The 144,179-nt window shown below is 38.3% G+C and overlaps 2 protein-coding genes and 1 long non-coding RNA gene across 3 annotated transcripts; 2 read left to right on the top strand and 1 right to left on the bottom strand.

Annotated features, from left to right (window-relative positions):
* The first annotated feature begins 85,424 nt into the window (after positions 1 to 85,424).
* LOC114285421 (NADPH--cytochrome P450 reductase 1) lies at positions 85,425 to 93,345 on the top strand. The gene is made up of 18 exons (XM_028228464.2): positions 85,425 to 85,979; positions 86,973 to 87,032; positions 87,143 to 87,219; positions 87,362 to 87,419; positions 87,517 to 87,600; positions 87,714 to 87,750; positions 88,157 to 88,226; positions 88,336 to 88,527; positions 88,605 to 88,697; positions 88,877 to 89,102; positions 89,241 to 89,324; positions 89,413 to 89,564; positions 90,384 to 90,480; positions 91,167 to 91,316; positions 91,404 to 91,481; positions 91,600 to 91,722; positions 92,134 to 92,247; positions 92,969 to 93,345. The coding sequence occupies exons 1-18, from the start codon at positions 85,644 to 85,646 to the stop codon at positions 93,047 to 93,049; spliced, it is 2,112 nt and encodes a 703-aa protein (XP_028084265.2). The 5' UTR covers positions 85,425 to 85,643; the 3' UTR covers positions 93,050 to 93,345.
* A 1,116-nt stretch (positions 93,346 to 94,461) lies between these two features.
* On the top strand, positions 94,462 to 98,717 carry LOC145822746 (uncharacterized). Its single transcript, XR_014364434.1, has 2 exons — positions 94,462 to 96,762; positions 97,310 to 98,717. It is a non-coding gene; the product is annotated as an uncharacterized LOC145822746 (long non-coding RNA).
* A 13,772-nt stretch (positions 98,718 to 112,489) lies between these two features.
* GS1 (Haloacid dehalogenase-like hydrolase (HAD) superfamily protein) lies at positions 112,490 to 123,000 on the bottom strand. The gene is made up of 6 exons (XM_028228466.2): positions 122,777 to 123,000; positions 120,883 to 121,107; positions 119,189 to 119,249; positions 118,757 to 118,904; positions 118,512 to 118,591; positions 112,490 to 112,888 (listed from the first exon to the last, which is right to left on the bottom strand). The coding sequence occupies exons 1-6, from the start codon at positions 122,853 to 122,855 to the stop codon at positions 112,756 to 112,758; spliced, it is 726 nt and encodes a 241-aa protein (XP_028084267.2). The 5' UTR covers positions 122,856 to 123,000; the 3' UTR covers positions 112,490 to 112,755.
* Positions 123,001 to 144,179: the final 21,179 nt, after the last annotated feature.

Raw genomic sequence — 144,179 nt, 5'->3', positions numbered from 1 at the left:
GTGGTGGTAGAGCTTGATGATGATGAAGAAATGAGGCCAAAACTTGGAAGTTTTTGAGAAAATGAGAGAGATAGAGGGAGAGTTGTATGTAAAGCCTCAAAGCAATTTTGTTCCAACCCCTATAATGTATGTTGGCAGCTGGTTATATGGAACAAAAAGAGGGTGTAAAGGTGGGGGAAAAAGGAGGCAAGCTTTCCTCCACAAAATATCCCCCGGATTGGGATATTTTCTAGGGGAAACAGCTGCACAGCTGTAAAGTACCAAGCATGAGGAGCATGGCCGGCCCCTTACTTTTGCTACAGGTGGCCGGCCGGCCACCCCCCCTAGCCGGCCGGCTAGGGGTCAAAAAGGTCAACTTCAATTAGTGGCCGGCCACCACAAAAAGGTGGCCTCTCAGGTCTCCTCTTCACAACCCTGTGGTTTGAATTTGGAAATTCTAAAACAGGAGAGAGAACAAGCCATTTTCAAGAGGGGTTCAAAAGGGTCAAATTGAATTAGTGGCCGGCCATGAACTTTTAGGGTCCTCCCATGTGTGTACAACACAAATATGTGGTTCAAAGTTCAAGAAAAATGGCCCAGGTTGTTCAACATTGGCCCGGAAGGAGGGGCTCAAAAGTGTCAAGCAATATTAGTGGCCGGCCATGAACCTTTAGGGTCCTCCCATGTGTGTACAACACAAATGTGGTTTGGGGTTGAAGAAAGTGGCCCCAAGGTGTTCAACATTGGCTCGGAAGTGTGAAAAGGTGGGTGTCGGAGGGCGAAAATGGAATATAACTGGTTGCCAAGATAATTACTGGCCTCCCACCCTCCAGTGACCTCCCTGGTGATAAAACAGAGGCACCTGCCAAAAATGAACAAGAACCGATGCAAAACGAACCCTCAGGGGCCGAAACACGCAGTTCGGGGTCCCGAAAATGGGCTGCTAAGCATCGAAAGTGGCGTTCGGCCACGAAGTGGGTTTCTCAGACCCCAGTGTCCCTCAAAAGGGGGAAAATAAGATGTATGCCAAAATTTAGAACAAACGGAGATGGTTAAGCGGTCCCGAACCGAGGCACACGGCCAACGGTCCCGAAAACCGGGAACCGGACTCCGAAATGGGCAAAATGGCCTACGGCCACAAAATGTAGCCTACGGACATTGAGAGATGGTCTACGGGACCTCTCCCTCCCCTCAGGAAAAGAAATAGAGAAAACCGAGTCTGGTTCGCAAACCGAGGCAAGGCACAAAAGAGGATTCGGAAGTCCAGAGGCAGGGCTCGCAGCCAAGACTCTGAAACTCCTGAACGAGCACATTATGCAATATCACCAAGTGCTCAACTGGTGACGTCTGAGTCTCAAGGTCGGTCAAAAATGGGGTGTCTACAGTTGCCCCTCTTTGACAGAACTCGGAAGTCATAAGAATGACGGGAGTGAATGTCAAAGCCCAGAGACGACCCATTTTTGACAAGGCCGAAGACTTAGACAAAGCAGACAAGATAGACAAAGATGTGCCCGCAGGCAGGGGCAAAATGCAAATGATATGCAGAAATATTTTGAAGATTGGACTTATACGCCACGCGAAGCCGGTTTTGAAAGTTGGACTTATACGCTACGCGAAGCCGGTTTTGAAAGTTGGACTTATACGCTACGCGAAGCCGGTTTTGCAAGTTGAGGATTCATGCAATGCACTGTAATGTAGTGGCTAAAATGCAATATAATGGCTAAGAGGTAAAGGTACCTTACAGGGGCAATTGGCAATGACTTACCTCATGCTGCTGGGGATCTTTCGCTTCTTCTTAGTTGAACTGCAGGTACTACTTTTCTTCCTGACCAAGGTCGCAGCTTTCCCTATTCTCCAACGGGGTGACAGACTAGGTTGGTTCAGTATCCAGAATTGAGGTGCATACACGCTATCTCAACCTATGGGGCTTCCATACAGATTTCAAGCCGAGGACGCGCCTCTGGGTATTTAAACCAGACTTTAATCTCGGAAATTCTGAACCTTTGCGTTCTAGGCATAAGCCATTCAAACTCTAGTTTCCACCGTCTCAGTTGGTCTCCTAGGAACTCACCGCGAACACAGGCAGGTGGCTATACCAGACCACCGGAAGTCGTTCGGGCACGACAAACACCAAAGGAATTGCACCTTTAAGGTCTCCGTAGACCGGAGGATTTAAGGTCTCCTAGACCAGGGAGTGCACAAGACAGTGCGATGAAAAGTGAATGCACAAAACAGTGCTAAACAGATGCACAAAATAGTGCGATGCTAAAGGTGTACAAAACAGTACGAGCAAGGTGAATGCACAAAACAGTGCGATACAGATAAGGTGCGCAAAATAGCGCGATGGAATGCATGCAAAATGCAAGTAAGGTGCACAAAACAGTGCAATGCGCAAGAAAGCGCGAGTGATTTGAAATACACAAGACAGTGCGATACGCTAAACAGGGCGATCGAAATGAAATGCACAAGATAGTGCGATACGCTAAACAGCGCGATTGAAATGCACAAGATAGTGCGATACGCTAAACAGCGCGATTGATTTTGAAATGCACAAAACAGTGCGATACGCTAAACAACGCGATTGAAATGAAATGCACAAGACAGTGCGATACGCTAAACAGCGCGATTGAAATGCACAAGACAGTGCTATACGCTAAACAGCGCGATTGATTTTGAAATGCACAAAACAGTGCGATACGCTAAACAGCGCGATTGATTTTGAAATGCACAAAACAGTGCGATACGCTAAACAGCGCGATTGAAATGCACAAGACAGTGCGATATGCTAAACAGCGCGATTGATTTTTAAAATGCACAAAACAGTGCGATACGCTAAACAGCGCGATTGAAATGCACAAGACAGTGCTAGTGAGATACAAAGTGTAAGTGCACAAGATAGTGCGAGTGAATGCATGTTCTATGCAAATGAGGTGCATTTTCTATGCAAGCATGGAAGAGTGCATTTTCTATGCAAAAGATATGAGCATTTTCTATGCAAGAAACAGGAGCATATTCTATGCAATATTGAAAGCAAATTCTATGCAGAATCGAAAGCAAGCATATTCTATGCATGAATCATAACGATGTGCGGCACGCATGTCGCAGAAGTGTATACGAAAGTGCACATTCTAAGTAGTAGAGGAGCGTCAAACATGTACCCTGGTGCCTCTGATTTATCTCTTAGAGGACTTTGCAACACACTCAGCTCAAAAAGGGCACACCCTGCTCATATTGGCGAGAGATAACATCTGCTACTGCTGCTTTAATTGCCGTTCTGGCTTGAAGCATGCTTAAGCTTGGAGTAGAGGCACGCTCATTCTTCAAGGCACTGGCAAGGCCTGAAGAGGTACATCACGGAATGTAGTCTCGGAACTTACTGAAGTTGAAACAAACTCAGACACCCGACATTTCCTCTTTTCTTTTGCTTTGCAGTCTGGAACCCATATAGCTTCAGATAGGTCCTGATTTTATTGTTCTGACATGACCTGGGTTGAACCCTGCGGTTTTATGAAAGAACGAATCTTATTTTGCACAGATGTGGAGAACGGCACGGCACTCGGAGCGTAAAACGATTTTATTTTGGAATTGATAAATGAGCTCTCGACCGGGTATCGAGCCTACGACTGAACACAGCGAAACGACTCAACAAGGAAATAAAAGGCACACAACCTAGACACATCGAGTAACACTCGAAACGACTTAAAACAAGAATCGAGATAAAACAAAAAGACACGACACTCAGACGTGCACAGGGAGCCTGTTTCACCGGGTAGTGTTTCCCACCCTTTCTCATTTGTGGTTCTCACATCACTCGGCCCTCAAGCTCTGTTTTTCTAAAAAAAAGCCCTCTTCTCACTTTTCCTCTCATCGCACGTCTCTCTATTCTTCAATCTCTCATTTTTCATCACTCCCCTGGGTGGTTGATGGATAAACAGCAAATTATGGGCTCGTGCCCCTAGCATTCTGCTAGATTCTCTTTCTTCCACTCACAGCTAGTGAATTCCTCCCACGGAAAGGTTGCGCTACAACTGGGTGTGTAGCAAGTCTGCAGCTAACATCAGTTGATGATGCTTTGCTGGGGAGTTTGTATGTGATAAGATCTGTCCAGATGATGGAGTGGAATATCTTGCCCCATTCTAGTTCGTGCTTCGCACTTTGCTTGATATCTCGTTGCTTGGAGGATGTGAGAGCTTTCTGCCCTTTGTTGTGCCTTTTTCTGGCGAATACGGTGCCCTTTCCGACAAGTAGAGCGCCCTTTCTGGCAAGTATTTTGACAACAGGAGGAAGACAGAACATCTGACTCAACTGTGCCCCTATTTCATCATTTTGACCATTTTTATTTTGGTTTTAAAACAATTTTGACCAACATGAAAGTTAGATTAACATGTTTGTTCAATTTTCTGATTTAAAATCATGCAAGTTAGGCTGTGAGCACTGAAAATTTTCCTCTTTTGGGTCCAAGAAATGCTCCAGTTTTAAAAATGGAATACTTTTCGAGAAGATTAGTCAACCTTAGTAAAAATTCTCAAAAATTATTTTTGCAAATGACCACTGCTCAACGAGTACGGAACCTACTCTCGAGATGCACAACCTCGAATTTGAAGGAAGATTGCCCCTTGCTTGAGGGGAACTGCATGGCAACGGAAAGTTGCCCCTTGTTTGAACGGCACCGCGGCGCGTTGAATGGCAACGGAAAGTTGCCCCTTGTTTGAACGGCGCCACGGCGCATTGAATGGCAATGGAAAGTTGCCCCTTGTTTGGATGGCACCACAGCGCATTGTAGGCAGTCCTCAGAGTGACGAACACAACCAAACTCTCAGATACAGAGAAAGCGAAGATGATCAGAACCATCGCATGGACGCAATCGAATTGTTTTACGGCTAGACTTCAGAATGAAGTTGCCTACGTATCCCAAAGATGGGAATCAAGCCTTACGTAGTTCGGGGTTAAGGTACACTCGGGTATTAACCTCTCCTTTTTAGGCTCTAACTTTTGCCAAGGCGCCCGTTGCGGGTTTTCGACCTTGCGAGCTTTGTTCTTTTTTTCAATTTTTGTATTTTTTCATTCTTTTCATTTCCTTTTTTTTTATTTTCTTTTTTTTTGCTCTTTTCTTTGCATCTTTCTTTTGTTCTTTTGTTCTTTTTTTTTTTTTTTTTTTCATGCTCTAACTTTTGCCTGGACCGCCCTTCCGGGTTTTCGGCCCAGCGAGCCTCTCAAAGGATAAAAGTGTGACAAGTCTATGCCAAATGGTTTTAGGATCTCGAAGCCATCTGTATCCAGGAGAATGGCTGTTGTTCTAGCTTCGTAAACTTCTTCTGATGAGACCTGATCTTCTTGACCCGACTTCCTTGCCTCTTGTTCGAGGGCTGCTTTGAATCTGGCCACACAGGCCTCACATTGTAGTTGACCGTTGAACGTTCTGAATGGGCCCAAGGTTTGAAAGCAAGGGCTCGAGTCTCGAGGCTGAGAGCGATCCTAAGCTGCACAATCTCAAGAGCGATTCCACACAAGTCATCGCAGGACCGCGCAAAACATTTTGTTTTTGAAAATTTTTAAGAAAGCGACAAATCTGGATCAAGCCAGGAACCTTCCCAGTACTTACGCTAACAAGCATGATCTCAATCATTAAGGGCTTAGCATGCCTCTCTTTCTCTCAATTGATCAAAATTTTGGAAAACCCGAGGAATCCCTTCCTCTTCGTTTTCACCGCAGTGTTCAAGATGTTTTGAAAAACTTAGGTCAATGCAATGATTTTGGGGTGCACAAGAGTAGGCGAAAAGTACTGCTGTTTCAATCAAACTTTCTAGCACAACTGGCACAAAGCAGAAGCAAGCACAAAGCATGAAAAACCGCTGCTGTTTCATTCAAATCTGTTGGTACAACTGGCTCCCTGGTAGAAACAGACTCAAAACAAAAAGAAAAGACAAACACAAAACAAAATGGTGATGCCCGAGGTAACACCCCCCGGAATCACCCGACTCCTATACAATAGGACTGACTCGATACAACAAGACAGACCCAAAATAAAAAGAGACTGACTCAAAGCAAAAAGACAGACTCAAAACAAAACAACAAGACCGACCCAATACCCGAGTCAGACAGTACAAAAACTAGCATTTGCAAATGCTCAAAACATTGCATGCCGTCCACCATATCTGGAGTAAACTAGGCGCTGCCCGCAGGTGGTTCATCCCTCGATCACATCACATTATCCCCTACAAGTTCACTGATCAAGTGCCGATAGATTTTGCAGGACCTGGTGCGGGGATGACTCCATTGTCAAATAGATCCTGTACTTCATGGCGAAGACGGAAGCAGGCGTTGGTAGTATGGCCAGTTTGTTGATGGTACGCGCAGTACTGGGTAGTATCATGTGTAGCCGGAAGAGGGTTCGGGAGAGGCCGAGGCTCAAGGGGTTTGAGATGGCCTTGTCCAACAAGGATTTGGAGAGCTTTGGACAAAGGCATATAGAGGGCATGGAAGACCCTCCGACCTCGGGGTTGGTACTTCAAGGCTTGTGGATTTTTACTGGGCGCACTAGCAAAGGGATTGGCAGGTGCTGGCCTGGTTTGCCGATCTCTTCCGAGTGGAGGATTAGAGATAGCAGGATCGTCTCTAGTATGACAGTCCTTCTCCCGATGTTCCCTTTGATTCAGACCGCCCCCAACTTGAGCAGCGAAAGTGTCATCCACAGCTTTTGCAACAACTGCGAGGACTTGCTCTTTGTTCAGTCCCTCGGCTTTCAAAGCCTCAACAGCCAACAGAAGATGTTCATTGGGATCCGTGTCCGCCGCTATCTTGTTCCTTCCACTCGCCTCCACTTTGCCAAGGGATTGGCCTTCCTCAAATGCAGCCCGTCCCAACATCGGGAAGCCTTTTGACATGAAGTTCCTGGTATGTGGTGTGGTCGATGATGGAGCCAATGTCCCGGAGGCCAGATCCGTCATGGTTTTTTGAAGATCTTTAATCATTCCCATCAACTCAGAAGTAGTGGGTTCACGGGTTTGAGATGGTTGTGGTTCAGGTGCACCCATCATGCATAAGTCCATGCTTTCTGGAATAAACACCTCAGGCTTGGGTAGATGGGCTGGGGTGATGTATATGCTGGGGTCATAGGTGGATGGCAGTATATGGATGAGATTGAGGTCGGCAGGGGATGTTTGGTCATTAGGGCCTGAAGGTGGAGCTATCGTCCGGTTGTCTATGAGATTTTGGACCTCATGACGAAGGCGGTAGCAACGGTCGGTGCCATGACCGCACTGCTGATGGTACATACAGTACTTGGAGGGGTTATGTCTGGCTGGGAGCGGGTTGGGAAGAGGTTGAGGATCGAGGGGTTTGAGATGCCCTTTTTCCATCAAGGCTTTTAGTGTGCTAGTCAGGCTCATATAGAGGGGGGTGAAAGTTCTACCCTGAGCTCGGGCTGGGCCAGCTGTTTGTAGGCTTGGTTTGGCAAAAGGGTCGGCTGTGGCGACTGTATTGATTTCGGTGGGTTTGGGAATAGCACTACTACTAGCGTTGGTACTCCCTGAAATCACCTTCCTTGTCAGTTCCCTTGTCCTGGGAATGATCCCGCTGTTGAACGCATTCTCAACTTGAACCCCCAGTTCATGCAAACTTTTGAAAGTGAATAGTGGAGCAACTATCAACTTTTGCAACATATCATGCTCGAGGTTTCGGACCATCATCTGTACTTGATCCTTCTCAGAAGGGCGACGATCTGTCATTTGTGCTGCCTTTGCTCTCCACCTTGCAATGAATTCCACAAAAGGCTCTGTTGGGTTCTGGCGAGTTGCTTCAAGCTCTTGGATGGTCATTTCAACTTGGGTATTGTAGGAATACTGATCGACAAAGGCCTCAGCCAGTTCTTCCCAGTTTTGCTTCACTGTATCCTCCAATTTGGTATACCAAGTAGCTGCTACACCCGACAGGGTTCTTCCATACAGAGAGAGTTTCTGTGGCTTAGTCAGACCCATCGGCTTCTGGACATCTAAGAAAAGTCGGATATGTACCATTGGATCTCTAGACCCGTCGAAACGGTCGATATATGGCATTTTGAATCCGTCTGGGAGCCAGATGGCAGCCTCGGTGCGCCCATCCTCAATGCCAGGAATGGAGTTAAGGCCTTGTGCCCTTTTGAATTGCTTCTCAAGGTTTGCAATTTTCACTGTAGTCAGATTGAACTCATCAACATAAAAGGGTTGAGTTCTCTCATTAGGCTGCACCAGGGGTCTGAGCACCTGAGCTTGAGTCGACCCTTCTCGAGGATTCAGACACTGCAAATCTTCAACTGGCGGAATTGGGTCAAAGTTCGGCTGGGGTACCAAAGCTGGATGTGAGGCAGATGCCCCAGATGGGCGCTGCGTTTCAATACTGGTCTCAGCTTGCATGGCAGTTCCCCGATTTAGCGCTGCTACCACGGCCACAAATTCTTCCGAACCTTGTGCCATCACGGTCTGCTGAGTCTGAACAAAGGTGATGTGACTGGCGACTGACGGATTAGATGAACAGATGAGCCCTGGCCGGCTTTTCTTTACCTTGCCTCAGCGAAAGAACACTGGTTGCCCTTGAACTAAATCTCTGACCTGACAAAGTCTATCAGCACAAGTTCGATGAACCTCGGGGGATAACGGAGCCTTCTGAAGCTATGGTTCCCAGACTACCTAGCAAAAGAGAAAGCAGACAGCATCTCAGCCTGATTCCATCTGAATGGATACGAGCATAATTGAATGAGTGTGCCCTTTACTGAATTCTGCCCCGAAATTCGGTCTCAAAATCTGAGTCTGATACCCACGGGTAAAGCTGACTCCCAAATACTGATAGTAATGCCCGCAGGCCTGATGCCAAAATTCGCAAACTGGTGCCCGCAGGCCTGATGCCCAAACTCATACACTGATACATGCATTCCTGTAGAGACGCACTCTAAAGCACATAACAGATAAGTGAGAGCCAAAACACCCCTATAAAGGGGTAGGGTTTCCCTGTCCTATTTTGTCAGGAGCTAGGGTTTTACTACGCACGCAGCGGCTTCAAACAACCTATAAATGGGTAAGCAACCTGTCCTAGTTTGGAAAGGTCACTATCGATCCGAATATGCACTAGGTCGAATGGTCAAAGAGGGTGCCCCGGTAGAACCGGGGTTTGTGTTCCCATACTGGCAGAGCCCACAACCGATCAGCCTTATGGTCATGCCTTGACAAGACAAGCCTCCGGCAAATCGCTCAGGAATAGCAGATGGCAAACACGGTGTCCTAGGCGCACCAATGCAAATGCAATGCAAAGAAACACACAAGTGTAATAAAAAACAGATATCATGAGTTCGAGTCAAGTCCTCTAAATCCCTAGCAGAGTCGCCAGAAACTGTAAACGTCCCCGAACGCCCCGGGAGGAACGAGCTCCCGTTCCGTTCATTTGGGGTCACTACAGCTCAGGACTCTCAAATTTGTCACGGTTCTAAGTCTGAACCAAAGAGTCCAAATCCAGCAAATCGTTTTGAGAAAACAGATTTTGAAAGAAGTGCCAAACATGGACTGCTTTGCCAGATACAGAGTCGCCACCTAAATGTTTTTTTATGGGAAATTTAGGAAACCCTGACTCGGTGCCAAAGGCCACATGTTCGTCATCACCAAAGTTGCCTCGGCTCGGGAACTTGGGTACGATTGGGGAAGGTTACTTCGTGAGCACCCCCGCTCGCCCGATCAAAGATCGGCCTCTACTAACCATGATATCTATTTTTGAAAACATTATGAGTTCTTATTCCGGTTATTAGCCTAGGTTACTATGTGATGCGCACAGCATACAAGTATAGACTGGATCGCCTGAATTGGAACAAAAACATTTCATGTTCGCTTTTTGAAAATGGTTTGCTACCCGCAGGTAGGCTTGAAACATTTGATGATTTATTCCAATCCAACTAACCCAACCTTCACCCACAGGCATTCAGGCAGTTATATCACATAAGCATTTAGCCTCATGGTAAGCATGCTATTTATGGCAGTCACTCACACGCATGCAGGGATGCTAAAGCATAAAACTTACCGGGTACTCCAAGCCAAAATAGAAACTACATTAGAAATCATGCATGAATCCTAAGTATACAGAGATGCCTAATGCAACATATGCAAGAATGCAAACTATAGCAGGCTCGGCTATTCTAAACATGGCATATGAAATGCTACAACTAACATATATTCAATTTGGAATTGAAAGTACGATGCAGTTAGTATGGTGCGCCGAGCCCGGTGCATGCAAAACAGATGAATGAATGCAAACATGCTATCATACTGTATGCTAATTTAAACGTGCTCTAATCTAACCATCATAAGCAGGTAAATAAAAGGGAGAAAGACGTGGGGTTGGAAGACATACAACACACACACGCACACTTATTACAGTTATGCCCTCGCGCAGAGGGTCCGAATAAATAATACAGTCCCAAATAAAAGAATATTACAGTCCAAATATTACAGTCCAAATAATATACAAATTCCTAATTAATTAACAAATTAACTAAGAAAACTGTAAAACTGGCGTGCAAGTCAGGGACTGCCTTGCTTCTGATGGATGATGCATGTCCGGGTTGTCTTGCGCGGAAATCCACCAGGATGCCCCAATTAGCCTCTGTTTAGCAGTTTATTCTTGGAAAGCGCGCCGAGCCCCGGAAGACTGCTGATTCTTCATTTTGCTGCAACAGAGAGCAGGAAAGGGGTATAGCAATGTATTTTCACAAATATATGCATGCCTCGATCCTCGTGCCACCAATCACGCATACTGAGGCATGATGGCCGAGGAGTCGAATTGCATAACTCAATATAGAATGAATGCACGTATAAACACAACAAGAACCTAACTCCATCATGGATGATCCGGAGTGTCGGTGATTGGGGAATTGAGACACATTCTGTCACTCGGAGTACGAAATGCACCTCGTTTCCCGTGCCCGGGCTAACTCCTATCCCGAACACGATGCAATATGCATGATATGCATGAATGCAACTAAGATACAGCCTAGCATGCACAATGCTATGAAAATGAGATGCCTCGAAATGCGTGCACACGGGCACGCAAACTGAGAAAATGATATACGCAATGCAAATGACATGGAAATATGATATGGGCTTACACTAACGTGAGAGAGCCTCAGCCACACTCACATAAGAGGCCGATGGATGAAAATGAAGTGCCTCGAAATGCGTGCACACGGGCACGCAAACCGAGGCAATGGTATATGCAATGCAATATGGCTAAAATGGCATATAGAATGCAACATGGACTTACACTAACATGAGAGAGCCTCAGCCACGCTCACATAAGAGGCCGATAGATGAAAATGAAGTACCTCGAAATGCGTGCACACGGGCACGCAAACCGAGGCAATGGCATACGCAATGCAAATGACATGAAAATATGATATGGGCTTATACCAACATGAGAGAGCCTCAGCCACGCTCACATAAGATGCCGGTGAATGAAAATGAAGTGCCTCGAAATGCGTGCACACGGGCACGCAAACCGAGGCAATGGTATATGCAATGCAATGACATGGAAATTGATATGCAAACATGCTAATGGATTTTCAGCAATGAAAAGTGGGGGAAAACGGCCCCGAAATGAGGCGAAAACACACCCGATGCAGGGAATAGTCCCGAAACATGAATTTTGGGACCCGAAATGGCCTATAGCTATACCAAACATGCACAATATGGATATGCAATGAAAATACAGAAGCAAGGCAGTCCCAAAATTATCATTTTTCTAGTACAAAACATGGCCAAGCAGCAGCAAAGATAGGGCAAAATTAGCATGCGAAAATGGCCCTAAACATGAGATTATGAAGCAACTCACAGCTGCAAACTCCAAATGGGTTAGGACCCTTCAACAATATTGAAGAGGGACCAAAAATAAGTACTTTCAAAGAACTGTAAAAACCTCAAAAATAAACATAGATAAGGCTAAGTTCTTACGCAAGAAAACAGACCAAAAGGTGGCCAAAGAGGCAAGTGGTATATACAAAGCCCAAACTGAAAAATCCCCTTCTACAACATTGAAGAGGGACAAAAAATAAGCATATTTTCAGAACTGTAAAAACTCCAAAACAATATACAAACATGCTAGAAATGCAATGCAAAATGAGGCTCAAAGGAGGCTATAACATGAAGTATGCAAAATATTCCACAAATGGCCAAAGACCCTTAATGAAACCTGTTAAGAAGGTCAAAATAAGGCCATCTCTAGGCCTGTAAATCGTCCAAAAATGGAAGCATGATAGGCTGCCAAAGCATGCAAGAAAACGGTATTTAAGGAGGATATTGAAGAAAGTGCAATATGGAGGGCTCAAACAGGGTTGAGCCCTTAATGAAACAAGAAAATGAACTCAAAAAAATGACCTTTTCAGTTTTGGTCGGAGCTCAAATCAATAAGCATGTATGGCTTACAAATGTTGCAAAAATGAGCTAGAAAAGAGGGAAAGTGGACTTACCCTTGAAGACCAATGCTTTTGTTGCTTCTTGGACTAACTTTGATGACTCTAAGCTGCTGGAATTCCTCCCCTTGCTGCTGGAATGGAGGGGTGGTGGTAGAGCTTGATGATGATGAAGAAATGAGGCCAAAACTTGGAAGTTTTTGAGAAAATGAGAGAGATAGAGGGAGAGTTGTATGTAAAGCCTCAAAGCAATTTTGTTCCAACCCCTATAATGTATGTTGGCAGCTGGTTATATGGAACAAAAAGAGGGTGTAAAGGTGGGGGAAAAAGGAGGCAAGCTTTCCTCCACAAAATATCCCCCGGATTGGGATATTTTCTAGGGGAAACAGCTGCACAGCTGTAAAGTACCAAGCATGAGGAGCATGGCCGGCCCCTTACTTTTGCTGCAGGTGGCCGGCCGACCACCCCGCCTAGCCGGCCGGCTAGGGGTCAAAAAGGTCAACTTCAATTAGTGGCCGGCCACCACAAAAAGGTGGCCTCTCAGGTCTCCTCTTCACAACCCTGTGGTTTGAATTTAGAAATTCTAAAACAGGAGAGAGAACAAGCCATTTTCAAGAGGGGTTCAAAAGGGTCAAATTGAATTAGTAGCCGGCCATGAACTTTTAGGGTCCTCCCATGTGTGTACAACACAAATATGTGGTTCAAAGTTCAAGAAAAATGGCCCAGGTTGTTCAACATTGGCCCGGAAGGAGGGGCTCAAAAGGGTCAAGCAATATTAGTGGCCAGCCATGAACCTTTAGGGTCCTCCCATGTGTGTACAACACAAATATGTGGTTTGGGGTTGAAGAAAGTGGCTCCAAGGTGTTCAACATTGGCTCGGAAGTGTGAAAAGGCGGGTGTCGGAGGGCGAAAATGGAATATAACTGGTTGCCAAGATAATTGCTGGCCTCCCACCCTCCAGTGACCTCCCTGGTGATAAAACAGAGGCACCTGCCAAAAATGAACAAGAACCGATGCAAAACGAACCCTCGGGGGCCGAAACACGCAGTTCGGGGTCCCGAAAATGGGCTGCTAAGCACCGAAAGTGGCGTTCGGCCACGAAGTGGGTTTCTCAGACCCCAGTGTCCCTCAAAAGGGGGAAAATAAGATGTATGCCAAAATTTAGAACAAACGGAGATGGTTAAGCGGTCCCGAACCGAGGCACACGGGCAACGGTCCCAAAAACCGGGAACCGGACTCCGAAATGGGCAAAATGGCCTGCGGCCACAAAATGTAGCCTACGGACATTGAGAGATGGTCTACAGGACCTCTCCCTCCCCTCAGGAAAAGAAACAGAGAAAATCGAGTCTGGTTCGCAAACCGAGGCAAGGCACAAAAGAGGATTCGGAAGTCCGGAGGCAAGGCTCGCAGCCAAGACTCTGAAACTCCTGAACGAGCACATTATGCAATATCACAAAGTGCTCAACTGGTGACGTCTGAGTCTCAAGGTCGGTCAAAAATGGGGTGTCTACAACGTGTGATTGGAAAACATTCACACACTCATGCACACTTATTACAACAATTGGTCCTCTCGACGGAGGGTCCGAATAAATAATAAAAGCTAGCTACGCTAAGCTATGCTAAGTAATCTAATAAGGCTAATTATTACATGACCAAATTGAATATTAGCTAAACTAAGCTAATTAAGAATTTACAACGATGAATTAAATTAGCTAACACATTAACTAATTAATTAGAAATTAACTAACTATACAAAGCAGTTAAGACGGCCTCGAGAAGTGGGGCATATACATGCTCGGTCGGCTTCGCTCGAAAATCCATTGTCGTGCCCCATGTTGCCTCCGTTTGCACTGTTCTGCACCTCTGAAAATTATGCCAACTTCTGTGATGCGTCTAACTTACCTCATCGGCCAAGAGGAATGGTCATCAGCTAGTGGATAATGGTCATCGACCAATTTTGAGACTATCGGCCAAATATTTGTAGCCGATCGGCACACTAGATAGCCAATCGGCCATCTCTTCCTGCAAACTCTTCTTTTTGCTGCAATAGAGCACAAACAGAGGCATGACAATGTATTTGCAAGAAAATGTGTGTGCAACCACACTCCTTATCATTTTTGAAACTCAAAGGAGTGTAGTGCTCCGACTCTCGAGCCATCAATCACGCATTTCGATGCGTGATGGCCAAAGAGGCCGAGTTGCACAAATCAATATCACATGAATGCACAAAAACACATAAATGCCTTAACCTCTATCATTTATGATCAAGAGGGTCGGCGACCGAGAATTAAGGCACGTTTCATCACTTCAAGTATAAAACATCCCTCGTTTCTCGTGTTTGGCTTAACACCCAAACCAAACACAATGCAATGCATGCAACATGGAGATGCTATGCAATGCAACATAAGCATGCCAAATGCAATGTAACAAGCATGCAAAATGCAATGCAACCTAAACATGCAAACATGCAATGTACCAAGCATGCAACAACATGCAAAAATCATGCAATACAACAAGCATGCGACAACATGCAATGCGACAAGCATGCAACAACGACAAAATGGAACAAGCTTGCAACAACATGCAAGATGGACTTAAACCAAAATGGATAGACCTCAATCATGCCCAAATCAGTGGCCAAAATGCTGAAATGACGACATGAAAATCAAGAAAAATGCATGCTCATGCATTGGCCCATGACTTATGATGCATGCTCATGATGACATAATAGCACAACTCTCAAACATGATGAAGAAGTGACAAATGTGAGAGTGTGGCAATGAAGTGAACTCTAAAATCATGTTCCAAATGAGGCTAAATCATGCACATATGACAAATATAACAAGCTAGGAGGCTCAAAGCCTAAAGCTAGCCAAGGGACTCACACCATGGCCATAACAAGCAAGCCCCAAAGGGCCAAGGTGACTCAAAACAGTCCCAAGACAGGTCAAAACAAGGCTAGAAACATGCTTGAACAAGGCTAACTCATGCTAGAATGGAAGGCACAAAACATGACACATACAAGGCCAATAAGGATGATTGCACTACACCTACCAAAACCAAGCATGAGACGACTTTATCAACAAAAATCAGAGTTATGTCATGTCAAAATAACACCAAAAATGCACTGATATGGCAGTCCAAAAGCTTAGGCAAGATGGCATACATATTGACCCTTATTTAAGGCATAAAGCATAACCTCTCCAAAGCATTGAAAGAGTGACAAATGTGAGTGTATGGCCACACTACATGCACTGAAATCACATAAAAAATGATGCTAAGTCATGCAAATAGCCCAAGCAATGCATGCTAGTAGACTCGATACACAAAGCTAGTGAGCAAGATTGAACCATGACTATACAAAACAATGCATGCATGACCAAAACAACATAAATCAGAGCTTAAGCATAGTAAAACATGAACAAAATCTTCTTTGAGTTGAGCCAAAAGCATGCTAGAATGATGGTCAAAAGCATGATGCATGTTAGGCTAGTGTGCAAGTTTACACTACAAGTGCATGGAACATGCAAGAGGCTATCAAACCAACTTTATAAAAAGTTATGACATGCTAAATAATGACCAAAGACATGCTGAAATGGAGCCCATACATGCTTAACAAACATGCTACTTCATGAGGCATATAAGGCTAATTTGCAAGAATTACACTGCAAGTGTATAAAACATGCATAAGGTGATCAAACCAAGCCAAAACAGTGATATACCAGGTCTAAGAAGTCACAAAAATGAGCCTAAACAAAGCCATAAAGAAGTAAAAACATATGCTCATTTGGTTGGCCATCAACACTAGCAAGCAAGACAAGAGGAGAGGGGACCACCCTCTCCTATTTGGGCCCTCAAAATAGGGTTTTTACCACTGAAAGTCCTCTGGATTTCAGTGGTTAAAAGTCCACGAAAAGTTGTTTTGAAAGGCCTTAGAAGATGGCTCAAAAGCTATACAAGCTAAGGAACAAAAGGGGGAGACAACCCCCTAACACAAAATAGGCCTAAACCATCATTTTTAGGACTGAAAACCAGATTTTTCTTTAGTTCAAAACCAAGCCAAAAATAGTTTACAAAGTTGGTAAAACAAGCATGCAAAGCAAAGGTTTAAAGGAACAAGAGCTTACCCTTGAAGTACCTTGAAGGACAACAGCCAAACCAGCCAAAATCAGCCTTTTGAAGCTCCAAATGATCCTCAAAGAACCTCAGCCCAAAGGTGGTTAAGTTTGGTTAAGGGTCTCTTTGCAAAAGTGTAGAGGATTCTAAGTTTAAGGCTCAAAACAAGAAGAGAATGAGCTTCTAGGGAGAGGCTTAGATTTTGCTCACAAAATCTTATAGAGAGAGAGAGGAATTTTTTAGAGAGAGAGAGTCCCACAATTTCCAACCCTTCAATATATGAGATATGGCTCAATATATAGCTATATATGAGCATTTGGTCGAAATATCTCATTTAGAAATATCTGATGCAGTGCACAACAGCTGGAGAGAAAAATATCTGCCAATTTTGGGCTTTCTGGACACTTCTGGCCGACCGGACATCTTTGGTGCTGACTGGCCATCATTTTTTGCTGATAAGGTTCACTTTTGGCCGACCTATGGCCGATGAGGTCCAATTGTGGCCAATGCACTCCCATAGAGGCCGATGGAAAAAAATCGATTATGGTCCCTGACTTGAAGCAAGCCTAATTCCTTCATCTGGACTCCTTTTTAGGTCATTCTTAAGCCTAAACTGTAGCCCCAGAAGTCTTCTTTCCAAATTTGGGAGCTTCACTTCAAAATTCCATGTGTCCTAAGAGATATCCCTTTTTTAGTGAAGGCTGCTCAATTTCAATCCAACCGGAATGATGCCCAACTTCAACAAATCATATCTCCCCCATTCGGACTCGGCTTTGGGAGATTCTTTAGTGTAAAATGAAGCTCCTGAAGCCTTCTTTCCAATGGTGGTGACCTCATAGCTTAAAGCCAAGTATACAAAAGGATAGGCCTGATTTAGCAAGGGTTGATCGACTCTCTCTTAACGGTTCATGCCCATCTTCTTCTCCAACTTGGTTTCTTCCCTCTACTCCTCTTTCCTTCAACTCCAGACCCCCGAACAAGGCGTTTTGAAAGATTTTTCAAAGATTTCATCTCTCTTTCATTCATTTCCAATCTGTCCTGACTCAGTTTACCGAAAATCGCAACATTTAACGAAATGCGAGCCTCGGAACATCGTAAGAACTTTATTTCAAAAATATTTTGAAAGAGAGGGTTTTAATGTCTAAAAACCATCCAAAATAGCTTTGGTCCAAAATGGGGTGTGAGGTTAGGATTTGACTCTCCTCTTGCTAAAGAAATCGAACCTTTGCCTTGCATATCTTTCATCACCAAGTAAACCATCAGTAGCGCCCAAGTCTTAAGGACGGTAAAAAATGGGGTGTTGACATGAGGAATTTTATATTTTTTTTGTAATATTTGTTTCTCCACTCCTTCTTTTGTTTGGGTTTGTAATAATTCCCCGCCTCGCTTCTTTCTATCCCGTTCTCTTACTTGCTTTTCTTATCTGTGCATAAGCATCATATTTTTTTTATTATATTCATGCTTTGCATCCATGTTTTATTCATCTTGATACGGCTAAGTCTGCATTTGTGAATTTAGTCAATTCCTTTGTGATTATGTGCGCTACCTCATGTTCTTGAGATGATTCACATGTCATATCTTTGAATCCGAATCTTTAGTTGCATTTCATGTGTGAATTGCATTAGGATTTTGTATATAAGATCATGCATATTTCGCTAACTTTGTTTTGTAGCTGTTTGCGGGACGTCAGTTAAAATGTAAGTTTTTATGCTTTAGCATCCCGCTTATGTGTGTTTTCCTTACTATGTTTAGCATTTTACCATGTGACTAGTTGCTTATTTGATATAACTCTATGAATGCTGGTGGATGGAGGTTGTGTCGCTTAATTCAGAATGATGTTGAATTTCATGTTTGACTTAATTTCTATGAGTCGTACATCTTCAAAACTCTTTCCAAATACATGGAGTCAAATTGTTCCAAAATGAATGACATAGTCAATACTTGTTTGCTTCACATAGTAAATAGGATTATTAATAAATTGTGTGATGATCGTTCCGGTGGTAACTCTTTGTCAGAGAAGGCCATCACAGGGACTATTTCTCTTGGGGTGATTAGTGATACGAGCTATTCCGAAGTTGAGTCAGTTGATAGCTTAGCCCTGCGTAAGGCTGACAACATCGCCTGTCAGTGCTCTCGGGAAGCCATGAAAAGCCCCCAGATGGAGATTTTTGCTTGGATCTTTTTCAGCTGCTTTAGAACCAAGTCTTCTTCCGCGTCTTTCTCTTTCTCTCTCTCAGCTTCTTTGTCTTTGATCAAGGACTCTCCTTTGTCTAGGTGTAGAGGCTTGAAGTAGCACCCACTCCTAGTCAGATGATCAATTTCTTTCAAGTACCAAGTCTCGCCAGGCACATTGCTTCTCTATTCATGTGGGTGAGCTGCAGGTCGTTATTATCCCACCACTAGCCTTCGTTGACCAAAAGGAAATTGTCGGGCTCTACTCGAATCATCCCCACATTATACTCTGGTTGGCTTTCTAGTTCTTCTTCTTTCTCTTCGGGACCTTTTCCTTTACTACTGTCTTCAGATTTTCCAGTGTCGATTTTTGGTTCATCCCCTTTCCTCTCGATTTTCATATCAGAAACTTCACAACTGCTTGATCAACCGTGATTAGCATCGGCATTTCTTAGATCCCACCATCCTATCTATACATTCCCAAGGTCTAATTCATCAAAGAAATAGAGATTAGCCAAGTCTGCTCCAGGTCAACCCTGTCATTCAATCCTTGTTCAAGTACATTTTCTCTAACAATACTAACAGAAAATGAGTCAGGCAAAACAACCTCAGGCTTCATTTGACTGATGGATATGATATACTTGCTAGGATCGTAGTCTTTCTCTGGTATTTTTCCAGTCTCAGTCACAGGCACTTCGGTTGTTTCCTTTTTGGCTTGCATTAGAGGTGCATCCATCATGCACATATCAGTGCTCTCAAGAATGTATACCACGGGTTTAGGTAGATGGGAGGATCTGATGTAGATGGTGGGGTCAAAGATAGGTGATAGTGTATGAATGAAGTCAAGACGAGGAGGTGGTAGGACTTTGTCATGCGGTAGCAATGGATTTGTAATGACATTGGGTTTTGGCGGCTGTGGGGGAGCTATGACTTTATTGTCAATGAGATCTTGAATCTCATGATAGAGACAGAAACAACGGTCAATATAATGTTTGGGTTGTTGGTGGAAGGCATAATGTTTGGCAGGGTCATGTTTGGCTGGGACAATATCAAAAAGAGGTCGAGGGTCAAGAAGTTTGAGATACCCTCTTTCTATCAAGATTTTCACAGCTCTAGTAAGGGACATATGGAGAGAGGTGAAAGTTCTGGTTGAGGTTCGGGTTAAGTTTGCTGTTTGTGGACTGGCATTAGCAAAAAGGTCACCCATCTTGGTAGTATCAATAACTGAGTTAATTTCCGACGGCTTCACAGCTGTGCTACTTCTAGTAGTAGCATTGGAACTACGGCCAAAAGTTTTCGGTGCAGGTTCTTTGTCATCGACAATGATTCCATGCTCGATTGCATCTTCTATTTGGACCCCCTATTTCTTGTCGTTCTTTAAAAGTGAACAATGGAAGGACTATTATCTTTTACAACATCTTACCATGCAAATTTCTTACCACCATAGGGATTCGATCTTTTTTAGGTGGTCTATTAGTCATCATTGCCCTCTTAGCCCTCCATCTAGTGATGAATGCTACAAAGTTTTCATTTGGCTCCTGACGGGTTATTTCCAATTCCAGGGTGGTCACTTCGATCTGAGTGTTATATGCGTATTGGGTGATAAAAGCCTCAACTAATTCTTCCGAACTCTGTTTCACCGAGTCTTCCAGCTTGACATACTAGATAATAGCCACTCCTAATAGAGTTTGTCCGAATAAAGATAGCTTTTGCAGATTAGTCAAACCCATAGGCTTCAAGACATTAGAAAATAAGTGAATATGCACCATAGGGTCACCAAATCCATCGAATCTATCAATATGTGGCATCTTGAATCATTCGAGCAACTTCACAGTTGTTTCTATATAGCCGTCTTCAATGTCGGGGATACAGTTGATTCCTTGCAATCTTTTGAACATCTTTTCCAGTTTGGCCAATTTTAGCATAGCCGGATTAAGTTCAGAGATGTCAATGAGGAAAGGACCTCATGTCGGCTGTGCAGGGAGAAAGGTCCTTCCGAAGATTGCGCGGGAACCCTCAAATCTTCTGGTGAGTTAGGTTCGGGAAAATTGTCAGTTGGCGGAGGTGGGGGTGGAACTGGATGAGTCGCCGAAGTTGGCTGAGTGGTGGACACCCCAGATGGGCATTGCATTTCAGTAAGAGTATTACCTTGAGCGACAAGAGTAGTGCCTTCGGAAGCAACCGTAGTGGCAATGGTATCCATGCTCCGTTAAAGGGCCAAAAGTATGTCTACTAAATTTTTTAGAATCTAAACCATCACTGATTTTGGTGAGTTGAGTGGTGATGATCTAGTAGGTGAAGAAAGGGTATTCTGGACAGTTGATGAGGCTTTTGTTCGTCTCCTTCGTGTGATCGATGGCAAAGAAACTAACACTGGCTGTCCCTCAACTAGATTTGCGATCTTACAGAGCCTACCAGCTTGAGTCCAAAGAACTTGAGGGATATCAGGCCATTCTGAAGCTATTATGCTACAACTACCTTGCAGAAACAAAATGGGATCCCCAATCAGAATTTTATTAGTATCCCGGCTCAACTGATTATTGCTAAATCATGCTAAAAAACTAAACTCAACCCCACAAACTGAAATGACTGAACCACTCATTTGAATCTGAGAATCCCCCCATACATTACACATAACACATAGCAGGAAAGAAAACAAAGGCGACTAGGGTTACCCTGTCTTAGTTTTGAAATGATCTAGGGTTTCACTATTCAAACAAGCAGTATTAAATATCCTATAGGTGGGAGAGCATCATGTCCTAATTTTCGAAGGTACTATAGCTTACTATATGTATAAGGTTGGCTCTACTCTAGGAATTGAAGTCAAGGTGACGTTACCAAAGAGTCCTTTGAGTAATAACCAAAGAAGATCCTAGAAAGTCAGCAGAGTCAATATAGTCTCTCTTTGAAGTCTGAGAACCTTGGATAGCATAGCTACTTTTTAAACAGATCTCCAAAGGTTATAACACAAGGCCTCAAAAGTAACGTACAGATAGATATAGTGTCACAAAAAGTTTACATGTGCTCCTACCAGTATCTGGGCAACACAGGGACTTTAAATATACCAATTAGGAGTGTAAAAATGGCCCAAAGACCGCCCGCAGCCTGGGGTGGGCCGGGCTTGTTTACGCTCGTTTGGGCCCGGGCCCAAGCCTAGCTCGAGACCCTGGGCCAGGGCCTAGGCCATCATTTTGAAGCCCGATTAGGCCCGGCTTGCCTAACCCGACCCATCAGCCCGCTTAAGGACCACTCAAGGCTCAGCTTGCCCGAGGCCAGTGTCTTTTTTAGTAGAAAAAATTAAAAAAAAAACAAAAAAATTTGTTCAGGCCCGCCCAAGGCCAGAATACCCCTAGGACTGGGCCTAATTTTCTAGCTTGTGGACCGACCCGGCTCGACCCAACTTGAATTTTGGCGGGAGCTCGCAAGGCCCAACATGGGCTAGCCTGAGCCCAGGTGAGCCGGGTCGGGCCAAATTTATACCCCTAATACCAATGCATGCAATGCAAACACATAATTGAAAATAAAAGTCATATCATGGAGTTCGGGTCAAGGTTTCATAAAATCCCCAGCAAAGTCGCTAGAAACAACAAAAACAAATTGAACATTACAGGAATGTCCATAACATGGAATTCAAAGTAAATAGATTCATATCATAGTTAGTAAAGGTTGATCTTTTGATCGGGTGAATGTGGGTGCTAAATTAATGACCTTCCCCTTTCATACCTAAGGTTCCGAATTGAGATAACTTTGGTTATGATGAACAGTGGCCTTGGCACGAGTCATGGGTGTCACGACCCGAACCCGCCCCCATGGGTTAAGGACATGACCGGCCAGTAATCCTGAGATTACCTACGGCCTCAAATCAAACTAGACATAACTCATCAGAGTAAAGGGGCCAAACGGAAGCAAAATTTAAAACTTTGTCCGTAGAGCTGTGCTTACATGGCACATCATTACAAACCATACATACACATATTAATAACTCACATCAAAATATATACTAATACAAAGCTCTGTACATACAAGATCTATCAAGTCTAGGTCAGCCAATCAAGACCATATACATATACAGCCTAAACCAAAGTCCTCGCCAACATGACAAAATAAAATAAGATAGCAAAAGGGCGAAGGCGAGTCTCGTGCGTGAGACGTAGGGCTGACTCTTCAAAATCTCGGTTGTTCCACACAAACTTCACTGAGGCTGGGTTTGGACCTCCATTGGCTCACCTACAAACATATGAATAAGCGTAAGCGAAAGCCCAGTGAATAATATCAAATAAAGAAGTTACGCAACGGTATTTAGAACAACGTACTTCAAACGGCCTTGGGCTCAATTCGTATTTCTATCTAGCTTTTATATAAATATAGGTCAAGTGACTACGATTCCAAACACGTCTTATGGCCTCGGGCCTAATTCATTCGTATCATTTATGTCGAACAGCCTCTGGCCCATTCATTTGTATCATACGGCCTCTGGCCCATTCGTTCAAGTTATACGGACTCTGACCCATTCATTCATGTCATACGGCCTCTGGCCCATTCACTCATGTCATACGGCCTCTGGCCCATTCATTCATGTCATACGGCCTCTGGCCCTTCCATTCTTCCATTCATGTCAAACTAGCCTTTGGCCCATTCATTTTATCATTCATGTCATATTGGCCTTTGGCCTATTCATTCTATCATTCGTGTCAAACTGGCCTTTGGCCCATTCATTCTATCATTCGTGTCAAACTGGCCTTTGGCCCATTCTTTTGGCATAGCAAACATTCATCCACCATTCAAATTAACGAACTTATAAGACTTACACAGAAGTAAGCAAGTGGACAAACAACATATTTCAAATATCTTTATTATGATATTACTCATAGTGATCAGCTGGGTGATTTGCCCTGGAGCTTGACCCTACACATTACATGAACACAACGGGTCACAAACAATTCAATCCATCCCTTGATTCACATATTCCACTTTAGGCTTCTTTAATTCATTCACAATGCTCAATGCATGCCTAAGAGTACTTAGAAGTGAAAGAGAACGGAAAACGAAACACAGAATGCATTTTCAAAATTTTAGAAACAGGGGTCCCCGCTCGAGCGTGGACTTCCCCGCTCGAGCGAACCCATGAGGTCTGCCAAAGTACTGGTTACATCATTTTCACGCTCAAGCGCGAACTAGGACTCGAGATGAAGGTCTGTCAACATAGCTCCCCGCTCGAGCGGACACCATGTCTGCAAAATATTATGGGAGCTCGTATTTCATGCTCGAACGGCGGTTTCCCCGCTCGAGCGGACATCACGAATTCTGGGTTTTCCAAAATTTGTTCTTGAGCTCAAATACGACCTTCCAAGGTTCAACACCCATAGATTTGGTTCCAAAACATGCAAACACATTATATAACATGAGTATATAAGCAAGGTGAGATTAATTGCTCAAAATCATGTTCCAATTCTTCCAAATTAATCAACATTTCTTTGTAAACTCAAGGCTTATACATTCAAACTTTATATAAGCTTCATATCTTCCATAATCAAACATGCATGTCAATTTTTGACCTCATTTCCATTCCAAATAGCACCAATGATGCTCATAGACATGACAATCAACAAAACCATGCTTGCATGTATGCTTCAATGCTCAATTCTTCACAATTCACATATTACATGCCAGATTATGCAATTTCATAGCAATTCTCTACATGCAGGCACATATGGTCTTCAAACTCATCAAATACAACACAATTCTAGTTCTTGATCACCAACCAACTTGAATTCACAAAATTACAACATTGAGCTCATGATTTAAGGGTTGATTACTTACTTAGGAGCTTTAATCTTTACAAATTCTAGTTGAATCTTGAGTCCAACCTTCCAATTTTACAAACTTGAGCCAAACACACAATTTTCTTTCTTTCTCCCTCTCTAGCCGACCCTCTCTCCTTTCTCATCAGCCAAGTTGAATAAAAGAGGAGTATTGAGCATGTAATGGCCCTCATATAGCCCCTCTAATTCACATTATTTTAATATTGAATAATTGAGCACTTAATTCATTAATTTAATCCATTTAATTTGATCTGAATCAATTTTCAATTAAATTTCACCGTAGGCTCTAAAAATTACGCCAATCATAATGGCGCAGTCAATTTCGGGTTTTGTGGCTGATAAGGCCTGCAATTTAAATTCCAAAACAGATAATCAAACAGATATTCCTACGGTAAACAGATAGAAATTCAAAATCACATATTTTCACATAAATGGTGCACAAAATCATATCAAACACATAATCACATTCATAATAAGGACCAATTAGCGTAATACGGAACAGGGTTATCACAATGGGTTTCCTAATTTTCCTAAAAGATTAGGTGGCAACTCTAAGATCTAGTGATGTAGTTCATTTGTGGCAATAATTTTGTAATAAAATGGATTTTCTATAAAGTTGAAAAATCTGGACTCTCATCTATGTTTTACATTGCACTCGTGAGACTAGATCAAAGAAATCGAGGGTCCGAACTGTTTAACTCGCGCGGGTACCTCTTGAGCATGTTATAGTCCCAATGCCCGTATTATCTGGATTAACTTGGATTGTGTTACTTGGTTGTTCAATATAGAAATCTAACTTTTAATTGGTGATTGGAATCCATTTTAAAGTCTAAGTTTTCACCGATTATTTGCCCTACTCTTTTTGTTGCTACTTTGGGGCAAATCTAGAAAAATCAAAATATTTTAACTTTTAAAAACAAAATTACTCCTTGGCAACACATCATTTATAACATCCAAAGACATGCTTCTGAAATAAAAAATGCCTTTAAATGCTTTATTGTTTATCCTTCAATTGATCTGCTGATTGTGTGGATTCCTCATTCTTTAGGAAAATTGAAGATGAACACGGATGGCATCTCGAGAGGTGATCCAAGCAATGGTGGTTTTGGAGAGCTGATTTGTGATAAGAAACGAATTTGGTTTTGCGGCTTCTACAAAAAACTTACCAAATGTTCAAGCACTGAGGCAGAAATCTAGGCCATTTACTGGAGATTGACAATTGCTTTTCAGAAGGGCTACAAGGATCTAATCATTAAGACTGATTTTATAGAAGTAATTGACATGCTGAAAGATAAAGTTGAGGTTATTTCTTCTCTCCGAAGTCTGGTGGAAAACTATGGGCTTGTTTGGTTTGTGTTTGTAGAGTAATTTTTGAGATAAAAAGTACGAAAACTTGTTTGGTTTTTTTTTTTTAGAAATGGTTTTGAAAAATTATTTTGGGGAGAGAGTTTTAAAAAAAGTGATTCATTTGATGTGTATGAGAGGGAGAGTGATTTTGGAAAGAAGCAAACCAAACAAAACTTAGAGATTTTTTTTGGAAAAATTTGTTTGGTTTGATTACTCTTGAAAATTTATTTGTAGATAATTTTTCTCAAAATTTTTTTCCAAAAACAAACCAAACAAGCCCTGTAAGTTCCACATCTGAAGATACGGCTACACAATTCAACACGTCTTGAGAGAGGGCAACATAAGTACCGATGGTTTGGCCAGGCTGGGTACAGATTAAGATGAATCGGTGGTTGTCGTAAAAGACCCCTTAGATGGTATCCGTAGCCAAGTTGTGGCTGATATGATTGGGCAAAGCTACCTTAGAAAGGGGCCTAGTGGCTCTTAGTTTATCATTTTTCTCTGTTGCGCCTTTTGTTTGTTTTTTCAATTTTCGATGTACCAAAAAAGAAAAACTAAAATAATGTCATAACTAAATAAGAAAATTGATACTAAAAATGAAAATGACTTAACTAAGGGTACATATGGTACATCCTTTTTAAATGGGTATATATTAGACTTTCCATTTATCTTCGTAAAAGATCTCTCATTAAACCTATTGCTATGTCCTCATATAAATGAATTTATCATCATTAAACTCATAAATAAATAAATAGAGATTTGTATGGGTGGGTGATTATGTAGTAGAGATTAAGGGGAAGTGGATATTTTGCTTTTTTTAGGCTAAAATTCATAAAAAGATAAAATAAGCTAAAATAGTCAATAAGACAAAATGTCACATCAAATGCAACTATAAAAAAATTTAAGAATCTTTTAAAATACAAAAATCTTAGTCTACTACAATAGCCAAAAACTGAAATAACCTACTTCCTTAACGAGGCCTAAGACTTTGTTTATTTTGACGTAAAATGTTTTTGTCAAAAATATTTTGCTCCTTTTTTGTTGTTTGGTTGATAAAAGGTGAGTAAAACATTTTAAATATATATATATATATATATTTGCATGATGTTTTTAAAAAATGATTTACCTTTAAAATTTTTGTAAGTTAATTTTTACGAAGTTAACTCTTACTTGTTACATTTTTAGCACATTTAAATATCTTAGCTCACTAAAAATATTATAAACAACACTTTAGGTAATAGAATGTTTTTATTTTAGGTGTGAACCAAATGTCGAAAAATAAAAATAAAAATATTTTTCTATGTAAAACTAATATATATGATAAATAATTTTTTGTGTAAAAGATTTTACAACGAAACAAATGAAACCTAAATTTATGTAACGTGAAATTCATATATAGAATAAATCTGAATTACAAAATAATAATTTTGAATAATTAAAAGGATGTTTGGGATGATCTAAATAAGTGTACCTTTTGACCTTTTATGAAAATATATGCAAAAAAAGAAAAAAGAAAAAAGAGAGAGGTGATTTGACCCAAAAAAGATAAAAAGATTAAAAAAAGAAAAAAAAAGAAGGGAACTATATGTTGGTGGGAGAAGGGAAAAAAATTACCAACTGTGGGTGTTGATTTTCGACCTCACAACCAAATAAGAAACTTAGCTGGAGAGCACACGGTAGAATAGATTAAACCAAACACTCACCAACAAGAAGACAAGATACCACGGTTGCTCGTCCACCTAGAGGCATTCCGGCGATCAAGTCAGTCAACTTATCTCTCAAAGATATGAAACAAGTATTCAGTGTACAAGTAAAAGCATACCTTATACTCACGGGGGTGCCTCACTTTTATAGCTAACAATGCCTTTGTCCTCTAGAAGTATTACTTCATAGGACTTAAGCACAATGCTTACCTCGGACTCTTTGTTAGATATTGATGGACTCCTCAAAAGCATCATCCTTATCCAAACTAAGCGCATCACTTATCTAGGAATCTTGTCCTCTATCCAAATATCTCAGATTCCGGTATTACCGCACCATATTTTGACAACATCGTAATTATCTTGGCAATCTGGCTCACTATGTGGCACCTCGGCCAACACCTCGACTATTCTTTTGCCACATGGCACAACCCTTAAAAATACATCTCCACAACTTTCCCTTGGTTCTATTACCTTGGAAACCTAAGATGATGTAACCTATATCGTCTGATCTTCCAACATGTCAGCTAAACAACATGCTAGAGATACTCCTCCAACCAAGATCAAAACTCGTTGGCGTCAAGAAACAAGGACTCATGTGTCCACTCGTCGAAAACCAAGAACCAAAACCAAGGATCAAGAACCGACGTGTTCTTTTAACCAAGATCAATATCTCAACCGAGATCGTACTACTAGCTGACATCATGATGCACTAGTTTAAGAATTCCAAGAATCCCAAATGCATGCGAGCTGTCATGCATGATTTCCCCAACCATTTCATCCACGTAGCATTGCCCCACTGGTTCCTACTTGTCGCGCGCCAGACGCGTCACTTTACCTATGACCCATGCCACCTGACGTAAGAACAGACACGTCTACCCAAGCGGTTTAATCTAGGGTTTTGCCACTCTTTTCTCTCTTCAACAAAAAACCCTTTTCTCTCTTTTTGTCTCTTCACTTTTGTAATTACAACTCTCTCTCTTTCATTAGAGCTTCTCTCTTTAGAATTCTCTCAAACCATCATTGTTGCTCCTACGAAGCTCTCTACAACCACCTTCTTTCATCACTTTCTGGCGAGCATTCTGTCATTCCACTCCGACTAAGAGCATCATTTGACTTCAGTGAACATGATTCCGGCCTTCATTTCTACGGCTTCGATCTTTGATTGTTTCCCTCTTCGATTTTAGTCTTCAATTCTTTACTGTTCTTCATATTCTTGAACATGCGTCCATGTTTACTATATCTGTATATGCCCTTTGCACTTTTCTAGTTTTTGCACACTAGCACTAGATTATCACAATCATCATCCTCAATTACTTGTATTCCTTGCACATGTGTCAATTCATGCCTTGAATATGTTCTTACCTAATTTTTCTTCTGAATCTATCCTTATCTCTGCCTCTATTTGGACTTTGAATTTGTTTTCTCTGTTTCTTTCTTAGTTTCTAGATTTCTTCCACCACATTCTTGCTTATTTCAGTTGTTTTCGCATAGATTTAGGTTTGGGATTTGCTTAGAACATTGTATTCTTTAGGTAAATCAAAACTGACCATACCCAAAACCTTCATTAGATCACCCAAATCCCTATTTCAGTGTCCCTTGGGATTTCGCCGAGGTCCCTTTATCACTAGGAAAACATTTCCGTATTGAAAAACCATATAAAACCCCTTTTGACGGGATCATGGGTATGTTCAAATGTAGGGTAGATTTCCCTAGTAAACTTGAATATTTCCGCCAAGAATTCAACTTCCTAACCAATGTCCACCTTAGGCTCACTGGAGAGAACGACTCCATTATGCCCGGGAGAATTACATGCCCTTTGATGTGGTATCAATTATAGAGGGTGGAATCAGATTCCCCCTTAACATCCTTTTCCGAAAAGTGTTGCACTTCTATAGGCTTAGCCTCATGCAGTCAGCCATTAACACCTTTAGGGTCATTAATGGTATAGCCGAGCCATGTCGTCGTCATAGCGCTAGGATCATCCTTGCCGACATCCAATATTGTTATACCATGTGTAGCCTCAAGTCCACTAGTGGCTACACTTACTACCTGAAACCTCGGTCTATTGCATACAAATTGATAGCCGACTTTCTAGACTCCAACAGGGGTGTTGGAGAAGACTATCTCATTGTCTCAGGCAACTGGGAGTTTATGCCAAATGATGATCTCCACCTCTTCCCCTTGCGCCGATGAGTTTTTAGGGAAGATTAGGGTAAGAATTTAGTCACCCCAAACCATGCATTGTTAACATTGCATTGCATACTTAATCATTTTCTAATGTTTTTCTCTTTTTACTCTATTTTGTAGCACTTCCCTAGCTGAGCAAGTCATTTTAGAAGTTGTACGCCTAAAGCCTTGACCTGAAACGACTTTTGGACAAGGCCCCCATCCTTCTCAATTATGTCTCGACACATCGGTCCCCCCTGCCCGACATCCCAGTCAGGAGCAGAATTCTACCCTTTGTAACAACTCCACCTATTACATCTTTTTTCCACACAGACTAAGCTTCCACCTTCGATCCAGTTGACCAGCCATCAACATTGGCTCCACAACACATTCCACCAGCCTAACACCAGCGACGTCGCTGTCTTGCAAATGCATCGACAAGAAGAACACACAGCAAGAAGCGCTGAGGTGTTGACACTCCCTCATACGATCTTGTCAACCCTCCTCTTGCACTCCCTGCTTTCAAACTCTGTACCAGAGTTGATGTTGCCGCCACCTCTGTCGAGATGGGTCATAAGCCAATAGTAGCCAAAGACCTATTCGTCAGGCTGCTGGACATTATAACCATGGACACTCCCTCTCTTCAATCTGTCCAAAAACCTAAAAGGGTGAAGAAGGCCAAGGCTGAGATCACTATTGTTCCCTCTGACAAAGAGAGGGGCCTAGAGGATTTAGTGCCAATTTCCAAATTGGCCGAGGCCGAGAGGAGGCCAGCCACATGTGACTCTACTGATGCCCCTCCGATAAAGAAGTCGAGGTCTGTCAGCCCAGTGGCAAAACGGATGCCCTACCCGAGGACGCTTGTGTAGACATCCCATTTTTGATCGCCCTTAAGGCTTGGGCGCCTCAAGTTGATCACTCGACGATAAAAGTTATGTTATACGAACATTCGATTTCTTCAGCAAGAAGAGCTTCTAAATCCCAACCTTACACCCCATTTTGGACCAAAACTATTTTAGACCTAAACTTTTTTAGACCTTAAAACCCTCTCTTTTAAAATATTTTTGAAAATGTTTCTACGATGTTCTGAGACTCCAATTTTGTTAAAAATTGCACTTTTTGATAAACTGAGTAAGGACAAAGTGGAAATAAATGAAAGGGGGGTGAACACTTTGAAAAATTAAAACATCTTATTTAGAGGTTTAGAGTAGGAGAAAATTGGAGGAAGGGAAGAAAACAAGTTGGGGAAATGGTTGAGCATGAAACCGTTAAGAGAGAACTAAGTAGCCTTCACTAAATTAGTCATATCTTTTTGTACACTTAGAATTTACTTGTAAGGCCACCATCATTGGAAATTAGACTTCCGGGGCTTCAATTTAGACTCAAGAATGACCTAAAATTGAGTCCGAATAAGGGAGATATGCCCGTTTGAAGTCAGGCTTGAAAGCAGATTTTCTGTGGCCGGCAGGCCACCATTTGTGGCCAGCAATTTAGACTTCTGGCCTGCCGACCACTAGTAAAAAACACAGATATTTTTGGCCAGCTGTCCCCCAAAAGCTCCAGTTGTTCCAGGCATGATATTTCTGGCCTGTGAGGCTATTTTTCTATATATAGGGGACCTTCATTCATAGTTTAAGGTTACAAAAAATTCCAAAAGTTCCAAAACTTGGAATTCTCGTTCTATCTCTATTTTGCAACCTATAAACCCTCTCTCTACACTTCCTAAACCAATATTGGAGCTCTCCTTGTTGAGATTATTGAGTCCAAATTTCAGCCCTTGAGAGTGAGAACTTGTAGGTTTATGAACAAAAGAGTAACCTAGCTTCAAGAGGTATAATTTTGAGCATCTCTATCCTACTTATCTCCTATCTTTTCATGCTATTTTTGAACTATTTTTGGACTATTTTTATGGGCTAAAGCTTGTGGTTTAAGGCTATTAAAGGTAGAGGGTTTAATCACCATTCTTTACACCTTGTCTCCTAAGCCTTTACATTTGTGTTTCCCATCTCTTCCTCAACTCTTTTTGAGCTTTTAAATACTGATTTTCAGAGTTATTTTAGTGGCTAAAAACATGTTTTGAAGTCCAAAAATTGGAGGGGTTAGCCTCTCCTCCTTGTGTTTTGCTTACTAGCCTAGCTTGATCCATGTTTTAGCTTAATATTCTAGCTATTTTTGTCTTAATTCCAGCATATTTTAGGACTTATTTAGGACTGTTTTTAAGTGTTTGTTACATTTGAGCTTTGTTTTGCATGCTTGTAGTGTAATTTTCCTCATAAGCTTATTGTTTTAGGCATTAGACACCATCTTATTTGAGTTGATAGTGTTTATTTATGGCTTTCCATACTTGTGATCACTCTTAATCACCTCTGCAACTTCCCTCTTTTCTTTTCTTTTTTATTTTTTTTTTTTATTTTTTTTTTTTTGCTTTGAAAGTGGTTTCAAACTACTTGTTTGTTTAAGCATGAGATTGAGGTGTCAAGATTAATGGTTTAATCCCTTTAGGGGTTCATTACCAACGGTATGATGTCTCTTTCATGCCCAAAACAACTCTTGGTTTGAGCCCTCTTTCCATTAGACGACTTACTTGTTTTAGCATATTGTATTTGTATGTGAGTGTTGCCATATCAAAGCATGTTCACTATGAGGCTAAGTGCTTAAATGATAAACTGCTTGAATGCTTGTGGATGAAGGCTAATTGTTTGAATTGGAATAAATTGAGTAATGTTCATTATGCGATCACTTTTTCAAGTGGTACATATTCGAAACCATTTTCAAAACAAACATAAAATCAAGTGTTCTAATTCTTTCAAATTAGTCTATACTTGTGTGTGTGCACATCACATAGTAACGCTAGCTTAATAAATCAGAACAGGAGCATATAATGTACATAAGATTCACATCATGATTAGTAGAGGCCAATCTTTGATCGAGCGAGCAGGGGTGCTCAAATTATGACCTTCCCCTTTCGTACCTAAGTTCCTAAGCCAAGACAATCTTGGTGATGACGGACATGTGACCTTTGGCACGAGTCATGGGTTTCCTAAATTTCCCAAAAATATTTAGGTGGCAACTCTATATCTAGCAAAGCAGTCTATTTTTGGCATTTTTGATTTAAAATCGATTTTCTAAAAGATTTGTCGGATTTGGATTCTTTGGTGCTTATCTATTTCACATTGCACTTGTGGAATCTGATTCAAAACCGCTGGAGTCCGATACTGTAGGGCTTCTTTATCTTCAGAAAGGGGCATGAAAAGTCAAGCTACAGTTTTTGGCGACTCTGCTGGGGATTTAGAGAACTTGACTTGAAATTCATGGTGTGAAATTTTATCTACATTTATATGTTTCTTTGCATTTGCATTTGTATTAGTGTGCCTAAGTCACTGTGTTTGCCATCTGCTATTCCTGGACGATTTACCAAAGGCTTGCCTAAAAACTTGCCAAAAGGTTGTTCGGTCGTGGGCTCTGCCATGATGGAAACACAACCCCTGGATCTGGACTACCGCTGTACTGTTTGATCCTCCTTTCACTTCTCAGTGTTAAGTGTGAGAGGTATATTAGGTAGTCTTGCTGAGGTACCCTTTTTGACCATTTGGCCTAGTTGTATATTGAAAAGCCATAGAGACTATTCCAAACTAGGATATGATGGTCACTCGAAATGCAGGATTACGTAAAACTGCTTGATTGAAGTAGTGAAACCCTAGATCATGTCAAAGCTATGGTAGGGTAACCCGATCCCCTCATAGGGGTGTTTTGGCTCTCCTTACTTGATATGTGCTTTGCAGTGAAACTGTACAAGGATGCTTCATATCAGTGGTACAGTTGGTGTTGATTTTGGGGCGAAATTCAGTGTGGAGTACAGTCACTCAGTTGTGATCATATATATTCTAGTGAAATTGGGATGTGGTGCTGTCTATTTTCTATTTTGCAGAGGTAGTCTTGGAACATAGCTTCAGGAGGCTTCGATATCCCCTAGGTACTCTGGACCCGTGTCGATAGACTTTGTAAGGTCAGGGACCTAGTTCCAGGGTAACCAGTGTTTGCTTCACTGCCGCTAGTTACAACGCGAATAAGGATTAGACAGAATTCACCAATCCAGTTCCTACAGCAGTCATCCCTTGGCTAACCTGTGTCTAGTCCAATTTGGGAACAATCATCTACTTCCAACCCAGCACGAGACCAATCACCTATTCCAATGGCACAGTATCCCCCGGCCAGTATGGAAGAACTGATACATCACCTGCAACAGACAGTCGAGACACTATAGCATGACGCAGTCTGTCAAGCCGACATTACGGCCCGTTAGACCGAGGTTATAACCAAGCTACAACAACAGCAACCACAGCCAACAGCGGCCACTACATCACATATACCCACCGCAGCTATGCCTATGCTCGGTGCCATTGCTAATACTACCAATGTCTAAGAAAACTAGGGCAATCCAACAGAGCCAATCCTAGCACAAGCTTTAAAAGCACCGATTTATCAGACCGAGGCTCCATTTGAGTTCGAGGTTGATCCAACTGCACTCAAGGTCAATAAACTGGAAAAAATTTCAAGAGAGCACAAGGGGTTAACTCCATCTTGGACATAGAGGATGGATACACTGATTCTGCAGTTACATTGCCAGATCGATTTAAGATGCCGCACATTGATCATTTTGACGGCTTTGGGGATCGGATGGTCCACTTGCGATTGTTTTCTGATATCTTGCGGCCGATGGGCTTAACTAGACCACAGAAGCTATCTCTTTTTGGTCGCACCATGTTGGGTATAGCGGCCATTTGGTATGCTAAGTTGGAAGATTCCATCAAACAGAATTGGGAAGAGATGGCTGAGGCCTTCATTGCTCAGTACTCTTACAATACACAGATTGAGGTCACAACTCGTGATATCGAGGAAACCCGTCAAGAGCCGAAGGACGGTTTCTCTGAGTTTGTGACAAGATAGAGGGCAAGAGCCTCGATGATGACCACGAGACCTTCCGAGAAGGATCAGATAAGAATGGTTGTTCGAAATCTGCATGGCAAGTTGTTGTAGAAGATGATTGTTCTACCTCTGTTTACCTTTACAGAGCTTCATGAAATGGGGGTTCAAATCGAGAATGCCATCAGATAAGGGATCACTGTGGAAGATAATGAGCCTTTGAAGAAGAATGTTGTTCGTCGTTCCAATTCTACTACCAGTGGTATCACAACTGTGAAATGCTCAGAAGTAAACACTGTCACCACTCCCATCAATAGCCAAAAACCAACCACTTCAACTTGGCTCCAAGCCTGAAATTTCCATCCTCTTTATATGAGTCGCTCTCAAGCCTTGAAAATGCTGCTAGAAAAAGGGTACCTAGAACTCCTAGAACCCCAACCCCTCCCAAATCCTCTTCCACCAAGATATGACCCTGCTATATACTGTGCCTATTATTAGCAGCATGGTCATGATACAAACCGTTGCATCTGCCTCCGTCATAAGATTCAGGATCTTATTAACGAAGAGATCATAGCTCCACCAAAAGGACCTCAGGCCACCACTAACCTATTATCTCCACATCTCAATCTAATCCATACACTACCATCCACCTACAACCCCAGCATATATATCACCCCAGCCCATTCACCCAAGCCTGAGGTGTTCATTCCAGAGAGCACGGACTTGTGTATGGTGGATGCACTGAACCCCAATCATCTCAAACCCATGAATCCACTACTTCTAAGCTAATGAGTATGATTGAAGATCTTTAGAGAACTGTGGCAGATTTAGCCTTTGGGATTTTGTCTCCATCATCGATCACATCACATGCCAGAAATTTCACGCTAAAAGGCTACCCAATCTTGGGGCGAGCTGCAATTGAAAATGGCCAACTTGAAGCTATCTCAAGTCTGGGTGATGACATGTCAACAACAATTGGGCTCTACTCCGATGTAGCGACCCAATCCCTTGGCAAAGTGGAGGCAAGGGGACAGAACACGGCCGAGGCAAGTATTGATCCTTATGAACAGCTTCAGTGGGCTATTAAGGCATTGAAGGTCAAAGGGCTGAGCAAACAGCAAGTGCTTGCAGCTGTTGCAAAGATTGTGGATGATACTTTTGTCACTCAGGTTGAGAGCATTTCGAATCAAGGGGCAAGCCGTGAAAAGGGATGTCGTACCAGAAACACCCCTTTTAGCTCCAATCCTACACTCGTAAAAGATCATCAAACCCAATCAATACCTGCCAACCCTTCTGTCAATCCTTCCAGGACTGGTAACTCCACCTACAATCCCCTTTTCATAACCTTATCTAAAGCTCTCCAAATCCTCATAGGATAAGGCCATCTCAAACCCCTTGACTCTTGGCCTCTCCCTAATCTCCTTCCATCCTGGTATAATGCTGCCAAATACTGTGCCTTGCATCAACAAACCGGCTATGACACTGACGGTTGTTTTCGTCTTCACCGTGAAGTTCAAGATCTGACTGACAATAAGGTCATCACTCCACCAGGTCCTACAAAGTCTATCAGCGCTGGATTGATGAACTTGGAAAATAATGTGACTATGTGATCGGGGATGAACCACCTGCTGATGGCATTCATTTTACTCCAGATGTGGTCGATGGCACATACTTTTTAGCACTTTGAAAATGCTATTTATTTTACTTTCAGACTTGGGTATTGTGTCAGTCTTGTTGTGTTGAAGGTTGATGATTTTGGGCATGTTAACTCGGGCATCACTTTTTTGTTTTGTGTTTGTCTTTTTCACTCTTTCTCTTTGAGTCTGTTTCTACCATTAAGCCAGTTGTTCCAGAAGATCTGAATGAAACAGCAGTAATTTCCACTTGCTTCTCTGTGCCTTTACATCATTGCATTGACCTAAGTTTTTCAAAACCTTTCTAACACTGTGACGAAAACAAAGAGGAAGGAATTCCTTGGGATTTGCAAAATTTGATCAACTGAGAGGAAGAGGGGACTGCTAAGTCCTTAATGAATGGGATCATGTTTGTTAATGTGAGTACTAAGAAGGATCTTGGCTTGATCCAGATTGGCTCTACATTGTCTTCAAAAGAATACGAGCAACTAATTGCTTTATTAAAAAAATTCAAAAATGTTTTGCGTGGTCCTACGAAGGCATGTCTAGAATTGATCTTGAGATTGTACAGCATAGGATCACTTTTGGTCTCAAGATTCAACCCCTTTGTGTGGACTTGACTTTCTTCGCGTGCCCCCCTTTCGGATAGGCACGAATTGGTCTCCCACAATTCAAACTCCTGTCACGGTTCTAAATCTAATCTCACAAAGTGCAATGTGAGATTGATAAACACCAAAGAGTCCAATATGGCAAGTCATTTTGGAAAATCGATTTTAAATCAAATAATGCCAAAACTGGACTGCTTTGCCAGATTATAGAGTTGCCACGTAAATATTTTATTTTGAAAAATTTAGGAAACCCTGACTCGTGCCAAAGGCCATGTGTCCATCATCACCAAAGTTGCCTTGGCTCCGGAACTTGGGTACGAGAAGGGAAGGTCCTGAAATGAGCACCCCTGCTCGCCTGATCAAAGGATCGGCCTCTACTAAACATGATATATTGTTTTATAAACACATGTGTTTTTATTCCGGTTATTTAGCTAACTTACTATGTAATGCGCACAGCATACAAGTATAGACTAAATCACAAGAATTGGAACAAAACAATTCATGTTTGTTTTCGAAAATGGTTTGAAAATGCCACCCTCAAGTGGGCTAAAGCGCAGATTTACCACCCTCAAGTGGGCTTAAAACATGATGATGTGCCACTTCGCAAAGTGCGCTTAAAACTCACATTTGATGAATTGTTCCAATTCAAGCAATGAAGCCTTCATCCACAGGCATTCATGTAGTTTAATCACTTAAGCAAATAACCTTATGGCAAGCATGCTAAACATGGTATCACTCACACTCATGCAAGTATGCTAAAGCACAAAAGCTTACCGAATACTCCAAGCCAAAACAAAAGCCAGTTAGAAATATGCATGATCCTAACTATGTTAAGATGCCTAATGCAACACATGCAATAATGCAACTAAATAGGCTCGGCTATCTAAGATAGCATATGAATGCAACAATTTGATAACATGCTTTGAAACACGTATTCAAAGAAGTGTATTGAAATATAATGCAGTTTGAATGATGCGCCGAGCCTCGGTGCATGCAAGACAAATGAATGGATGCAAACATATGAGCATAAGGTATGCTAATTGAAACATGATCCCTAATCTAACCATCAAAAGTGGATAAATAAAAGGGAAAAAAACGTGGGGTTGAAAGACGTGCACACACACACGCACCCTTATTACAACATTGCGCCCTCGTGAAGGAGGGTCTGAATGAATAAGCTAAGCTAATCTAAGCTAAGCTAAGCTAACTAACTAATCTAATTAAACTAATTATTACAGACCAAAACGAATAACTAGCAAACTAGTTACTAATTATTACAACACTTAACTAATTAGCACACTAATTAATTGAATTACAAATTCATGCTATCTAACAAGAAAAGCATCAAACTACACTTCCTCAGCTCTGCTTGGAAAGTAGAAGATGCATGCCTCGGTTTTTGCCTCGAAAAGCCCACCAGTTTGCTCTTAAGAAGCTTTGTTTGCAGGGTGTCTCCAAGAACTTTCTGTTGAACCTTACCAAATAACTGTTGGGGAGTACACCAGTGGCCTGCCGGCCATGGGGGCTTGCTGTCGGCCACCTACCGACCAAAAGAGTGTGCTGCCAACCAAGGATGAAGCCTTGTCGGCCATCAGTGAGCCACTGCCAGCCACTGGTGTGTTGAACCACCAAATTGCAACAGAGCACAAACAGAGGAAAAAAAGAGGGTTTTCCAAGGACATGTTTGTACTGTGCCCCTCCTTATCATCTCAAAACATCAAAGGAGAGGCACTATTGGATCCAAAACCACCAATCAAGCATTTTTTATGCATAATGGCCAAGGATCCAACTTGTACACTTTCAATAAATGCACAAAACAAAGACTCAAGTCCACTACCATATCATGAGAGATCAAAGGCAATGGAGACTAAGGAGATTGACTCATTTAATCACTTTGAATATGAAATGGACCAATCTTCCTTGTGTTTAACATAAAGTCCGGTTGAACACATGCAATGCAAACACAACATGCTTAACTTGCTCAAGTTTTACTTGTCATGTTTTGTTTACTCATTTTAGCATTACCAAGCCATTCTTTAATCAATTTGTCCAAGGTGATTGTCCTTTAATGAGAGAGGGGTCAACCAAAGGATGGCTTAAGACATGAGAGAGCTCATGTCTTTGGCTAGGAAGAACCCTCAAAGAGAGTTAAAGCCATCGAGCACAAGCTTAAACACAATCATAAGGTTAACCAACCCTCCAAAACAAATAGAAAAATGAAGAAATGAGGGAGGTTGCAGACTTTTAATGCTGAAATGGCATGACAAATAATGCTACAACATGCAAGCAACACATGCACAACATGTTCCAAAGTTAAGAGCATGAAACTAATGAAGAGCACTACACTACAGGCATGCAATGTCAAGCTTAAACGACCAAACTAACTCTGGACAGAGCTTAAACATGCCAAAACAGTGGCTAAAACATGCTAACATCTAGGCACAAAAGACAAGAAAATCATGCGTACATGTTGGCTCGCAAGCAAGGCATAAGGCACAACTCTCAAAAGCAATGAAAGAGTGAAATAAGTGAGAGTGTGACAGAGGTATATGCACTGCAATCACATGCTAAATGATTCTATACCATGCAAACATCACAAGCAAAGCATGCTAGAAGCCTTAAAACACAAAGCTAGTAAAGGCATTTGCACTATAGCTATACAAAGCATGAGTCATATGACCAAGACCACTCAAAACAGAGCTAGAACATGCTAAAACATTGGCAAAAATGTGCTGGAGTTAAGCTAACACAAGCTAGGATGATAGGTTAAATCATCAAGTGTGCTATGCTAGTAAGCATGATCGCACTACAAGTGTAAGAAACAAGCAACAAGTGACTTAACCAACCAAAAACAGAGCTAAAGAAGGTCAAAAAAGTCACAAAAACATGTTTGAATAAAGCCACAAAGAGGTAGAAATACATGCTCACATGTTAGGCCATCAACACATGCGAACAATGCACAAGGAGGGGAGGCCACCCCCTCCTATTTTGGACCTCAAAACATGGTTTCGCCACTGAAAAACCTCTGAGTTTTAGTCGTTAAAAGGCCAAAAGAGTTGGTTTGAAAGGTGATGAAAGATAGCACAAAAAGCTTAACAAGCTAAAGAGCAAAAATGAGGAACAACCCCCTAACTCACAAAGGCTCAAACCACCCCTTTTGGGACTGAAAAGAAGAAATTTTTACATGCCAAAGCCAGCCTTGAAATGGTGGAAAAAGATGGCAAAGCAAGTATGAAAGACAAGCTTAAAGGGAAATAGTTATACCTCTTGAAGCACAACACAACTTTAGGCCATAAAACCAAGTCAAAACCACCTTAAGGAGCTTCAAGAAGACCTTGTAGAACCTCAGCTCAAAGATCAACAACTTTGATCAAGGATGTATAGGCAAAGGAGAAGTGTATCTACACTTGTATGCACTAAGGTTCAAGAGAGAGAGAAGTGTAGAGAGAGAGAAGTGTAGAGAGAGAGAAATATAGAGAGAGAGACTCCTCAAAATATTTCACTCCTAAAATATTTCTAACCCCCAAAACCATAGAGAAGCCTCTCTATATATAGAAGAATGCAAGCCTTGGTCTAAAATATCCCAAAAGGGACAGCTGGAGCAGCTGGAACAAAAATATCTGCCAAAAACTACTTTTTTCCATCGATGGCCAGCATGCCATCATTGATGGCCGTCACTTCATCATTGTTGGCCAACATGGATCACCATTGGATGGCAAGGGGTCGGCATAGGCCATTCATGGCCGGCACATGGCCAGAAAAGCACATTTATGGCTAACATCCTCCACCTCTAGTTGGCCAGAAAAATCTGCTTTTTGGACCCGAATTCAACTGGACATAACTCCTTCATCTGGACTCCTTTGGAGGTCATTCTTGAGCCTAAATTGAATCCCTGGAAGTTTTCTTTCCAATGGTGGAAGTCTCACTTCAAAATTCCAAGTGTGCAAAAAGTATGCCTCTTTTAGTGAAAACTGCTCGGTTTTGATACTATCCGGATTCATGCCAAACTTCTCCTCAACTAGTTTTCTTCTCTCCTCTCCCATTTTTTTCAACTCCAAACATTTAAATAAGGTGTTTTGAAAGATTTTTCAAAGAGTTCACCTCTCTTCCATTCACTTCCACTTTGTCCTTGCTCGGTTTATCAAAAAGCGCAACATTTAACAAAATGCGAGCGTCGGAACATCGTAGGAACTTTTTCAAAAATATTTTGAAAGAGAGGGTTTTAAGGTCTAAAATATTTTGGTCAAAATAATTTTAGTCCAAAAATGGGATGTAAAGTTGGGATTTGACCCTCTCCTTGTCGAAGAAATCGAACCTTTTCACTGCACATCTTTCATCACCAAGTAAATGATCAGTGGCGCCCAAGTCTTAACGGCGGTCAAAAATGGGGTGTCTACACTTTTCTTTCATACTTTGATTCAAAATGTTCAACGGTCGACCAAAATATGAGGCTTACATGGCCGGATTTGAAACAGCCCTTGAACTATGGGCAATAAGGTCGTATGTCATCAAAGAAAGCTTACATAGCTGGACGAGAAGTAGCCCTTGAACTAGGGGCCAAAAATGTCAGATGTGATCGAAGATTCAAAAATGGTTCACTTCTCAAACCAATGGAGATCTGCAAGAAAGCCAAGTCTCAGAATCTTAGAGAAGAAAATTTATTGTTAAAGGACAATCGAGTTCTTATCCATGACACTAGGGGCAAATTCAAACCCCAATCCGATGGGCTCTTACATCATCAAGACTATTTCGTCAGGAATAGCAGCCATTATCGTGGATTCAAATAGCTTAGAGATCCTACAGCCGATCAACATGGACAAGTTAAACTTTTTTTATCCTTGAGAGGCTCGTTGGGCCGAAAACCCAGAAGGGCGACCAGGCAAAAGTTAGAGCAAGAAAAAAAAAAGAAAAAGAACAAAAATAAAAAAATGGAAACAAAGAAAAAAAGAAAAAAAGAAAAAAGAAAATGAAAATGAAAATAAGAAGAAAGAAAAATGAAAAGAAAAATAGAGCTCGCAAGGTTGAAAACCTGAAAGGGCGGCCTTGCAAAAGTTAGAGCGCAAAAGGAGAGTATTAATACCCGAGGGTACCTTAACCACCCGGGAACTACGTACGACCTGATTCCTATCTTTGGGATACGTAGGCAACTTCATCCTGAAGTTCGGCCCCAACCATTTTTAGCCTGGTTGTCTCATCCATGTTGGTTGGCTTATCCTTATTGAAACTTGACTATCGTATCCATGTGCAAATTGGCTCATCTTCATTCAACATCGGGTGTCCTATTCCATTAGAAGATCTAACTGCAAGACAAATCAAGTTCAGATCTGAGGTTGTACATCTCAAGAGTTAATTCTGCGCTGGTTAAGTAGTTGCCATTTGCAAAAATAGTTTTGAAGATTTTTAATAAAGTTGACTAATTCTCTCGAAAATTATTCTATTTTTTCAAAACTTGACCATTTCTTGGACCCAAAAAAGGAAAATTTCCAGTTCTCACAGTTTGACTTGCATGATTTCAAGTTAGAAAATCGAACAAGCATGTTAATCTAACTCTCATGTTGATCAAAATTGTTTTAGCAGAAAGCCAAAAACAAAAAAATGGTCAAAATAATGAACTACGGGCACAGTTAAGTCAGGTTTTCTGTCTTTTCCTATTATCAATGCACTTGCTAGAAAGGGCACAACTGAGGTTAGTAGTAGCGAGGCCAAAAACTTCGCATCCTCTAAGCAGTGAGGTACCAAGCCAAGTGCGAAGCACAAACTAGAAATAGAGCTGGATATTCAATTCCCTCATCTGGACGATCACACCCAAATTGGCATCTGAACCAAAATAGGGAAGTAGAAAACGCAATGTGTGAGACCAATCAATTGTATACCTTCCTAGTGGGACATGTTGTAACTCATTTCAGTCAAGTTAAGCCAAGGGCATTGCCAACCAATGTTAGTTGCAAATCTGCTGCACATCCAATCGCACCACAACCTCTCTTGGGAAAGCTCACTAGTTGTGAGCGAAAGAAGTAGAATCTAGCAAAATGCTAGGGGCAAGGGTCCACAACTTTTAGCTTATTCATCAACCACACCTGGGAAGGGATTAAAAAGAAAGAGAGAGAGAGAGAGAGAGAGAGAGAGAGAGAGAGAGAGATTAAAGAATAGAGAGATGTGCACTGAGAGAAAAAGTGAGAAAAGAGCTTTTCAAAGAAAAAGAGATTGAGTGCCAAAGTGATGTGAGAATCACAAATAAGAAAGGGTGGGAAACAATACCTGGAGAAACAGTAGGCTCCCCATGAACTGAGAGGTCTCTTGCCATTGGAACATATCTAAGTGTTGTGTTTGTTGTTTTTGTTTGTCTTGATTCTTGTTTTAGGTTGTTTTTTGAGTGTAAATATTTGTGTTTAGGTTGTTCTACTTTGTTTTCCTTTGTTGAGTCATTTTGACTATGGTCAGTCATAGGCTCAATACCCGGTTGAACTTGTTCTTAGTTCCAATTTCAAAATAAATCGTTTTGTGCTCAGAGTGCCATACTATTCTCAACACGATCTGCAAAACATAATTTCTTTCTTTCAGAAACTGTAGGGTCCAACCCCGATCAAAACAGAGAGCATTAGAACAAGGACCTATTTGAAGCTACATAGGTTCTGGACTGCAAGCAAAAAGAAAAAAGGAAAAATTGGAGCATCTGAGTTTGTTTCAACTTCAACAATTTCTAAGATTGCATTCCAGATGCACCTTCTCAGGCCCTGTCATTTCTCCAAAGTATAAATGTACCTCGACCTCAAGTTCAAGCTCACGCCTGCTTCAAGCCAGAATGGAAATCAAATGTACTCTCCCTGAGCTCCATTTCCAATCAGAGGTATCTTGGCTGTGTTTGCAATGAGTTCCTAGAAGACTAACTGCGATGGTGGAAACTAGAGTTCGAATGGTGATGCCTAGAACACAAAGGTTTGGAATTTCTGAGACTAAAGTATGGTTTGAATACCAGCTTGAAATCTATATGACAGCCCCCATAGATTGAGATAGCATGTGTGCGCCTCAATTCTGGATACTGAAGCAACCTAGTCTGTCACCCCGTTAGAGAGTAAGGAAAGTTGTGAATATGATCAGGAAGAAAAACAGCATCCGACACTTCTACATGCAGATGTTACCTCTTGTCAGCATTTGAGGGCCTTTGAACTGTGAGTTGAAGGTAAGAGTTCGAAGAACACAAGAGGGAGATTCTCGTTTGAGTAGAGTGGTTCATTGCCACTCACCCCATGAGGTGTTTTCTAAAGCGCCGCTTTGTTTGTTTATTGCATTATCTAAACATCATCCACTACATTGTTTGTCACACATATCATGTGCATCTATCGTACAAACTTAACATACTCTTTTTATCTATCACATCGTCTCAGGACCTCTTCTGACAATTTCAGCAGGGTTAGAGTGTTCCTTACCTCACACGATTTCAGCTTGTTTGGAATTTATCTCAGGATGCGTGGAACGTGACCCTGAGCGGTCGGATCTCTTTTCACGATATCAGTCCTTAGAGTGTTCCATTTCTCACACGATCTCAGCGTGTTTGGAATTTATCTCAGGATGCGTGGAATGCGACCCTGAGTTGTTTTCTCAGGGCCTCTTCTCATGTCAGTTTGGTCAGAGTGTTCCTTTCCTCACACGATTTCAACGTGTTTGGAATTTATCTCAAGACGCGTGGAACGCGACCCTGGGCAATTTTCTCTGGACCTCTTTTCACGATTTCAGCATGTTTGAAATTTTTCTCAGGATGCATGAAACGGGACCCTGAGCAATTTTCTCAGGGCCTCTTCTCACGATTTCATCATGGTTAGAGTGTTCTTTTCCTTACATGATTTCAGGGTGTTTGGAATTTATCTTAGGATGCATGGAACACGACCTTTAGAGATTTTCTCGAGACCTCCTCTCACGATTTTAGCGTGGTTAGAGTGTCTTTTTCCTCACACAATTTCAGAATGTTTGGAATTTATCTCAAGACACGTGGAATGCGACCCTAACGATTTTCTTAGGACCTCTTCTCACGATTTTAGCGTGGTTTAAGTATTTCTTTCCTTACACGATTTCAGGGTGTTTGGAATTTATCTTAGGACACGTGGAACGCGACCGTGGGCAGTTTTCTCAGGACCTCTTCTCATGATTTCAGTGTGGTTTGAGTGTTCCTTTCCTCACATGATTTCAGTGTGTTTAGAATTTATTTCAGGACGCGTGGAACGCGACCCTAAGCGATTTTTTCAAGACCTCATCTCACGATTTCAACGTGGTTTGAGTGTCCATTTCCTCACGCGATTTCAGCGTGTTTGGGATTTTTCTTCCTCTTTTCATGATTTCAGCGTGGTTTGAGTGTTCCTTTCCTCACACGATTTCAACGTGGTTGGGCTTTATTCTTCTTCTACTCACGATTTCAGCGTGGTTAGTGTGTTCCCTTCCTCACACGATTTCAAAGTGTTTGGAATTTGTTCTTCCTCCTCTCACGATTCTAGCGTGGTTGGAGTATGTCACCCTATTCATCTACTACATTGTCCATCGCATCCATTACATCATGCATCATTTCCATGTTAAGCTTAGTTCAACATGTGCTCATACCTTTCCCTTGTTGAAACATGGTTCTGTTATGTGTAAGTACCCATGCTACGATGAGGCTAATATTGAGGGTGTCAACACCTTTTCTGTGTTAGACGTGGTTTGTTTTGTGTCCATACCTTTTCTAGGTAAAATGTGGTTCAGCTTACGCGCCTTATTCACTGTATCCATAGCATCATACTTTGTCTTGTTGCATTCAGCATTTAGCATTACCTTTCCCCAACAGATCATTCCTCACTTATATGATACCACCGAATTACTTGTACTCTTTCTCTTTCTACAAAAAACATAGTTTTGCATGTGCTCACACCCCTTTTACGTTAAAATATGGTTCTATTATATGTAAGCATCTATGCTGCGCTGAGGCCAGTATTGAGGGTGTAGGCACTTAGCCTGTGTTAAGCATCGTTTGGCTGTGCCCACTTCTTTTACATATAATACATAGTTTGATTTGCATCTCCATCCCTTTATGATATTTGTGTGGTAAGCACTGCTTGTGGTTTAATTATGTTATTGCATTGTTTTGTTGCATTGTGTATCATTTGCATTCTGCCCCTAAACTACGCTGGTTTGATTTCTTGCAAAGAGATACGTAGGCAACCCTTGGGTTCAACCAACTACATCTGCATTTTGTTTGTTTGTTTGTTTGCCCAAGTCTTACGGTCTTGTCAAAATGGGTCGTCTTTGGGCTTTGACATTCACTCACATCATTTCATGACTTCGAGCTCTGTCAAAAAGGGGCAACTATAGACACCCCATTTTTTATCACCCTTAAGACTTGGGCACCTCAGGTTGATCACTCAATGATGAAAGTTATGCTATACAAACATTCAATTTGTTCAGCAAGAAGAGCTTCTAAATCCCAACCTTACACCCTATTTTGGACCAAAACTATTTTAGACCAAAACTATTTTAGAGCTTAAAACCCTCTCTTTCAAAATATTTTTGAAAATGTTTCTACGATGTTCCGAGGCTCGCATTTCATTAAAAATTACACTTTTCGGTAAACTGAGTAAGGACAAAATGGAAATAAATAAAAGGAGGTGAACTCTTTGAAAAATCTTTAAAACATCTTATTTAGAGGTTTGGAGTTGGAGAAAATTAGAGGAGAGGGAAGAACACTAGTTGGGGAAATGGTTGAGCATGAAACCGTTAAGAGATAACTGAGCTACCTTCACTAAATCATACCTATCTCTTTGTACACTTAGACTTTAGTTGTGAGGCCACCACCATTGGAAAGTAGACTTCTGGGGCTTCAATGTAGACTCAAGAATGACCTAAAACCGAGTCCGAATGAAGGAGATATGCCCATTTGAAGTCGGGCCTGAAAGCAAACTTTCTATGGCTGGCAATTCACACTTCTGGCCTGCTGGCCACTAGTGAAAAAAACAGATATTTTTGGCCAGTTGTCCCCCAAAAGCTCTAGCTATTCCAGGCATGATATTTCTGATTTGTGAGGCTGTTTTTCTATATATAGGGGACCTTTCTTCATGGTGTAAGGTTACAAAAAATTTCAAAAGTTCCAAAACTTGAAATTCTCTCTCTATCTCTATTTTGCAACCTATACACCATCTCTCTACATTTCCTAAACCAATATTTGAGCTCTTCTTGTTGAGATTATTGAGTCCAAATTTCAGTCCTTGAGAGTGAGAACTTGTTGGTTTATGAACAAAAAAGTAACATTGCTTCAAGAGGTATAATTTTGAGCATCTCTACACTACTTCTCTCCCATATTTTCTTGCTATTTTTGAACTATTTTTGGACTGTTTTTATGGGCTGAAGCTTATGGTTTAAGGCCATTAAAAGTAGAGAGGTTAACCACCCTTCTCTACACCTTGTCTCCTAAGCCTTTACACTTGTGTTTCCCATCTCTTCCTCAACTCTTTTTGAGCTTTTAAATACTAATTTTTAGAATTATTTCAGTGGCTAAAAACATGTTTTGAAGTCCAAAAATCGGAGGGGTTAGCCTCTCCTCCTTGTGTTTTGCTTACTAGCCTAGCTTGATCGATGTTTTAGCTTATTTTTCTAGCTATTTTTGTCTTAATTCCAGTATATTTTAGGACTTATTTAGGACTGTTTTAGGATTGTTTGTAAGTGTTTATTGCATTTGAGCTTTGTTTTGCATGTTTGTAGTGTAATTGTCCTCATAAGCTTGTTGTTTTAGGCATTAGACACCATCTTATTTGAGTTGATAGTGTTTATTTATGGCTTTTCATGCTTGTGACCGCTCTTAATCACCTCTACAACCTCCCTCCTTTCTTGTGTTTTTTTGTTTTGCTTTGAAAGTGGTTCAAACTACTTGTTTGTTTAAGCTACCAACGATATGATGTCTCTTTCTCTTTCATGCCCAAAGCAACTCTTGGTTTGAGCTCTCTTTCCATTAGACGACTTAAATTCACCTTTGGACTTAATTGGCTAAAGAATAGATGGTAATCTAAAATGAAGTAATAAAATTGAGGCTAAAAAAGATGCAAGATAATAATTTGGTGGACGTTAGTTGAACCCTTGAGTCTTGAGTCATTTCATACTCATTAGTGATGAAAACAGTTCAAAGTTCATTGTCAACTACTGTGGACGCGCCCTCGGGCTTATGCTACCATAGTTCAGACTCATTTGTCACGGTTCTTAATCTGATCTCGCAAAGTGCAATGCAAGACAGATAAATCACCATAGAGTCCAAATCCGGCAAATTATTTTTGGAAAACAAATTTTTAAGAAAGAAGTGCCAAATATGGACTGCTTTGCCAGATACAGAGTCGCCACCTAAATATTTATTTTGGGGGAATTTAGGAAATCCTGACTCGTTGCCTAAGGCCACGTGTCCGTCATCACCAAAGTTGCCTCGGCTCGAGAACTTGGGTACGATTGGGGAAGGTCATCTATAAGCACCCCCGCTAGCCCGATCCGAAGATCGGCCTATACTAAGCATGATATTTTGTTTTGGAAACATATGTGTTCTTATTCGAGTTAATTAGCTAGAATTACTATGTGATGCGCACAACACACAAGTATAGACTAGATTGCCTAATTTGGAACAAAGCATCGCATATCCGTTTGTTTGGAAATGGTTTGAAGTTTGCTACTCGCAAGTAGGCTAAAACACGAATTTCAATGTATTATTCCAATTCAAGTAATCCAACATTCACCCACAGGCATTCAGGCAGTTATATCATATAAGCAATTAGCCTCATGGTAAGCATGCTATCATGACAACACTTACACTCATGCAAGATGCTAAAGCATAAAAGCTTACCTAGTACTCCAAGCCAAAACAATAGCTAGTTAGAAATCAATGCATGATCCTAGCTATGTTAAGATGGCTAATGCAACACATGCAAAATGCAACTAGAAATAGGCTCGGCTATTCTAAGATGGCATATGAGACACAACAATAGATACATGTATTCAAGTTGGAATTGAAATACGATGCAGTTAGTATGATGCGCCGAGCCCGATGCATGCAATATAGATGAATGATGCAAACATGCATAGCATAAGGATGCTAACTGAAATATGCCCTAAATCTAACCATCGTAAGTGGTTAAATAAAAGGGAGAAAGAAATGGAGGTTTGGAAGACATGCATCACACACACGCACGCTTATTACAACAATTGGCTCTCTCGAATGAGAGACCGAAAGAATAATACAAATTAACTAATTAACTAACTAACAAGCTAATTAATTAATTACACAACACTTAACTAATTAAGCAAATTAATTAAGCTACAAAAACAGTAAAGAGGCCTCGAGAAGAGGGACAAATGCATGCTCGGTCGGTTTCGCTCGGAAATTCGTTGCCATGTCACATGTTGCTTCTGTTTGCACTGTTTTCCTCCTCTGAAGACTGCACAAGTCCCAAGGATGCTTCTGAATCACTTTATAGGTGCTATGGGATGTCAGCGGCCAAGGTATAGGAACACCGGCCATGTGGAATTGGTCATCGACCATTTGTAAGGCTCTCGGCCATAAATTTGTAGTCGATCGGCACTATGGATGGCCGGCCAGCCATATCTTCCTACAGAATGCTGTTTTGCTGCAGCAGAGGACAGACAGTGCATGGCAAGGTATTTACAAAACAATGTGAGCACAACCACCCTCCCTATCATGTTATGAACTCAAGGGAGAGTGGTTCTCGACCCTCGGGCCACTAATCACGCATTTTGATGCATGATGGCCAAAGGAGCCAAGTGTACAACTTCGATATCAAATAAAATGCACACAAAACACATAAAGGGGCCCCCAACCTCTATCATGTTGATCAAGAAGCAAGGAATGCATACACAATGCTATGCAACCTAAGCATGCAAGCAAACTAATGCAACATGAGCATGCAAGAAACTATGCTATACAAGGCAATTAGCATATAACAATATGCAAAGATAAGCATACAAACAACATGTCATGGACCAAGTATACAACTAGGCACAATTGAACTAGCATGCTACAACATGCAATTTACCAAATATGCAACAAGCATGTGACAATATGCAAGTCAAGCATGCAACAACATGCGGGGATGGTCTTAAACCAAGATGGACAACCTTCAAATAGGTCCAAATCAGTGGCCAAAAATGCTAAGGGATAAGGGACAAAATCACATGCAAACATGCATGGTAATTGGCCTAACACACAAGCATCAAGGGGGGCAACTTTTGAGAACACTTAAAAGGAATGAAAGCCATGCAAATGTAGTAACATTACATGCTCTGAAATGAGGCTAGGAGTGATGCCAAATCAACTAAACCAAACAAGTGTAGCATGCAAGGAGGCCTAAAGCTTAAGGCTAGTAAAGGGACTTAAACCAAAGCTACACAAAACAAAGGGGATATGGCAACCATGACTCAAAACAGTCCTAAAGCATGGCAAAGTAAGCCTAAAACATGCAATGACCAAAGCCAAAACAAGCTAAGACAAAGGGGGAAAATCATGAGGCATACAAGGCCACCAAAGAGGTGTTACACTACACCTAATACAACCAAACATGGCATGATTTAAGCAACCAAAAATAGAGTCATGGCATGTCAAAATGAGCCCAAAAACCCGCTTAGATGGCACCCCAAAGGCCTAAACATGGTGGCATACGCAATGACACATTTATGAGGCACAAAACACAAACCCTTTAAAGCATAAAAGGAGCGATAAGTGCAAGTATTCAAACATACTATATGGACTGAAATAACATTATAAGTGATACCAAACCACTGAAATGATCCAAGTAGAGCATGCTAGAGGATTCAACACTCGAAGCCTACAAGCTAGATTGTATGGTAGCTATACAAAGAAAGTCATGGATGGCCAAGACAACCAAAATCAGACCTCAAGCATACCAAAACATGGATAAAAGCTTCTGGAAGTCGAGCCAAAATCATGCTAGAAAGACATGTTACAACATGATGCATGTTAAGGCAAATCAAGGGATTACAAGACAAGTATATGGTGCATGTAAGAGACCACTAAACCAACTTTGGACAGAGGTAAATCATGGAAAAATAACACCAAATACCAACTAAGGCATGGCCAACATGGACTTAACATAGGTGCTCACATATGAGGCAAATATGACAAGTATTGAAGACAACAAGGAGAGGGGATGACCCTCCTGGATTTCAGTGGTGAGAAGGTCAATACAAGGTGGTCCCGGAGCTCACAAAAAAGGGCACAAAAATGAGGCCAAACAAGGCCTAAGAGGGGGTAAACAACCCCAAACAGCAAAGTGATCTTAAACAACTATTTTAAGAACTTAAAAATAGAACTTTTATCAGTTATAAGTTAAGCTTAAAAACAGATGCAAGATGGGCTAAAAGCTTAAGCAAGAAAGAGGTATCTAAAGGTAAGAAGCTCACCCTTGTAGAACCTCTTCAAGAACAAAGCTCTAGTAGGTTTTCTGAGTTTAAACCAACCCAAGAACACTAAAATCAACCTCCTAGTACCTTAGCAACCAAGGATGGTGTTCTAGTGTGTGTTTGTGTACAATAGTAAGACAATATTACACTTTTGGACACAAAACAAAGCTAAAACAAGAAGAATAGATACAACACTATATCTATCCTCTCAAGAACAAATTTTCTGAACCTCTGAGGAGGGAGGAGGAGCTCCCTCTTTATAGAGGCTCAAATAGCTGTGCCAGCTGGCACAAAATATCTGCATAAAGCAGATGAACAGGGTTTGGCCAGCAAGAAAGGCCGATCGACCAACACAATGGCCGACCGACTAAATATAGTGTCGATCGGCCAACACTCTTGGCCGATGGGAAGAAAAGGGGGCCGATGGCTTCAAGCCTCGGCCGGTGGGGTGTAGGGATGGCTAAAAAGCCACCCTCTTCTCTCAGAAGCAAAAACACAAGTGTTTGGTTCACAACCAAGCACAAAACAGGCAAGTTGAGAGATCCTGAGGCAAGGCGCGCGACCGAGGCCTCCGGGAACTCAAAACGAACACGAGCATGGATGATCATCGAGTGTTCAAACGATGACGTCCAAGTCTTGAGGACAGTCAAAAATGGGGTGTCTACAACTACATCCCTTGATCTTTCATGATAGGGAAATGGTTTTGAGAGTCTTGTTTTGTTGCATTCATTAAACTTGCACACTTGATTCATAAGCCATCATGCAATGAAATTGCATCCATTGGTGGTTTGTGAATTAAATTTACTACTCCTTTGAGATGTTCAAATGATAATGAGGGTAAATTGTGCAAACAAACCCTTGAGAATACATTGTCTCTGCTCTATTTGATTTCTATTGCAGCAGGACAATCCAGTCAGCAATGGCCAGCAAGCCATCTTTCGTGGCCGGTAAGCCACCTTCTGTGGTCAGCAAGCCATCATCAATGGACGGCGAGCCCTCTGCCGGCCACCAGTGCAAAATCCAACCGTGTACTTTTGAACCAAAACAAAGTTAGACAGTAGGTGGAAATCAGTGCAAATGCTCTACTGTGTAACAGAGGCATTCAGCAGCAGAAACAGTGGCTCTTTCAAGTTGGAAACCGCATTTATGCATGAGCCCTCCATCGATCCTCGAGATCCATGTTATAAATATGTTAGTGTTATGCTTAAAATAGTGGCTTTGTAATTAATTAGTTAGAATAGCTAATTCGTCTCATGTCGTAATTATTTTAATTAGCTAGATTAGTTAATTAATTAGTTCGTTCGGTTTGTAATAATTAGTTTAAATAGTTTAGCTAAATTATTCATTTGTTGTTGTAATAGCTAGGTAATTAGTTAGCCAGTTAGTTTATTCAGACTCTCCTTCGTGAGAGCACAATGTTGTAATAACGTATATGTCGTCCAACCCCATGTCTTTCTCCCTTTTATTTAACTGCTTACGATGGTTAGATTAGAGCATCATATTTTGTTTAGCATTTTCATATTTGCATCCACTTGTCTTGCATGCACCGAGGCTCTATTCAACATTCTAACTTGCATTGTCGCTTAAATACTTTTTTGAATACATGCTTAGACAGCATGCTATCAAGTTGATTCATATGACATGTTAAGTAGCCGAGCCTATTTAGATTGCATATTGCATGTGTTGCATTAGCCATATTACATTAGTTAGGATCATGCATTTTTCTAACTTTTTCATCTTTTTTGGCTTGGAGTACTAGGTGAGCCTTTTACTTGTTTTAGCAAATTGCATTTGTATGTGAGTGTTGCCATATCAAAGCATGTTCACCATGAGGCTAAGTGCTTAAATGATAAACTACTTGAATGCCTGTGGATGAAGGCTAATTGCTTGAATTGGAATAAATTGAGTAATGTTCATTATGTGATCACTTTTTCAAGTGATACATATTCGAAACCATTTTCAAAACAAATATAAAATCAAGTGTTCCAATTATTGCAAATTAGTCTATACTTGTGTGTGTGTGCATCACATAGTAATGCTAGTCTAATAAATCAGAACAGGAGCATATAATGTACATAAGATTCACAACATGATTAGTAAAGGCCGATCTTTGATCGGGCGAGTGGGGGTGCTCAAATCATGACCTTCCCCTTTCGTACCTAAGTTCCCGAGCCGAGACAATCTTGGTGATGAGGACACATGGCCTTTGGAACAAGTCATGGGTTTCCAAAATTTCTCAAAAATATTTAGGTAGTGACTTTGTATCTGGTAAAGCAGTCCATTTTTGGCATTTTTGATTCCAAATTGATTTTCTAAAAGATTTGCCAGATTTGGATATTTTGGTATTTATCTATTTCACATTGCACTTGTGGAATCAGATTCAGAACCGTGGGAGTCCGATACTGTAAGGCTTCTTCATCTTACAAAAGGGGGCACGAAAAGTCGAGCTACAGCTGTAGACACCCCATTTTTTACCGTCCTCAAGACTTAGATGTTCTTGCAGGTACATCCAGCGACAAGTTTGATTACTCGTCGAGTACTCGACTTCCGCGACGGAATGCTCCAGGTTTGATCTTTCCAAACCCTATTTCCATTCTGTCTCATACTTGGATCATGTGTTGGTCCTTTTAGCATGTTGCTTTTGAAGCACTGCCGGCCATCACTGATGGCCAGCCGGCCACCACTGTTTCAGTAGATATTTTTGCAGATATTTTGACAGCTGTTTGCACAGGTTAGCTCATCTACACCCATGTGGATGGCTGGATCTCTTCAAGGCTCCTTTGTATCTTCTATATATAGAAGCTATCTATATGCATGCAAGAGGTTACAAAAATTGAGCTGAGTTATTTTCCTCCCTCTCTCTCTAGAATCCTCTCTCTCTATATTTTGTGCTTAAAAGTGTGTTTTCTTCACATATTTGCACTAAAACACCTAGTCAAACACCTTCACCATCTTGGAGGCCTTGTTTGAGCTCCTTGGAGTGGTTTTGGCTTGGTTTTGGCTAAGAAGCTTGTTCTTTTCTTGTTGTGCTTCAAGGGTAAGTGTTTCACCCTTTTAAGCTTTGTTCTAGTTCATTGCTTTGCCATCTTTGTATGCAACTTTGAAGCTGGTTTTAGTCTCAAAAAAGTTTTGTTTTTAAGGCTTAAAAATATTGGTTTCAGCGTTGTGTGGTTAAGGGGGTGGTTCTCCTCTTTTGCTCTTTGGCTTGTAAACCCTCTTGAGCCACCTTTCTAAGCTTTCCTTTGTTTGGCCTTTCTACCACTAAGACTTGGACTTTCTACCACTAAAACTTAGAGGAATTTCAGTGGTAGAAAGTTGGTTTTGAGGCTCAAAATAGGAGGGGGTGATCCCCTCTCCTTGTATCTTGCTTGCTTGTGTTGATGGCCTCATACTTGAGCATGCTTTCCTACTCTTTTGTGACTTAGTTCAAGCATGTTTTTGGCTTTGTTTTGACATGCTTTAACTCTGTTTTTGGGTGTTAGGGTCACCTCTTGTTTGCGTTTGGTACTTGTAGTGCAATTGTGTTTGTTGGCCTAACATGCTTCATGCTTTAGCCCATCATTCTAGCATGTGTTAGTCTAACTTCAGCATGCTTTTACCACTGATTTTGCATGCTTTAACTCTATGTTGAGTGGTTTTGGTCATATGAGACTTGTTATGCATGGTTGTAGTGTAAAGGCCCTTAACTAACTTTAAGTTTCAAAGTCTCTAGCATGCTTTGCTTGAGTTGTTTGCATGCCTTAGCCTCATTTCTCACATGATTTCAGTGCATATAGCACAATCACATTCTCACATATTCCATTCTTTCATAGCTTTTGTGAGTTGTGCCTTATGCCTTGTTTGTGAGCCAATACTTGAGCATGATTTTATTGCCTCATGAACTTCTATCTCAGCATATTTTGGCCTTTATTTTGACATGTTTGGGCTCTGTCCAAAGCTGGTTTGGCTGTTTGAGTTTGATATTGCATGATGCTAGTGTAAAGCTTTTCACTAGTTTTAATGCTTAAAGTGTCTAACATGTTGTACATGAGTTGGTTGCATGTTAGAGTCTTGTGTTTCATGCTATTTCAGCACTGAAATTCTGCCACCTCCCTCCCTTCTTCATATTTTCATTTGTTTTGAGGATTGGTTAGTCTTGAGGTTGTGTTTAATGCTTAGGATTGAGGCTTATGCTTAAATGGCTTTAACCCTCTTTTGAGGGTTCCTTCTAGTCAAAGGCATGGTGTCTCCTATGCCTTTAACCATTCCTTTGGTTTACCTATTTCTCATTAAAGGACTTTCACATTTGGACAAATCAATTGAGGGATGGTTTGGTAACTTAAAATGTGTAAACAAGAAGTGAACCAAGTAAAACATGCCAAGATAAGCATTGTTGTTTGCATTGCATTGTGTTCAATCGGACGTTATATTAAACACAAGGTGAATTGGTCCATTCATACTCAAAGTGATGAAAATAAGCCAATTCCCTTTGTCTCCATTGCCTTTGATCTTCCATGATAAGGTAGTGGTCTTAGAGTCATGTTTGTCTTGCATCTATTGAAATGTGTGCAAGTTGAATCTTTGGCCATCATGCATTGCATGCTTGATTGATGGTCTTGGATCTAATGGTGCCTCTCCCTTGATGTTTTGAGATGATAAGGAGTGGCACAGTACATACATACCCTTGGGAGACCCTCCATTTTCCTCTGTTTTGTGCTCTGTTGCAATTTGGTGTCATAGCACACCAGTGGCCGGCACCCTTTCATTGTTGGCCAACACCCTTACATTGTTGGCCGACAGAGGCATGCTCTTGGCCGGCAAATGGCCGATAGCCACCATTCATGGCCGGCAGGTCACTAGTGCACTCCCCAGCATTGTTTTGGTAAGTTTCAGCAGCAAGTTCTTGAAGACACCCTGCAAACAGAGCCTCTAAAGAGCAAACCGGAGAGCTTTTCGGGGCAAAAACCGAGCATGCATCTTCTACTTCTTCGAACAGAGCCAAGGCAGCACAGTTTTAAAGCTTTACTTGTTAGTTAGCTTGAATTTGTAAATTAATTAATTTGTTAATTAGTTAAAGAGTTGTAATAATTAGTAAGTAGTTTGCTAGTTATTCGTTTGGTTTGTAATAATTAGTTTAATTAGATTAGTTAGTTAGCTTAGCTTAGATAAGCTTAGCGTATTCATTAGGACCCTCCGTCGAGAGGGCGCAATGTTATAATAAGTGTGCGTGTGTGTGTGCATGTCTTCCAACCTCATTTCTTTCTCCATTTTATTTATCCGCTTTCAATGGTTAGATTAGGGCATATTTCGATTAGCATCCTTATGCTTTGCATGTTTGCATCATTCATTTGTATTGCATGCACTGGGCTCGGCGCATCATTCAAACTGCATTGTATTTCAATACCTACTTGAATACGTGTTTCAAAGCATGTTATCAAGTGTTGCATTCATATGCCATCTTAGATAGCCGAGCCTACTTAGTTGCATTATTGCATGTGTTGCATTAGGCATCTTAAACATAGTTAGGATCATGCATGATTTATAACTAGTTTTCTGTTTTGGCTTAGAGTACACTATAAGTGTTTACGCTTTAGTGTTCTTGCATGAGTGTGAGTGTTGCCATGAGGCTATTTGCTTAAGTGTTTAACTGCATGAATGCCTGTGGGTGAAGGTTTGATTGCTTGAATTGGGATAACTCGATAAATGTAAGTTTTAAGCCCACTTTGCGGAGTGGCAAAATCATGTTTTCAAGCCCACTTAAGGGTGGCAATCCGGGCTTTAGCCTACTTGCGAGTAGCACTTTCAAACCATTTTCAAAAATGAACATGAGTTGTTTTGTTCCAATTCTTGTGATTAAGTCTATGCTTGTATGTTGTGCGCATCACATAGTAAGTTAGCTAATAACCGAATAAGAACACATGTGTTTATAAAAACAACATATCATATTAGCAGAGGCCGATCCTTTGATCGGGCGAGCGGGGGTGCTTATTTCAAGACCTTCCCCTCTCATACCCAAGTTCCCAAGCCGAGGCAACTTTGGTGATGACGGACACGCTGCCTTTGGCACGAGTCAAGGTTTCCTAAATTTCCCAAAAATAAAATATTTACGTAGCGACTCTATAATCTGGAAACACAGTCCATGTTTGGCGCTTTTTTATTCAAAATTGATTTTCCAAAAACCAATTGCCAGATTTGGACTCTTTGGTGTTTATCAGTCTCACATTGCACTTTGTGAAATTAGATTCAGAACCGTGACAGGAGTCCGAACTGTAGTAGGACGACTAATTCGCGCCCTCTCCGAAAGAGAGGGCGCGCGGAGAAAGTCGGGCACTACAACAGCCTAGCTCCCTGAGATCATGCTAGACAACTAACTACTGAGGCTCAACGATAGCGCCATTAAGGATGTTGAAGTCGGAGCCGCGTTGACCACGGGCCTACTACTGTCTGCCTATATAAGCAAAATCAGTGATTATAATCAGTATAAGACTTTCGCTCTAATGATGAGACACTCTGTCCTGGTAAGGCTCTTTTTTTTTCTTTTTAATTTTTGCTTTTCTTATACCTAGTGAAATTTTACGAATCCACTTCTCTTTTTTTGCAAGCCATCCAATACACGCATTCCCATGCGGTCAATGCCGAGTCGATAAAGAAGGACCTCACCAAAAAGACCAAAGAGGCTGCAGGCTTCCTTTCCCAACTCAACAAGGTTGAGGCCAAAATCAAGAGCTTGATGGATGTGGCCAGTGCAGCTAAGGCAGCCGAAAACAGGGCCCAAGCAGCCACCAAAGCCGTTAGGGCGGCTGCCAAGGCTGTTGAGGACAAAGTTGCCGAGGCCGAGGTCGAGGTCACCTTGAAAGAGGCCTTAGAGACAAAGGAGACCGAGATCAAGGCGGTCGATGAGAAGGCCTACATAGAGGGACAAGCTGACGCCCAGGACCAGTATAAGAAGCAAGTCAACCTAGTCTACAACAAAGGCTACTACCTCAACTAGGTAGCTGCGTTGAAGAAGCTGACTATTCCCGTGGACTTCCCTCTACGCGACATCAGTCAACTAGACATGCCCTTCCCTCCCTCTCTAGTCTAGTCCGAGGAGGAGGAAGAAGAGGAGCAAGAAGAAAAGGCTATTGCTGACACCACTATCAGTGTTGTTGGGGCCAAGTCCCCAACTCTAAACGATTAGGTCTTGGACCTAACTAAGGAGGATAGGAATGAGGTCTCCAAGAGCACTTCTCCAAAAAATACCAAGGTCACCGCTGTTGAGAAGAGTCTCGATGAGACTCTGAAGGAGATTGACAAACAGATTATGGCCGAGACTGGGAGGGCAGAGGAGCAAACCGAAGCTAATGCGCTAGAATCTAGTACTTAGGATTTTTTTTTCTTTTTCCTTTCAATTTGTACTTTTCTTTTCTTGTAAGGCCGAAGTGCCTTTTTTGATGTAACAGAATAAGTTCCCTCATTCTTTGAATGCAAACTTATCTTCTTTTTTCACTAAGTGTTGTATGTCTCTTATGATTGTTTATTCTTGCTGCTTTCATACGGCTTGTCTAATCTTGTGATTTCTTCTAAGTATAATGCCTTCTGGACTAAATATCTCAGGCTAATGTATCTCAGATAGAACAATTATCTATCATCTCGAATTAACTATTTTGAATTAAAAAATCCATTTCGGCTAACTTCAACAATTTTCTGAACAAATTTTTATAAGTATCATGCTTAACTTATTTATGCTTCCTACCCCCTAATGCGAATCTAAGTATCACTTAGGTTCACATTAAGGATGCATTAGCTGAATCTTACCTAAGTCTAACTTAGACATCCATGACCGAGGTCATCATGTTTAGCTCGTCTAAAGAAAACACTTAAGGCTTAACCTTAGTGTACCGAGAGTACTATCTTACATTGACTTTTCGTACAAACTAGCCAAATCGTGGCTGGTTTCACCTTGTTTCTTGTTGAAACATATTTTTGACTTAGTTTAACTTTGCCATCATTTCAAGTTTAAGTTAATCGTCTTGTTCGCCTTGGGAACATCAGCTTAAGACTCTTCAGTCTTATCTAACAGTTATAAATTTCGACAACATTTTGTAAAGAACAAAATCAAACTAGTACTTTATTAATATTTTGGCTAAATCATTTAAATTACATATTAAGAACTTGAAAACTTAATGATAAAAGAATTTTAAATTGCTAGTATTCCATGGCCTTTGCAGTTCCTTGCCATCACTACCTTCTAACCAGTAAGCGTCGTTGCCGGCGACCAAAATGAATTTGTACAGTCCTTGTCAGTTTAGGCTAAGCTTACCCTCCCTAGGATCTTTTCTGTTGCCGACAACTTTCCTTAGGATGAGGCCCTCAATTTGGAACTCTCTAGGATTCACCTTCTTGTTATATGCCCTTGCAATTCTCTGATGGTATGCCCCTAGCTGAATTGCTACTTTTTCTCTCCTTTCTTCAATTTAGTCAAGATCTCGGGCGATGAATGTCTCATTTGTTCCATTTTCTACTCCTTGATTTCTAATTCCAGGAATGTCGATCTCTAGAGGTATGTGTAGACGTGCCCGAACGTCCTGGGAAAATCCCGTTTTGTTCATTGGGCTCACTACAGTTTGGACTCCATGTCACGGTTCTTAATCTGATCTTGCAAAGTGCAATGCGAGATTGATAAATCACCAAAGAGTCCAAATCCGGCAAATCGTCTTGAAAAACTAATTTTTAGAAAGTAGTGCCAAACATGGACTGCTTTGCCAGATACAGAGTCGCCACCTAAATATTTTATTTTGGGGGAATTTAGGAAACCCTGGCTCGTGCCTAAGGCCACGTGTCCGTCATCACCAAAGTTGTCTCGGCTCGAGAACTTGTGTACGATTGGGGAAGGTCATACAATGAGCACCCACACTCGCCCGATCAAAGATCGACCACTACTAAACATGATATCTTGTTTTTGAAAACACATGCGTTCTTATTCCGGTTTATTATCCTAGAATTGCTACGTGATGCGCACAGCATATAAGTATAGACTGGATCGTCTAAGTTAGAAAAAAACATCTCATGTTTCTTTTTTAAAGTGGTTTGCTACTCGCAAGTAAGCTAAAATGCAGATTTTGCCACCCTCAAGTGGGCTTAGAAAACATGGTGATTTGCCACTCTCAAGTGGGCTTAAAACTCGCAATCGATGAATTTTTCCAATTTAAATAATCCAACCTTCACCCACAAGCATTCAGGCAGGTATATCACATAAGCAATTAGCCTCATGGCAAGTATGCTATTATGCTATCACTCACACACATGCAAGGATGCTAAAGCATAAACACTCACCGAGTACTCCAAGCCAAAACAGAAACTAGTTAGTAATCAATGCATGATCCTAGTTCATGTTAAGATGGCTAATGCAACACATGCAAAATGCAACTAAGATAGGCTCGGCTATTCTAACATGGCATATGAGATGCTACAGATAACATGTATTCAACTCAGAATTGAAATATAATACAGGGTTAGTATGATGCGCCAAGCCCAGTGCTTGCAAGACAGATGAATGAATACAAGCATGCGAAACATAAGGATGCTAATTGAAACATGCCCTAAAACTAACCATCGAAATCAGGTAAGTAAAAGGGAGAAAGACGTGGGGTTGGAAGACATGCATCCCACACATACACACTTATTACAAAATTCGCCCTCTCAACGGAGGGTTCGAATAAATAATACAACACCAACTAGCTAATCAAAGCTAATCTAATTAAGCTAGTTATTACACAACCAAAATGAATAGTAAACTATAGCTAATTATTACACAACTCTAATTAATTAACAAACTAACTAAGTAAGCAATTAAACTAGCATGCAAACTACATGAATGTGGACTGCCTCAGCTTTGCCTTGAATGATAAAGGATGCATGCATGCTCGAGTCGCCTTGTCGGGAAATCCATCGCGATACCCCGGCTTGCCTTTGTTTGCAATTGATTTCAGAAATTTACACAAAGCTCCAAAGAGATGAAACTCCACCCCGGGGAATTGTGGGAAGGCTGCCGACCAGCTTATAGGCATGGGAGACCAACTACCGACCACCTTTTATGGTGGAAACCAAAGAAGGTGGTTGGCCTGCCAGAAAACCTGGTCGGCCGACCAGTTTCTTCTCCTAGATTCTGTTTTTCTGCAACAAAGGGAAAGAAAGAGGCACGACAAGGTATTTGCAACACATGTGTGCATGGCCACTCTCCCCGTCATTGCATAAGCTCTAGGAAGTGTAGTCCTCGACCCTCGGGCCACCGGTCATGCATCTCGATGCATGATGGCCGAGGAGTCGAATTGCATGACTTAATGTGAAATGAATGCACATACAAGCACCTAAAGCCAACAACTCCGTCATGGGTAGTCAAGAGTGTCGGTGACCGAGAATCGAGGCACGTTTCATCTCTTTGAGTACGAAACATCCCTCGTTTTCCGTGTTCGGACTAACTCCTATTCCGAACACAATACAACAAACAATGGTATGCACAATGCGACTTTAAGTATGCAATCCTAATGCAATGCAACTAAGTCATGCAAACATGCAAGGGATAACATGCAAACATGCAACTAGCATACACAATGCTATGAACTAACAATGGCATACTCAATGCACATGACACTTAGCATACACAATGCACATAGAAACCAACATACACAATGAGATGAACAAGGCATGCATAATGCAATGATCAATCATGCGACAATGTGGCATACTCAATGCTATGGAATACAATGGCATACTTAATGCAAAAATGGACTTAAACCAAAATGAATGGGCCTCAGCCACACCCAAATTAGTGGCCAAACATGATGAAAACAAGACTCTGAAACTCATGCTAGCATACACAATGCAAGGACCTAAGCCCAAGGGCACAAAATGCAACCCTACAAAAGCATTGAAAAGATGAAATATGGCATACATTGACACATGTCTAGCTCTGAAGTGACATACAAAATGGCTCCGAATCATGCAAACAACTCACGCAATGCATGTTGAAAGGCTCAATTACCGAAGCTAGTGAAGCACATTACACTAAAGGCATGCAAGGCGATGCTCAAATGACAAAACCAACTCCAAACAGACCTCTAGTAGGCCCAAAAGAGTGGCAAAATGAGCCAAGATGGTAGCTTGAAAGGCATAAGAATGAAGCTCAATGCAAAGGCTCATAAATGGGGTATAATGATGCAACTCTCAAACACATTGAAAGAGTGACAAACATGAGAATATGACCAAGAAATAAACTCTAAAATATCATGCTCAATGATGCTAAAACATGGAAACACCTCAAGTTAAACATGCAAGGGGATTCAAAACTCAAGGCTAAGCAAGGCTGTTACACTACAACCATACATGGCAAGCATCATTCGACCAAGGGACCTCAAAACAGAGCTAAGGCAGCCCAAAATATGAACAAAATCAATTTGGAGCATGGCAAAAATATGCTAGCATAGAGGGCCAAAACAACATGCATTATAAGCTAGTGAACATGATTTACACTACAAGCATGTGAAGCATATGAGAGGCTACCAAACCAGCCAAAAATAGAATCATGGCATGCCAAATGATGGCCAAAAACCCACTGAAGCATGACCAATACATGCAAGAATGAGGTGTTACTTTGATAGGCTATGCAAGGGATTGTTCTACACATGCAAGAGGTAAACAAAAGGTGGACAAAACAGCCATAGACAGAGTCTATTCAGGTCCTAAAAGTCACTAAAAAGGGCCTGAACCAAGGCTAGGAAGTGTGGAAATATATGCTCCCTTGGAAAGCCAACAATGCAAGCAAACAAGGCCAAAAGAGAGAGGGTCCCCCTCTCTGATTTTGGCCGTCAAAACCACATGACAACCACTGAAAATCTACTAGATTTCAGTGGCTAAAGGGCCAAGCAAAGCTCAATACAGAGGTCTCATGGCATGGATCAAAACAAGGCTAAATAGAGCATGCAAGAGGGTAGATGACCCCCAACACCAAAAGAGCCTTAAACAAATATGAAAATCACTTAAATATGAACCTTTTTTCAGTTGACAACAAAGCTCAAATAAGCATGCAAATGAGGCTAAGAGAAGGATCAAAACAATGCTTAAAAGAGGGAAAAGTGATTACCCTTGAAGCTCAGCAAAACCAGTAAACTTTGGGACCAAAAAACCAGCTCTTTAACCTCTGAAAACAACCTCCAAGAACCTCAAATCAATGGTGGAAGTGTATGGCTATGAGGTGTAGTGTAAAAGGGTCAAGAACAATGCACCTTATAAGCCAAAATATAGAGATATAGAGAGATATGTATTGTTTTGCCTTAGAGAAATTCTGAACCTGGTTCAAGGAGGGGGAGGGCCTCTCTTATAGACAAACAAGGCCAAAGCTTCTTCAAGAATCTAAAAAACAAGGCTCAAGATCCTCAATACACGTGTATGGAGGATACAGTCTGTGCCTTCCAGCTGGCACCCACTCAAACAGACAAAACAAGAGGGAGCTGGCTGACTTGAAAAGGTGGTCGGCCGACCACTTTCCCTGGTTGGCTGACCGGGGTAGATGGTCTCCCACACAAAAAAGTGGTCGGGGGCTCCATTTGGTGGTCTCCACTTTGAAAGCAAGCTAGTGGTGTGGTGGGAGACCAACAAATGTGGCCCAAAGACCAAGAAAACCAGCTTCCCGACAAGAAAATCGGCTGGCGGGGAGAAAGTGGTCTCCAAGGAGAAAAGGTGGTCTCCCACCCTTGTACCACCTCCTAAACAAGGAAAACAAGGTTCATGCCAAAAATGAACCAACACGGATGCAAAACGAGAATTCTGGAGGCAAAGCGCACGGCTAGGTGCCTCGAAAACTGGCTGTTGAGCACAAAAAGTGGCGTATGACCACAAAAGTGGTCTCCCGGACCACAGTGCCCCTCTAGACAGAGGAAACAAGGTGTGTTCCAAAAACCATGCCAAACGGAGAATATTAAGCGGTCCCGAGCCGAGGCGCACGGCCGATGGCTCCGAAAATCATAAACTAGTCTCCAAACGGGAAAAATGGCCTACGACCACGAAAAGTAGTCTACGACCACTGAGAGATGGTCTACAAGAGACCTCCCTCCCTCCGGAAAGAGAAACAGAGTTCGGTCCTCAGACCGAGCCGAAGCACAAAAGAGTTCAGAAGCCCGGAGGCAAGGCTCTCAGCCAAAACTCCGAAACCTCTAAACGAGCACAACATGCACCATCACCGAGCGCTCAATCGATGACGTCTGAGTCTTAAGATCGGTCAAAAATGAGGTGTCTACAGTTGCCCCTCTTTGACAAAACTCGAAAGTCATAAGTGACGGGAGTGAATGTTAAAGCCCAGAGACGACCCATTTTTGACAAGGCCGAAGACTTGGACAAACAAACAAAATACAAATGCAGTTAGTTGAACCCGCAGGCTGCCTACGTATCCCTTTACAAGGAATCAAACCAGCGTAGTTCAGGGGCAGGATGCAAAATGATATGCAGGAAGATTTTGATAATTGGACTTATACGCTACGCGAAGCCAATTTGAAAATTGGACTTATATGCCACGCGAAGCCGGTTTGATTTTAATCTCTCGTTTTTCATCCCTCCCCAGGGTGGTTGATGGATAAACAGGAAGTTGCGGGCTCTTGTCCCTAGCACTCTGCTAGATTCTCTTTTTCTGCTCACAATAGTGAACTTTCCCGCAGAGGGGTTGCGCTACAACTGGGTGTATAGCAAATCTGCAGCTGACATCGGTTGACGATGTTCTGCTGGGGAGTTTGGACATGATCAAATGTGTCTAGACGAGGGAGTGGAATATCTTGATCCATTCCAGTTCATGCTTCGCACTTGGCTTGATACCTTGTTGCTTGGAGGATGTTGAGAGCTTTCAGCCCTTTGTTGTTAGCTTCAGTTATGCCTTTTTCTGGCAGGTAGAGTGCCCTTTCTGGCAAGTAGAGTGCCCTTTTCTGGCAAGTATGTTGACAACAGGGAAAAGATAGAACACCTGACTCAACTGTGCCCCTAGTTCATTATTTTGACCATTTTTTGTTTTAGTTTTCTACTAAAACAAGTTTGACCGACATGAGAGTTAGATTAACATGCTTGTTTGATTTTCTGATTTAAAATCATGCAAGTTAGGTTATGAGCACTGAAAATTTTCCTTTTTTGGGTCCAAGAAATGGTCCAATTTTGGAAAAATTGAATAATTTTCGAGAAAATTAGTCAACCTCAATAAAAATTCTCAAAAACTTTTTTTTTTGCAAATGGGCACTGCTCGACCAACGCAGAATTTACTCTTGAGATGCACAATCTCAGATCCAAAACAAATGAAAAATTGCCCCTTGTCTGAACGGCACTGCATGGCAACTGAAAGCTACCCTTAGTCTGAATAGCACCGCAGCACTACACGGCAACGGAAAGTTGCCCCTAGTCTGAATAGCACCGTAGCACGTGGCAACCAGTCCTCATAGTGACAATTACAACCAAATTCTCAGATACAAAGAAGACAAAGATGACCAGAACCATCACATGGACACAGTCAAATTGGAAGTGTTTATGGCTGGACTTCAGAATGAAGTTGCCTACGTATCCCAAACATGGGAATCAAGCCTTACGTAGTTCGGGGTAAGGTACACTCGTGTATTAACCATCACCTTATACGCTCTAAGTTTTGCCAAGGCCGCCCTTCTGGGTTTTCAACCTTGCAAGCTATGTTTTTCTTTTCTTTTCAATTCTTTTCATGTTTTTTCATCTTTTCTTTTTCATTCTTTGTATTTTTTCTTTTCTCCTTTTTTTTTTCTTGCTCTGACTTTTGCCTGGGTCGCCCTTTCGGGTTTTCGGCCCAGCGAGCCTCTCAAGGGTAAAAGTGTAGCTTCGTCCATGTTGATCGGTCACGGGATCTCTAAGCCATCTAAATCCAGAAGAATGGCAGTTGTTCCTTGATGATGTAGAAGTCCATCCAATGGGGGCTGAATTTGCCCCTAGTGTTGTGGATAGGAACTCAATTGTCCTTCAGCAAAAACTTTCCTCTTTCCTCCCTTTCGGGATTTGGCATTCTTGCCGATCTTCATTAGCTTGAGAAATGTCCCAATTTTTGACTCTTCGAGCACATCTGACATTTTTGCCCTTAGTTCAACGGTTGTTTCTCATCCAGCTTTTGACGACGTCTGACCTTCTTGATCTGACTTTCTTGCCCCTAGTTCATGGGCTGCTTCAAATCTGGCCACACAGGCCTCTTTTGATGGTTAACCATTGAACATTCTGAATTTAAGTCCAAGGTTTGAAAATGAGGGGTCGAGTCTTGAGGCTGAGAGCGATCATAGGCTCCACAATCTCAAGAGCAATTCCACATAGGTATTCGCAAGATTGCGCAAAACATTTTTTTGAAATCTTTTAAGAAAGCGACAAATCGCTCGCGCTGAAGACAATGTAGAACCAATCTAGATCAAGCCAGGATCCTTCTCAGTACTCATACTAACAAGCATGGTTTCATTCATTAAGGGCTTAGCATGCCTCTCTTTCTCTCAATTGATCAAATTTTGCAAAACCCGAGGAATTCCTTCCTCTTTGTTTTCAACACAATGTTTAAAAGGTTTTGAAAAACTTAGGTCAATGCAATAATTTCAAGGCACAAAAGAGCAGGTGAAATGTACTGCCATTTCATTCTAAACTTGCTGGCACAACAGGCTCAAAGTAGAAATAAGCACAAAGTACAAAAATCACTGCTACTTCATTCAAATCTTCTGGTGTAACTGGCTCCACGGCAGAAATAGACTCAAAAAGAAAGCAAAGAGACAAACACAAAACAAAATAGTGACATCCGAGGTAACATCCCCGAAATCACTCGACTCCTATACAACAGGACTGACTCGATACAACAAGACAAACCTTAACAAAAAGAGACAGACTCAAAACAACACAACTGAAGTGACCTAAATACCCAAGTCAGAAACCACAAAAACTAGCATTCGCAAATGCTCAAAACAGTGCGTGCCATACGCCATATTTGAAATAAATCGAGCGCCGCCCGCAGGTGGTTCAACCCCTGATTACATCACATTATCTTCCAGGTTCACTGATCCAGTGACGATGGACTTTGCTGAGCTCGGCGGGAGGATGACCCCGTTGTCAAACAGATCTTGCACTTCATGGCGAAGACGGAAGCAGTTGTCGGTAGTATGGCCAGTTTGCTGGTGGTACGCACAGTACTGGGTAGCATCGTGACCAGATAGAAGACCGCTAGGGAGAGGCCGAGGCTCGAGGGGTTTGAGATGCCCCTTTTCAGTGAGAATTTGAAGAGCCTTAGACAAAGGCATATAGAGGGCATGGAATACCCTGCGACCTCAGGGTAGATACTTCGAGGTTTGTGGATTTTTGTTAGACGCACTAGCAAAGGGATCAGCAGGTGCTAGTTTGGTTTTCTGATCTTTCCCTGGTACAAAAATAGGGTTGGGAGGAATGGCTCTAGTACGACGGCCCTCTTCCCGATTTTCCCTTTGGCTTGAACTGCCCTCATTCTGAGTGGGGAAGATGTCATCCACAGTCTTTGCAACGACTGCGAACACTTGTTGTTTATTCAATCCTCCGGCTTTCAAAGCCTCAACAGCCTGCTGAAGTTGTTCATAGGGATCGATGTCTGCCCCAACCTTGTTCTTACCGCTCGTCTCAGCTTGGTCAAAGGTTTAGGTTGCTTGATCAGAGCGGAGCCTTGTTGTTGTTGGTAGGTCATGGCCCGAACTTGGGATGGCTTCAGGTTGGCTGAGCTCAATTACAATTCGCCCTAATAGCGGGGGCTCTTCTAGCATGAAGTTCCTGGCATACAATGTGGTTGGTGGAGGAGCCGACATTTCATAGGCCAGATCAGCCACAAATCTCTGAAGATCGCCGATCATTCCCATCAACTCGAAAGTGGTGGGCTCACGGGCTTGAAATAACTGGGGTTCCCAGATGGGCTGTGCGGCAGGTGACCTGGATGGGTGCTGCACTTCAACATCGGTATCACCCTGCATGATGATTCCCTGGTTTAGTGCTGCTGTCATAACCACGATTTCCTCCGAATTCTGTGTCATCATAAATTCGCTGAATCGAACAGAGGTGATGTGACTGGTGACTAACGGATCTGATGAACTGATGAGCCTTGACTGGCCTTTTTCCTGTTTTGCCTCGGCAAAGGAGAACACTAGTTGCTCTGAACTGAATCTCTAAACCTTGAAAGAGAAAACAGGGAGCATCTCAGCTCAATTTCATCAATACAGACATGAACATAGCTGAATAACTGTATTTGGCCACTAATCAATGTTCCCCAAATTACTGCCCCAAAACTGAATCTGATACCCGCAGATATAACCGATTCTCAAAATACTGATGCCCGCAGGCCTAATACCCAGACTTGCAAACTGATATATACAACCTGTAGAGACACACTCTGACAGCACATAGCAAGCAAATGAGATCCAAAACACCCTTATGTTGGGGTAGGGTTTTCCTGTCTTATTTTGTCAGGAACTAGGGTTTCACTACGCACGCAGCGGTTTCAAACAACCTATAATCGGGTGAGCAACGTGTCCTAGTTTGGGATAGTCACTATGGATTCTGATATGCACTAGGTCGAATGGTCAAAAAGGGTGCCCTGGTAAAAACCAGGGTTTGTGTTCCCATCGTGGCAGAGCCCGTAACCGGTCAGCCTTATGGCACGCTTCTCAAAGCGAGCCTCCGGCAAACCGTTCAGGAATAGCAGATGACAAACACGGTGTCCTAGGCGCACCAATGCAAATGCAATGCAAAGAAACACATAAGTGTAATCAAAACAAGATATCATGAGTTTGAGTCAAGTTCTCTAACTCCCCAACAGAGTCGCCAGAAACTGTAGACGCGCCCGAACGTCCCGGGAAAATCCCGTTTTGTTCATTGGGCTCACTACAGTTTGGACTCCATGTCACGGTTCTCAATCTGATCTTGCAAAGTGCAATGCAAGATTGATAAATCACCAAAGAGTCCAAATCTGGCAAATCGTCTTGAAAAACTGATTTTTAGAAAGAAGTGTCAAACATGGACTGCTTTGCTAGATACAGAGTCGCCACCTAAATATTTTATTTTTGGGAAATTTAGGAAACCCTGACTCATGCCTACGGCCATGTGTCCGTCATCACCAAAGTTGCCTTGGCTCGGGAACTTGTGTACGATTGGGGAAGGTCATGCAATGAGCACCCCCGCTCGCCCGATCAAAGATCGGCCACTACTAAACATGATATCTTATTTTTGAAAACGCATGCGTTCTTATTCCGGTTTATTAGCCTAGAATTGCTACATGATGTGCACAGCATATAAGTATAGACTGGATCGTCTAAGTTGGAACAAAACATCTCATGTTTCTTTTTTAAAGCGGTTTACTACTCGCAAGTAAGCTAAAATACGAATTTTGCCACCCTCAAGTGGGCTTAGAAAACATGGTGATTTGTCACTCTCAAGTGGGCTTAAAACTTGCAATCGATGAATTGTTCCAATTTAAATAATCCAACCTTCACCCGCAAGCATTCAGGCAGGTATATCACATAAGCAGTTAGCCTCATGGCAAGCATGCTATTGTGGCAATCACTCACACACATACAAGGATGCTAAAGCATAAACACTCACCGAGTACTCCAAGCCAAAACAGAAACTAGTTAGTAATCAATGCATGATCCTAGTTCATGTTAAGAAGGCTAGTGCAACACATGCAAAATGCAACTAAGATAGGCTCGGCTATTCTAACATGGCATATGAGATGCTACAGATAACATGTATTCAACTCAGAATTGAAATACATTGCAGTTAGTATGATGCACCGAGCCCGGTGCATGCAAAACAGATGAATGAATGCAAGCATGCGAAGCATAAGGATGCTAATTGAAACATGCCCTAAAACTAACCATCGAAAGCAGGTAAGTAAAAGGGAGAAAGACGTGGGGTTGGAAGACATGCATCACACATACGCACACTTATTACAAAATTCGCCCTCTCGACGGAGGGTCCGAATAAATAATACAACACCAACTAGCTAATCTAAGGTAATCTAATTAAGCTAGTTATTACACAACCAAAATGAATAGTAAACTACAGCTAATTATTACACAACTCTAATTAATTAACAAACTAACTAAGTAAGCAATTAAACTAGCATGCAAACTACATGAATGTGGACTACCTCAGCTCTGCCTTGAATGATAAAGGATGCATGCATGCTCGAGTCGCCTTGTCGGGAAATCCATCGCGACGCCCCGGCTTGCCTTTGTTTGCAATTGATTTCAGAAATTTACACAAAGCTCCAGAGAGATAAAACTCCACCTCGGGAAACTGTGGGAAGGTTGCCAACCAGCTTATAGGCATTGGAGACCAACTACCGACCACCTTTTGTGGTGGAAACCAAAGAAGGTGGTCGGCCTGCCAGAAAACCTGGTCGGCCGACTAGTTTCTTCTCCTAGATTCTGTTTTTCTGCAATAAAGGGAAAGAGAGAGGCACGACAAGGTATTTGCAACACATGTGTGCATGACCACTCTCCCCGTCATTGCATAAGCTCTAGGAAGTGTAGTCCTTGACCCTCGGGCCACCGGTCGCGCATCTCGATGCATGATGGCCGAGGAGTCGAATTGCACGACTTAATGTGAAATGAATGCACATACAAGCACCTAAAGCCAATAACTCCGTCATGGGTAGTCAAGAGTGTCGGTGACCGAGAATCGAGGCACGTTTCATCTCTTTGAGTACGAAACATCCCTCGTTTCCCGTGTTCAGACTAACTCCTATTCTGAACACAATACAACAAACAATGGCATGCACAATGTGACTTTAAGTATGCAATCCTAATACAATGCAACTAAGTCATGCAAACATGCAAGGGATAACATGCAAACATGCAACTAGCATACACAATGCTATGAACTAACAATGGCATACTCAATACACATGACACTTAGCATACACAATGCACATAGAAACCAACATACACAATGAGATGAACAAGGCATGCACAATGCAATGATCAATCATGCGACAATGTGGCATACTCAATGCTATGGAATACAATGGAATACTCAATGCAAAAATGGACTTAAACCAAAATGAATGGGCCTCAGCCACACCCAAATTAGTGGCCAAACATGATGAAAACATGACTCCGAAACTCATGCTAGCATACACAATGCAAGGACATAAGCCCAAGGGCACAAAATGCAACCCTACAAAAGCATTGAAAAGATGAAATATGGCATACAATGACACATGGTCCAACTCTGAAGTGACATACAAAATGCCTCCGAATCATGCAAACAACTCACGCAATGCATGTTGAAAGGCTCAAGTACCGAAGCTAGTGAAGCACATTACACTAAAGGCATGCAAGGCGATGCTCAAATGACAAAACCAACTCCAAACAGACCTCTAGTAGGCCCAAAAGAGTGGCAAAATGAGCCAAGATGGTAGCTTGAAAGGCATAAGAATGAAGCTCAATGCAAAGGCTCGTAAATGGGGTATAATGATGCAACTCTCAAACACATTGAAAGAGTGACAAACATGAGAATATGACCAAGAAATAAACTCTAAAATATCATGCTCAATGATGCTAAAACATGGAAACACCTCAAGTTAAACATGCAAGGGGATTCAAAACTCAAGGCTAAGCAAGGCTGTTACACTACAACCATACATGGCAAGCATCATTCGACCAAGAGACCTCAAAACAGAGCTAAGGCAGCCCAAAATATGAACAAAATCAATTTGGAGCATGGCAAAAATATGCTAGCATAGAGGGCCAAAACAACATGCATTATAAGCTAGTGAACATGATTTACACTACAAGCATGTGAAGCATATGAGAGGCTACCAAACCAGCCAAAAATAGAATCATGGCATGCCAAATGATGGCCAAAAACCCACTGAAGCATGACCAATACATGCAAGAATGAGGTGTTACTTTGATAGGCTATGCAAGGGATTGTTCTACACATGCAAGAGGTAAACAAAAGGTGGACAAAACAGCCATAGACAGAGTCTATTCAGGTCCTAAAAGTCACTAAAAAGGGCCTGAACCAAGGCTAGGAAGTGTGGAAATACATGCTCCCTTGGAAAGCCAAAAATGCAAGCAAACAAGGCCAAAAGAGAGAGGGTCACCCCTCTTTGATTTTGGCCCTCAAAACCACATAAAAACCACTAAAAATCTGTTGGATTTCAATGGCTAAAGGGCCAAGAAAAGCTCAATACAAAGGTCTCATGGCATGGCTCAAAACAAGGCTAAATAGAGCATGCAAGAGGGTAGATGACCCCCAACACCAAAAGAGCCTTAAACAAAGATGAAGATCACTTAAATATGAACCTTTTTTCAGTTGACAACAAAGCTCAAATAAGCATGAAAATGAGGCTAAGAGAAGGATCAAAATAATGCTTAAAAGAGGGAAAAGTGATTACCCTTGAAGCTCAACAAAACCAGCAAACTTTGGGACCAAAAAACCAGCTCTTTAACCTCTGAAAACAACCTCCAAGAACCTCAAATCAATGGTGGAAGTGTATGGCTATGAGGTGTACTGTAAAAGGGTCAAGAACAATACACCTTATGAGCCAAAATATAGAGATATAGAGAGATATGTATTGTTTTGCCTTAGAGAAATTCTGAACCTGGTTCAAGGAGGGGGAGGGCCTCTCTTATAGACAAACAAGGCCAAAGCTTCTTCAAGAAGCTAAAAAACAAGGCTCAAGATCCTCCATACACGTGTATGGAGGATACAGTCTATGCCTTCCAGCTGGCACAACTGGTACCCACTCAAACAGACAAAACAGGAGGGAGCTGGCCGACCAGAAAAGGTGGTCGGCCGACCACTTTCCCTTGTTGGCCGACCAGGGTAGATGGTCTCCCACACAAAAAAGTGGTCGGTGGTTTCCACTTTGAAAGCAAGCTAGTGGTGTGGTGGGAGACCAACAAATGTGGCCCAAAGACCAAGAAAACCAGCTTCCCGACAAGAAAACCGGCTGGCGGGGAGAAAGTGGTCTCCAAGGAGAAAAGGTGGTCTCCCACCCTTGTACCACCTCCCAAACAAGGAAAACAAGATTCATACCAAAAATGAACCAACACGGATGCAAAACGAGAATTCGGGAGGCAAAGCGCACGGCCAGGTGCCTCGAAAACTGGCTGGTGAGCACAAAAAGTGGTGTATGACCACAAAAGTGGTCTCCCGGACCACAGTGCCCCCTCTAGACAGAGGAAACAAGGTGTGTTCCAAAAACCATGCCAAACGGAGAATGTTATGCGGTCCCGAGCCGAGGCGCACGGCCGACGGCTCCGAAAATCAGAAACTAGTCTTCAAACGGGAACAGTGGCCTACGACCACGAAAAGTAGTCTACGACCACTGAGAGATGGTCTACAAGACCTCTCCCTCCCTCCGGGAAGAGAAACAGAGTTCGGTCCTCAGACCGAGCCGAAGCACAAAAGAGTTTAGAGGCCCGAAATCAAGGCTCTCAGCCAAAACTCCGAAACCTCTAAACAAGCACAACATGCACCATCACCGAGTGCTCAATCGATGACGTCTGAGTCTTAAGGCCGGTCAAAAATGGGGTGTCTACAGTATGACGGCCTCGGTGTCATAAGCCATGGCAAGAGAGGATTCACTAATAGATCTTCTCGGCATAGTGCAATATGCCTATAAAACATTAGGCAATTTCTCTACCCACTTGCCCTTGGCAGCTTCCAACCTCTTCTTTATTCCATCTAGGATGGTTTTGTTGGAGGCCTCAGCTTGGTTGTTGCTCTGAGTGAAGCTGCGAGTTGAGTAATAGTTCTTGATCTTATACTCTGCACAAAAGTTCTTAATTAACTTGCTATCGAACTAGCTGCCATTGTCTACCACAATGCCTCTTGGAATCCCGAATCTGGTAATAATGTTCTTCCAAATGAAATCCCTAACATCCACGTCTCGAATTTTGGCTAGAGGCTCAACCTCTATCCACTTTGTAAAGTAGTCCCTAGCCACCAATAAAAACTTCCTTTACTCAGTTGCCTTGGGCAATTGTCCAATCAAACCCATGCCCCACTGGGCAAATGGCCAGGGACTTGATACTAGGTTAAGATCCCCAACTGGCTGATGTATTAAGGGTGTAAACTATTGACACTTTTCGCACTTCTTGACATAGGTTTCGACATCCTTTTGCATGTACGGCCACCAATACCCTTGTGATATGGCTCTATGGGCGAGGGATTTGCCCCCAGTGTAGCTTCCACAAACTCCTTCGTGGATCTTGTATAGGAAATTCTCTATATAGGAAGAATGCACACATAGCAGCAAAGGTCCTGTGAAGGACCTTCTGTACAAATGGCTTTCTGTTGATAAACAAAATCTAGCCGACCTCAATCCGATCTTGTGTGCCTCCTTTTTGTCTTCTGGCAACTAGCCATCTCTGATGAACTTGACCAAGGAATCCATCCAGCTTAGGCCTAGCTCTATGCACATTGCTTCATATTATGTTATTAAAGGTTATATGCTAGGTCTTGATCGATAGTCCATCATTATCGTTCTCAGCATGTCTGATTTTATGGCGCTGGCACGATTAGCCAAGGCATCAACATGGTTGTTGTCTTCTCGACAAACCTGCTACAACTGACAACTTTGGAACCGTGCTAATAACTTGATGACCTCTCTGACATAGGCCACCATCCTCTCATCTCAAGCTGTGTATTCTCCCGTCGTTTGGTTCACGATGAATTGGGAGTCATAATAGACTACTACCACCTTGGCTTTGATTGTTGCTACTGATTTTAATCCGACAATCAACGCCTCGTATTCTGCTTCATTGTTTGAAACCTTGAACCCTAGTCAGATTGACTGCTCAATCATCTGTCGGTCTAGTGTCCTCGGTCCTTGTCGGTTTGAATTACCATTGACAAAGAGGTGGAAGGACTCGTTAATGTAGATCTCACAAGGCTTCAATTTCTCTTGTTCTTTCTTTTATCTTGTGGGTGTGGAGCTTTATGGTGCCAGTTGTACCTCTTCTGGTTTTTCTATGCACCTTACGCCAAGGTTTATCAGTCTGGGCCTCGGGCTTGTGCTCGTTGTGAACTCAACAACAAAGTTTGCCAAAACCTGACCTTTGATTGTTATTCTTGGTCTATATTCTATGTCATATTGACCTAGAACCACAGCCCATCGCGCTACTCTGCTTATCAAGTCCCCATGTTACAGTAGGGACTTCAGCAGATGCTCCATGAGCACCACTATCTTGTGAGCTTGAAAGTAATGGTTCAGTTTCTTTGATGCCATTACCAAGGTGATTTTTAGTTTTTCTAGAGATAGGTACCTCGTTTCTGCACTTGCCAAGGTCTTGCTCACGTAATACACCGCCCTCTGTTCTCTTTCTTCTTCTCGGATGACCACAACACTGATGACATGGTCTGAGACTACCAAATATAGGAATAGGTCTTCTCTTAGAACCAGATTTGACAACACTGGTGGGGTTGTCAAATACTTCTTCAAGTCGGCCAGCGCGACTTCACATTCATCTATCCATAGAAAGTCCGTGGTTTTCTTCAACAACTAGAAAAATGGCTTGCACTTATCCGAACTATGGCTAATAACACTACTAGAAAAAGTACTTTTTGCGACCGTCACAAACCATCGCAAATAATAAAAATACAGTCGCAAAAGACCTTTTACGACGGCTCATGCGACCGCAAATGGGGGATGCGAATGTGGGGGTGGCAAATACTTTTTGCGACGACAAAACAGCAATCGCAAATTATTTGCGACCACCTAAACTACTTATGGCGACTACTATTTTGCCGTCGCAAAAAATAAAGAAAAAATACTAACAGGTTTTTTGGAGACCATTTTGTTACCGTCGCAAATAGTTTTCAATGACATTTTAAATAGTACAATAATAACTTTTTAACAACGAATTTTTTGTTGTCGCAAATAATTTTTTATTGTAAACATTGTACATCATTTCTTTTAGGTACAAGCACCTAACTAGTTCAAAAAAAAGTACAAGCACCTAACAAAGTTCTAAAAAATCTAGATAATATAACGAGATTTACATAATATGCCTTTCATAAGCCATAATACAAGCACATGCCTCTAAATGACTCTAAATGTGCTTGTGAAACTTCAATTTTGGCCAAAATTGCATCTCTCTCTTCCTGTTGACCAAAACCAAGTTAACATTTCAAAGACATGTTTTGACAACATAGCAAGACATTTGCAAATAAATAAGAAGAAGAAAAGAAAACCACAATTTTGTTCAACATTAACCGGTTCACTACAACACTGTAGTTGCCACACCAGGAGATTTGCATAAGAGCAATTTAAGTAACTTCAATGGCACTCAACAAGCAGAAATTATCACTAGTTGATGACCCCAAACTCCAGAATAATGTAAATTCATGTAATACCTGGAGGAAATGAAGTCCTAAAAAGAAGGTTAACAGCAGCACACCTGATGTGAAATTAACTGAAACTGAAAATTATTGAACTCATGCCAATACCTGATACACATAAGTTTGAAAACAAAGGAAGAATTAGCAAGCAATATTTTGATAGACAAGTATAAATCATATAAAATATTCAATAGAGTTCATAAGTATGGTTAATTAAGAATCAAAACAGAGTAGCAAATAAAAAGTGTACACAATTAATTAATTAGAAGAGACTTACAAGGCAAATCCCAGGGTTCGAACTTGTTCAAATAGACATCTCTGATGGCTCTAGCACAGAAACTACTGTCAAGAACTTTATGGGAAAGGTAGTGAGTTATAAGCTCTTTGTCGGTTTGGTGGAATCGAAAACCCGGAGGCAATTCCATTTGCTCATCGTCCCTACAAATACCTGAACCTTTTTCCATTCCTAAATATTTCTTTCGAAATCCTATGTTCTCACACGTCAAAGCTATGAGCTTTTTCTAAATTCTAAATGAGTCTTCTATAGAATTCAAAACCAAAGAACCAAATAGCTTAAACCCAGATATTAAAACCTATGAATCTGAAATTGTCTCTCCTACCAAATGATCTCTAGAATTCTGTATTGATGCGAGAAAAACAGAGGAAACAAATTGTTAGAGAGAGATGATGACTAAAGAGATTTATATGTGAAGTTAGAAAGAATATGGCTAAAGAGAAGGAATGAGGGGGAAAAAAATCTTCGAAGAGAAAAAGATTGAATGATGTTAAGAAAAGAAGTGTTGTGAGGATAGAACTCCCTAAATAGTTGTTTTTTGGGAGAGAAAGAAATGTGATTTGTAACACAACTTGGTGGGCAGGTTCAGGCTTTCACCTCTATCTTTCTCTCCCTCTCAATCTCAACTTTTCTTTGATTTTGTTTTGTTATTCCTTATTCAATTTGACCATGAACCCAAGTTACATATGCCAATAATTAATTTTACAGACCTAAAATCAATCATATAAAATAATTCTAACCATACCCATTAGTGGACCTAATAAATGATATGTAGTGGGTTTTATATCCATAGAATTATTATATAATATATATATATATATATTTAAAAAATTGTATTATATACTACTTTAACTGATGAATTATAATTATATTTATATTTTTTTTTCCTACAGTTAAAGAGTTTGAAAATATAACATTGTTAGTTGCCATCTGTTTAACTAATTTGATCTGCAGAGCAATAGGAATTAAATTAGTAAAAAAAATTTATCACATTGTTTTGATGGCAAAAGAAAGTCATCTCTCAACAAACCTGTTGTCATAATAACTATCTGATGTGAAGAAGATTACAAAAGCCTATACCCATTTGTTTTTTCAAAAAATCAGCCAGGTTCACTACAACACTGTAGTTGCCCCACCAGGAGATTTGCATAAGAGCAATTTAAGTAACTTCAATGGCACTCAACAAGCAAAAATTATCACCAGTTGACAACTCCAAACTCCAGAATAATGCAAATTCATGTAATAACTGGAGGAAATGAAGTCCTAAAGAAGAAGGTTAATCGCAGCACACCTGATGTGAAATTAACTGAAACTGAAAATTATTGAACTCATGCCAATACCTGATACACATAAGTTTGAAAACAAAGGAAGAATTAGCAAGCAAATATTTTGATAGACAAGTATAAATCATATAGAATATACAATAGAGTAGAGATTTGAAGCAAAATTGCAAATCAAAGTTGAAGAGTTCAAGATCTCGAGGAAGTTGAGGATGGTTACTTCGATTCTTGCTCGGACCTCAACAAAATAAATTCAATTTCAAACATTGAAATTCACAAATACATAATATGTAAAGGTACATAGACATGTGTGTTTACCTGAGGAGGATGAAGGATATCGACATAGCAGAGGTGCTGATCTGAGAAGAACATCAAGGAGAGAGTGTGTGAGATTGAGGGTAGAGAGAGGGAGAGAGAACAAGATTAAGAGGCCAGAGAAATTCATATTGAGAGAGAGAGAGAGATGAACATAAAATGAAAAAAATAAAAAAACACATTCAAAAACAAAAATTTAGAAAATTAAAATAAAAATAAAAAATAAAAAATAAACCAGAGCATACTAGCTTCTGAGTGTTATCATGATAAAAAAATAATAAGTAAAAATCCAAACAGATGGATTATTATGGGCATACTACAGCTTTTTGTCGATTAATATAGTATTCTTGGCGCATAACCTTCAAATCATAATTACCTACATACTCAATAATAAAAATTATATTTATATAAAAGAGAAAAAGAAAGATGAAGTTAGTACAATGTGGGCACATTTCAATAAATCAATAAAAGAAGAAAACCAATAAATATTGCCTCAAACCTGAGGGCAACCCAAGACTCCATAAGGCAGCCATCTTTCCTCCAACTTGTGATCAAATGCAAAGAAAACTAATGAGTGACAATTGGTAGAAAAGACCAAAAGATCCAGGATTAATCCAAAGAGTGTAAAAGGTCTAAAATTCAACATTATCAAAGTAAAAGATGTTAGCTGCTAAATGAAACAAGATAGTTGATGCACTAAAAGAAATGTTATTACACTTGTGAACCTGAAGAGTCCTGAGATGAAGAACAACAGAGCACTCTTATATGAATAGTGATTCAAAATAGTCAATAAATGCTCGAGTTATTTTGGTAGAACGAAAGGTCAATGGGAATTATTCAATTTACAACATCTATTCATGGTCATTAAGTTAAACTACAATGAGAATGCGTTTGATCTAAAAATGCACCATTGTGATTAGAAAATTTTAGTACACAAATTGAGCTAGAAACAATATTCTTTTGAGTAGAAAATTGGCAATGTGATGCTTACTGAAAGATCACTCATTTTGGAGAGAGAGAGAGAGTTAGTTAGTTTTACCAAAAACAATACAGCAGCAACATCAATCCAAAAAACATGTTGTATGTGCATTGCTCCAAGCATGTTCTTGAGCGTTTTTGCCTACGTTAGTCAGAAAATGATTGTTACTTGACAACATCAAAACTTGTTCATACACTCCCCTAGGATTGATTCATGAAAGCTCTAACCACTGCATTTGATATTGCACAGGATGTACAAATCTTGAGGGTGTTCTGTAACATTTGTATGTCATTTTCAAATATTGTGGCTTCCATTTTTGATTGCTATACTTTATAAAATTAATTAGTAACATTTTAAAGTGCTACAAGGAATAAATTAAACACATGATTTGCTTCATAATAATGAAGCAATTGGAGAGAGATTATTAGTTGAACACTAAAAAGATAATAAAGGAAAATGATGGAATAAAACATTTCAATGTTATAAATAGAATAAATATTATCAGTTACCATTAATTTTTCCGGCCAAGGCAAAAAATTTGATAGAGAGGCCGGCCGACCAAATCATAAAATGGATCACTCTAACCTGTAGAATGGATCACTCTGTCATTACAATATGTTCAGCAGCCATGGTAGACAACCTATTCCAATTGTGTATTTTCTGGTCCATGGACGGTTTTAAACAACAAAGTGTGACAAAGATTAGCTGTAAGGCCCATTACTTATAAACATTAGAGAGCTACATTTTGAATATTGCTTCTAATGAGATAAGAATATCAACAAAAAAACCTTCTCTTGTAATGCTTGTACAAAGGCCTCAGAGGCATCACCACTAGCAATAGCCACAAAGTTTTACGATGATTTTCTCAAACCAACTAATCAACCAATAAACACGAAAAACATCATAAAAAGAACAAAAAATTAGAACAAATCGAGCAATTTATAGATCAAAGAACCGAAACAAAAAAAAAAAGAAAAAAAAAAAGAAGCAAAAACAGAACCGATGTCAGATCTGCATTGCGATGCTGAATACATATACATATGCATATAAGCATTCATGTAATTATGCATTGATAGGACGCTATGTACACAATGAAGCTCAAAGATAGTCTTTGTGTGTGCGCGCGCGCGCGTAATGCAGGTGAATTTTGAGGTAAGTGAAACGCATGAGATGTGAGCTTACTCTGCTGTATTTGAGTGCTCCGAGAGAACTTTTCCATGACAGAGTTAGGGTTTCTCTGCGACGAATCGTGCAAATTGCAGAGAGAGAGTAGATAATGTGTACGCAGATACAAAGAGAGCGAGATAGTGTGTGAGAGAGAGATTGAGAGATCGAGAGAGGGAGAGAGATTGAGAGATCGAGATAGAGAGATCAATCGATTGAGATCAAGAGGGATAGAGAGATTCATATCGGTGAGCGAAAGTGAGAGAGAAAGAGGTTGAGCGAGCCAAGCTAGGGCAAAACTAAGGAAATGGAACAAATAAATAAAATAAAATAGGAGAAATAAATGTTAAATATAAATTAGAGTTTTTTTTTTTTTTTTTTTTTTTGCGACGGCCAAACAAGCAGTCGCAAAAAAATAGTTGCAAAAAGCCAATTTTCTAGTGGTGTAAATCTGTTCATCACAGCTACTTTGCCAGTCAAGACTTAGACTTCTTTTGTTGTTGTCAGTTTAGATCAAGGATGGCCCTGACCTAATTGGAGCTTGCTTCGATTCCTCTATTCGTCACCAGATATCCGAGGAATTTCCCAAATATCTCTCAGTTTTTTCAATCAGATGTTTGAACATCTTTGTTACTAGCCTCTGGTATGTTGTCCTTGCATTCTTCACTCCCAAGGGCATCACTCTATAGCAATAGAGTACCTTTAGAGTGATGAGTATTGTCTTCTCTTCTTTTGGAGCGTACATAGCTATCTGGTGATAGCCTTAGTCTGCATCGAGGAAGCTTATCTTTCCATGGCCAGATATAGAGTCTACAAGCTGGTCTATTTTTGGCAAAGGAAAGCAATCATTCGGGCAAGCCTTATTCAAGCTTATGAAGTCTATACAAACCCTTCACTTTCCATTATTCTTCTTTACTACCACTGTATTGGACAACTAGGTTGGGTACTTTATTTCTCAGATTGCCTGGGCCTCCAATAGCTTCTCTACTTCCTCTTCAACTGCTTGTACATAGATCAAGGTTGGTTGCCGAGCTCTCTGGACCACAGGTTTCACCGTCCTATCCACATTGAACTTGTGGCAGATGACTTCGGGGCTGATCCCCGGCATCTGTAGGGCGTCCAGGCGAACAACTCTATGCTTTCTCTTAAAAAAGCTTCCAATTTTATTTCTTCTTCCTCGGCCAAGCCCGAGCCAAGAAGGAAGAATTGCTCTTCATTCCCTTCTTGTACCAAAACGTTTTCTAAGTGTTCTTGGTTTTTGTGGCGGGTTCTTTGCCGACATCGTCCAAGACCTCTTGGTTTTCGTCTTTTACTTCTGTCATCTTTGCTTCTCTAACAGTGCAGGTGTATTTCATTGTTGCCATGGAGCAATTCTTTGCCTGCACTTAGTCTCTTCTCACCTCCTCAACCTTAAACTCTATTGGGAACCAAAGTAGTTGGTGTAGTGTTGAGGGAACAACCCTTATAGCATACAGCCAAGGTCGTCCCAAAATAGCATTGTATGGGGAGGGGTGTCTATCACGGTAAACTATATGGTTACCGTCTTGGTTCTTGCTTGAACCTCCAGGTTCGTGGTTCCTAGTGGCCATGTAGGGGTTCCATTAAATCTGACCATGGGGGCTGTTGGATTGTTCCAAATCGTCATTGTGGAGGCCGAGCTCCTTGTAGCATCTGACATACATGATGCCACAGGAGCTGCCTTGATCTATCAATATGCACCTTACCTAGCATTCTCCAACCTTTAGAGTCATTATTAGAGCATCGTTGTGTGGATGTTGTACTATGTCTAGGTCTTCCTCTGTGAACGATATCATTGGCCCCTGATGCTTTTTTATACAGGGCTTCTTCTGCTGGACTTGGTAGACATGTTGCAAATGCCTTACCCTCTACGTCTCATCTCAAATTTCGTTCTCATTGACCCTTATATGGATCACGTTGATAACCCGTGGTCCATCTGCATGTGGAGGTGGATGTGGATGTGTCTCTCCTGGCACCTGGGCCAACTTCGTTTGTTCTTCTCATGTTCTTGATTCGTCTATCAAATCTCTCAAGTGTCCATGTCTGACCAGATCTTCCAGGTGTTGCTTCAGGGCTCTGCACCTTTGGGTTATATGTCTATTTTCGTAATGGTAAGTACAACTCTTCCTGGGGTATCTGCCCACATAATCCCCCAAGATCTTTTGTGGAGGTCTAAAGTAAGGCTGATTTCGGATCCTTTCTAAGACCCTGTAAACGGGGATCTTGAAAACCGTGCTTACATCCTGTATAGCCTTCAATCTAGGTTCCGAATTGTTAGTATCATTATTTCCTCAGCTATGCTTCGGTGAGCGCTCTTCTCCTGCATTTGTCACGACCCAAACCCCCTCTTGTAAGTTTAGCGTCATAACTGGCCAATAATCCTAGGGTTACCAAAAGTCTCTGAACAGATTAACACATAATAAGGGGTTACGAAAGCAGATATATGAAACACACATAGTCCATTAAGCTGTGTAGACATACATGGGACATGAATTTTAAACTTTAATCACACACATACGTGACAACATATTAACAAAGTCTTGCGTCAACATCACATGTATACGTAGTCAAACTGAGACTTAGCCCGAGAAACGATCATACAAAAACTTGTTCAAACTAAATAAGAAAGTAGAAGACTTATAAATAATTCACAAACTCAACCGTCAAACTTCTCGAGAACCTCCTCAGGAGGCACAGTGGTTGGCCGACACAAAATAGATCTTCAGACTACCATTATTGAGCATGGTCATGCACCTGATCACCTACATACATAGATAATAGAGTAAGCGGGAGCCTAGTGAATAATAACAGAATAAAGGGGTTTAAATACAAGATGTCCTATATCAGATTCAGAAAGTAGATTCATTTTTATTTCAGAAACAGAGGCAGATTCACATTCGTATTCTTGTTCAGATCATATACAAAAATCAAGGTTCATACTTAATTATATGTGATACATCCGCTAGCGCTAACAGAACATATGCAAAACAGATACAAAATAAATGGTGGTTATGAGTAACCAGCTCCATAAAGGAACCTCGTATCCAAGTAACAAATAATAGATATGCTGAGCTCCATGATGGAGCCTCCAGTACGGGTAACAAATAATAGATATACTAAGTTCCATGATGGAACCTCCGATACCGGATAATAGCTAACATATATGCTAAGGATGCCACGAATACTTGTCAGAAATTGGACAATCATTCATTGTACAGAACATAAACAGATCTTATTTCATCATACAAAAAATAAATAAAGTTGAACATAGCTTTATTAAGTCATTACTCACTGATGGCTCCAAAAACAAACAGACGAAGTAGATAGACAGAGCAGACAGATTGAATAGCTTACGACGCGTGGCCTACACAAACAGATAACAAATACACACGCTCGGAAAATATTTAACTCATTACGTTTCGTTCTTAGTGTGTTTCTAAATCTTATCCTCATTATTATGTCTTAATTAAGGTTTAAGAATGCCTAAGATGCAATGAGGATACTGAAATGTACTTTGGAACACTTAGCCAAATTTTCAAAAATAGGCAGTTCGCTCAAGCGTAACATCTGTCGCTCGAGCAGTCTGCAAAGTGTAGAAAAGTACTAGTTGCATGATTTTTCAACTCGACGGACGCTCAATGGTCGCTTGAGCCAAAGACTGAGTAAACAAAGTCCTCGCTCGAGTGCAATTTTAGTCTCTCGAGCGGTCTGCAAAGTTCTGTAAAACTTTTGAGAACATGAATTTATGCTCGAGCTTAGACTTCTTCGCTCGAGCGGAGGTACAAAACAAAGGGTGGTCGTTCGAGCGCTGGATGACCACCTCAAGGCAAATATTTATGAAAAAATTATACTAGCCAGTCAATCGCTCGGTCGTCCGCCCGGTCAAACGGTGGTTTGATAAAAAATCAAAACTCTCCGTCGAAACACTTGATATCAAAACAAGCCTTTATTCAAATTTTTACTCACATTTAATGAAAAAATTGATACACCATTGAAAATATTCTAAATCTCATTTCAGAATATCACTCCAAAAAAAATAAAATTAAAAAATATTTGAGCGTGACGTCAGATCAACTTGATTTTTTACAAGTATATAGTACTCAATGAGTTCTACACATTGAACGGTTCGGATTATCAAAAAGAGACCTGTGGTGGGACCCCACGGGTTGAACAGTATCGTCCAATCCACTACACAACTTCAAAGCAACGTAACTAATTGGCTTCCTAAACAATCACTGTTAGTACACGCCTAGGGACATTAAGGATAATCCGGTAATTTTGTTATTTTAAACAATATTTTAATATATATTTTTTCGTAAAAAGTCAAAAAGTTATCTCAAACAACCATATTTTTTTCCTCTACTTTTTTATCTAAAAAATCAAAAAATACACTTATATAGTTTATCCCAAACAACCCCTTGATAAAAAATCAAAACCCTCCATTAAAGCACTTGATATCAAAACAAGCCTTTACTCAAATTTTTACTCACATTTAATGAAAAATTGATACACCATTGAAAATCCTCTAAATCTCAATTCAGAATATCACTCCAAAAAAAATAAAATTAAAAAATATTTCGACGTGACGTCAGATCTAGTTTTGTTTAATATAGTGACCGATCAAAGAGCAGTGTAAAATCTAACCGTGGTTAACTTGGAGTTAGGTGGGTTTCACTAGTCTGGTTTGGTAGGTGTTGTGTTGGGTGTGTTAATAAAACGCACCTTTAAACTCTCCCATTCTTCTCCTCTCTCAGGACAGTCTCTCCAACCCCCGCCAATTCTCAAACCAAACTCTCTCTCTCTACAATTCTCAAATCGACTTTCTCTCTCTACATTATTCTCTATCACGCTCTTTCTCTTCACTCGCCGGTTAATTCTCCGGCGGCGAATCTTCATTTCCGGCGTGGTAATTGACGAGATGCAACCGAGCTCGGTGAAGGTATCGCCGCTCGAACTGATGACGGCGATTCTGAAGGGAGAATCGGACGCCGGCGAGTCACCGGTGGCGGCGATACTGGAGAACCGGGAGCTTCTGATGATGATACTGACGACGTCGGTGGCCGTTCTGGTCGGCTGCGTGGTGGTGCTGCTGTGGCGGCGCTCTTCCGCCCATAAATCGTCTCCGGCGCCGGAACAGTCGAAGCCGGTGACGGTGAAGAAGGAGCCTGAGACGGAGCCGGAAGTCGAAGACGGCAATAAGAAGGTCACCGTCTTCTTCGGCACGCAAACCGGTACGGCTGAAGGTTTCTCCAAGGTTGGTTGGTAATTATTTTCACCAAGTAACTTTTTTTTTTTTTCCCTAAAGTTTGTGTATTGTGTGGTTGTGATTTAATGTTAAAAAGTTAATGTGATTTATCATTAAATCTTAACTACATAATGCACCACTTTACTCTAAACTTTAAGAAAAAAAAAACTCTACATAATCCTTGCTCAATTATTTTGGCTTTTGATTTTTTTTTTTTTATTATTATTATTTTTTTATTTATGGGATCACACCTCATCAACAAAAATTATTAAGCTTTGCGACAAATTTGGAAAATTCTGTTCATATAAAAAAAACTTCGTTAAATTACAAATATACCCTTGCATTGAGTGTTGATTAAAATATAGATTATTTCGTGGTTTAAAAAATTAACAGAGTTGACTAAAAAAAATGAAATTCATAATTATATAATAATAAAATTAATAAACATATTTTTCACCTCATTAAAAACTGTTAATTAATTTAATAATTTATAAATAAAAGAGTTAATTTATTATGAAATTAAAAACTTCACAGTTGGAATGTAATTTTTAAAATCATAGGGCGATTCGTATTTTAATCAAAGGGTGTATTGTAATTTATTCAAAAAAATTTGATAAGAGTGATGTGGCATTAAATAAATTCATAGTTTTGTTTTGAAATGAAATGTATGAAAATTATGTATATGCTGACAAAATTTTTTAGGGAAGAGGTATTTTATTTGTCAATTTTTTTGTTACTGTATTTTTTTAATACAAAATTAGATACTCAAAAATAAATGTTGGTTCATTTTGTGCCTAAAAATGCATTTATTGGCTATATTTTTAAAATTTTGTTGGTTTCGTAATGTTACATTATGAAAGAGTTTAGTCCATAAAAATCCATATATGTTTGTAGTGGCTTGTTAGATTGGATGTTATTGGGATTGCTTGAATGGTGGAATTACTGTTACTTTAAAATTTTGTCAATTGGTTGCTTGAGTGATTCAATTACTGTTATTTTCAGGCACTTGCTGAGGAAGCAAAAGCCAGATATGAAAAGGCCACCTTTAAAGTAGTTGATTTGGTGAGCTTGACACCTTTTTTTGTTTTTATTTAAAGGTTTGATTGTTTGATGGATGGTACTTGATTATCGATGTCGATGTTTTTTTATCAAATTATGTATATGGTTCATAGGATGATTATGCAGCAGATGATGAAGAATACGAGGAGAAGTTGAAGAAAGAGAGTTTGGCATTTTTCTTTTTAGCCACGTGAGTTTTTAATTCCTACCTGCCTCTTTAATCACATACAGACATGATGTATATATTTATATCTGATTGTTTGTAACTTTGTGCGTAGGTGTAACTAGCTATGTATTAAATTTATTTTGTTGTTTGTTTGTTTGTGCTGTAGATATGGAGATGGTGAGCCAACAGACAATGCTGCGAGGTTCTATAAATGGTTTACAGAGGTAAATTTGAATAATTTCAGTGTATATTGATATTATGGGTATTTGAGAAAGTAGATTTGGGGGGGTTAATTGTTTGTTATATATGATTTTTTCATAGGGTAAAGAGAGAGGGGAATGGCTTCAGAATCTTACTTATGGAGTGTTTGGCCTTGGCAACAGACAGTATGAGCACTTCAATAAGGTCTTAATTGAATTTCATCTCATCTTTTTTATCAACTTAATATATATCTATGTGTACATGTAGATGTTGCTAATTGGCTAAAAAGTTTGAATTTGTATGTTGTTGGAAAACAGATAGCAAAGGAGGTGGATGAGCACCTTGCTGAGCAGGGTACGTTTACGCTCTTCTAGTGACCTTTTTTGTCAATTTATGGAAACACTTGTTGTAATGCTTATTAGTTTATGATGTATACTTATTGTGCACTTGTTACCTTGAGTTGGTGTTTAATAAATACGTGTACTTATTGTAATGCTTATTGAGTGTTTAACATGTTTAATAAACACAGGTACTTATTGTAATGCTTATTGTAATGTTTAAGTGTTTAACATATTTAATAAACATGTGTACTTATTGTAATGTTTCTTTAACATGTGTACTTACTGTATTGTTTCCATATCGACGTATCCATACCATACTAGTACCCATAACCGTACACGTGCTTCATAGTGCATTTGTTACCTTGAGTTGGTGTTTCTTTGAGCAACCATGATGCTTGATTGTTTTGATCATTTTGCAGGCGGTAAGCGTCTTGTTCCTGTGGGTCTTGGGGATGATGATCGATGCATTGAAGATGACTTCGCTGCATGGTATTAAAAACACAAATTATTACCCGGAACTCATAACATCCATTTGTAGTACTCAAGATTACAGTGGAAATAAAAGCTTAGTGATTTTTATAAGCTGTTACTAATGTAGGCGAGAGTTGGTATGGGAGGAGTTGGATCAGTTGCTTCGGGATGAGGATGATGCAACTGTTGCAACTCCTTACACTGCTGCTGTTTTGGAATATCGTGTTGTATTTCATGACCGCATTGATGCATCCCTTTTGGACAACAGCTTGAGTAAGGCAAATGGTCATGCTGTTCATGATGCTCAACATCCATTCAGGTACACCAAAAGAATGTCTCAAATCCTATGTTTTCTTTCTTTCTTTCTGTAACCTAATATGTCGTCTCTGAATTAAGGGCTAATGTGGCTATGAAAAAGGAGCTTCATACTCCAGCTTCTGATCGTTCTTGCACCCATCTGGAATTTGACATTTCTGGCAGTGGACTTGTGTAAGTTGCAATTCGAATTCACTTAATTGTGGAAGCATATTTGTAGTAGGGTACTCTAGCTTTTAAAGAAAACATATACTTTCCAATATCAAAAAAATTGGACAAGAATTAAATCATGCAAGTTAAGGATGTGTAATCAACCTTATTCGTTTATCTTTATTCGCATCTGTTCTCCTCAGATATGAAACTGGAGACCATGTTGGTGTCTACTGTGAGAATATAATCGAAACTGTGGAGGAGGCTGAAAGGTTATTGGGCTTATCACCAGATACTTACTTCTCAATTCACACTGATAAAGAGGATGGCACACCTCTTAGTGGAAGCTCTTTGCCATCTCCTTTTCCACCATGTAGTTTAAGAACTGCACTGACTCGTTATGCAGATCTTTTGAGCTATCCCAAGAAGGTATTTCTGTTATTTTTATTGATGCATTGTACTTAATAAAAATAAAACTAAAAAAAAACATATCAAAATATTGCATTGCTCATAAAACTCTCTGTGAACTATGATTTTAAATTTTTTGTGAATGTATGTGTTTTCCAGTCTGCATTACTTGCCCTGGCAGCTCATGCCTCTGATTCAAGCGAAGAAGAGCGATTGAGATACCTTGCATCTTCTGCTGGAAAGGTTTGCTGTGTTTTTGTTCAGAGTTTTCATATCAAACTGGTCCCTCTATTATACTTCTAAGTATATGTGTTTTTTCTTTTCTGTACAGGATGAATATGCACAGTGGGTAATTGCAAGTCAGAGAACCCTCCTCGAGGTCATGGCAGAGTTCCCATCAGCCAAGCCTCCCCTTGGAGTTTTCTTTGCATCAGTTGCCCCACGCTTGCCGCCTAGATATTATTCAATTTCATCCTCCCCAAGGTGAATATATTCCAGCAAATCCTCCCCTCCCCCTCTTCTCTCTTCTCTCCTTCCTATTTCCCTTTTCCAGGACCAGAGATTAAGTTTATTGCTGTTACTATACTATAGTTTTTCTGTTAGTCCTCTTAAGAATGCCGCTAGTCTTTCGATATTATAATGCACGATTTAGACATGTGCAGCAAGAAGGAGCTTTATTGCTCCCATTGTAAAATTTATGCTTGGAAAATGCAATGGACCCCAAATAATTTACCAAATTTTTTACCAAACCTCTCACATGAGTGTGGAACCCACACAAACCCACGTGTGTGGATCCCACACCCATGTGAGAGGTTTGGTAAACAATTTGGTAAATTATTTGGGGGCACTATTATAACTCTTTATGCTTAATCTACTTGTACTAGTCAAAATAAATATGTGATGATCCATATCATGTATCAATTTGCCATCTAACTCATCATAAGAGGTCTTTGGAGACGAACCATTCCAATGAGCATGGGCTATATATGTGCATGATGGGTTTATCTGATGGACATGCCCACCAATTTAGAGAACAAAAATCATGCTACTTTGGAAATTAAGGAATTGGTATTGCTGGTGTCCATTTTTGGAAGTGAATGATACATCCTCATAGGTTTTGAGAAAGTTTTATTATGTATCACAAGAAAATGAAGAGTTATTTTGCCTGGTCATATCCCATTTTGGCTTCATTCTTCATTTACTCAACTACGAGGAATATTGTAGAATGAGAGTGCTCCTTGTGACTTCATTGTTCTCTTTCAATAATGTTGTGTACTTACTATTTGCAATTGTGTTCTACAGGATGGCACCAACTAGGATTCATGTTACTTGTGCATTAGTTTATGAGAAAACATCAACAGGACGGATTCACAAAGGAGTGTGTTCAACTTGGATGAAGGTATTTATTCAACTCATTGGTGGTGGAGTCATGTTTTCTAGAGTGGACTAATGTTGTGGTTTCATTAGACTAAATAACAATAGACTAGTATACCAGGTCAATGAAATATTTCTGGAATGTCCATGTGACATGGGCCATTTAGATTTTCTAAATTTATTATGTTGTACTTCTTATATTACATGAATAAAAAGCCAGGTAGCGTTTGGTTTACTTTTCAAATCATGATTTTGTTTTTAAATCATGATTTGGATGAAACATGTTAACCAAACATATTTTTAAAATACAACTCAAAATTACTTTCAAAACTTGTCTCTTCTCTCTTTTTTTTTATACTATTATTAATAAATCAATTAATCACTTTTTCTCTCTCATCTCTCCTCTCTGCCCTCATATTTTCTCACATTCTATATATCAATCAATCAAAAAATTAAAAAAAATTACAAATCATCCCAAAACTATTTTTAAAACTCATAACCAAACAAATTTCCTCTTTTCAAATCATTATTTAAAAACTCAAAACTCAAAACACAATTCCACACTTAAATCATTATTTTAAAACTAAAACAAACTGACCCCCAGTTTCTACATCTATGTTGAAATTTACAGACCACTGTAATACAATTTCAGTTCATGTAGCTTTTACGGTCTCCTAAAGCAATTTTATATTTTTTTGGATCTCTTTCCAGAATGCTGTGCCACAGGAGGAACGCTGTGAATGCAGCTGGGCACCCATTTTTGTTAGGCAATCTAATTTCAAACTTCCTACTGATACTAAAGTGCCTATTATCATGATTGGCCCTGGCACTGGATTGGCTCCTTTTAGGGGTTTCTTGCAGGTTTGAGCTCATGATGTTCATTATTTTTGTCCAAGTTACAATTATTGCATGAGAATAGTGAAGCTAATATGTCTTATTGTATTTCAGGAAAGATTAGCATTGAAAGAAGCTGGAGCCGAGCTAGGACCTGCCATCTTGTTCTTTGGATGTAGAAACCGGAAAATGGTAAGTGATTTTACTGATGAGCAAGATGAATAATGTACTTGTTTATAAGGATTTTGATCACATGTTACTTACCCAAAAAAGAAAAAATAGAGTGATCAAATGCATTCTATCTTTTCAGGATTATATTTATGAGGATGAGCTGAACAACTTTGTCGAAAATGGTGCGATTTCTGAGCTGGTTGTTGCCTTCTCACGTGAGGGACCCAGTAAAGAATATGTTCAACATAAGCTGACACAGAAAGTATGGCACTTATCTCACCTATCACAACACTTGCTGCAAAATAAGGGGATGTTTGGTGCAACTTATTGAGCTAGTTTTATTTATTTATGTTTGGAGTATGTTCCAGAATCCAGACCATTTGGCACAGCTTTCTTTTTTCTTTTTTCTTTTTGATAAATATTTGGCACAGCTTTTTTGTTTCTTTTTTCTTTTTGATAAATATTTGGCGCAGCTGTTGCTTACAGCTTATTAGGCAGAAATAATTTAAATAAATTGAAAAAGTTGAAGCTGGGGGTGCTTTTGATTTCTGCCCTTTGATTTTAGCTTTCAGCTTACAAAAAGCTGCACCAAATCTGCCTAAAATGTAGAAGAACTCACCTGTTTATTTTGTGATGGTTAAGAATGTTCTTGTTTTCCCTTTGGTGTATTCAGGCATCAGATGTCTGGAACATAATCTCTCAAGGAGGGTACATTTATGTTTGTGGGGATGCCAAAGGCATGGCTAGGGACGTCCACCGAACTCTCCACACCATCGTGCAAGAGCAGGTATGCGCATGTGGGTGGGTTGAATCTTGAGTATCTGTATACACTGTTACTCTCCAGATCCCCTTTCTTTTTTTCTTCTTTTTTTTCATTTTTTGAGAAACTGGTAACAAAAACTTGTTTGATGTATTGTTTGTTCTAAGAAAAGTGGAACCAGTTTCAAAATTTCCAAAACTTTTGGAATAATTTTTTTTTTTTTTTTCTTTTCAAAACAACTTTTTGTTCCTTCATCTCTCAACCCTAGGCCACCAGCTGGCCATCTACCTCATTCAACTCACAAAACATGTTTTTTTGTTGTTTTCTTATATTTTCAAATTATGTGTGCATCAAACAAGTTCTTTGTTTTTTGTTTTTTTTCCCAAAAAAAAAAAAATGTTTCTTGTTTTCCATTAATAAAAAAACCAGGAAGGCAGAAACAGACAATGTTACCAAACACCACCTAGATTTAGCTCTAGCAGCTAAGGATTGAATATGTTTGTTATGTTGACAAATATTGTTTTGGGGGCATTTGGGCTTGAAAACCGCAAAAAAAAATAAATCTTTTCCACACATTTAAGGGTAGAAGTCCATCTCTTTTGGCATGGAAGTGTCATATTCCATTTGGTCTCTTGTCTGTTTAGTTAATTACATGTTATGGTTTTCTAGGGGCAAATTTGAGACTAGGTTCAAATTTAAAATTTGTAAGGCCTAACAAATGTTGTGAATGGATATTGTTTGATTTTAGGGATCTCTGGACAGCTCCAAGACAGAGAGCCTGGTGAAGAATCTGCAAATGAATGGAAGGTATTTGCGCGATGTGTGGTGATTACTCTTTCATTTCAGCCCCCCTTCATAAAATGAGGGGAAGAGATAAAATTGTGCAAATTATATACTTGCTTAGGCCAACTTACTGGGATTTTAAAGAAGCATGTGTGAAGGCAAAGTGGGAAGCCTACCATCGCCTTCGACTGCTATAAAAAAAGTGTGAATGTTGTTATGGCAGTTGGCTATTTGATTCATTTTATTCATCTTGCTCCCAAGTAAAAAAAATTTTTTTTTTTGGTTCATGTAATTTATATACACAACATTATAAATAAATAATAGCAATAATTTTCAGGTGTAGTATTGATGGTTTTATTGGTAGAAATGTTGATTTTGGAATCATTACATCACTAGATTGAAAAATGTAAGATTTATATATACTTATTAAAAAAAGGGTAAATGACACCTATACCCCTTGATGTTTATCTTTAATATGAATCGCTCCTTCATGTTTTGAAAATTACACTAATCCTGTTTGACCTTACGGAGTTAATAGAAATGGTTAAGTTGACTCTTTTGCCCTTTCACTATTTATTTACTGCCCTTATTGTGACAACCACCTTCAACAATCCACTATCTCTACTCCCACCTTCCACCTCCCATCTTGAACAACCACTTTCATCAATCCTCAATCTCACTGCCACCTTGCTGCAGTCAACATTGTCCCATGCTGAACTACCCCTCAACCTCCGTTGCCACCTTCTCTTTTACACCTTCACTACCATCGTTCTCAATCAAACCAATCCATATAAAAATGAGTTTCAAACCCAAATCAAAATCAATTAATGCACCAATCAATATCAAATCCAAATCAAATTCAAACAATTCACAAAATCAAAATAGAACCCTAATGGTATAACATCATCGCATGCAAAGTATAGAGCATTGTTGACGATTTCCATTGCACGCAAAGCATAAAGCATTCTTGCAATGAACCATCATGATCTCCATCATAGAGTACTATCACAACCCTAGAGTAGCATCTAGAGATTCACCCCCCCCCCCCCCCCAAAAAAAAAAAGAAAAAAAGAAAAAGAAAAAAGTTATCTAGATCACCCTTGCAACCCTAGAGTAGCATCCAGAGCACTGTCACAACCCTAGACCACCATTCAGAGCAACATCGCAGCTCAGTAACAATCTCTATCTCCATCTCAATGATCTAGCAGCAATTTGTCTTTCTCTAGTATCCTGAACCTAGTCTTGGATTCTCTCTAGTACTTGTAGGGAAGAGAATGAGGAAAGAAAGGGTCCAGTGAGGTGGTAAAGGTGCGGCCATGAAATGTTGGGAGCTCATGGTTTTGGTGGAGCTTCTGAATTGGAAGCTTGGGATGGAGAATAGATGAGGAGGAGTGAATGGGTGAGGAAGGAATGAGATGGTTATGGTGGTGTGTTTGTAAATCAACCAATTTTGAATTTTTTTTTTTTTTTTTTTTTTTTGGAGAGAGAGACTAAGAAGAGATGAAACAAAGAATGGATAAATAGAAAAGGGTAAAAATGACATTTAAAAATACAAATTGCTTAAAGTTGACTTCACAATTAACTAACAAAAGGGGCATATTGCAATATGATTATGAAGTTAAGGGAGGAGAATGTAAATCCCAAAAGGTGGAGGAGGAATCTATAATAGTGACAAACTTACTTCAGGAGGCGTGGATGTAATTTACCAAAAAAAAAATGGTAAATTACACTAACCTATCTTAAGGTTTGGAGAAAATACAAGTGTTACAAGTTTGACAAAATTATATTGGTGTTCATTAAGATTTTAATTCACATATTTAACTATATTTTCAATAGTAAATCATTAGTTATATTGATGGCAAATAAATGCTATCTTTTACACTGAATTATATATTTTACTTCATTAAGGCGAGATGACTTAAGTGGAAAAGTGCATCTAGGATACTGTATGATAAACGAGTACCTGCTAGACAAAACGAAAATTTCCATAGAACAACCATTAGACCAGCGATGTTGTATGGGACGGAATATTGGACAACTAAGAAAGAATATGCAGATAAGATAAGTGTTACTGAGATGAGGATGCTAAGGTGGATGTGTGGCAAGACTAAAAGAAAGGGTTAGGAATGAATATATTTGTGAATGGGTAGGAGTAACACCAATAGAAGATAAGATGAGACAAAATAAATTGATATAGTTTGGTCATATATAACGGAGACTAACAAAAGCAGTAGTGAAGAAATGTGATACAATGACTGTAGATTGACATGGGCTAGTGCAGTAAATAAATATATGAATGTCCTTAATTTGACTAACCAAATGTCTATTGATAGAGGCGAGTAAAGAAAAATGATTCATATAACCAACCTCGTTTTATGGAATTTAAGGCTTAATTTGGTTGGTTAATTGGTTATTTTTGAATTTTTATTTCATCTACATTAATTTAAGTCAATTTAATCTTATTAACAACGAGCTGTGTAATTATGCAAACATTGGGAGAATTTTTATATTTTCTCAAAATTCAAAGAAAGTCAACTAATTTACTTTAGAAATTGAATAAATTATGTTCATATCCCAAAAATTTTTGACAATTCCAAAACAAATCAAATAAAAATAAATAAAAATAAAAGTAGAGGGCGAATGTGATTTGGGTATTGTTTTTGCTTCGAAATGGGAGGAGGATGCGTATTTGCTTCATGAATCATGGAGGCATGTAAACATTGTTCCAAAGCTGGTTTTGGAAATTCTAGAAAACAGTATTTTTCTCAAATTTTGGTCCATTTTTTAGGTAGGACTCATGCACCAAAGTTGGCGGGTCAAAGTGGTAACGCATTCTATGTCGCGTTGTGAATCACGTGATATATTTTGTTGCTCAAAACCATTATTGGGTGAATGGAAAATTTAAGCCAAAGTGAGCTCTATAGAAATGGAGTTTTGGTGGAAATTCCTTAAAGTTTGTATAATGGCTTGTCCCACATTGATTTTGTGGGAAGTTTTGAGTGGGTTTATAAGGCATGGGATTGGAACTTGGCGTAAGCCCCAAGGGGCACCCAAGTTTTGTAGAGAGAGAGGTTATGGGCAAAATGGGCTAGGCCCATTAGACCCAAAAATGCACAGGTGTGTAGTTGGATTGGGCTTGTTCAACCTAATATTAGTCTTTTTGGGCAAAAAACATTTGAATTTTATTTTATTTTTTGAAATAAAATCTGTCCAAAGAATTCGAAATTAATTCTGAATTTCTGTCCAGGTTAATTTCAATTTTTGAAATTCAAAACAGTTTACCCCTCTGTCCAACAGATCCGAATTTGTTACAAAACCAGAACAGGTTTTGTTCAAAATTCAAACACAAACAGATTCATATCTGTTTGAATTCAAACCCAAACAGTACCAATGCAAACCCAACAAGTTCAGTACCTGTTCAAACAGGTATGCTACATGTTCAATTCAAAATAAAAGGGTGCCACTACATCTATAAATAGACTAGCCCTCATTTGATGTTTTCATTCAATTTTTTCGCCCAAATAATTATGCAACTATTCTCTACATATTGCCGCATTTTTTTCTGTGAAAAAGAGTATAAACACTTTGTGTGTTCGTTATACAAAAAATTTGTAGTGCTGCTATTTTTCGTTGATTGATCATTTTATCCTGGGAGATAGACATCCATATTCTGAAAGCACTGTGGAGTGGACGAATCTGTCTTAAAGATACAGTATCGAACACTGGACTTGATCAGAATATTATTCAAGAATTAATCAAGTAAGTTGTTTATTTATTTTCTGTTTTTTAAATCAGATTTTGATTTTGTTTTTGTAACAAAATAAAATTTTGTTTTTATTTTTTTATTTTTTTCCTGGTTTGATTTTTGTAATCAAACAAATTCTCTCATTCCTTTATTTCGTCTGTATTCTGTTTGTTGTTAGGTACACAACATAATTTATTCTTCAAATACAGTGAAGATTGTCCAACAATCTTAAGACAAAATATTTTTTGGTGTCTTCATTGTATTTAATTTTCTGTGTTTTCACAAAAGAGATATTCTAGTTGAAAAACAAATAGTAGTAATATACTGTTTGACAGATAGTAGTAATACACAGTCTATTTTCTTTGACAACTAGTAGTAATATACTGGTGTTATTAACAATTACAGAATATTAATTTGTGTTACAGAAAATTATTGTGGTATTTTATTTTTCTAGTTTTAGTAACAAAGAAAATAAAATTATTTTGTGTTATAATTTATTTTCTGGTTTTAGTAACTAGAAAATTAATTTGTGTTTTGGTTTTTTCTAATTTTTGTAATAAGATATTATGGTTACTGCAACTGAAACTGCAACTGGAAGTGGTACTCCTATTGTTACACCAACTCTGATCCCTATCCAGAAACATGTTCAAGTTCCAATAAATCATGAAGAAAAACGGAAAAAATTTAACGGTACTGAGTTTAAGAGATAGCAGCAAAAAATGTTATTCTATCTTACAACTCTAAATTTGGCCCGGTTTCTCTGTGAAGAGGCTCCAACACTTAAAGAGGGTGAAAGTGATCAACAAGTTGTTGCCGCTGTAAATGCTTGGAAACATTCAGATTTCCTATGCAGAAACTACATCCTCAATGGTCTTGACAACATGCTGTATAATGTTTACAACCCTCTGAAGTCAGCAAAAGAATTGTGGGATTCTTTGGAGAATAAATACAAGACAGAGGATGCCGGCACAAAGAAATTTGTTGTCAGTAAATTTCTAGACTTCGTTATGGTAGACTCCCAAACGGTAATTTCTCAAATTCAAAATTTTCAGATAATTTTGCATGATATTCATTCAGAAGGTATGTCTCTTAGTGAGTCTTTCCAAGTCGTTGCTTTAGTGGAAAAGTTACCACCGACTTAGAAAGATTTAAAAAATTATTTAAAACATAAACGCAAGGAGATGACCATGGATGAATTGATTGTAAGATTGAGAATTAAGGAAGATAACTGAAAGGCTGAAAAGAGGAATGAGAAAAATCGCATTAAGTTCAAGGCTAATGTGGTTGAATAAGTTCACAAACTACATAACAAAAAGATGAAGTTTACTGGAGATGGTCCTAAACAAGGTGACAACAATGGCAATAAGAAGTTCAAAGAAAAATGCAATAACTGTTGCAAGACTGGACATCGAACTTCTGACTGCTGCCACCCTAAGAAGGATCGCGGAAGTACAAGCAAGAAGACCACCAATCAAGCCAATGTGACAGAATTATATTACATCTCTGACGGGGTAAATGGCATCAATCTCTCTGCTGTGGTGTCTGAGGCTAATTTGGTTAGAAATCCCAAGGAGTAGTGGGTTGACACTAGACCAACTCGTCACATATGTGCGGACAAGAAGATGTTCACTACCTACAATGAGGCTGCAAATGGTGAACAACTTTTCATGGGAAAGTCTTCTACTTCTACTGTGGCTGGACAAGGAAAAGTGATCTTGAAGATGACATCAGGAAAGGAACTGACCCTCAACAACGTACTGCGTGTACCAGACATCCAGAAGAATTTAGTTTCTGGTTCTTTGTTAAGTAAAAATGGCTTTAGGCTTGTCTCTGAGTCTGATAAATTTGTATTAACAAAGAGTGGTATGTATGTTGGTAAGGGATACATGAGCGATGGTCTCTTCAAATTAAATGTAATGACGGTTGTGCCAAAAGTTGCTATTAATAAGAATAACACATCTTTTGCTTATATTCTTAAGCCGAATTTATGGCATGGTAAATTAGGACATGTAAATTTTGATACTTTGCGTAGATTAATTGGTTTGGATTATATACCAAAGTTTGAAATTGATCATAATCACAAATGTGAGATTTGTGTAGAAGCGAAACTAACTAAGGCTCCATTTAAATCGGTTGAAAGGAAAATCGAACCTCTAGAATTAATTCTTACAGATGTATGTGATCTTAAATTTGTTCAAATTAGAGGAGGCAAAAAGTATTTCATAACATTTATCGATGATTGCACAAGATATTGTTATGTTTATTTACTTAGAAATAAAGATAAAACCTTAGAAATGTTTAAACTCTACAAAACAGAAGTTGAAAATCAACTTGGAAAAACCATTAAAATGGTTAGAAGTGATAGGGGTGGTGAATAGGATGCACCATTAAATGAATTTTATGCACAACATGGCATTATTCATCAAACTACAGCACCTTATTCTCCACAGCAAAATGGAATTGCTGAAAGAAAGAATAGAACCCTTAAAGAAATGATGAATGTTATGTTACTAAGTTCAGGCATACCGCAGAACTTGTGGGGGAAAGCAATATTGTCTGCTAATTATGTTCTTAACAGAATACCCCACAAGCAAATCAACAGCACTCCTTATGAATTGTGGAAAGGTCGACCACCTTCCTACAAATACTTAAAAGTGTGGGGGTGTTTGGCAAAAGTTGAGATTCCTGTTTCTAAAAAGACTAAAATTGGACCAAAAACAGTAGATTGTGTGTTTATTGGTTATGCTCAGAATAATAGTGCATATCGGTTTCTGACTTATAAATCAAAAATACCTGATATAAATGTGAACACTGTTATAAAGTCAAGGAATGTTGTGTTTTTTGAACATATCTTTCCTTACAAGAAATGATAGGAATTAAGTTCACAGAAAAGAACTTATGATTGTACACAAAGTCAAGAGACTAATGACAATCAAACACAAGAGACCAGTAATGGTATCAACCAACAGAATTTAACTAATGATAAACCAAGACAAAGTAAGAGAGCGAGAACATCAAAATCCTTTGGTCCAGATTTTCTAACATACCTGTTAGAAAATGAACCTCAAAGCTTTAAGGAAGCAATGACAAGTCCTGAAGCACCTTTGTGGAAAGAGGCTGTTAATAATGAAATTGAATCCATTTTGTAAAATCATACTTGGAAATTTGTGGATCTTCCACCTGGTTCTAAACCTCTTGGATATAAGTGGATATTCAAGAGAAAAATGAAAGCAGATGGTTCAATAGACAAGTATAAAGCAAGACTTGTAGTAAAAGGTTACAAACAAAAAGAAGGTCTGGACTATTTTGACACATATTCCCCTGTGACAAGAATAACATCCATTCACATGCTTATTGCTATAGCAGCGTTGTTTAATTTAGAAATACATCAAATGGATGTTAAGAAAACTTTCTTAAATAGTGATTTAAATGAAGAGATCTATATGGAGCAACCCGAAGGGTTTGTAGTACCGGGGCAAGAAAAGAAAGTTTGTCGACTTGTAAAATCTCTTTATGGATTAAAACAAGCACCTAAGCAATGGCATGAAAAATTTGATCATGCTATGCTTACTAATGGGTTTAAGATAAACAAATGTGACAAATGTGTCTATGTTAAAAACACTGACCAAGGATATGTCATAATTTGTCTTTATGTGGATGACATGTTTATCATTGGAAGCAATCAAAATATGATCAAATCAACTAAGCAAATGCTTAATAGAAGATTTGATATGAAAGATATGGAGGTCGCAGATGTTATATTAGGAATAAAAATTACTAAAACATCTGACGGATATGCATTATCTCAATCACATTATATTGAGAAAATTCTTGGTAAATTTAACGAGGATGATATGAATGTAGCTAGAACACTTGTAGACATCAGTCTTTATTTATCGAAAAATAAAGGTGATGCGGTGTCTCAGTTAAAATACTCCCAAATCATTGGAAGCCTAATATACCTAATGAATTGTACTCGTCTTAACATAGCTTATGCAGTCAGTAAATTGAGTAGGTACACTAGTAACCCTGGAGAAGACCATTGGAAAGAGATCATTCGGGTTCTTAGATATTTAAGATTTACCCATGATCATGATTTGAACTTTATTCAATATCCAACAGCACTCGAAGGTTATTATGATGCCAATTGCATATCGGATACTAAAGATTCAAAATCCACTAGTGGATAGGTCTTTACTCTTGGAGGCGCTGCTGTTTCTTGGAAATCTACAAAACAAACATGCATCGCACGATCCACAATGGAATTCGAGTTCATTGCTTTAGACAAAACAGGAGAAGAAGCAGAATGACTTCGTCACTTCTTAGAAGACATTCCAAAACCTGTGCCAGTTATTTGCATTCATTGTGATAGTCAATTTGCAATAGGCAAGGCACAAAATCATATATATAATGGTATGTCATGACATATTCGTCGTCGACATAATACCGTAAGGAAATCGCTCTCAAATGGAATAATCTCAATAGATTATATAAAATCTAAAGAGAATATTGCAGATCCGTTAACAACAGGTTTGACAAAAGAGCAAGTGTATAGTTCATCAAAGGGGATGGGATTAAAACCTATTACATAAGAGTCATCATAATGGTAACCCTACTTATATGACTGGAGATCCTAAGAACTAAGTTCAAAGGGACAACTAAGTTATGTGTGGCTCGCCAGAAATCACCAAGGGATTAAAATTCCCTATCCATTCCTATGGTGAGAGTGATATCTGCAACATGTGTTGTATGCAAGGGTTTAAGGATAAGCTTTTCTTTTAATGATTACTTATATCTTGATTTAGGCATAAAAAATCAAGACGAGTATAAGGCGATACTCAAAATAAGAATCACCTATATGAGTGTCGAACTGGGGTCGGTTCTATGAGAACGAATAGGCTATATTCTCTAGAAGCACTCATGAAAACCAGGAGCGTTCAAGGCCAAAATGAACACAACAGTGAGAACCACGATGTGTTAGAAGATATTTTGTGTGGGATCTATTGTCTTGGCTTACACAAACGGCTGAACAATTCAAAGCATCGCGTCCATTGGCTAGCTAGTAAGTCTGATATGTGATCACTAGGGAAGGTTCAAGGCCGAAAGCTACCTATCTTGATGCAAGATATTTTCGATTCATTTCCATTGTCATCAAATTCCATTCATGTGGGGGATTGTTAGAAACTGGTTTTGGAAATTCTGGAAAACAAAATTTTTCCCAAACTTTAGTCTATTTTTTAGGTGGGACCCGTGCGTCAAAATTGGTGGGTCAAAGTGGTAACGCGTTCTATGCCGCGTTGTGAATCATGTGGTATATTTGGTTGCTCAAAACTATTATCGGGTGAATGGGAAATTGAAGCCAAAGTGAGCTCCATGAAAATGGAGTTTTAGTGGAAATTCCTTAAGATTTGTATAATGGCTTATCCCACATTGATTTTATAGGAAGTTTTGAGTGGGTTTATAAGGCATGGGATTGGAATTTTGGGTTGGCCCTAAGGGGCACCCAAGTTTTGTAGAGAGGGAGGTTATGGGCAAAATGGGCTAGACCCATTGGACCAAAAAATAACCACACATGCACGCCGCCGCCGTCGTCTGTCCGGTCGGTTGGGCTGAGCCTAGGCTTGGGCGTGGGTGTGTGGTGTGTGATTGAGTTGGGCTTGTCCGGCCCAATATTAATCTTTTTGGGCAAAAAACATTTGAATTTAATTTTATTTTTTGAAATAAAATCTATCCAAAGAATTCGAAATTAATTCTGAATTTTTGTCTAGGTTAATTTCAATTTTTGAAATTCAAAACAGTTTACCCCTCTGTCCAACAAATCCGAATCTGTTACAAACCCAGAACAGATTTTGTTCAAAATTCAAACACAAACAGATTCAGATCTGTTTGAATTCAAACCCGACATGTTTAGTACTTGTTCAAACAGGTATGCTACATGTTCAATTCAAAATAAAAGGGTGCCACTACATCTATAAATAGACTAGCCCTCGTTTGATGTTTTCATTCAATTTTTTTGTCCAAATAATTCTGCAACTATTCTCTACATATTGTTGCATTATTTTCATGTAAGAAAGAGTATAAACACTTTGTGTGTTCGTTGTACGAAAAAATTGTAGTGCTGCTATTTTTCGTTAATTGATCATTTTATCCTGGGAGATAGATGTCCATATTCTGAAAGCACCGTAGAGAGAACGAATCTATCTTAAGGACACAGTGTCAAACACTGGACTTGATCAGAATATTATTCAAGAATTAATCAAGTAAGTTGTTTATTTATTTTCTGTTTTTTAAATCAGATTTTGATTTTGTTTTTGTAACAAAATAAAAACAGGTTTTTATTTTTTTTATTTTTTTTCCTAGTTTGATTTTTGTAATCAAACAAATTCTCTCATTCCTTTATTTCTTCTGTATTCTGTTTGTTGTTAAGTACACAACAGAATTTATTCTTCAAATACAGTGAAGATTGTCCAACAAACATGTCACTGGGAAGTTTCATAAAGCAATGTTTTGTGGGATCTGGGGCACAGCAGGCTTTGTTATAATGTTCTATGAACTCATTTCGGAGTTCATTTTGATGATTTGAATTGTTCAAATTTTAGAGTATATCAAGTAAAATATACTTATAAAACTTCAAGTTAATTGGATATCGTTAACTCTTTCATCCACTCACATTTGTATTTGTTTTAATACTTTAAGTCACTATCATTTATTTTTGTAGATATAAATGTGAGCGGATGAAAATGTTAACGATATCCAATTAATTTTATTTTTTTACAAGTATGTTATACTAAATATACTCTAAAATGTGAATGGTTCGAATTATCAAAACAGACTCCGAAATGAGCCCATAAGACAACACAACCATGCCTGTTGTGCTTGGGGGCACAGTAGGCACCCCAAATCCTGTTTTTTCTGTGTACATAAATTGAATGGTCGGTTTTCCAAAAAAATATAAAAAATAAAAATAAAAATTTGAATGGCGGGTTTTCCAATTTGAAGAGAAAGTAATAGAGTGTTTGGGATGCACTACAAAAATGCACTTTTATATTTTTATCTTTTTTGGATTATATCATTTTTTTTTCTTACATATCTTTTAATAAAAAAATTAAAAAATATATTTATTCAGATCATCTCAAATACTCCCTAAATGTAAAACTAGATGAGTTTATGGAGAAGTTAGTGAGAGAGGTGAAAATAGTCTTTTCATAAGTCCATAAAATAAAAGAAAGATTTAACATGGAAAAATTATGTGGCGATTTTGGGGTGATTTTTTTGGTTTCATTTTCTTTTTCTTCTTTTTTTTTGAAAAAAATAGAAATTAATTTGACAAAAATGTGAACTTCTCATTTCAAAATAAAACGTCATTGAAGATGAATTTATTTACAATAATGACATTACAATGTCATTCTTATCAAATTTTTTGTAAAAATATAATTTTAGTCAAAACAAAAAATCTTATTACTTTTTTTTTTTCTTTTTTTCTTATCTCTTTTGAGAAGATAATATGACATTTATCATAACACATGTGATGTGAAACAATATTTCAGGACACCAAATAACTTCTTAAAGAGACAAATCCCAACTAACCCTTGTTGTTGGTTAGGACTTCATTGCACCGCCAAAAAGTCTTTCAAAATTTCAACAGAAGCACCTACCACCACATGAGGGGGAGTGTATATCATATGCAATGGTGGTTGTTGAGATGAAGTGATATTAATGCTTCACTAGACATGTTTCAACTTTACTTTTGTTGGTAGAACAGCTTCTTCAACTTCTGACTAGTTGTTTATTTTTGCCAACCTTACAAGTTGTTACGATCATAATTGTTTTGTTTTGTTGTTGGAAAAATGTTATGCAAATTATAAAAATTTGAAAAAAAAAAAAAATGGAACTCTCAAATGTTCTATTCTAATTTACCTACAATGTCATGATATATTTTATTTAAAATTTTGATTTATCACAAATTCAATTATATAAATCTAATTAATCATATCATTGTGGGTAAAATGTAACTCTCTAACATTCCACATTATTTTTTTTTATAAAACTTTTATTATTAGTTCATGTGAATACAATAATAAAATTTTACAACAAAACCATTTCAATGATATGAAAGTGTCTCATCAGTGAGTGAAACAATTGTAAATTTTAGAGTAAATTATAGTTTGACCCATGAAAATTTCATAGTTTTCTCACTTTGGTTTTTTTTTTTTATTTCTTACTTCGACAATCGATTTTGGTAGCTTAGAAATCATTTCTAATACACTAATACTGATTAATTGACTCCCTAAATATGGAATTACCACTTGAAAACCCTAGGTTTTTTCGGTTTTTATCATGTTTGTCGGTTGATCACCTTTTTATCCGAAACAAGAAATCTAGACCGAATTAGATTCTCTAACCGTAATTAAGTTTAATTCTACACTAAAATAAATGTTTCAATTCATAAATTAAACCCAAAGCCCTCACACTTTTATTAAATCACTTATTGACCCCAAACAAGTACTATTATATATATATACACTTGTACCTTTAAACCTATTTTATACACCATATTTTGAAAATTTCAAAAATTGTACCCAAGAAAAAAATAAAGTAATTCCCTCAAACCAGCCACCCTAGGGATTTGAATATGTACAACTTTTTCAAATCATATCCATGAATTCAAGGAAAAATGTTGGCTAGTACCCCCAAAACATGGAACCATGCCTCCACCCTATGTCCAATCCTAACCAAAGCCTATCTAGATCATGATTAAGTGTATAATTAAGGCCTCTAATCATTTACCATCCCATTAGATTCCAAGTAAATTCAAAATGTCCAATCCATTTCCAACCAATAGGCACTTTAGACCTTTTGCACCAATTTTATTATAAAAACTACCATTCCCTTAGCATTTTTCATACTTGAACACATACACAAACACTTCATTCAGCTAAGAGGAAAAGAGAGGAAGAGAGCTTTGGTGGTAGAGGAAAGTAAAAAAGAAAAGAAATTGTGCAAACTCTTCAACTAGGCAACAAATAAGCCACATCACCATCTCTCCTTCTATTTCCTTTTTCAAATACATATTCTTAGAGATGTAAAATCATATTTTTCACGTGTGTTGTAATGGTGTTCATGTGTTCAAAGTTGATAAATTGGGCTTTGATCCTTCTTCTATTCATATTTCATCTTAATAGATACAAAACTACCATTTCATTCCCATACATTATTTCCAAAGGCATACCACCATTCTAAAAATTTGAGTTATTGAAACATTATTCAGTATATTTTCACGATAAAAGAAGTGAAAATTTTCCCTTAGTTGGCCTCTTTTCTCACCAATCTTCTTATTTTGAGTATTGTGCATGAAAAACCTGTTTTACAACCAACTTTCGAAAATTATAGAAAAATGTAGAAAACCCTCCTAGAATTTAGTTTTTCATTTAAAAATCTTCTTTAAAGAGTTATCTTTCAAGGAAAATTGGTTTCATTGAAAAAGAGTAAGCGGTTTGTAAGAAAATCCAATTTTTGTAACGGTCGATGAATCTGGACAGTGCTGGAGTGTTTCTTAAATAACTAAAAATCTAAAAAAGTTATTCCACTCCCGAAAAATGTTATGAATACTAGATAAATTTCTCTACGAACCATAGGAAGGTCAGGTTCAGGAAAAATCTGAAATGGTCCTCTTGATTTTAATCTTTAAATGGTACTGAATCTAGAAATTTAGTTTTGCATTGGTATTATAAGCTCTTGTCTTCATGAATATGCTTATTAGTATATGATCATATCTTGGTATGATATTGCATGTGTTATGGTTATGTTCCTTATCTTCTTCATTTGATGATGATCATGCTTGTGTGGATATTACTATCTTGTTAAGTTGTTCTAACTTTAATTTAAGACATCTAACTCAATGGAAACCTTAATTGCGGTGGTTTTGGGTTTTCGATCACTTGAATAATGAAGAGATGATAATATGTTATGTATGGATTGATGGGATGTGCTCCCTAATTGAAGGTTAAGTCTTGGCAAGCAGTTATCGCATAAACCTTAGAATGGAATAGACGTATTCGGACTCTTTGCGATAATTTGATTTGGTGAGATAAGGTTGGGTCCAAATGGGACATTCAGGAGGATAAAACTTTTTTTGGAAGGATAAGGTTGGATTCGAGATGATAAAACCTTTTTCTTTTCGCCGTCCCTTTTGAGGTCCACCGATGGCACTGCGCAGTATGTAACCGTTGGAGGCATTCGTGGTAAGGTCTTCAAAGCAACAAAAATGGGAGTTCCGAATAGTCCGGTGTCCAATTCTTGCGGTTGGGAGGATGAAATCTCTTTGGGGGATTTCTAGATTACTAACATCTAACCTTCTCACCCTTGTTATTTACTTGAACATCATGTTTCTTTCCCTATTCTTATAATTGTGATGGTGTATTGGATTGGGAAAAATAGACGGGGTGTGTGTGCGTTTACTAGGCATTCAAAGCTCACAGCGTTTCATGCTAGGTATTGAGGACTATTAGACTGCAAGGCTGAAGTATTTGAAGACATATGGCTATCCTATGAGAGTTATGAACTAGTTTTGTAAACACATTTTGAGATTGTAAGTGATTAACCGCTTGTTGTATTTAAGACATGACTTTGTAATTATATATATATATATAGATATATCATTTGTAACATATCCTTATACTCCATCAACTCATGTAGGCCTTATGTTAATACCTTGTCAAGATCTGTAAAAAATCTAGCTTTGCTATCTAAAATGGTTAGACTTAAAAGGGACGCTACAATGACTCCTTCAACCTTCCTGGGATCTTGCTTGGTTATTTGCTAAAGGACTCGTTAGTGATGTTTCCTACTCTTGTAACCTTAGATAAACCCTGTATTTATTTGTTAATATATTATCTAATGTTCTCTATTTTTGGGGCGTCACATATTTAATAAAGAAAATACAATAAAATAAATAAAAAGAAATCTAAGAAATAGAGGCTCAGTGTTCCACTTCCACAACCTAAATATCACATATTTAATATAAGAAAATAAATGAGAAGATTGCAAAAATTCATCTTTGGATGAAATGGTGAATTTTCTGATTAACAAACTTTCTTCTTTACACTCTCACGGTTATGATGTATGTTTTGAAATTTTTAGCGAGATGTTTCAAGCTCTAACTTTAATGGAATTTTGGATGGTTGAAAAGGCTTCCTTGCTCTCAAAATAACTTAAAATCAATTCCTTTCTCTCAGGATTTTTGAAATAAAAATTCTCTTAGCCAAAATTTTCTCCCTCTTTTTGAAACAAAATGTTCTTTCTTAAAATTTTTCCTCCGCTTTTTCTTTTTTTCAAACAACAAAATGAGGTTGTATTTATAGACTTCCAAAACGCCCAAAACACATGGCTAGCCATGTGAGATGTCCAAAAACACATGGCTTGCCATGTAGTATCTCCAAAAACATATGGCTTGCCATGTGGTATGAGAGCCGATTTTTCAAAACTGCTAAATTTTTTGGAAAAGAAAAAATTCATAAAAAAATATTTTTGAATTGGTCTAAAATAATTTGGCCAAAACGAGGTGTAAGGTTGGAATTAAAACTTAAATTCGTAAAATAGCACTGTAGACACCCTATTTTGACAAGCCTTAAGACTTGGGTGCTTTCTTTTGATCACCTGATGAAGAAAAGTTGAAATATGCTATTTTATGAATTTCTCAACAAAAAAGGCAGATTTAAGCTTTAATTCCAACGTTACACCCGTTTTGGTCAAATTATTTTCGACCTATTCAAAAGAGTTTTTTGCATTTTTCTTGTCCAGAAAATTTAGCAGTTTTGGGAAAATTGGCTCTTCAAAAAAAGAAATTGGTCTTGGTCCTTCAAGGCATAGCATTTATTCGTCAAGTGGTCGTGGTCTTGGTGGTAGTCACACCTCTGATCTCTTCTTCGCATGTCACAGGGCCCAGACATTTTGATCAGCCACTTGAAATAGGTACGGTGTTTGATTTGTGAGAGGATTTGATTGATTGGCTCGATAAATTCCATATATTCTTTGTCAGACCATCCCAAAGTCCTAGTATCCACTTGGTATTGTTCATTGCGTTGGCGTGATCCTCAGCGGTTATCCCTTCTTGACTTGCTACTCGACTATGGGCTTCACTGCGGCGATGTTGTCTCCCTAGTCGAGGGTACTACTGTTAGTAGCTGGGCCACAACTGGTGCCACCAACTCCAAGACTAGAAGCCATGCATTTGTTTGGAGGGCATCATCCTCCACCTTACAGTACTCTTCTACCTTCATCATCAAAACCCAAACTAACTTTGGCTATTTTCAAGTCAAAGAACTCAAAAATGGGTTATGGTGGAGTCCTATTTTGAAGGCAGTAATGGTCATGGAGTCGTTGCAATCATCATCAACAAGATTGAAACACTCCTAGTACCATGCCAAGTACGCCCTTAGGTTCTCATTGGTACCAATCTCCATTGCCCACAGGGAATCTTCCTATTTGGGTTGCATCTCATTAGTGATGAACCTAGCTCGGAAGGATTTTTGGAGCTGATGAAAACTCTTAATAGAAACTGGTTTAAGTTTATAATACCACTTAACAGCCAAGGGGCCTAAACTACTTGGGAAGATGCGGCACATGAGTGCTTCATCATCAGCATGTAACGTCTTCGCTTACTTATAACGACGTACATGATTAGTGGGGTCCGATTTGCCATCGTACAGGGTAAATGATGGTGCCTTGAACTTCTTAGGAAAGGCAGCCTTAGCTATCCGCCGAACGAATAGATTGTGCCAATCCTCCGAACCAGAATCATCATCCTTTTGTTTTCGCGTCCTTTGTCGTGCCCGCAAAGAGTTGTGTTCATCAGACGAACTCAAGTCACTAATAACTGTTACGCTTCCTGGGTCCACTTTGTGATGAACCCATGGAGCTACTACCTTTCCCATGTCTTTGGGAATGGTGCTGGCTGGCTCTTCTAACGGGAGATTGGCCACGTTCGTAGCGTGAAGCCTTCTGAGACTTTGTCAATTCTTGGTGCAGACGCTCATTTCCTACTGTCATGACCTCAAAACATTGTTCATTGCGTTTAACCTAGTCCAGCAGAGTTTGCATGGGATCTACAGCTGATGTTGGTGGTACAAATGGAGTTAGCAGGTCAAAATTCAAGGCCCATCATAGGAGTTCTGCCCGGGTTAGTGGACTCTCCTGCTGCGATGATATCAATTTCATTAGTAGGAGAATCAATCACAGGGTTTGCCGTGGATGAATTTGAATATTCCCACAGACGACGCCAATTGTGAGGAGTGATTTTACATTATTCTTTCATCCCAAACCAAATTATTACTAACAAAGACCCATTGACGTGTGACTATTTTACAATAAGTGATCGCCTATGGCGGAGTGGCAAGACCTAACAGCTGAACCCACTTACAGGTTTACTCGGATCCATACATGAGACTACGTGATGCCCTGGGAGGATTGAATAACACTTGTCCAAGTTACTTACCATCCCTTCTGTGAATGATCAGAAGTCGCAAATTCTAGTCTATTTATACCGCCTAGAGCTTAAAATGACTCGTAATAATAATAAGGATAAATCACATTAACAATTCATGTAGTTTGAAATTTATATCATTTTAATTTTTAACTTTTCAATTGTGATATATTTAATTCTGAATTTTAAATTTTGTTTCAAATAAGGACAATCAAATATGTTTCAAGAACAAAGCCATCATATAACTTATTTTGTGTTGTTAACTAGTATGTTATTTGAAATATAATGACATTTTTTAATGAATAATGTTGAAATTTTTTTAGTTATAAAGTTATGTTTGATTTGATTTTTAGAATCTATTTTCGAAAAAAATTTCTAAGAAACTAAAAATTAAATTGGTAAAAAAAATTAAAAACACATCATTTTTATATAATTTTATCTTTTGAATATGTATAAATAATTTGTTTTGATATTTATTTTCGTTAAATTAGTTTCTATTTTTTCAAAAGTCAAACATCGCGATAACTTTGATATCATTATTAAACCAATCCATTAAATCAGAAACATCCGAAACTAAAAACATTTCATATATTAAACATATCGATTACACATTAAAAGTCTAATAATCATTCATTACATGATAACCATCAAAAAAATATTTATTAACAAATACAACCATCTATTATATGATAACCATCCAAAAATATTAACAAAAACAATACCACGTTACATTATCATCATCCAAACACATACTAAAAATTAATTTGATAAAAAAATAAATAAATATGTAAAAAATTTATCATTTTTATATAATTTTATCTTTGGTGGATAGAAATGATTTTTAAAAATTCAAAATAATTTTTTGACATTTATTTTTGTCAAATTAGTTTATATTTTATCAAATTGACGACTTTGCCCTTGAAATTAAGCAATTGTCCTTATTTGAAACGAGATTCAAAATTTAAGATCAAATGTATAATAATTAAACGATCAGAGATCAAAGTGACACAAGTCTCAAACTACAGGAATATAATAATAATGACCACTGAAAAAAAAAAAAATAATAAAAATCTCTAAGTAAGTGTATATATTTCACAAATAGTTTATGCAATATATCCAGGCCAGCAAAGATTCAAAAACAAGAACTTGTCTGTATGAATCATGATGGCAATTTTCTCCATGTGAGTTTGAGGCCTAGGTCTAGACGATGCAAGGCCCACAAATGGAAGATCCATTCCCGTTACTGCTTCATTAAAAATAGATCATAATATTTCCTCTCAAATTATACAAATTCCTTACTTGCATGTAGATATCAAAACCAATCATTCGCTTATGTCATTGAAAAAGACGACCCAGTGCCCAAGATCCCACTAAAACAGTCTGGGAAAGGCAGCATATACGCAACATTAGCCCCATTCTCATCCCTTCATCACATGAAAATATTCTCAATTTTCAAGCAAAAATTCAACTTCCATTTATTTATTTTTTTCCTTAATGTTGTGTTTGATTGAGGGATTTAAGAAGGGATTTGAAAAGAAAAAGAAAAAAAAGTATAAAACTAAATGAAATGTAAGTATATTTTCTTCATATTCAATTTTCGAGCAAAAACTCGACTTCCATTTATTTTTTATTTTCCCTAATGCTATGTTTGGTGGAGAGATTTAAAAAGAGATTTGGAAAGAGAAAAAGTATGTGAGTATATTTTATTCATATTTCACCTAATTTTTTCCTTTCCTTTTCCCTTTCTAAATCTCTCGTCAAATCCTCCGACCAAACCCAGCGTAGCAGAAATCCAAATTACTCTATATGCCGTGCAAAAAGCTCCATTCCAAAAAGTCAAAAGCACTGCTTTTCCGTGCAGTAGCTATTCCAAAAGCGCCGATATACTAAGATTAACCTATCATCATCAAGAGCAAAAATAGCCAACCTTTCCAAACAAAAGCTGAATAGTTTTCTTTAAAGAAACATTAAGGGTATGTTTGGTTTGTGTTTGAGAGATGTGTTTTAGAGATAAAAAGTACGAAAAATTGTTTGGTTTGATTTTTTTCAAAAGATGTTTTAGAAAATTATTTTGAGAGAGAGTTTTGGAAAAAGTGATTGATTTGATGTGTGTGAGAGAGAGATTTGTTTGGAAAACTTGTTTGGTTTACAAGTTTTGAGAAATTTTTTTGGAAAAATTTGTTTGGTTTGATTATTTTTAAAAACTTATTTGTAGAGAAAATTTCCCAAAAAATTTTCACAAATACAAACCAAACGAACCCTAAGACAACTAAACCACAGTAGAATAAATTAAAAAGGGGCAATTCATGCTGAAGAGTTTTCTTTAAAGAAACATTAAGACAACTAAACCACAGTAGAATAAATTAAAAAGGGTCAATTCATGAAACTATTATAATGAACCTAACCCACACTTCAATAATGCAAGGATGTTGTACACTAGTAAAAATCAATTCCATGTTCAGTTTAAGCCTACTCCGCAATCAATAGTGGCAACTAGTTGACATACCATATTTATGGATATGCCAGTCTAACTTGCTACCTTCTCAAATGGAAGCAAACCCCAATCACTAGGGTTGAAATCCAACAAGGAGCTCAAAACCTGGTCTGCAGCTCCATGGAAAGAGCTATCAAGCCTTGGATCTGGAACCATAACAGCTATCCTGCATGGCATATGTAATGAAATAATTAGCACCCAATATCTAGCAGAATAAATCCAGTCAATCAGGAGGCGTGGTTTTAATTATCAACACGTATGGCAGTTACCGAAACATAGTATTATTCCAACACTGTTTATAGAAAATACTAATACTGTAGCGAATTACATTTTGGAACTCGCGTTCCGAAATATGGTACACTTCTGTTCCAAAATGGAAAATTAGCAATCTAAAGTGATCCCAAGAGTTTTTTCCAATATATTTCTTAAAGGTTTCCTTGGATTTAAAATATATATTTATAAAGAACTAAATCTAAGATGAATGAAATTTTCATAGGATAAAATGTAAAAATGAATCATAATGCTCATAGAAATGTGTTGTTACATGATTAATTGGGGGTGAAAATGGCACATTTTATTGGATGTCTAATTGTTAACAAAAAATTACTCTAGCAGTATCTTAAATTCTTAACAGTCTAATCGATACAAGTCTGCTCCTATCATACCCCATTTCAGAGTACGTTGGGTGCCACATTTCCATTCTTGCTTCACACACCGGAACAATCCACTCTCCATTAACATAGTTCTCAACAAAAATTAAGAACCTACTACATGCAAACATCAAAACCCGATAGGGAAAGCTCTCCCTCACGTGAATGAAGACTATGTTGGCAATCAGCTGTAGAAAACTCAAATTTTGTTAACTCACGCAAGCAGATCAAGTGAAAATTTCCAGAAAAGTTAAGCCTAGTCAACAAATAATTACAACTCCCCAGTATAAGTATCTCCAGTGTAAAGAAATCAGTTTTATCATTGTTGGGGACGACTATATGAGTGCAACCCTCCAAAAAAATTTGTAACAGAGTAATGGCAGCCCTAAAAGTTTTAGAAAGTCCACTTTGTATAATTGCTGCGTTTCAATATGTAATGCCACATGTAATTCCCCCCCTAAAAATATTAATTTGGCTTCATGCTAAAATTCCTTCAGTAAGTACATGCTGAAAAACAAAACAAAAACTTGTAATAAACAAACAATTTAGTCTTCTTGATTGGTGTGGGAAAAAAAAAATCTGCTAAAACAATGAAATTCTGCTAGAGAAAAGAGATTGATTTCTTATGTGGGTTCCTATAGTTTTTTTTAATTGGATCACTGTGAAGCTTTATGGGTCGAAGAAAATTGAGTAATATTCAAATAATTATAGACTTAGAAGTGGATAACATGACTTACCCAAAAAAAAGGTAGATAACATGTCTAAATTGACACTAGTCACTCATAGTTTTTTATTGGGGTAATTAGCCTATATTAATTAATGTTTTGATATTTAAATCCGGCCCAACCCACATGATCTGTGTACTTCTCCTTTATTGCAATTTGAAAATATTGCCTTTCAGCTTAAGTCACCCAAGCATGTTTCAGTTTTTTCCACCACCATAGCACACAAACATAGTCACTCAGTGTCCTCTAATCTTTGAAAGATACAACAGCTAGTAAAACCTTTAAGGCCATCAAAAGTATACTTTTTCCTCGATATAGAAAAGACGTAACATAATCAATAATAGATCATTTACAGAATAAAATTTGATAGACAATAGATACCTAAGAGTGATCATTTTCAATATCTTAAATCAGCTATTCATAAATATGAAGAGATTGAAGAGAGTGCGGCACACATAATTAAAGTGGAATGGTTGAAATGGAATGTAAGAGGAGTATTGTGTGATCGTAGGATTCCTATTAATTGAAGGGCAAATCCTATAGGACTGTTATAAGATATGCTTGGTGAATTTTAATAGGGCATTGTTAGGGAAGTGGTTTTGGCAGTTTGATTGGGAGCGGGATCGTCTTTGGCAAAGGGTGATTGCTACCAAATATGGTGTGGATGGTGGAGATTGGAGGACGAGCAATGTGATTGGCTCTCATGGTCAGGGTTTGAGGAAGGGGATATGGTTGGGGAGGGGGGAGTTTTGGGACAGGGTGAACTTTTGGGTAGGGAGAGGTGAGAAGGTTCAACTTTGGAAGGATAGGTGATGTGGGGAGGTTGTGTTGGAGGAGCGTTTCCCTTTGATTTTTGGTATTGCTTTGGACCGAGAGGTCACTGTTGCTACTTGTTTGGGGGATGGGGATGTGGTGGTTTGGGACATTAAGTTGCGGCGTCAAGTTCAGGATTGGGAGGTTGACCAGTTGGGGGAGCTATTTAGCTTACTGTATGGATTGGATGTTATGGGTCGGGGGGAGGATGTGGTGGCTTGGAATGTCTAGGGCACTAAAGGACAATTCTCTGTTTTGTCCTTTTATCGGAGTTTGGTGAGGAAGGTGGGAGGGGTTTTTACTTGGAGGAGCATTTGGGTGTCGGGTGTTCTATCCAAAGTGATTTTCTTCTTATGGATGGCTGCCTTGGGACAGAATCTTACTATTGATAATCTAGTTTATCAGGGGCATGTTTTAGTCAACCAGTGTTGCATGTGTTGTGTTACTGCTGAGTCAGTGGATCATTTGTTTCTTCATTGTTTAGTTGCGGCACGGCTTTAGAGTCTTATGTGTTCTCTGTTTAGGATTGTTTGAGTGCAACCTAGGGGGGTGTTGGAGATGTTGTGGATTTGGCAGGCAGGGCGTAGACGGAGGCCGGTCTAGTTGTTGGTGCCATTTTGCTTAATGTGGCTGGTTTGGTTGGAGAGGAATCACCGTACATTCCAAGAGATTTCTCATGATGTGTCATGGTTGGAGAATCATTTGTTAGTTACTTTGTGTGGTTGGTTGGAGAAAAAGGTGGACCCAGATTTATTTGCTTTTTTAGACTTTTTGGATGATGTTATTGGTTAGGGGTTTGAGTTTTTTTTGATCTTTTGCATTCTTGTATTCTTTGCATCGTCTTGATGTTCTTTCAATAAAGTATTCTTATTTATCAAAAAAAGATATGCTTTAATGTATGGTACTGTATGTTGTGTGGTTAAGAAAAAGCATGTTCAAATAATGAGTGTAAGTGAAATAAGAATGCTGAAATGGATGAGTAATGATATAACAGCAAATAAACTAAGAAATGAATCCATAAAGAAGAAATTAGAAATGACAGCAACTGAAGATAAAATGAGAGAGAGTCGTTTAAGTTGGTATGGACATGTGAAACATAGACTAGTAAATGCCCATGTAAAGATGAGTGATTCGATCCACATGGAGGGTGGTAAAAGTAATAGAGGAAGGCCAAGGAGAACACAGGATGAGGTGATAAGTATATAATTTACTTAAATTAACTTTGAATAGAATCAAGCGGAGAAAATGGATCCATGTAGCCAACCTCAATTAACTGGAATAAAGGCTTGATGGAGTTGAGTTACAATGTGTCACCCCAAAACTCCCTAATAGCATACTCTATGTAAATGCAATATGATGAGTGTTTCATCAAATAGGAGAGCATAATAATGTCAGATTTCAAGTTAAGAACATAAAATAAATAGTATAAAGATGTGATACGGTGAATAAATCACTTAAAGATATTAATCCCAGATTATGTTAATAGGCCATTGATCAATAAAGCTCCTAGGATGCATTGTACAACCTGTAAAATAATGTGAGAATTTAGATCAAAGACAGAATTTACATATTATTACTTCCACGTGCTTGAGATAAATTTAGAGGAATTTAGAAATTAGCCAGGTAGTTAAGACCACGTTTAGATTTTATAGAACTACTATAAGGCCAGTGATGCTTTACGGGACAGAGCATTTGGCAACTAAGAACCATGTGCATGACATGAGTGTAGCTGAGATGAGAATGTTTAGATGGATATGTAGTAACACTAGAAAATATAGAATTAGAAATAAATATATTCGTGAAATGATTGGAGTAGCACCTATTTTAAAGATAAGTTGAGACGGAATAGGTTAAGATGGTATGTTGATATACAATGAAGACCTATAGATGCAATGGTAAAGAAGAGTGATAGGATCACATAAATGGAGATGCTACAAGAAGGGGAAGACCTAAGTTCAAATGAGATGTGGTAGTTAAAAAAAAGTAAATTTTATTTAATTTAACTGAACATATAGCCCTTGATAGAGCTAAATGGCGAAAAAGTACTCATGTAGCCGACCCCACTTAATTGGGATGCAAGGCTTAGTTTGGTATGGTTTGGTTAAGACCACACTTGTTTGACCATAAACAATGTAAAAGAAAAATCGCATTAACCTTCAATATGTAGGAACATGTTTATTTAGCTTAATTAGGTGATTTATACACACACATGAACACATCCTCGGTCATTTAATGAGTGGATTAACACTAAGCATGACACCTCACCTAGAGGTTTTAGGTGGCTACTTAAGTATGGCACACTTCACCCCTCAATGTGCATATGGTATGGGAATGAGCTCATTTTACACATTAACTCTAAGTTGTAAGAGAGAAGTGGAGTGGGAGCTTCAAGAAGGAAAGGCTTGCATTGGATGGAATTCTTGCCAATCTCTTGCTTTGAGTTTAGTATTCGAGCTTGTCTCTCTCTTAATTTATCACTCATCTCATCTTCATCTTCTTAAACTTAGCGGCCACCATGGATTCGAGTAGGGACACTCACTTGTAATGGGCCTAAAATTTGAGCCTTCAGAGCTTATATGTGTAGACAATTCATCTGCAATATGACCTTAGGAATCCAGGCCATAGGTGGTGAGTTTTGAATTATGAGCCACAACTGGAAAAATTAAACTTAATTATAGAATTCTGAAAATCCAGAAATCATGACAGCTAGACATTGAGACTGCAAGTCCAGTCCGATGTTCAGGTAACACCACTCTCTATAACTAAACATCCGACATCCAGTGGACAAAGCGGATGTCTAGTAGTGCCAGCACACACCAGAACTGGTCTGTTTCACCTTCTATTGTCTAGGTCTAATTCCTTGTCCCCATGAACAGGGGAGACTTTAAGACATGACTACACCCCGATGTCATTCCAAAACACAATGTGCCAAATCGTTAATTAAATGGCTTTTCGTGAAATGTAATGATTATGTTTATAATGGCTTAACTTTAATGCTTAACTGCTTTTTTGATTATCCTCTTTTCATGAAATACTTGGCGCTTTATATCATTTTTATCAGAATCAACAACCCACATAGCCAGCAGCAATGATATGTTGAGAGAAAATTCCTAATAAAGACTACGCAACAGTCATAGTTGGATACAAAATAGGGCTAAAAAGAGTTGGGAAGGCATGAACTATGTCAAAAACTATCTTTGACCTAGTTCCCATCAAAATAAAAATTAACAAAAATAAAATAAGAAATGAAAGGTGGTGCAGGCAACCAGAGGAAGGTGCTGCTTTATTCATGTTACATGTGGGCAACAGTGCAATGCAAGTAAAAAATGCAATGAATTCATAAGCAAGAATGTATCCAAGCTATAATCAGGAAAATAGAAAGTAATTTAAAAACAAAGGAAATTTGTAAGTGAACATTGCAGACTGTAGTGGTTACAATAACAAGTATTCAACTGATTTTTCCTTTGTCAACGAGTTCTTCTGATTTTACATAACTATAAACACATGAATCAGTACATGAAGCTTTGAAATTAAGAGTATAGCCAATAATTATAAATAATTTACAAATACGAAAAATAATTATTTAAATAAAATCACTTACATCCCAGCGCTCTTAGCTGCACAAACTCCTGATGGTGCATCTTCAAAAACAATAATATTTTGAGGGTCTATCGGGCCACCCTGTTGGCCAAAAAATTTCATTATCCAGTTACATCCATTTATAAAAGTCTTGTAGGGAAAGAAGCTATGAACAAGCTATGAACAGAACTAAAAAAGATAATATGACAGATTCCAGAAGAATCGTCAACTTAACAAATTAGAAAAGGACTCATCATGCAATAATACCTCAAATCTTTTGGCTGCTGCCAAGAATATATCAGGTGATGGCTTGCCTTGTTTTACTTCTGGATCATCACCAAGAACGACATGATGCATCAGCGAAAAAAGTTCACCATGTCTTTGTGTTTTCAATTCAAAGTGCCGTCTATGAGAACTGGAAGATAAATCATCTTCAGATTAGTAATGGATGTGACATTCTTTGCATTTCATACTTGAACTGGATTTATAATTATGTCCTTCAAATCTCAATACTTGAAAAAACAAAAGGAAAATCATATTTACACTCCCCTTTTAGCCTATCACTTTCTTCTTCTTCTTCTTTCCAATTTTGTTTTTGTTTTGTTTTTTTTGTTTTTTTTTTTTTTTTTTGTCATCATGCCTCTCACAAAGGGAGTGTCAATTTCCGAAACAAAATGAGAAATCAAAAGAATAGATTACCCTGTCGCCAAACAAATTGGGATTCCATTCGCATGGAGGTGTCTAATCAAACGGCTTGCCCCTAGAAGCAAAACAATAATACTTGTGATAATAGTAACAATAACAACAATAACAATAACTTAAACAAGAAAAAATGTACATTCAATGATTAGCCTGAGAATTCTAAAAAATGAATAGCTTAAGATATTACCTCTTAATAATCCTGATTCAATCAATAAGCTTTCAATCTACTCACATACTATACATGTATTTTAATGAATAATTTCTTTATATTTTCAATCAAATTTTTTTTGACTAGATATTTTCATAAACAACTAATCTTTCTTATCAAACATCAGTCTTTTTCATTTATGGGAAGCCTCTTCAAACTCTTCCAAATAATAATATCCCCAAAATCGGATTCATGCATTTGTCAAATAATAATATTCCACACACTGGCGAATGACTACGGCTTATGATAGACACTTGAGAACCATGTCTGTCCATGTGGGTAGCTGGTGTCTAGTGAGCACCATAAATATCATGGTTGCTGAGAAACAAAACGTAAACAGAACCATGAAGGGATAAATATTGAACCAATGTTTTTTTCTCTTATAAAGAGGACGCTTTAATGTTAGGATAAGCCAAGTGATATTGCAAGGATTCCTTCAATTAAAATTTAAATAAATGGATTGCAACATAAGTTTATTTAACTATACATTTCTTTTGTTAATTAAATTAGTTCAACTACACATATATTTTAAAATATCTATATTTATATTTACAAACAATTTATACTTAATTCTCACATTCATAAATATGTACACACTCACATGTAAATATTTATATTATAGTTGTCAAATCGTGAATCGAGGTTGCCTTTCTTTTGAATCATGAATCGTAAAGGTTCAGTCATAATTTGTAATTTACATGGAAAATATATCTATGCATTTAGATATTAAAAATATTCCTTATCTTTTTGTTTAAAATAGATTACTTACACACACAAAAAAAAAAAATTAAAAAGAAGGTGAATCATGGGGCAACAAGTACCTCACTAGAATTTGTTGAATGCGAAAGAAATCAAAGTTTTCAAGTCAAGTGACTATCCCACATCGGTTGAGTAAAGTTCCTTATTTTTTTCCATGCTATATAAGACCACAAGCAGTTGCCTTCATTTTTAGATATGCATTAGCTATCCCACATTGCTTGCAAAGCTTTCTTTCTTCCATCAATTACTCTATAAAATTTAACCATGTGCTATTTAATAGTGTAATGGATGGGCTTTTGAATGACCATCTCCTTAAGCAGCCTAAACCATTAAATTTTTGTTTCAAAAAAGAAATAATAATAAAGGTCGATATTTTTCTGAACCTGTTCAGTTCACTAATGAATCAGAAATTTAACAGGTTCAAGCTGGTATGTGTTGCGAATGGGTTGGTTTGACCACATCTATCAGTAAACCAGGGTGTATCCAAACTAGAGGCCAAAATCGGGTACTAACTAGCCAGTTTTTTGAACCACTGCCACCCTCTCTGCTAAGGCTGCCCTTGGCTCTCTCCTCTACCACCTCTAGTGGTCCCCAATCATCTTAAGGACTACCATCTTCCTAGACGGCATTCCTCAGTCCGCAGCCAGCTCACCATCATCTATCCACAAATCTATTATAAAAAATAATAATAAATAAAGGATTTATTGCTTCAAATAAATAATACCTGGCATTAGCTCACTTGTTGGAAACAAGCTCCGCAGCATATCCTCTCTTTCTGTAAGAAAATCCTCAGCTGTAAGGGAATCGCTGATTCCAGTCTCTTCAACAAAGACATGAGCAGCTTCTATTGCTTTCTTCCCCATCATTTTTGCCTTGAGAGACCAATCAAAAGTTTTATTGTATCTTGCAAGTATTATCTCCTGGACTTCAGTATAGAATTTCTCTGTGTCTGCAGAAATTAAAGTCAGCATCAGATTTTAATTTTCTTGAACTTTTGATTAATGTATTAGCCTGCAACCTAGCAATTAAGCAACTGGAATCTTCAATGAAAAAGCAAAGACTAAAAAACAAACAAAGATAAAATTAACAAAGATGAAGAGGGCAGAATATTCAAAAGGCCATAGTGATATAGAGTTATTGGAAATGATGCATATATCACCGACACGGAAATGCTCTAGGATAATATAACCAAACCAAATCAAACTATGCCTTGTGTCCCAATCAAGTGAGGTCGATCACATAAATCCTTTTTGCCATTCAATTCTATCAAGGGCTATATGCTGATTTAAATTAAATAAATTCATATCTTTTTTCACTAATGCATCCTATGTCAACTTAGGTCTTCCCCTTCCTCTAGCATCTCTGCTTATGATGATCCTATCACTCTTCCTTACTGTTGTATTTAAAAGTCTTCATTGTACATGACCAAACCATCTTCGCCTATTCTCTCTTAATTTATCTTCAATAGGTGCTCCTCCTACCATCATAAATATATTCATTTCTAATTTTGTCTATTCTAATCCTATCATACATCCATCTAAACATTCTCATCTCTGCTACACTCATCGTGTGGACATGTTGTTTCTTAGTTGCACAACACTCTCTCCCTTAGAGCATTGTTGGCCTTATAGTTCTATAACATTTTCCTTTCAAATTTATTAGTATTTGTTGATCACACAATATGCCAGACGCACTCCTGCACTTGAGCCAATATGCTTTGGTCATGTTTGTTTGGGTGGACATGAGCTTGGGATTGGACTAAAAGTCCAATAAAATTATTAATCCGATATTTGGTTAAACAATTGAAGTACGGACTAATTATTTTAAACTTGACTATTAGTTAAGATAGAATACATAATCCAACGAATTTGTAATCCTAGGACTATTAATCATGGGAATGCTAATCCAGTCTGCCCAAACAAACATGCCCTTAGTGTCTAAATATTTTATACAGCTAGTCCCAAGCACGGGTAAAGGATGAGGATTGTGCAAATCCCACGTGAACATGAATCCTAATACAAATATGCTCTAGGATAATACAGACATGTATAATGTGTGTGTGTGTGTGTGTGTGTGTGTGTGTGTGTGAGAGAGAGAGAGAGAGAGAGAGAGAGAGAGAAGAAGTCTAAAATCAATTAACATGGTTTAGGGTTGGGGTTAAGAAAACTAAAGTTAGTTAGGTTTATGCAGAGGACAAAGAGATTCTAGGTGTGTATATTCGCAACAGGGTTCTAATTCTGATATTATTTTTATTTATAAAAAGAATTTAAACCAATTCTGTATTCTATGACTGCATTGGTAGTAAGCTGAACTTGTGGGATTTCACAAGTGGACCAAAGTTTTAAGGGAAGAATGGAGACTGCTTAAAATAGAAGAAAAATAACCTTTCCGGTCAGCCAAAGGATTCAAAGGCATCTGCCCCCAACCTCCCAAAATACACATATATCGAGGCTATTGACCACCCATTGAGCGATCATTAGTATATTCCATAAGGATATATGTTTTTGCTAATCCGCATGTTCATCATTTGAAACTACCGACAATACACGCACACAACAAAGTTTTGAGCATTAGAATTTCTAAAGCAAAAAAATAAAAATTGGGTAATGGAATAATACCAAGTAAAAGGCCGTCCATGTCGAAGATGACGTGAGTAATGGACCCTTTCCTTGAATCATTAGTGGTTGGATTCGCCATTGTTGTTGTGGAGATGAGATGAGATGAGATGGCTTGTTGCCCAACTATGAATTCGGAGCCGTATCTAAAAAAATAGTCCGTCGCTTGTAAACTTTTGAGTGGATTCGCGTCAGAAAATACAAGATATGAACGAATACAATACGCATATTAAATAATTTCCAATAATTGTGGAAATTGCTTGATAGTGGCGGAGAAAAAACAAAAAAAAAAAATTTACTAATAGATAAATTTAGGATAAATTATAAATTCATCTTTTAAGATTTATTTTAATTATGAATTGTCTTTTATAGTTTGAAAAATTATAAATATTTTTTTATCATAATTTTTTATTTAAAAGAATTAATAAAAAAAGTAAATTTTTAACTATTCACTTATACAATAATAAAATTATCTGAATTATTAATTAAAATAAAATTTTAACATTATTAAAAACTGTTAATTAACTTGATGATTTATTAATAAAATGATCTATTTGTTATCAAATTAGAAACTTTAGGGGGCGTAATGTAATTTTTAAAACCACAGAGAGTAATTTGTAATTTAAATAAATCTCAGAGGTGTGTTTGTAATTTACCCATAAATTTATTATTGAAGAGATCTTATAAAAATTAATCATGTTTTTCATTAAATATTATTAAAAAATATTATTAATTGGTAATTTTCGACAATTCAAAAATTTTATCATAAAAAATGCCATTAATTATAAATTTTTGTGATAATTTAAAAAAATCGTCAAAAAAATTGGCACTAATTTTTAATTTTTAACAATACTTTGAAAATTTATCACTGAAAAATGTCACTAATTGTAATTTTTAAGGATAATTTATAAAATTTATGACAAAAAAAGTTACTAATTATCAATTTTTAGTGACAAATAAAAAATTATCACAAAAAATTATTTTTAGCGACAATTTTATTAGGACTTATTTTCAATAGAACTTAATGGAAACTAAATCTAACTATAACGATTCTGATTAAAACTCGACCCATTTGGTATTCTGGACTCGGGTTTTATGGTTTCGTATTGTTGTTCATGTCTTACTTCCCTTATACTTCCTTGAGTATGGCTATTGGGCTGTATTGATTGCGTTTGGAATAGGTTGGTAGCTTGGTTTTCAAACTTTTGTTGTCCAGAATTTTACTTCTTCGCTTGAGCGTCACTTCTTGAGCTCAAGCGGGATTTGTGAATTCTCAGTACTTTTATAGGTCTACAAAACTATTGAATAAGTGTATTCTACGCCCGAGCGATGCTTTCTGCACATGAGCGGTCTCAGCTCGAGTAGCCTTTCTTGAGCTCGAGTGTTGGTCTGTTGTCTGCAAAACTACTAGGAGTGTGTGATCTACGCTTAAGCGTCACTTCTTGCGCTCGAGCGAAACAACTTATTGTGTCTGCACGCTCGAGTGTCACTTCTTACACTAAAGCGGATCAGTTCGTAAAAGTCACTTTTTACATTACTTTTTCATCTCTTTCTCTCTCTCAACATTTCAAAACCCTAAAGTTGAGACCTTCTCTCTCTAGAACTTACTCTCTCTCTACAAATACACCAAGATCTACCCATTTCCCCACCCTACTTAGAGCTTTGTTTTCATCCAAATAAAGTTGGATTTCAACTTCCTTGAGGTTTCTCCACTCTCTCATCGGTCTCCTAGCTTCGAAGTAGGAATGTTCTACACTCTTTTATGATTTTTAACTTAACTATTTGTTTTTCATAAACAATCTTGTGGTTTTAGAGGATTTTGAACAAACCTAGGGTTTTGGTTTGACATCAAAAGAGGAGTTTTCAAATGATTGTACAGAAATGGTTGTGGGAGTGGATATGCAGTTAAGTTGTGAACAAATTGCTGATTTTGACCATTGGGTTGGATTTTGGAAGAAAATGGGTTTTGCCCTAAATGTTCCACATTCTTATTTGTATAAATAAATGGAATTGAGGTTGGAAATGTGAAATTGGATGGATATTGGTATGGATGGTGGAGTTAGATATGTATTATCACTCGCATCTTAAACTTTGGAAAGTTTATCTGTATTGGAGATTTTATATCTATTTAGAAATATATGTTTTGGACTTTTGGTGGAGGATAGTTATGATTGTTGTAAAAATTGCATGAGAATTAAGTAGATTGAAACTAATTTATCATTCATGTGCATTGAATATTTGTTTCTCCTTTAATACACTGTAAATGTATATGATTTTGAAAAAAAATGGTGAATGTTGAAAAGAGGTATGTATCACTAAATTAAGTTGGCCTGTATATCCACAGTGAAAGTCCCAAAAAACGCGTGTATACATAGGTGTCGATTCCCACGGACGAAATATCCGTAAAATAGTAATAGTAGTGTTTGTATCAACTACGTTTACATAGGTGTCGTTTAACGGTTTCCCATGGACGAAATATCCGTGAAAGAATGTACCAGTTTGAGAATTCCCCTTGGTTTCCTATGGTAAAGGACACGATTTGAGAAATGTGATATAATTTGAGCATGGCATGATTTTGAAAAAGAAATGTAAACCATTTTGACATAGTCATTGTATATACATTTCACCATTATATCTTTGTTAAGATTCATATATTGTGTTAGATTATTTCTACTGAGTTATGGCTCACCCTATTTGGGGAAAACCATTTTCAAGTGCTGGTGATATACCTCTAGCAAGGACTTAGCTTAGGAGGATTGTGGAGCTGAAGGCTCAGTTTTGTTCTTTTGTATTCACTTTTGTACAAGCCAAGGGCTTTATTTGTATCGAGCTTAAAACTCACTTTTGATGTACCCAAGCCTTGACTTGGAAAGATGTAAGCCTTTAGGACATATTATTATCTGTTTAGCTTTTATTACATTATTACTATTTCGTAACACATGCTATATGTAGCGATCCCGGTTTCGATCCTTCTTTCATGTTTTGCCACTCCAACTAATGCAAAATGCATTCGAAGTTGCTTGTCCGCTCGAGCGACCGTTTATGCGCTCAAGCAGAGAATGTTTGGTTTCAAAAGTTTGACCTGTCTGCAAAAGTACTGGGTTAGTGTATTTGACGCTCAACCAGGGCATTCCACGCTCGAGCAGACCATGTTATATCAGTTCGTGAATATGATATTTCAGATCACTTTTTCAGTCCTCTCTCTCTCTAAAACTCTCCAGCTTCTCTCTCTAGAAATCATCTTCTCTATTTAATTTCTCCAAATCCATTGGGATTTAGACCTAAGTTCTTCACCAAAGTTGGTTATCATCTCGAGGGCTTCGTTGTGTGCGGTGAAGATCGAGTTTCGACACCGTTGATTTTGGGGGTTTCATCTCATTTCTTCTTCAAAACTTGAGGTAGGAATTTTCTTAGAGTTATATATATATTTTTGCAAGATCCATATAATTTTCGAAATCATCTCACTACTACAAAAATAGTTAAAGATCACACTTTGACAAAAAAAAGATCTCACTTTTATTAGAAGTGTGATAAAAAAAAATTAGATTGCTATTTTAATCACACTTAATTTGATTGAGTGTGATAATATTTATTTTTTATGTCATTTTTCAATTAAGTGTGATTATATATATATATTTTTAATCACACCTTCTAATTAAAGTGTGATTATATATACATTACTACTTTTTAATCACACTTTTTAAACAAGTGTAATTATATATATATATTTTTTAATCACACATTCTAATTAAAGTGTGATTATTTATATATTTTTTAATCACACCTTCTAATTAAAGTGTAATTATATATACACTACTACTTTTTAATCACACTTTTTAAATAGGTGTGATTATATAGATATTTTTTAACCACACATTCTAATTAAAGTGTGATTATTTATATATTTTTTAATCACACCTTCTAATTAAAGTGTGATTATATATACACTACTACTTTTTAATCACACTTTTTAAATAGGTGTGATTATATAGATATTTTTTAACCACACATTCTAATTAAAGTGTGATTATTTATATATTTTTTAATCACATCTTCTAATTAAAGTGTGATTATATATACACTACTACTTTTTAATCACACTTTTTAAATAGGTGTGATTATATAGATATTTTTTAACCACACATTCTAATTAAAGTGTGATTATTTATATATTTTTTAATCACATCTTCTAATTAAAGTGTGATTATATATACACTACTACTTTTTAATCACACTTTTTAAATAGGTGTGATTATATAGATATTTTTTAACCACACATTCTAATTAAAGTGTGATTATTTATATATTTTTTAATCACACCTTCTAATTAAAGTGTGATTATATATACACTACTACTTTTTAATCACACTTTTTAAATAGGTGTGATTATATAGATATTTTTTAACCACACATTCTAATTAAAGTGTGATTATATATACATTACTACTTTTTAATCTCACTTTTTAAATAGGTGTGATTATATAGATATTTTTTAACCACACATTCTAATTAAAGTGTGATTATTTATATATTTTTTAATCACACCTTCTAATTAAAGTGTGATTATATATACACTACTACTTTTTAATCACACTTTTTAAATAAGTGTGATTATATATATTTTTTTTAATCACACATTTTAATTAAAGTGTGATTATATATACATTACTACTTTTTAATCACACTCCCTAAATATGTGTGATTGTATAAAATATTTCAATTTGATTTTTATATAAAATATACAATTCCCAAATCCGCGCCTCTATTCTACCCATGAATGATAGAGATGACTCACTACTAGAAAATGAGGCTTTAGACACGGAACTTTTTCACCCATTTTTTTATCTTTCTACCTCTCTGTCTCTGTCTCTCTTCTCTCTCTCTCTCTCTCATTCATCACTCTTCTCTGTCTGTCTGTCTGTCTGTCTGTCTGTCTCTCTCTCTCTTTCTCTCTGTCTATCTGTCTCATCTCTCTCTGTCTCTCTCTCGTTTATCTCTTTTCGCTCTTTTTTTCTCTCCCTCTTTCTTTGTCTACATCTTTTCACCCATTTTTTCATCTTCCTCTCTCTCTTCTCTTTCTCTCTCTCTCTCTCTGTGTCTTTCATTCATCTATCTCTTCTCTCATCTCTTTTCTCTCTCTGTCTCTTTCGCTCATCTCTCTTCTCTCTATCTCTCTCATCTTTCTCTGTCTCTCTCGCTCATCTCTCTTCTCTCTCTCTCGTTCATCTCTCTTCTCTCTTCTCTCTATCTCTCTCTCTCTCTCTCGTTCATCTCTCTTCTCTCTCTATCTTTTTCAGTCTCTCACTCTCTATCTTTTTGTCCCTCTCTCTCTCTTCTCTTTCTCTCTCTCTTTCTCTCCCACTATGTTCGCGTCGCTCACTCTCTCCCTTCTGTCTTCTCTATTTACTGAGCTCCCTCTCGATTTATCTATCCACTACAAGAAAAAGCACTTTTAGCGACCATTTTGTCTCTCTCTCGCTCATCACTCTGTCTTTGTCTCTCTCTCTCTCTCTCTCTCCTCTATCTGTCTCTCACTCATTTTTCTCTCTCTCACCACCCATCTCCTTTACCACCTTCACCACTACTGCAAACGCCATTCCACTACCACCATTACTACCACTGTCGCCACTCCACCTCTACGACTACCATTGCTACTACCATTGCCACCACTACCACTACTGCCACTATTACTACCATTACCTCTTATTCACCCTTGCCACTTCATCTACTCTACCACTACCACAACTTCACCACTCATCTCCTCCGCCACCACCACCACCACCACCACCACCATCATCATCTCTTATCCACCACCTTCACCACTACTGCCACTATTACTACCATTACCTCTCATTCACTCTTGCCACTTCATCTACTCTACCATTACCACAACTTCACCATTAATCTCCTTCGCCGCTACCACCACCACCACCATCATCTCTTATCCACCACCTTCACCACTACTGCCACTCTCTATCCTCTACAAAAAAAAAAGAAAAAAAAATCATTAATTACAAAAAAATATATATTTTAACAATTTTTTTTTTTTGACGACGGCAACTCCCGTCGCAAAAAAAGAAAGAAAGAAAGTTAAACGACATTATTTTGTTATTTAAATTTCATTTCTAACAAAAAAAAATATTTTTTATTCCCGCCTGTTTTTGTTTTCCATTCCCGCTCTATTCTCTCTCTCTATCTCTTTTATCTGTCTCTCACTCATCTCTCTCTCTCTCACCACCCATCTCCTCTACCACCTTCACCACTACTGCAAACGTCATTCCACCACCACCACTACTTCCACTGTCGCCACTTCACCTCTACGACTACCATTACTACTACCATCGCCACCACTCCACTACCACCACTACCACTACTGCCACTACTACTACCATTACCTCTCCTTCACCCCTGCCACTCCATCTACACTACCACTACCACAACTTCACCACTAATATTTTTCACCATCACCACCACCATCATCTCTTATCCACCACCTCCACCACTAATGTCGCTCCCTTTCCTCTACCACAAAAAAATAGTTCATGATTTTTACTAACCAAAAAAAATAGGCCGTAGAAAAATATTTTTCATTGACCACAAAAAATAAACTTTTATTTTAGTGGAAAATATTTTTCATTAAAATATTACCCATACTTCTACCAAATAAAAAATAATAATAATATTTTTTTTAATTAAAATAAAAATGAAACAAATAAATTTTCAATCTTAGTAACTAAAAAAAAATGAAATTTTTTCATTAACTATAAAAAAATTTATTTTAACAAAAAATAAATTTTTTTAACGACAGCAACCAGAGTCACAAAAAAAAGAAGAAGAGTTAAACGGTATTATTTTATTGTTTAAATTTTATTTGTGACCCCCCAAAAAAAAAGATTTTAATTTTTTTTTATCCACCCCCCGTCTCCCTCTCTTTTTTTTTTTCATTCTCGCTTATTTTTTTGCCATCCCCCCCACCTCTCGGGCGCAAAACCAAAATCCCTAATCTCAACATCACTGTCTCTCTTACTCTCTCGTTTCTGCACCGATCACCCTCTCACTCTCTCGTTGTTCATCTCATCGCACCGATCATCATCGCACAGCCGATCTACTCACAGGTAAACTCTCTCTCTCTCTCCAGATCGTTGATTTTTTTTTTTGTTTTATATATATATATATATATATCTCTGATCTGACCTAATCGGCTCCCTCACTCTCTCATCTCATCAGTCTCACACTCACTCTCTGGTTTGCATCTCTGCACCGATCAACTCACACACAGGTAAATATGAATCTGTCTGTTAATCTGTGTTTGTTTTGACACACCGATCGACTCTCACACTCACTCTCTGTGTTTGTTTTGGCCTCTATTTGGAATGTAAATATGAATTTGTTATTAATCTGTAAATATGAATCTGTTTTGGCCTCTATTTGGAATGTAAATATGAATCTGTTTTGATCTTAGTTGTGTCTTAGTTGAATCTCTTTGTTTTATTAATTGTGTTGTGTCTGTTATTAAATCTGAAATCAGAAAAAATAGGTGGAATAATTTTGGTCTCTAATTGTGGAATTCATGTTGTGTCTGTTATTGAATCTGTTCTGGCATCTAATTGTGTCTGTTATTAATTGTTTTGTTTGGAATTCAGATTGACCAACTAGGTGGAATTCAGAAAAAATAGATGGAATAATTTTGGTCTCTAATTGTGGAATTCATATTGTGTCTGCTATTGAATCTGTTTTGGCATCTAATTGTGTCTGTTATTAATTGTTTTGTTTGGAATTCAGATTGACCAACTAGGTGGAATTCAGAAAAAATAGGTGGAATAATTTTGGTATGAATCTGTCTGTTAATTTTGGTATGAATTTAATAATAGGTGGAATAATCTGTATGAATCTGTCTGTTATTAAATGTTTAAGAAAGTTCTCGCCAATAGTGATGAAAATAACAGAGAAAAGTAGTATCCAGAACAGAATTGATAAATGCTGACTGACTAAAATGATTGAGTAAGCACTCCATAACTTGAAGAAAGACCTGCAACATGATTAACTATAGTTAGAAAATTATTTTGTTGAGTGCTTTCATATTTAAAACATTTAGGGAAACTTGACCACTGACTTTTAGAAGACTTGATCACTGATGGCTCCCAAAAAAAATAAGTTCATTATATATTTGGAAAGACAATGAACAGGCCAAATCTTAGTGGATTTGTTGCCCTCCATGCCACATTGGTCATGAAAAAGTCACGCAATGTTCAAATAAGTATTACTAGCCCAGATTAGAGGCTTATATCAAACTCCAGCTACCTTCCTCAATTTTCAATCTTCCTCTGCTTGAATTTGCTATATTTTTTTTATTTCTCTATTTTTTTGTTTTGAATTTCCCATAGTTTGAATTTTGAAAAAATAATAAACGGAAATGCTGATTTTGTACTCATCTCATTCTTCCACACAAGGTTTTGTGACCAGAGATTAGTCATTTAGCAATTCAAGCCTACAGTAAAGAAACTAGTCTCAGAGTTGAGCAACTTGGTAAGCAAATAAATTTTCTTTTATGATTGTGCTTCAGCTGAACACTCACTGCCTAGTTAATTTCATGAATCTGTGTCTGTTAGTCTGTGTCTGTTTACATTCAAATTGAATCTGTGTCTGTTTACATTCAAACAGAATCTGTTTACATTCGATCTGTTTAATTGAATCTGTGACTGTATTTTATATTTTATTAATATTTTATTATTGAATCTGTTTAATATTGAATATTGAATCTGTTTAATATTTTATTAATCTGAATCTGTTTAAAGGAATTCAATATTTTATTAAAAAGGTCCAAAATAAAGATTGACAAAATAGGAGAAAAAAAGGTTTAGAAATGGACTATAATTGCTATAATTGCTTTAATTTTGCTCTGTTATGTTATTTGTTTATTTTTCACTTTTGTTCCACAAGTTTGGTCATAAAAGAGAGATCTTCATTTTACAATTTCGACTAGTGTTTTTGGTGTCTTGTATCAAATAAAATGAACTTGAGATTTCAATGACATTGTTTGGTATTGTTTGGTTTTGCTACTTTGGAATCTGATTTTCATAATTTTGCTTATGTTTGGTGTAATATGGAATGAAATGGACTATAATTGCTATAATTGCTTTAATTTTGCTTATGTTTGGTGTTTCATAATTTTGTGTTTTAGGCATATATAAGGAAACTTTGTTCATAAGGTTTGATAGAACTAGAGTTTGTCATAGTTTTATGTATATCATTTCACACCTAGATTCAATTAGCAAAGATTCTGAAGAAACAAAAAAATAGCAAGGGGAGTTTAATGTGTATTTTGCTGGGAAATAATTTGAGAGAAGTGAGTGGATCTATAAGTGACACCGAAAAAACTTGAATGGTGTAGACTGTATTGTTTTAGACTAGCACAATACATTGATCTATAAGTGAGTGGATGTATACATATTACCCCTACTCTCTTTGTTGTGTCGTGCTTAGTATCTAATCTTTTATTAAATGTTTTGTTTCTCAAATAATATTGTCTTTTGCTACAAGTGCATATCTTGAGTTTTAGATCACTTTTTTGTTTTATTATTAAATTATTCTAGCTTAAGAAAGTTTGAAATCATTCATGCCTTGATGATTTATTTTGGCTTCTACAAGGGTATTAATATCTTTTGTAGCTTTATACTATTTTTGCATAAGAGTATCCTTATTGTATGATTTTTAACCCTCAGGATAAAAGATGGAAATGCTGAAACACTCTATCCTAGATCATCCTTTGCCATCAATTATACTGGTAAAGGTTTATTTACGTACATTTCTTTTGAGTGCACTATTTTTGTTCACTTCAAGGTGGTTTTGAAAATTTAAAGCTTCTTTGATTCTCTTTTCAGGTGATGTCTGCAAAGGAGATGTTGTTTTGTTTACACAGAAAGTATACAAGAAGTAACTCACTGGTTTCAGTTCTTGTTTTCCTTCTGTATATGAATCTCTTGATTTCCATCGTAGTTTGTAAATCATATTTGCTCGGTAAATGAAGGAGCTAATTCCGAACAGGTTTATATCCAAATAGGTTTGGAAAGAAAGCTATTGCTGGGAGAGTTGTCAAGGAAAGCTATGGTGCTGCCAAACAACAACATACATTTACAGTAAGTTTGGGACATGTGTAGTGATGACTCGCTCAATTACTCAAGCCTCTCTTTTGCTAATGAAATCAATAATCTAGTGTTTTTTTCCTTTTCAATTTCCTTGAGTTAAACATTGTCATAGTTCATCCCATATAAGTTTTTTTGCACAAAAATTCAGGATCTCCCTCTGTTTTGTCTTTATTAGAAGTTATTATTCTGCCCCTGTTTCTGTGGGTCACCTATTATTTCCTAACTAGTGACAAATGGTAGATGTCTCCAATTGAGGTTAGAGGATTAACACAAGTTGTGGAAGAAGGCAACTATTGATCATAAATCTAGAGACACTTTCTAAGTAGAGCAACCATATTTTTATGTGGATTCAATGTACCCCCAGTACTGTCACTACAAATCTACTACTGTTCTAGATGCCAGATTTTTACCATCTACCTTATCTTTTCTACTTTCACATAGGGATTAACCTGATGAAATGATGTCCTGACTGAACATATTCTATGTAACAGCATGAGGTGACATTGGATGAAATTTCAACATTATGCTGTTTGAAAGATGGATACCCTTGTTATGGTTATAATATTGTTATCTTCACTCTATTTATCCTTGTTTCTATGATCGGTAAAATACATCCTTTTTAGACTTTGATTATGATATATGTATTACTATTGTTCAGTGAACTGACTGAAATGTTAAAACTATTTGCAGACATACTTGGGGATTCAAATATTCAGGTTTTATTTCAAATGCACTTAGTACTCTGCTGATGAAAAGGTAAGGTCATTTATGCTAGTTCATTATTTCAACCTTTTGGGTGTAAATGCATTTTGTGTAGGCCTTGAACAATGAAGCCCAATTGCCATTTTGGTCACTTTTTTGATGTACTAGATTTATGTAAATGGCAGTAGCAGTGTCTATTGTGGGATTAAATTTATGTTTAGCTAGCAATACTATTTTATACCTGCAGAACTGCCTGAAGTAAGCATGTAGTTTGACCTTTTTTTTTGGGTGGGCTGCATTCAAGTAATCTTCTACTCACTTTTGAACATAATAGGTTTTGATTCAGGTTGCCTCCTTAACTCATTGAACTGAAAATTAACACAAATAATAAGTTCTAGATGTATATATATATATATATATATTAAAGTCTTTGAATGTCTATTTTTCTTCTTTTGAGATAAGTTATTTAAATGGCTAGTTTGGCATGCCTACCTAAAATCTGTTCAGTGTTAAGGCTAGGCACTGGCTGTATTGATCTGACGAGAATTTGATAGGGCTCAAATTCAAAGGCAAACTATAATTTTGCTGGAATTTGAGCTTCAGTATTTCTATACTTTAAACTGTTGGACCAATTGATGTCATAACAAATCATCCAGAGGTATAGCTATTTGACCACATCATAGCTGCAGTGTGAATTTGTCAAAGCAGCATAGGAACTCAAAACATGTGAATTTTGGATACTATTTTAACCATCCTACCCCCACTGAAGGGCAAGGTTGCATGGTCTAAGACTGTTAAAACATAGCAAGATAATTGTTAATTCTTGACATTGGTATACTTCCAAAGTTGGTTTCACAAATGGGCCTAAGTTGTATTTGAGGTGCATTGTGCAGAATCTAAGATATGATATCGTTGATGAGATTCGTATGAGCTACTTTTTCTGCCTAAAAAAATATGATTTCAGCAAATAATGTCATGGTCCAACAGAAAATTGGGTTCATATAAGAGTTAAGATATACTAATTGAATGAATTGATAATTACAAGTCTCCTACTTCAATTTTTGCGAATTGCTTTTATATGTTGTATGTGATGGATTTCATTGACATGCACAGAGAGAAGTGCTGGATAGTGAGGACCTGTTATTGTTTGTCACTTACATGGATAGACTTTAATTGGAGAATTTGCTATTTCAATAGAGTATTTTGTCATGGTTGAAAATCATATAATTCTCGTATTTTTGACAGTTACAATCTTTAAAGTATCTATCTGTGGCTGATCCTATTCCTATAAAGATGTGCTTCATCTCAAGTTATTAAATTAGGGAGCTGAAGGTTTAGATAATGGGGTTGTATGCAAGTTGTTTCTTTTTAATTTAGTGTGATGGGCTCTTATTATTTCCTCTACTTGGATTGCTCCCATATCAATTTGTAATTATTCAGGCTATGTGGTTTCTGCTTTTAAGACCAATAAGCTTTATTGATCCTTATTTGCTTTATAGTTTTTAGTGAGTTATATGTTGATATCATATGATTTTGATTGTCCATATAATACTCCATTTTATCATTTATGTGATCCTTTCTGCATTGTTGCATATTGTCTTCTTTTGTGGTGCTGTTTTACTGATATTTGTGTGGAGAATCAAAATAATTATGTCATTTTTGGTGGCTGTGGGAAAAGGATTGGGGGCAGTTTAACAACTGGATAAATTACATTATTTTTGGTGTGATCTAAATGTAAGTTTATAAATTGATTAGTAAGTTTATTCATATGTTTCTGGCAGTTTTTAAATTAATTTGTTTTTTTATTTTTCAGGTCAGAAATTTCTTGGAGAGATGCAAAATATGGTCAAAGAATTTAAGAACTTACTTTTTTCAAGTTTTTTATTTTTTATTTTTTAATGTATGTAATAACAGTTAATTTTTTTTTATTAATTTCTTTGTATATACTTTTAAACATTTAACTTTCATTTATGAAATATATGATATTATTTCATTCAATATATGGTTGTGATTCAAAATATAGTATATAGTGTGTATTACATTATTCAAATGCGCGTGCAAAAATAATATTGATTATTCTTTAAATATGTCAATTTTTTTTTTATCACAGGTTTTATTAGTTATTAATCACACTTAAAAGGTGTGATCTAAATATTTTTAATCACACTTAAAAGGTGTGATCTAAAGTTTTTAATCACACTTAAAAGGTGTGAACTAAAGTTTTTAATCACATTTAAAAGGTGTGATCTAAATGTTTTTAACCACACTTAAAAGGTGTGATCTAAATATTTTTAATCACACTTAAAAGGTGTGATCTAAATATTATTAATCACACTTAAAAGATGTGATGAAAGCATTTTTTAATGACACTTAAAAAGTGTGATTAAAAATGACCATTTTTAATCACACTCCTAAAGACCACACTTTAATAAAACTTAAAAGGTGTGATTAAAAAACATACATCACACCAAAAAAGTGTGATCGTTATCTATATTTGTAGTAGTGTCTTTTGATAGTTTTGAAAATTAATTTTTGATTCAAGAAATTGAGCTATTTTGAAAGTGGGTTTGTCTCTTGTTCTTTTAAAATGATCTTATGGGTTTTGATCTTCGTTGATTGAAGAAAAGATGATTTTGAAAAGTTTTGTTTCAAAGGATTTGAGTTGTATAGTTTTGGTGAGAAAACCTAGATTTTGGAAATTTTTTAAAAAGAGACTGAAAATTCATGAATGATATTGTTGTATTTATTTTGTGTGTCAAAAAAATGGATGTTTGGAAAATTTCTTATTTATGTTTATATAAATGATGAATTTCAGGGAATATGAGAATTGTTGTTCATTTTGAAAATTATTGTTCAAAACGTTGAAATAGTCTTGAAATGACTAATTGTTGAGGATACTTGAGAAGAGGGAATTGTGTTATTCCTTGGACGATGAATTGGAATAAAAGTATTTATATTCATCTTGTGTTATTAGCATAACAATTCATCTGATTACATTAAACTTTGAAAGTTGGTTTGAAAACTTGCATTGAGAAAAGAATGTTGAGAAACAAGTTTTCATGAAATAGTTTTGGGGTAAATACGTTGGTAAGTCTTGATAGGTGTGTAGATGATATTGAATAAGTTGGCCTGAGAGTCCGGGTTGAAAGACCGAATACCCGTGTGGATAGGTGTCGAGCCTTTTGGTTAATACCGGTAAAAATGATAATTTGATAGTACTTATATAGTCTACTTGCAGACACCGACCTAGGAATTACCAGAGTCGTATTTACTGCCCTTGAAATAAATTGTTAAGTTTTGAACAATTGAAATTGCATGACATCATTAAGCATAGTGGTTTTCAAAAGATGAAAATGTGATTTATCTTCAAAAAGGGACATAGCATGGCATGTGCATTTCATCTCTTGAGCCTTGTATAAAATGTATATACTTTGTTCAGGATTTCCTACTGGGCTTTATACTCACCCTATGGGACTTTTGTGTAGGAAAAGATGTGGTGATCCCACCCAACTAGGGGCGTGGAAGTATGTGTGTTGGGAGCACAATGCTCTCATTTTGCTGTGACTCTGTGTGTAAACCAAGGGCTATGTTTATGTGGGTTTGAATAACCGTTTTGTGTAACCAGACTTTAGCCTTGGAAACTTGTAAACCCTTGGGGGTATTTATTTGTTTATTTACTTGTTGTTGGATTAATGTATTGTTGCATGAAGAACTATTGTATCATGTAACGTAAGTTTGGAGATTTATACTCGGTTTTTCTTGAAAGAGCCATGATTGTTGTATTATCATTTGGGTTAGAAATTTGGGGTGTTACACTACAGATTTAGGATGTACTATTCATGAATATATATCACATGTGTCAACCTTTTGTATAACCGAATCTCATGTAATAGAAGGACATCATACTTTGATTCATATTGTTATTTACTTATCGTCTTGGATAGTTTATTGCATTTATTTCGGGGCGTTACATCAACTATTAAGATCTATTGGTAATTTATCCAAAAAAATTACAAAAACATAAAGAGTGTAGGTGAATTTGTGGTGGGGTGCAAGTAAAAAGGTATGGGGATACAAGTCTCACTTACACCCTTTCATATTTGTGTAATTTCTTTTTTTCTCTATCAAACTGTTAAGTAATTGCCTCTTAATAATTTTATTAAAAATATAAGAAATCAAATATGATTGATTGTCAAAAAATAATAACATTTAACCATCCAATGATATTTGGTCATAAATGTTTTTAGTAAGATTATTAATAAGGTTGTTTTGGTTGGAGGATTTTGTGTGAAATGAAAAGGAAAAATGAAACGCAATCCCACTTTTTGTTTGGTTATAGTAGATAACACAAGAGAAAAGAAACTGAGAGGGAAAGGCAACTTTTTTTCTTTTAGTGAAAAATCTAGAAATCCCCTAGATATTGATTTGTGATTATGTATCAATTTTAAGCAGTAGATAACAATCCTAATCAAACTATCAAAACAAATCGATACAACAATTTTAACGTGGAAAAATCAAAATTTGAGCGCCTCCAATTATGAAAAAAAAATCATGGGCCAAAGCCACAAAACAATCCACTAAGAAGACAAAATGAATTACACAAGTATACTCTTAAATACCTAATGAATCCACGTTCGAATTGAACCGACCCCTATATGCCTCTTCCACCACGGTCTTCACCTCAGAATTGTCTTGCCCAACGTTGAATCCACAACGCCGATGTTGAATCACTACGATGAGCTACTCCAGAATCTACTAAAGCTTCAGGCTCGAATTCCCCAGAATCCACTAAAGAACAATTCTCTCTTTTGTATAGAATAAACAAACAATCCTTTGATGTATACTTTTTAAACCATGAGTTGAATACTCAATCAAACATCAAAGAAAACTAGCAAAATAGCCCCAGATATAAACCTTAATATCCAAAAAGAAGATCTGGAAGCCATAGCCTTAAAATCTGACACATATTTATAGCAATATGGACTGCGATCTTCACTCAAGCGGACCGACGCTTAAGCGCAAGAAATTCCGCTCAAGCGGAAAAATGCAACTCCCAGTATTTTTCAAGGTGATCAAACTTCTGAAACCAAAGATTCTTTGCTCAAGTGCACAAATGGCCGCTTGAGCGGACAAGCAACTTCGAATGCATTTTTGCGTTTTGCTTTGGGGGCACTACCCCTCAACCATGCCGTGGCGTTACCCCGAACACGCCAAGGAGCGCTACCCCCTAGACCTCCACGAGCTGACCAGACAGCTCAATCCCCGACATAGTTAGCGAAGTGGTAAACATAAAAGAATTATCTTTTAAAATTGCTCTGCAATGTGCAATTCGGGTTGGATTCGCATCTAAGTACTCATAGCCTTACTGATATAAAAGAGCGAATAAAAGTATAACTGAAAGGAGTTTTGTCAGACGAGATTGCCAAGAATAAAAACCTAACAATCTCCCCATTTGGCAATGCCGTGACAAAACACACTTAACAAATAAAATCCTAATCACCTCAACCCATTACAGCCAACAAAAGAAAATTTCATTCTCAAGGTCAAGATCTACAAAACAGCTATTAATGCCACAATCTCCAAAACAACTATAAGTACCACAAGAGTATATGAAAAAACAATAGACATATGACAAGATTATCTTGAAGCATGGGATGGAAATATGAATACATGTAAATTGGATATTTTAAGAACATGTAGCATGTAGCATGAATAGATGACAATCCTAAGAAACATGCAAACACCCTCAAAAACCATTTTGATTTTCACTCAAACTTCTTCCCTTTTTTGTCATGAATTGTCAGAGGAAGCTCAATCAACGAAATCAAAAGCATAAACCACACAAGCAAAGACAAGATGATGTAATGAGCAGTAGCATACAAGAAGGAAACAGTAAAGAAGCAATGCAAACCAACATGCAAACCAACTAAGGCCAATCTCCCTTACCAAACCAGTCAATGGAAGTTCATGCTAAGAAACCCTTTGCAAAGATAGACCAAACTCCCCCTTACTAAAAACAACCACAAACATTGTACTTAAAACAAAGAACAAAAAGAGAAAAAAAAAACAAAAATAATATGGTGGAGCAAGTAAGGAATTTCAAATTTGTACCTTAAAAACACACAAGATTATCCAAGAAACATAATTACTGGAAAACACAATGTGCACAGCCTGTAGAAGATTCCTCATGAAAGAAAGTGATGTATTATGTGAAAAACATAGATCACATGATAAAAGTGTGTGTGTGACTCTTGGAGTTCGACAAACACAGGATTCAAATCCTAGTAACGATCTGAAAGCTGAACCTCCGACAAGAGAATCTAAGCACAATAAAAGAAAGTCAAACCACTAGGAATCAAAGGGTATTTGCTAAGTAAAAGTGAAGGCTCGCCCTCAATCAATGAATCTTTTTTTTTTCATTCTTTTTCACATTTTTTTCTTTTCTTTCTTTTGCGCATTTTTTTTTCTCTTTCTGTTGCATACTCATTGGCGATTGACACGCTCAAGAGTATGGAAATCAAACCAGAGAAGCATGGATATAATAAGAATAGCTTGGTTGGTGACTCTGAGGTAGCCTTTTCCTCATAACTAGACTACAAATAACAGAGGGAAAAGCAAGCCGTGGAGATGTAAAAAGATGGAAGGTGGTTAAGAGACTCAACATCACCCATGATGTGCTAGTATAGGTCAATTCCTCTAGAAAAACAAAAGATACAATGCTAGAAGTCCATAGAGAAAAATGATCACTAAGGCGGAAGACTCCGATATTTGCTAATCCAAGAGTGTGTACAGAATGAGACATATTAATCAAAGAACACACACTCCGAAATGAGTAATAACCACAGAAAGCACACACATAGGAACATGTAATGGATATTCTCATCAAATCCAATAAGCACCAAGAACTTCTCAAAAATTTCAAGCTTGCAAAACCATACTAAGAAATTTTATTTTATTTTTAAACATAAAGCAAGACATAAAATGAAGAAGCACTCATTAAATGACTTAAAAAGAAGAAAAAAACACAAAAAATCCCAAAAACTAAAACAAATAAACAGATTAACACAAGTCAAGTTTTCTCACCCAAACCGCTTTAGTATGAACAAAGTTGTGAGAATTGCAGTTATTAGGTGGTGTCTTGATGTTATGGTTCCCTTTCCCTTCAATGAGAACTCGTCTCTGTGGACATCCCATTTTTGATTGACCTCAAGACTTAGACATCATCGTTTGTGCACTCGATGATTGTGCTTGTTTGTGCTTGTTTGGGCGCCCGAAGTTCTCAGTGGAACGCCTTGTCCTTGTGCCTCTAAAACCTTTTTGTTTTGTGTTTGTTTTTGGGCCAAGCCTTAGTGACTCTTTCCTAGAAGAGGGAGGGACCTTGTCGGCCACTTTTTGTTTTTATCGACCAGTTGAAGTGGCCGGTCGGCTAGTTGAGGTGGTCGGTCGGCTACCTAAAGTGGCCAACGGCCATTTGTTCCCTTTTTCAGATATTTGTTTACCAGTTGTGCCAGTTGTTGTTCACTGAAGGCCATCTCCATACAGGTGTATGAAGGGATGAATATAAGCCTTTAGCTTGATTTTCTATATATAGGGGGGTCTCTCCCCCCATTTGGAGAGGTTAGAAATTTTGGATCAAAATTCTCTCTCTCTCTCTCTAGAATTCTCTCTCTCTCCTTTTGTTTTATGCTTGATAGTTGATTTTCTCTACACTTTTGTACACTAGCCCTTAACCAAATTGGACCACCTTGAAGCTGAGGTCCCTTGGAGCCTATTTTGGGCTGTTGGAAGGAGGTTTGATCCTAAAAGAGTGCCTATTTTGTGCTGAGCTTCAAGAGGCATATTACTTACCTTGTAGGCTTAGTTTTAATCACTTGTTTGGCCATCTTTTTATATTGTTTTGGGCCTAGTTTCCAACTATAAAAAGCTCTGATTTTTGGGCCTTAACATGTTGGTTTGAAGCCATTTTGTGCTAAGGGGTTGTCTACCCTTCTTGTTGCTTATTTGTGTGAGCCTTTACACCATCTTTTAGCATATTAAAATCAGACTTTTTGGGCCTTTAAACCACTGAAATTCAGAGTTATTTCAGTGGTAAAAAACATGTTTTGAAGTCCAAAAATGGAGGGGTTAGTCTTACCTCCTTGTGTCTTACTTCCATGCCTAGTTAGCATCACATGGTAGCATGTTTTTGTGGCTTAACTTAGCTTATTTCCAGCATGTGTTTGCCTCTAATTTGGCATGATTTAACTCTATTTTGAGCTTCTTTAGTCATGTGAGGCTTGTATTGTACAATTGTAGTACAATCTCTTTCACTAGCTTAGTGAGTTAGGCTTTTTAGCATGTATTACATGAGTTGCTTGCATATTTTAATGCCATTTTACACTCCATTTTAGCACTGAAATCTCTGCAATCTCTCTCTATTCTTCACTCTTTCATTTTTTTTTGAAAGTGATTTTGAACCCCTTGTTGGCTTGAGTGTGGAATTGAGACCCTCATGCCTAACGGTTTAATTCCTTCGAGAGTTCATTACCAACAGCATGAGGCCTCTTTCATGCTCAAGGTACTTGTGGTTTAAGCCCTCTTTCCATTAGAGGATACTCACTCTTTGGACTAATCAATTAAACAATGGATTGGTAAGTTAAAATGAGTAAACAAAATGAACAAAGTAAAAGAAGCAAGATTGAGCATCTTTGTGTTGCATTGCATGTGTTTGGATCGGATGTTAATCCGAACACATGCTTGGTTGATGGCTTGAGAGCCAAGAGCTACACTCCTTTGAGCTTAAGAGATGATAAGGAGGGTAGCAGTACATATATTTCTTGAAAATGCCTTGCTTTGCCTCTGTTTGCTCTCTGTTGCAGCAAAAGAAGAAGTCTAGAAAAGGGGGTGGCCGACCAGCCACTTGAAGTAGCCTACCAGCCACCTTTTGAAGCTGACCGGCCACCGGTGAATTTTTGCACAAATGTGCCCCTGAGTTGGAGCAGAGGCATTCTGGGAGTTGGTACAATTTTTAATGATCAAACAAGTGCAAATAGAGACATCCAATGGCAAGGCAATGGCATTTTCGGGTGGATCAACCGAGCATGCATGCGTCCCTCACCTCGAGGCCATTTAATCACTTTTGTTAACTTAGAATAAGTTAGCTATTTCATTCATACAAGTGTTGTAATTAATTAGTTTAATTCGTTTTGTAATATTTTAGCTAGCTTAGAATAGTTAGTTAATTTATTTCAATTGTGTTGTAATAATTAGCTAGAATAGTTAATTAGTTTTGGTTTGTAATAGCTTAGTTTAATTAGTGTATCTAGTTAGCTTAGTCATTCGAACCCTCCTTCACGAGGGCATAATGTTGTAATAAGGATGCATGTGCGTGTGCATGTCTTCCAACCCCACGTCTTTCTCCCTTTTATTTATCCAATTTCGATGGTTAGATTAGGGACATTTTCAATTAGCATACCTTATGCTCGCATGTTTGCATCCATTCATTTGTCTTGCATGTACCGAGGAACGGCGCATCATTCAAACTGCATTGTTATTTCAATACCTTATTTGAATACGTGTTTAACCGCATGTTATCAAATTGTTTCATATGCCATATTAGTAGCCGAGCCTATTAATTACATCATTGCATGTGTTGCATTAGGCATTTTGTATAGTTAGGATCATGCATCTTTCTAACTAGCTTTTGTTTTGGCTCGGAGTACTCGGTAAGCTTTTAAGCTTTAGCATTTTTGCATGAGTGTGATTGCCATAATACCATGTTTCACATGCTTGCTATGAGGCTATGTGCTTACTTGATAAACTGCATGAATGCCTGTGGATGAAGGCTTTGTTGTTTGAATCGGAACAATTCAATAAATGTGTATTTTAAGCCTACTTCACGAAGTCGCAAATCATGTTTTAAGCCCATCATGTTTGATGGCAAATCCGCGTTTTAGCCCACTTAAGGGTTGCAAATCCAAACCATTGAAATGTTCCAATTCTTGCGATTTTAGTCTATACTTGCTTGTGTGCGTCACATAGTAAAGTTAGCTAATAACCAGAATAAGAACACATGAGGTTTATAAAACAACATATCATGATAGTAGAGGCCGATCTTTGATCGGGCGAGCGGGGTGCTCATTTCAGGACCTTCCCCTCTCGTACCCAAGTTCCCAAGCCGAGACAACTTTGGTGATGACGGACACGTGGCCTTTGGCACGAGTTAGGGTTTCCTAAATTTTCCAAAAATAAAATATTTAGGTGGCACATCTGTAATCTGGCAAAGCAGTCTAGTTTTGGCATTATTTGTTTCAAAATCGATTTTCCAAAATGATTTTCCGGATTGGACTCTTTGGTGATTATTAGTTTCACATTGCACTTATGAGACTAGATTCAGAACTGTGATAGGAGTCCGAATTGTAGGACCAATTCAAGCTCTCCGAAAGGGGGTGCGAAAAAGTCGAGCCCACAGTCTCGACTTGGTTTCCAACTTCCTATTCCTAGGTCTAGACAAACACAATCTCTGTTCATGTTTGGTCTCAAGCAAATCAAAATAACGAGGTCTAATATGACCCTTAACC

Source organism: Camellia sinensis, chromosome 3 (assembly GCF_055761805.1).
Source record: "Camellia sinensis isolate YWXY chromosome 3, ASM5576180v1, whole genome shotgun sequence".
In the NCBI taxonomy this organism is placed as follows: Eukaryota; Viridiplantae; Streptophyta; class Magnoliopsida; order Ericales; family Theaceae; genus Camellia; species Camellia sinensis.
The sequence above is the reverse complement of the archived record's forward strand: the minus strand, read 5'-3'. Positions and strand labels throughout refer to the sequence as shown.

Excerpts from the sequence above, each read along its gene's own strand:
- GS1 (XM_028228466.2), bottom strand. The coding sequence starts at position 122,855 with ATGGCGAATCCAACCACTAATGATTCAAGGAAAGGGTCCATTACTCAC. Across the intron at positions 121,108-122,776 it reads CATGGACGGCCTTTTACTTG|ACACAGAGAAATTCTATACT; the intron begins GTATTATTCCAT and ends TAATTTCTGCAG. Across the intron at positions 118,905-119,188 it reads CCAATTTGTTTGGCGACAGG|TTCTCATAGACGGCACTTTG; the intron begins GTAATCTATTCT and ends TTTATCTTCCAG.
- LOC114285421 (XM_028228464.2), top strand. The coding sequence starts at position 85,644 with ATGCAACCGAGCTCGGTGAAGGTATCGCCGCTCGAACTGATGACGGCG. Across the intron at positions 90,481-91,166 it reads TGTGTTCAACTTGGATGAAG|AATGCTGTGCCACAGGAGGA; the intron begins GTATTTATTCAA and ends ATCTCTTTCCAG. Across the intron at positions 92,248-92,968 it reads ACACCATCGTGCAAGAGCAG|GGATCTCTGGACAGCTCCAA; the intron begins GTATGCGCATGT and ends GTTTGATTTTAG.